The sequence below is a fragment of the Diospyros lotus genome, chromosome 15, assembly GCF_014633365.1.
Source record: "Diospyros lotus cultivar Yz01 chromosome 15, ASM1463336v1, whole genome shotgun sequence".
Lineage (NCBI taxonomy): Eukaryota > Viridiplantae > Streptophyta > Magnoliopsida > Ericales > Ebenaceae > Diospyros > Diospyros lotus.
This window is the reverse complement of record NC_068352.1, coordinates 29,970,277-30,099,984: the sequence shown is the minus strand read 5'-3', so window position 1 is coordinate 30,099,984 and position 129,708 is coordinate 29,970,277. Positions and strand designations below refer to the sequence as shown.

At 34.9% G+C, this 129,708-nt stretch overlaps 10 protein-coding genes, 2 long non-coding RNA genes and 1 pseudogene across 16 annotated transcripts in view; 8 read left to right on the top strand and 5 right to left on the bottom strand.

The window, feature by feature from the left end:
• Positions 1-798: 798 nt before the first annotated feature.
• LOC127791480 (omega-hydroxypalmitate O-feruloyl transferase-like) lies at positions 799-2,815 on the bottom strand. Of its 4 annotated transcripts, XM_052321388.1 has the most exons (4): positions 2,661-2,815; positions 2,374-2,556; positions 2,090-2,289; positions 799-1,753 (listed from the first exon to the last, which is right to left on the bottom strand). In XM_052321388.1, exons 2-4 carry the CDS (start codon positions 2,537-2,539, stop codon positions 896-898), a joined length of 1,224 nt encoding a protein of 407 aa, XP_052177348.1. In that variant the 5' UTR covers positions 2,540-2,556; positions 2,661-2,815; the 3' UTR covers positions 799-895. The 4 variants fall into 4 exon arrangements, with proteins under 4 accessions (XP_052177348.1, XP_052177345.1, XP_052177346.1 ...); XM_052321385.1 differs by having other exon boundaries at positions 2,090-2,556; XM_052321386.1 differs by having other exon boundaries at positions 2,090-2,574; positions 2,661-2,811.
• A 5,340-nt stretch (positions 2,816-8,155) lies between these two features.
• On the top strand, positions 8,156-13,118 carry LOC127792064 (mitochondrial import inner membrane translocase subunit TIM50-like). Its single transcript, XM_052322386.1, has 10 exons — positions 8,156-8,548; positions 9,342-9,430; positions 10,349-10,385; positions 10,793-10,854; positions 10,951-11,064; positions 11,313-11,417; positions 11,551-11,649; positions 12,108-12,264; positions 12,402-12,504; positions 12,783-13,118. Exons 1-10 carry the CDS (start codon positions 8,314-8,316, stop codon positions 12,826-12,828), a joined length of 1,047 nt encoding a protein of 348 aa, XP_052178346.1. The 5' UTR covers positions 8,156-8,313; the 3' UTR covers positions 12,829-13,118.
• A 965-nt stretch (positions 13,119-14,083) lies between these two features.
• On the top strand, positions 14,084-16,162 carry LOC127792065 (zinc transporter 11-like). Of its 2 annotated transcripts, none has more exons than XM_052322387.1 (3): positions 14,084-14,618; positions 14,686-14,744; positions 15,148-16,162. In XM_052322387.1, exons 1-3 carry the CDS (start codon positions 14,195-14,197, stop codon positions 15,709-15,711), a joined length of 1,047 nt encoding a protein of 348 aa, XP_052178347.1. In that variant the 5' UTR covers positions 14,084-14,194; the 3' UTR covers positions 15,712-16,162. The 2 variants fall into 2 exon arrangements, with proteins under 2 accessions (XP_052178347.1, XP_052178349.1); XM_052322389.1 differs by having other exon boundaries at positions 14,085-14,603.
• A 279-nt stretch (positions 16,163-16,441) lies between these two features.
• LOC127792066 (uncharacterized) lies at positions 16,442-22,045 on the bottom strand. The gene is made up of 8 exons (XM_052322390.1): positions 21,855-22,045; positions 19,210-19,337; positions 18,995-19,051; positions 18,793-18,885; positions 18,047-18,125; positions 17,776-17,900; positions 17,053-17,196; positions 16,442-16,971 (listed from the first exon to the last, which is right to left on the bottom strand). Exons 2-8 carry the CDS (start codon positions 19,333-19,335, stop codon positions 16,732-16,734), a joined length of 864 nt encoding a protein of 287 aa, XP_052178350.1. The 5' UTR covers positions 19,336-19,337; positions 21,855-22,045; the 3' UTR covers positions 16,442-16,731.
• A 5,365-nt stretch (positions 22,046-27,410) lies between these two features.
• On the top strand, positions 27,411-34,404 carry LOC127792063 (transcriptional regulator STERILE APETALA). Its single transcript, XM_052322385.1, has 3 exons — positions 27,411-27,836; positions 32,368-32,911; positions 33,234-34,404. Exons 1-3 carry the CDS (start codon positions 27,558-27,560, stop codon positions 33,815-33,817), a joined length of 1,407 nt encoding a protein of 468 aa, XP_052178345.1. The 5' UTR covers positions 27,411-27,557; the 3' UTR covers positions 33,818-34,404.
• Positions 34,405-45,477: 11,073 nt separating this feature from the next.
• LOC127791712 (uncharacterized) lies at positions 45,478-46,353 on the bottom strand. The gene has a single exon (XM_052321689.1). The coding sequence runs from the start codon at positions 46,351-46,353 to the stop codon at positions 45,478-45,480; it is 876 nt and encodes a 291-aa protein (XP_052177649.1).
• Positions 46,354-48,517: 2,164 nt separating this feature from the next.
• LOC127791711 (receptor-like protein 6) lies at positions 48,518-51,253 on the top strand. Its single transcript, XM_052321688.1, has one exon. It carries the CDS (start codon positions 48,518-48,520, stop codon positions 51,251-51,253), a length of 2,736 nt encoding a protein of 911 aa, XP_052177648.1.
• A 10,915-nt stretch (positions 51,254-62,168) lies between these two features.
• Positions 62,169-69,757, top strand: LOC127791710 (uncharacterized; annotated as a pseudogene).
• A 4,584-nt stretch (positions 69,758-74,341) lies between these two features.
• LOC127791709 (receptor-like protein 9DC3) lies at positions 74,342-83,601 on the top strand. The gene is made up of 2 exons (XM_052321687.1): positions 74,342-74,575; positions 80,953-83,601. The coding sequence occupies exons 1-2, from the start codon at positions 74,342-74,344 to the stop codon at positions 83,599-83,601; spliced, it is 2,883 nt and encodes a 960-aa protein (XP_052177647.1).
• Positions 83,602-91,744: 8,143 nt separating this feature from the next.
• LOC127791970 (uncharacterized) lies at positions 91,745-92,648 on the bottom strand. The gene is made up of 3 exons (XR_008021037.1): positions 92,528-92,648; positions 92,396-92,451; positions 91,745-92,098 (listed from the first exon to the last, which is right to left on the bottom strand). It is a non-coding gene; the product is annotated as an uncharacterized LOC127791970 (long non-coding RNA).
• Positions 92,649-105,216: 12,568 nt separating this feature from the next.
• Positions 105,217-107,972, top strand: LOC127791968 (receptor-like protein 7). The gene has a single exon (XM_052322214.1). It carries the CDS (start codon positions 105,232-105,234, stop codon positions 107,965-107,967), a length of 2,736 nt encoding a protein of 911 aa, XP_052178174.1. The 5' UTR covers positions 105,217-105,231; the 3' UTR covers positions 107,968-107,972.
• Positions 107,973-112,116: 4,144 nt separating this feature from the next.
• Positions 112,117-118,959, top strand: LOC127791708 (receptor-like protein 7). Its single transcript, XM_052321685.1, has 4 exons — positions 112,117-112,242; positions 116,294-116,362; positions 116,408-118,839; positions 118,944-118,959. The coding sequence occupies exons 1-4, from the start codon at positions 112,117-112,119 to the stop codon at positions 118,957-118,959; spliced, it is 2,643 nt and encodes an 880-aa protein (XP_052177645.1).
• Positions 118,960-125,767: 6,808 nt separating this feature from the next.
• Positions 125,768-129,708, bottom strand: part of LOC127791969 (uncharacterized) — an 18,056-nt gene continuing 14,115 nt past the window's right edge. The window contains exon 2 of the long non-coding RNA XR_008021036.1: positions 125,768-126,190. This is a non-coding gene — a long non-coding RNA (uncharacterized LOC127791969). The remainder of the gene's footprint in view (positions 126,191-129,708) is intronic.

The window sequence follows — 129,708 nt, the reverse complement described above, 5'->3', positions numbered from 1 at the left end:
AAATTAAATATTTAAAAGATTAATTAATGACAACATTTAAGTGGTACATTAGTTGAGTTAAAAATTTATAATATTTATTTTTTAAGTATTAATTAATAAATTTAAAAGATTTAAAATTTAAAATATTAATTTAAATAAAATTAAAACGACTAGTATCTAAATGTAATATATAATTAATATATATAGTATATGTAATGAGAAGGGTTGTATATCAGACGGTCACGCGAGCGCGCTCTCAAGAGATTAGGGATCAAAATTAAGGAAAGAAAGGGAAAGGAGTTGCGTTGGGGGATTAATTCCAATGTACACGTGATGGCTTAAGGGGGCAGGCTTGGAGCGTAGAGATGCGCTCACGTGTTCGCCCGTGGGATTAATTATTTTATGTTTTTAAAATAAAAGTCAGCGATGAAATTTTCCGTCACTAAAATAATTTTTTATTTTTTAATATTTTTTATTTTTTAATTAGTGATGAAAATTACCATTACTGATTTCGTCGCTAATTTGTGCTGTCACAAAATCTATCATTAAATTTTTTACTGACGAATTTTGATATTTTAGAGACGGATATATTCGTCGCTAAATGTCGTTTTTCTTGTAGTGATAATTGTCTTATAAAATTTTTCTTTTAACTTTAATAAAATCTTTTTATATATATTTTTCCATGATGATCATCCTATCTTAATTTTATAAATAACATCTTCATTAATATTTCTATCTTTGAAGAATAATTAATCCAAGATATATAAAGTATTTTTTTATTAAGATGACTTGAATTTCAAGTTTTACCCTAACAATCCGCACTCCTATTTTTATTAAACTTACTATGTATTCGAATTTTAGGATTCTTATCACTGAAACAAATATCACTCTATTATCTCATAGACCTAATATTGTACTAAACTTGCATAAACTCCTGGAAAGTCTTCATGGCAGAAGCTGGCAGGCCTAGAAGCAAGGTGGTGTCCTTATCCTTGCGGCTAGAGAGAAGCAAAGCCACTTCTTTTTCGGGTAAGTTCGCACAACCTGTCTGCACTGGCTCTCCCCAGCCAAAGTCCGTAGTGTCAAAGGAGAGTCTAGTCCAGGAAGTTACCAAAAGAGTGGCAGTTAAAGAAGGCCTTGCTCTGGTTACTTCAAAGTAGTCGATGGTTGATCGGATGAAGTCCTCTTTGACTATTTTGATCGCATTTTGCACAAGTTCTACCGCAAAAGATAGTGGTTTTTCAGTTAATTCACCTGCAGTGCAAAGACAACATGTTAGAACAATCCCATTGCCAAAATAGCCTTTTGGCAATGGTGGATTGAACTTGGATCTTCCATCCACGGCAAACAAGAGCTTGGTTTCTTGGTCGTGTTTCATCTTGAGTGCTTCAGTGCGGGCACGCCAGATGAGGGCCGTAAGCACTGTGAAGGTTGTGCAACTTTGAACATTTCCATTCTCCATTGCTAGTTTCTTCAACCTTGATAAGTTCTCAGGATCAAATTGGAATGATTTGTACACCATCTTCTCTTCTTGATACTGACTTCCTATATTCGATATGTCGTCTATCCCCAAGTATTCGTTGTGGGTGTACTTGATGGTCGGAACTTGTCTTGATCTTAGTATTGTTCTATCTAGAAATGGTGGAACAGTGAGAGGGATGCCCCTTGCTGTTTCTGCCCATGAATTCACAAACTCCATGGCTGATATTCCATCAGTCATACCATGGTTAATTGTTATTCCGAGTACAAAACCTCCACACATGAACCTTGTCACCTGTAAACAGAAAATAGCATCATAAACCAATAGAGCCTTGTGCAAGGAGAGTTGATGGAATGGAACTTTGAAGTATGACAAGTTAAACGAGCCTTAGAAAAGAGAAAGCCATAGATAAAAATGACTGACGAGCTAAAATTCATATAGCCAGCCGACCGCACATAGTGAGCTTGTTTTGTCATTTTAGTGAACTAATGGAAAATGAAGATAGGAAAGAGATTGCAAGGAAGAGAAGGCATCCATTGACAAATACAGTTGGACGCAAAAGCAGTTCAAGAAATGCTCTTTCAAGACCTCTTTTCGGGTACTTCTTCTTGCTAACTGTTCTTGGCTTACCTGTGCAGTAAGCAGAGGCATTTCTAATATGTTCTTGGCTCCAGGAACCGTGTAAACAAGCTTTCGTAACACTGCTGGATTAGGAACCGTAATATCACCCAGCACCTCCATGTCACAGTCTGCCACAGCTTCAACAAAGGGCACGCCCTGGTTCGTGCACTTCACAACGAGCTTCCCATCAGAGCTTACTGTCAAGCTCCCTGCAAGCGGGTAAAAGTCGACTAAAACTTCTTCCAGGGCTTTCTTGATAACACCAGCAGCACTATCACTGCTTTTCTTCTCACCTGGCTTGAAACAGTAGGTCGTTTCGATTATGACAGCAATGTTCTGGTCAAGGTTGGACAAGAAATAGAACTCATCTTGGTGGGCTTTTATCTTGAGCGGCTGAACAAAGATGGGATCTGCTTTCTTAATAGGTACGAATCCTCCATTTTCACATATTTCTTCCATTGGACCACTCTTTATGCCTGCACAATACGACACACCTAGAGACCTTGCATTAGTGTTACAAGATATCACTGAGCCAAACAGGGACTCAGGGAAAGAACACAAAGATCACAGAACACCCCACCTGTTTTATTTAGATTTCATGAATGGCTGCTGACTTGATATCATGAAATGTGTTGAGAGTATCGTTGCTAGGGGCAAGTCAGGGGGATTTATAGAGATCAGAGATAAAAAGATCAGGTTCCTTAATGAAATTAGCTGGGGTTTAGTTGAATGGCAGAATCAAGTCCCTTTTCGAGATTTTAGAGTAACTCCAACGTTTGGACACTAAATTCAACGCTAATTTAATGTCTAATAGTATTTTATTCCAAATTCTTCAACACTAAATTGATATTGTCTTTATCGAGCTAAGATCAAATTGAATAAAAATTTAATAAATATTAATTAATTTATTTAACTTAGCATCATATAATTAAAAATAATTAGTCACATTTTATAACAAAAAATAAAAATTACTCATAATTTTTATATATTTTTTACTAAATATGTTATTCTAATTAATTTTTTAATTAATTATTTTCACTTAATTTTTATCAAACTAATTGTTTATCCACCTAATTATTTATCCATCTTATTTTTTCAACTAATATTTTAAATCAAACAAACTATTTTCAAGAAGAAAGCGGATTATCAAATTCATTTGGCCAATATTTTGATGGTTATGGAGGAAATGGGAATGACCTTTCGAATTTTTAAATGGTAGTTTAGAATTAAGAATAGAAAGTATTTTATTTTTAAGCGATGTTATTTTTTTTATTTTAAACTTTTTTTTCTATTTTCATCATGTATTTTTAATTTAAGTTAATGAAAATATTATTGCTTTTTATTATATTATTGAGTTTTTGCATTAAGAATATTTTCTTTCTATTAAGTGATTATTGAAATAAAAAAATTTCACATACATAAACAAAAATAGTTCATTTTATAGTAATATGGTATTTATAAAATATATTCAATATTGTACTCATTTTATAGATCTTAATAAAATATTTCCATTGGTATATATTTTTTATAACAATTTAATTTATATTTTTAATTATTAATTAAAATACACAAATATAATAAAAGTGATAAAATGATATAAAGGAAATAAGTATAAATATTAAAGGTGATTGAAAATTGAGCCCAATATCAAAATGGTATATTCGTTGGAGACATATTTTGTGCAAAATTAAGGTTCGCACTGGATCTGCTGCTCCATTGGAGTTGCTCTTAGTTTCCATGATTTCATCCGCAAGATGCTCAGAGATGTGACTAAGACAGTGCAGTGAAGAGCCAAAAACAAAAAAAAAATGTTCGTTTTATTGAATAAAAGCGCTTCTGTGAGTTCTTTGTGGGGGTTAGGACAAGAATAGAATAGAGTTTTACTGAAAGCAAAATCTATTTTTCTGTTGTAAAAAGTGTTATTTATATAAATGATTCTTATTCACAGCATTACAAAACGGGAGTGGAATCTGTGGAAAGTTTTGGTGGGCACATCATTCATTTACTCAATCCCTTAGAGATGGGTAATCTCAGTCTATCTAGCTAGAGTCGATTCATGAACCATGGAATGTGTTCATTTTCATTCACCTATTGCATTCATATCAGCTGCAGCTGACAGCTGACATGCATTTGGCATTAACTGCCTTAGACATGGTTGCTCGTTCTGTATGGCAAGCAGGTGGGGAACCTTATCCTGCATCAGTCCCAGTCCCAGCGCATTCCAGACTTCACTCCCAAACATTATCTCCCCTTAAAAAATTGTACTTTCACCTGACATGATAGTTTAAACAATTAGAGCAAAAGCTTTATCATTTGAGTCACCATATATGAGCCCTGACACTGTATGAAAACTCATTAAAAAGGGGTAGTTTTTCTTCTATTGCTAAATAGAATTAAGAGATGTTTAGAACAAAGTAAGTGAAGCAATGCATTTGAAAAACATCATTGTTGCCTGTTTTCAGGTCATGCTCCTGCAATTAATCACTGAAACAGATGTTGGGCCAAAATTCAACAGAGAACATGCAGATCTTATTTGGGTGCTAATGGTGCTTTCAGTCTTTTTATCAGTTATTAAATCAGTCTGGCAGGAGAATCCCGTCGTGGAGGGTGCCACGTGTTTGGCTTTTTGGCCTTTCACTAAAAAAAAAAAAAAAAAAACCATTATCAATGATCAAATGAGAAAATATTTATTGACTCAAAAAATAATTATTAGACTTAATACATATAGCAGTTTCTTAAAAATTAAAAGTATGATACTTGATTTTTAATATGTAAAATATCAAGATTCTATATTTTAATTATTAAAATTATTATTTTATATTTTTATTCTGACAAAAAGAAAACACTATTGTTATCTACATCATATAGAACATACATAAATAAAATAGAAAGTGTCATATTAAAAAAAATTACATTAATAAGATATATTAGGTTAAAAATTATCTTCATGAGAAAAATACCAAATTACCCATAGTTTTAAAAACTTTTAAATCCCAAATAAACAAAAAATTACCCATAGCTTAAACTAACCAATCAACCTATTTAAGTATTAGCAGTCTATCATTCACAGCTCTTGCCTTTCAACTTTTTCATAATAATCATGCCTCTCCAACTTTTTGATTTTGTAACAATCACACCCCTCTTGTTCAGCATAGCGTGTGAATTCACGCACGATTGAGGAGCATGCAGGCTAAAAATTTCATCAGCATCTTCCCCTTCATTCCTCATGCCTAGCCTTCCTCACTATCGTCGCCGACCTTTTGCCTTCTTCTCCATCGCTAACCAACCTCTTGTCTTTCCCACAGCCAACCAACATTTTGCCTTCCTCACTATCAACCGACCTCTAGCATTCATTCATCGTGTTGATGACCTTTCACCTTCCTCGTCGTCGACGACAACCTTTTGCCTTTCTCACTGCCACCTACTGACCCATTGTTTTCCCCTCCATCGACCAACCTCTCCCCTACCTTGCCCAGCCACCGACCTCTTGTCTTCTTCACAGCCACCAACTATGCTTCCTCACCGATTAACCTTTCCCCTACCTCATTGCCGACCAACTTTTGTCTTTCTACCGTCGACCTACTTCTCACTTTCCTTGTCACAAACCAACCGTGGTCTCTCATTCCTTGTCGCCGACCAACCTTATTTGAGGCTAAATTGACCATGATAACAGCTCAACCCAATTTATGTTTGTGAATCGACAACAACACCGACCATATTTAAGGTTGAATCAATTTTTGTTGCACGAAAACAGGAGCATCGAGCATGAAAACATCAACTCGTGTTAGTGAATTGACAACGGCTCAGCCCAGTTTGTGTTTGTGAATTGACGGCAACATCAAGCAAACAGGGTTGTGAATCGACAACGTCAAGTACCGCTAGGGGTCTCCGCTATCTTCACCTTCCTCTTTTGCGAGGCCAGGGTCATCGGGGCCAACATTCACCACATCCTCCACTGCTGGCCCCACCTCTTCTCTTGTTGAGACCTGGTTCCATGGTGCACCACATCACATGTGGCGCCGTTTCATTGGCCTAGTCAATGAAGGGGTCCATGTCAGACGTGTGCAACTCTCATGCACTCAATTACTCGGTGAGGCATGTGATTATTCCAAAATTAAGAGCTTAAAGGATATGATATGTCCACTCTGAAGTTGAAGGGCAAATGATTACATGGGAATATTTTTGGCATTCATTTGCATTGTAAAATATTTTTAAAAATAAATTACATTTATATATATGTTTATATATATAAATATATATGTATGAATCATGAATGTCAATGTATGTGTATGTGTGCAAATATGTGTAAGTATGTATCTGTGTAAACATATGCACGTGTATACATATGTATATACACGTGTGTGTATGTGTACGTGTATGCACATATGTATCTATTTATATATATATATAGATACAGTGTATATGAGTATTTATTTATAGGTATACACATATCTAAATACATTTTGACAAAAAAAAAATTAGTAGTTTTAGTGTAAATAAGAAAATGGCTTATGAATTTTAAATTCGTAAATTATTTTACCTCCCTTACTGTAAAATATTGAATTTACCAATTTTTTTGGTAAAGATTTGGGATGACCGCTCTTACACGGTCTCCTGTATTCGTGCTCTCAATTATGTAAGGGGAGATAAATTATAAATTGAACATTTAATCCTTATATAGAAAAAAATCGAATTCAGAACTCACTAAATTATACCGATATATGGTTCGTTCTTTTACCATTCGACTTATGTTTGGCCATTGACAATGACCTCATCTTTAGTATTAACAATTAGCTCAGACACATTAATGAATGAGTGCGGCTTCAGAAGATATTTTAGAGTAAAGTGTCCAATTGATTATTGAACTTAAAAATAAATCAACTACTAAGACATTGAATTTTTATAAATATATTCACGTTAATCAATCATTAATTTTTTTATTCTAAATTTATTGAATAAAATCAATTATTGGCTAGCACGGCTCAATTTATAAAAGTTTAACTATTTATTTAATTTATTTTAAAATTCAGTGACTAATTTAACCTCTAAATCAAAATATAGTTGACAATTTGATATTTTACCTTTTTTCCAAAAAAAAAATCATTTATAAAATCTCACGAAACATTACTTGTAAAAATTGACTCCATCATGCCACTCACTGCCTAGTGGTTGACTAGTGGTTGATTAATAGGCATTCTAAACTCACTAATTTGTCATTTTACCAAATTAGCCACTGAACTTTGATCTAATATCAAAATCGCTATTAAATTTTAAAATGAGTTAAATATATTACTAAATTTTCATAAATAAAATTAAGTTAGTCGACCATCAATTGTTGGCGGGATACCACCACCTAACAACATTAAAATTGAAAATTGATAATTAATTAATGGAATTTGATTTATGAAAATAAAGTGACTAATTTAATGTATTTTAAAATTTAGTGATCAATTGCACACTACGCCTAACATATTTAGTGGTTAATTAAATTAAGGTATAAGATATTAAAACTTAAAAGGGAAAAAATTATCCATAGTAAAAGTTAGAATTAAGCATAATATTATTTACTAGTTTAAAAGTGAAAGAACTAATTATTTTTTTAGAGAGATTTTTAATAAATATTTTTAAATATTTAAATGAATAATGTAGTGAGTTGTAGGGGTGTGCAAATGGTGGTAGATTGGATTATTTAAATTAATCGAAATTTACTAACCGATTAAATCAAATCGAATCAATTGATTAACTTAAAAAATTGAATTAATTAATAATAAAAAAATTAAATTCAAATTTTATAAATCGGACAGAATTAATTAAATTAAAAAATAATTAATAAAAATTATATAAAATTAAAAAAATAATACTATTTTATAAATATCAAAACATTCGATCGATTCAGGTAATTCAATTATTTCATCTAAACAATTGAATTGAGATTCAAAGTTTGAACTTTTAAAAAATAAATTAATTGAACTAAATTGATATATAAAAAAAAAATAAAACTTAATCAATAAATTCAATCACTTCCATTCAATTACAATTACTTTGGATAAATCGAAACGGGAGAAAGGAATAAAAGAAAGGGGCCTCCTTTGGCTGATTTTTGTTCGTTTTACATTACACGTGTGCTTGTATCAGCGAATCACCAAGCTTGGATCTTCTCACGATCAAAGAAACCTCTGCAAAACCCTAATTAGTTTGTTTCCTTCTTCAAATCTCTTTGCAAATCGAACAACATGCTTCGCCTCTGTCGATCTCGATCCATTTCCTACACCTTTCGAACCTTGTGTAGCAGCACCGCCAACGTCTCCGCAAACCCTACCAAACAAGCCATTGCTTCTCCTTCCGCGACTCTGATCAACGACCAGGATCCCCCAGCTCCTCCCGCCAAGAAGCCGTGGAATCTTCTCAAGTTCGGCCTCGTCGGTGCCCTCACTGGAGCTTCGGTCGCTGCCGGCTACGCCACTTACGGTTCGTTTGTTTTTATGGTCATGTTGAGCTAATTTTTGTACTCTCTTTAAGAAATGCTAGGGTAAGGTCAGTATCTTCAAGATAAAGAATTGTGGCTTTCTTCTGACCTGGAATTTTAGTACTTGGAATGTGATAGTTGTGGAACTTATGAACTAGGCCGAGATCGAAGCAAAAGAAACCAGGAGTCTTGTTTTGTGGGAAGCTTCGCTGATGTGATGGTTTGATCAATTGTGTAGGCTGATGTGCGGAGGATTCACAGCAACCTTATGGCTATGGACCTTATGGTTCTGCATTTTCTATTTGTTGTTTCCTAACTGAAAACAGATTAAAAGTTTAAAAAGACGATCGTTCCTATTGTGTCATTTTTGCACGAAAATGAACGGTGAAAATAAGCCCTCATTCTTTTCCACGTGAAATTGCAATCTTTTGAGAAAGTTTATTAGAAAAAAAAAAAAAAAAGTTTCTGGAACTGAATATCACCAATATGGGGTTTATCCTTGTCTTATTATTTTTTCCAGTTCTGAAAAACAAGTCTTAAACAGTGACCAATATGGGGTTTGGTCCTATTATTAGGTAATTTTGCTACCAAATAGTAGGTTAGTGAAAAGTGCCAATGCTAAACACAGAAGAATGCATATGTGGTAGAATATAAAGTGGCCTGTCTTGGTACTGAGTCAAGGGCAATTGCAAGTGACAGAGGAGTATTATCATTTTGCTTTTAAGAACTCATATGAGATATTATGTCTTTCAGTGGTTGCCTTTCAAAAAATGTTAATGGAACTGATATGTGCAGCATACACCTTAGAAGAAGTGGACAAGAAGTCAAAGGCTTTCCGAGACTCTGTTAATCATGCTATTGGAGATAATCCATCCACTTTTGATGTAAGTGTGACATTACTTTTCCATCTTAATTATCACAGGGAAGTACATGTTTGTGGTATTCTTCCATACACATGAAAAAATTACTACTGGTGTTATTGTTCTTAACTGCATTAAAGTCCCCTCATGTGATCTGTTTAAACCAAAACTAATGTAAGGCATGGCTTTACTGATGGAGCCATGTGTAACATGTTTCAGTACAGTAGTGAACATCTACAAGATACATGATTCTTGCAAAAGAAAAACATGTATCTCAAATGGTACTTTTCAGGTAGTCGGACCATCGGCCACGTATCAATTCTCAAGTGTTCTAGAGATCTTTATTTATTTTACAAGGTGATGCCTGTACATGCAAATGATACTTCATACTCTATGATCTTACCAAAATTCTTATTGTCTTTATGCTTTAATTGAAATGGTCATTGTCTTTTAAAGGTCATTTTGATGTTGATAAACTGATATAGATAAGCAAACTTTTTTCTTTTTCTTTTTTTGTTTGTCTTGTAAAAAAAATGTGTTTTTGTGACCATTCTGAAAATAGGCTGCATGAAGAAGTATAAATAGTTGTACTGGTATCCTTATTTTCCAGATTACCTAAAATTGTTTTTCTGATTCTGAAAGAAAAAAGTGACCAGGGGCAGTTTTTGGATGTTCTCATCTAACAATAAAAATTGCATAAAAAACGATAATGTTTCATTCTCATTGTTCTTAGTTCCAAAAACAATACAAACTAAAATGAAAATACTTAGAGCATACCTAGACAAGCATTAAAAGGCTATTTAGTAAAACAATCCACTTAGGCATCTGTAGTTTTGGTCCAAATTTTTCTGTGATTGTAAAATCAGCATTCCTTTTAGAATTTTTTTTTTTTAAATTTCACTACTAATGTTTCTTTTTCTCTCTCATTTGTCCTTTTTGCAGAAGTTTCAAAGTCTTCTTTATACCACTGCGATGACTGGTGAATGCCTGAACCCTGGAACTGTCTCCTGATTTCTACTCTAATTAGTCATTTTGCTCGTGCTTCCTCCTTTGTTATTTCTCATGACATTTATTGGATGAACTTGTCTTTCTGCGGCTAATCATGATTTTCCTGTCAACTAATTTGTCCTTGCCTGTCATCACAAAAGAGTACCTTCCCTTCTTATGTTTGTTATCAAATAAGTTTTTTTTTTTTTAAATCCCCTTAAGAGTTCAAATCATTCGAATTTCTTTCCTTTTTAATGCTTTCCTTATTCATACACTTCTACTGGTTCTTCAACTGTCAATGGATAAAACTATGTATTTCCTACTATCGTTGCCATTCTTGTTCTTTGTTTTTATAAGATCAACCGTTTCATTTATTCTTTTTCTTTTCTGAATTTGCAGTCCCTAGTAAAGCTATTGAGCTTTACTTGGATCTCAGGAGTAAAATTGAAGAACAAGTTCGGGTGCATACTATACTCCAAAATAAGCTATATTTCTAGTGTTGTACTATCCTCTCTTTTGATGCTTAATTTTTCCATTTTCTCTTAACTTGGTAACAGGGTTTTGCTGAACCTATGTCGGAGAAGCTTCTGCCAGATTTGCATCCCTTGGAGCAGCATGTATTTACTCTTGTGCTGGATCTTAATGAAACCTTAGTTTATTCTGATTGGAAGGTATGCCTTTCTGCTGAAATAATGCTTGTTAGCAATTATTCTCATATTGCATATTTATCTTCCTCTTTAATTTCTAAGATAAGTTGGCATTAGTCTCGTCAGCCCATGTTGTACTCTTATCTCCCTCTTTAAGGCACATTCTTGTGTAGCTTTCGCATTTTTTTAAATTGATGCTTCATATAAAAATGTCTAGTCAAAGTTGATGGATAATTTGTTAACTCAGTGACTGTATTTTTCTTAATGCACAGCGTGATCGAGGGTGGAGGACTTTCAAACGACCTGGAGTGGATGCTTTTCTTGAACACCTAGCTCAATTTTATGAGATTGTTGTGTATTCAGACCAGCCTAGTATGGTATTTGTTCTGTGCTTATTCCTTTGGAAGTTTTATTTATCAATTGTGGCCATCAATAGGTTTCATAAATATTCATTTTAACCTTTCATTCATTCATTTCATGTCAATCTCTTTTTCTTTTGATTTTTCATAGTATGTTGACCCTGTCCTTGAAAGGCTTGATACCAAGGGGTGTGTAAGGTACAGATTGTCTAGAAGTGCAACAAATTATCGAGATGGAAAGCATTACAGGGTAAGTAGGATTGGATGAACCTTGGTAGGCATTTACAATCGTCCCTGATCTGTATTACTCAACTGTTGATGTTGACATGTTTGGCCAATGTGTAGTCTGATATTGTTTTTACTATTTTTCTCTTTGCACCTTGATTTCCCATTTTAGCTATTTGTTCTGAACAATGAGATGACTACTAGAACTCTCTTAGCTGGAACTTTTTAGTCTTTTTATGTTCAATATGATTAATTGAGGACATATTGTAATGGGCCAATGGCCAAATACTGATGGAGTATTGATCTGCAATTCCTTCAAAGTATGTGGAATTGCTATTTGATGGTTTACAGTACCTAGTTATATATTCTACTTGCGTGGATTTTTTACTGCTTTAACTGTATAGCATCAGTTAACTGAGATTTTTGCTACTTTAACTGCTCGTAAGTTGTTACAATCTATATAATAGCACTTCTGGCTGGCAGGATCTTTCGAAGCTTAACAGAGAACCTTCAAGAATTCTCTACGTGAGTGGACATGCATTAGAATCCAGCCTTCAGCCAGAAAACTGTGTTCCTGTAAAACCCTGGAAACTTGAAGCAGATGATACAGCAATTGTGGACCTTATACCATTTCTTGAGTGTGAGTTTGCATGTTTGTGTGTGTGTGTGTGTGGGGCGCGCGGGGGGAAGGAGGGAGTTACGTTTTGTCCCTGGAAAGTATTATGCTGGATATCTGTGGGATCTGCTGAATAATAATTGTTATCTTGTCTGACACAGATGTTGCTCGCAACAGACCAGCTGATATAAGACCAGTATTGGCCTCTTATCAAGGACGAGATATTGCAAGTGAATTCATCCAGCGTTCTAAAGAACATCAGAGGTATTTATCAGTTCTATTTACTTACTGGTACACAATGAAGTATACATCTACTATCGCCTTTTTCTTACTTCCAACAAAAGAACAGGTCTCTTTCTTAATTCTCTTTCAGGTTAAGAACATCTTCAAACTGTACAATTGACTGTCTTTGCTTCTTGCTTGCTTGCTTTCCACTTCATATTCTGTGAAAGCATTTTACTTGGATCAATTTTAAGGTACTTCATAGAACACAAGGTTCACAGGAGCTTATTTACTGTACATGGCATTGTTGTAACATGCAGGCGGGTGATTGAGCAGAAGCAGCAGAGCCATTTCTGGCGTCGTTGACTCGAACAAAACCAAGGAGATACGAGACTACAGTGAACTTGGGAGTCAAATGGGAACGAAATGAGATCGTACCGACAATTTTCAACCACCATAAATTTTTCGATGATGTGCAGCTGGACGATGTTAGGTTAGTGAAATCTAGTTTCCTGCATCATGCCGAAGACTGTTTGTTGGTCTTGTCTTGGCTGTGCCAAGCATGCCTGCTAAATTTTGACACAGCTTCAAATGTTCTTTGTGAATCACAGTTTTGATTTTAATCCATTATGTTGGTGGTATCATTGTTTCTTTCACCCAGTCCTAAGCAGTTGAATGTTGGGTAACCCTTTGCGTAATTGGTCCAAAACATCGATAACAATCTCAGTGCTTAATCCAACTAGATGGGATCGACTCCAAGAAATTCTAAATCTCCATCTATCGTGCTTAAGAGTTTTTCACTATGTTTTTCTTGGTCTTCCTCTCCTTAGTTTGTTACAAATTCTCTCTATTTGATCAACTCGCTATAGTTTCTTTACACATCCAAATCTTTTTAATGTTGACTTATGAATTTTATTTTCAATAGATATCATTCCAATCTTGTTATGTATGGTCTCTTTATTTTTTTTATTCTCTCTTTTTGTATATAACTACATATGTACCTTAATATTCTTCTTATCTTGAAATTTGGCCACTCTTAACAATTTGAGTTATACAACAAAACTTGGGTGAAATTGTTGGAATGAATAGTTAAGCGTTTGGCAAGGGTGAAAGAACTCAACAATGGGGTTTGTGGGGAACACTGATGGGGAACCCTACCCAAATTGGGACAAAGGACAGCGACAACCTCTGGACTGCCCTCCGTGCATGCAGGGCATACTAAAGTGCCAGATATTACTAAAATCACTAACATCCAAACGCAAGCCTGTTGAATTATTCAAGCCCTTAGGCTGTGTTTGGAACATCTGGGGAGAAGTAAAAATAGATAAATAAAAATATATTTTTTGGGCTGATTTGCCTGATTGGAGCAGTATTTTCTTTTTTTGTATTTATTTATTGAAGCATTAACATAATTTCGAGGATAAAACAACATATCCAACACTTTCAAAAATGTTGTTTTTGCAAAGAAATTGCGAAAATGCATATTGTGAGTTTCGTATAAAAATATAATTATTATTTATTATTTAAAGGACATGTTTAATAGAATTAATTTTCAAATAATTTAAGAAAAATAAATTAATGTCGTGGCCCACAAAACTATTTATTTATATATTAATATATAATACAAACAGAGTTCTTCTGTACATTGTTTCGCCATTTCGATTTCATCCCAAACAGAACAAACGCATGCATTTATTTCACGGCCAACCGCCACGGCCTTCCACCAACGCCGATGATGCTTCCACAGCCGCTCCTCCTACTAGCCGCCACCGCCCACGACGGAGGCGACGCCGACTTGCCACCAACCGAGCCACCGGACCTCAGATCCAAGCCTCTTGTTCTCGTCAAAGTCTGGTGCTTGGTCATCGTTTTCGTGGCCACTTTCCTCGCCGGAGTCTCCCCTTACTTGGTGAAGTGGAACGACGGCTTTATTCTCCTCGGGTCGCAGTTCGCCGGCGGCGTGTTTCTGGGCACTGCTCTGATGCAGTTCCTGAGCGATTCGGATGAGAATTTCGATAGCTTGATTGATAAAGACTACCCTTTCGCCTTCATGCTGGCGAGCTTTGGATATTTGCTCGCCATGTTGTCAGATTGTATTGTTCTCTATGCTTATCGCAGACGGAGAGGCAATGATCATGGAAGTGAGAGGCCATCAGGTGTTGTACTTAACTCTCTCTCTCTCTCTCTCTCTCTCTCATATGTCTTTCTTTTATTTACTTGCAGGCGTTCTCCAGCAGAGAGAATCTAGCAGCGGCGCAGGACCCTCCCAACCAGATATTCAGGTGAGAAGAAATGATTATTAGCTCCACTCATCTAATTTTTGGAGCTCCACAATACAAAGCAGTAACCTCAATTGATAATTTTATGTAAATTATCATAAAATGTTTAATATATCTTTACTTTGATTTTAGTAATTTTTACGATTTTTGAAACCCATGCAATGCAAGGGTGGGTGTATTAGATATTTTATAAAATAAGACTAATAATTAGGATTATTTTGTAAGATTATGTATCACCATTCAATCTTAAATTAACCATCATACTAGTCTTGTTTGTACTAATATAACAAACCAACCTTTTACATGCTCATGTGAAGTCAGTAATATGAACTTTAAATTATTGTTCATTTCTATAAGACCCATATATTTAATATTACCCCAAATCTATCATCCATGCTTTAAACAGGTTGATCATCCAACAAGTAACCTACTACTGCTCTTCAGTGCCATCTCCTTTGGGGACAGTGTGCTTTTGCTAATCGCTCTGTGTTTCCACGCCATATTTGAAGGCATTGGCATTGGCATTGGCATTGGCATGGCCGATGCAAAACCCAGAGCCTGGAGAGCCCTCTGGACAGTCACTCTGCATAAAGCTTTTGCCGCCATGTCAATGGGAATGACCCTTCTCAGAACTATCCCTGAAAACCCTCTCTTCTCATGCATTGCCTATGCTTTTGCCTTCGCCATCTCCACGCCTGTTGGTGTGGCCATAGGGATAGTAATGGATGCCGCCACTCCAGGAGTTGCTGGGGCCTGGATCTATGCCATGTTTATGAGCCTAACTTGTGGAGTTTTCGTCTACATCTCTGTTAACCATTTGCTCTTCAAGGGTTACTACTACCCGAAGGGTGAGGTTTCCATGGATAGGCCTCCTCACAGGTTTCTGGCGGCGGTTTTGGGGGTTGGGGTGGTTGCAATTGTTATGATTTGGGACACATCTCCTCATCGTCATGCTTATGGAAGTGGGTGATGGCAGGCTCAAGAGTGGATCCAAGGTAGTAGGTGGGAAGTGGGCTGCGTGGGGGGAGCAGAGGGCAAAGAGCTGGAAAGGGTGGGTGCATATATATATTTTTTGATGTCTAGGCTGAGACTAAGCCCAATTCAGCTCTCCCTTAGATCTGCCCCTGCGCAGGCTCTTCATTCCATGAAAATTTATAGATAAAAATGACTGGCATGTAACCAACCCCACACTAAGATAAAGGGTTGATATGTTGCATTTTTATTGTAAAACTACCAATAGTTTGTGGCAAATTATAGCTTTAAGAGTGCAGAAAACTGAACATCTGTGTTAGATTTTTATTCTGTTTGAAGTGGGAGGATAGCATAAGTTGTTTCTGGCATGCTAGATTGCTATATGCGGAGCTTAAATTCTAGTTACATCGCATATATCACATCATAGTTGTAATGAAGATTTAACTTCACCAAGGTTTTGCAGAGCATGATGAAGATCATCTACTCTCTCTGGCATAACTCTGTGTTTGGGTAAACCATGGTGTCTACTGCTGTTGGGATATGTAGTTTGTGCTAACAAAGGAAACTGCCATATTTTGTGCCTACAGTATGAGAAGCCTCCATGTCTTCTTGTTTTGGTAAACTGGACGCAAAAGCCATCGGTGGGGCAGCCTGCGTAGCTGCTGAACCGATCAATGGGTCAAACAGCATATGGTTTATGAATCCAAGGAGGCAAGGTCTAAAGCATATGAGAAGAACAGAGCATGGTTCCGGGACTCAATCTGGACATGTTGTCAAAGCACAGACTAGGTCGTCAATGCCTCAGTTACTGATCATGTCCAATGCATTAGAGATGAGAACAAAACTCTCAAATCTATGAAATTACTGCTACTAAGGTTGCTCCATGTCTTCAACACTAAATCATGGAACTAGCAGGCCTAATAAGCATCATGCAAATCAATTAGCTTAGCTTGAAACAAACCATGGAATTTAGCTTACAACTTTCTGCATAAGTATGAAGTCCCTGAAGCTAACGATGTCATGATTCCTCTTCACAAGCTTCTGCTGCAGATATCTCAGAATCCAATTTGTTTATCAGCTGCTCGCTTACATGTTTACCGACAGATACCATGTCGAGAATGACACTCGGGTCTAGGCCTGCACCACCACGTTTAGTCAGCCCGCATATATGCCCTTGCCTATTTATAGAAACAGAGACAGCAGAGCTCATTTGGGATTCCTCTTCTGATGTTGCATCAACAATGTAGTGTCTACCCACCTAGAGCAAGTAAAGGATGTAAAAACGGATACAGCTTCTGGAGACGGTACAATAAAACAAATTGAAAACAAACCATGTTACCTTTGTTAGTGTAACTATTACAGGGACCCCAGATGTGTCGAACTGTAAAAATTCCTCATCACTTACATCGACCTCTGGCTGTTCATCAGAAGCAGAATTGGCAGTAAAATTGACTTTAGGGATCCCAGTATTGCTCAAAGCAGCCTGAGAATGCAATACCCATCAGCTAAAATCTAATTCTATTGCTGAGTCGAGAGAAAATAATAATAACTGGGCAGAAGTAGTAGAAGGAAAAGTAATAGCAAGGTAACAAAAATACCAAGGATCTATGGCATAGAAATGGCTTTACAACTGATGAGGTAGAGTCTATTGCACTTGTTAATAATCAATCACTTACAAATAAGCATGTTATCAGGTTCGCAGGAGTCTGAGAGCAAGACTCGTTTTTTTAGTTATTTTCGAACATATATCAGTAGGGCCGAGGACATCATCTCAATAGTTTCACTCATCTATTTCTTAAGCTACTTAACTTTCACTCACATTAACCTTAACCCATCTCCCATGGAATGTTTTTTCATGTAGTTAGGATAACTGGTAGACAATTAAGCCGAGCTACTAGTTTGCTAATCAAGCTCAACAACCTCCAAATTGAGTAACTTATTTAGTTATTTTCCATTATAGTATAATTCATCAATTTATGCTCCATCCAAAGCCAAAACAGTCATCTTCAACCTAGTACTTCCTTCACATGCTGCAGATAAGTAACGAACACAAATAAAATACCTTGATGGCAGCACCCAAGGCATCTAGAATATTTCCATCTTGGCTAACGACTAAGCCATCAATATAGAGATCCCAACAAATCTTTCCTTCAATAATTGAGAGGGACGAGAGATCAATTCCAGCTCCTGACACAATATTTCATTTATACAACCATGTTAAGAACTTTAATGAAGCAAAGGCTGCAAATGATTATGCTTGATATGCGTGTATTATTTTCCCAGAATTAGAGTTGTGTCAAATAACTTTTTGACAATTGCTTTCTTGATAATACCTGCTCCACTTTTGCCACCTAAAAGACATCGCTGAAGAGCCAATGACAATTCTGCTGACAACTCTTCACCTCCCCAGCCCTGAGCAAATGAGACACACGAGACTCTTTTTATTCAGTACCTTACATAACATGAAAAACCATGTAAAAAGGCAGATTTATCATATAATCACCAAAAGGAAACTATTATGATTTCGCTTCCCAGACTATCAAAGCACCATAGTCGTAAGGAACAAATCTTAAGGCACCAACTCCATCTAGTAATAGCAACATCATGTCAAAGTAATTTGTTGTTAGTAGTTACAGTATAACTCTAAATTTAGTTCCTGGTACCAGTTTGAGATACTTTACCAGGTCATACATACAAATTATTTTCAGAAACCCAACAAATGTCTATATGACTATTTTAGCATTTTGCTTGAGAGGGATGGTGTTGTAAGAATATGTGAAATTTGAGATGTCTACTAATTTCCTGCCAATGTAACTGTGAAAATGTACATGCTATGTCAAGCCACAAACACTCCAAGAACATTTTGGATTTTATGTTGTCCTCCAATATGGAGAGAGAAAATTTTAAAGAGTACAATTTCCTCAAGTGCAGAAAAAGTTTTTATCTAGACTTCAGAACAGCATCTATCAATATCCTACTTAAAGTTTCAATTAAAATGAAATGAAGCCAAATGATAGATCATGAAAACTCAATGGAAGCATGAATAATCGGATAGCAAATGAATCAAGGTAAAAGAAACCTCAAAAATTGGTGCTGCTGTGGGGCTGCAATCAACATATATGGAAACTTTGCCTTTGTCAGGTTGCAATGCGCTTGGTTTTCCAAGTTCAGCCTGCAATTTATTGAATTATTACGCAGCAAACTGACAAATCCTACCTAAATTTTTTATTACAAACTAAAGAACAGTCTACGTCATTAGAAACCAGGGCAGATAGACATACCTTCACGCTTGCAATAACATCTGTTGCACCAATCTGCACCCTCGCAGAACCATTGGCCTGCAGTGAACCCAAAATAAGCTAGTATTCAGTATGAAAAGCAAAAGGTAAAATGGAAAAAACAAACCTACAAGTTCTTCTTTATCCAGATAGAAATGACTAGCCAAAACTTGAGCAATGGAAAAAAATGAACTCCTTTTCGTGGGAACATACTTGACCTGAGGAATAACTCCAGTTTCAACAGAAATGGGACGAAATGTTAGTCGGTTTCGGCCATCAGAACGCAGGTCTTGAGCAATGCCGCCCTGTATGAAATGCTTTTCCCCAAGAGATAGCCCAACCATTCCTGTACTAGGAGAATAAAAGTGATGAAAACCCACCACCTTGACAGATAACAGGCAGGGAAGGCAAGGACAATTCAACCATAATGAAAACAATACAGATTTTGATGGGATTGCTCTCATGCCTGTCAAGCCCTCAGATTATGGGCTGGACAATTGAGGGAATTCCAATTGAATTCCAAGAAAGAAACGACTGTAGGAAAACAGATAGAGTGAGGGAGGGAGAAGAGAGAACGAGAGAGAGAGAGAGAGAGAGAGAGAGAGAGAGAGAGACAGAATTGAGGAAAAAAACTTCTTTATTATTCTCCATGATAATCCTCCTTACTCCTGTGTAGGTCTCTTTATAGAGCCCCTAGTACAATCACCCACCTAACTAACATAACAGCCAAACCACTAGCTGTTTATACAATTTCAGATAGTTAGCCCCTAACGGCTTATACAAAGTAAATGCCACTCAATTAAAATCCTACCCTAGGGTCATGACAATGCCACATGTTAGGATTGCTAGTAAAACTTGTTAACAGTAATACAGAAATCAAGAGAAAATAAGACCAAAAAATTAATGTGGTCTGGTGTCAATCATCGACGATCCAACAACAATGGGATAATCCACTAAACCAAAGCTTCTTTTTTTTTTGTTGAAAACTGAAAAACCCTCAAAAACCAAGTTTTGCATAGAAAAATGGGAAAACCCTTGCAACTATCATAAGGGGAAGGGGGGTTGTTGTCACTTACAATCGATCTTGGAACAGGGATCGACTGTGTTGAAGTGGTTTGTGAATGGTGAAAGTGAGGCTGTCAGATTGAGAGACTTGATATAGTGAGAAAGTGAAACCAATTTTGGGGCTTTGTTTGCTTGCAGTGAAATCGAGACACAGTGAGATTGAGCGAGAGAGAGATCAATCAAGAGACAGCAGCAGGCAGCATGCACGAGAGAGAGAGAGAGAGAGGGGGGGGGGGGGGGGGGGGGGGGAGGCACCGTGAGTGAGAGAGACCTCATGAAGCAGCAAGGGCCAGTATGGGCAGTGGTGGCAAGTACTTAGGGTTTAGGGCTTGAGGGTTGGCGTTTGAGAGAGAGAGACAGAGAGAAAGAGAGACATTTCTTGTGATAGTTGCAAAATGGATTTGATATTTTGAAAGAAATTGTCAAATCGATCAAAGTTCTGGCCTTGATCATCTACCTCTCATCACAGTCACCGCTTAACCATATCTCTATATAATCACCATTTCTAGTAACCTCTTCGCTTTGATACCAATTGTTAGGTAAATCAGCTTAGGTAACACTTGATAAAACCACTCTCATGCCACATGTTCGGATCTCAAATAGAATTTGATAAGAGCTGATTGCACACAGCAATAAAAAAATCAAGATAAAATAAGATGCAGCTAATTTAATATAGTTTGACTTTAATGTTTACATTCATAATCTCACAACAACAATAGAAAAATCCCAAATACCATAGTTTTTGTCATAGAAGTGCAAAACCCTCAATGTCTCAATTTTAAATGGATAAACTAAAAAAGCTTTGAATCATCACAAGTCTAGATAATTGGTTGGTTAAATTCTGACTAAACAGTTATCTATCTATGAAACACTTGGAACACAACCTTTAAATAAGTAGTTGGTCAAATTCTGACGACACATCTAATCTCTAGATGTGGTCCAGTCAACAATTGAACTAAGAATGTCTATTTGGGGCAATGATCTGTTGCCTGCGCTCGAGCTCCCCCGCCCCCCGCTCTGATTTTGCCCGCATCAGGCAAACCTTATGTTGCCCAACGCGGGCAACATAACAATCCGCTGCCTATTTATAGACAACAGTCCTAACTGGACTAAGCCACCTAGAGTTAACCCAATCCCCATTGACAATCAAATTGGGTTTTAACTAAGAGACTCAATCTCTGCATAAAACAGAGTTTGATGAGTTATTCCAACAGATTTCTTTCAGAATTAGTATAAATAAATAAATAAAAGAAAATTGACAGACCGAAACGAAAAAGAGTTATGGGTGGTACAAAGGATTTCCATTCTAGGACATAAAATAAAATAGATAGTCACAAATTTACTACAGATATAGAAGTGAAATAATTTAGAAAGGGGAAAAAGGATAGCCAAGGTACAGTTCATAACACATATCAAATGATTCAAGCTGTAGACGTTGAAACCAGTGGAGCTTATTGGCACCAAAATTCACGAATATCAGCTAATAAATCATCATAATTCCACAGTGAAACTAATCCAGAAGAACAAATACAAATAACTAATCACTCATATGGAGGAAAGGCTTCAATTAGTCAGAAGTATTCAGGTGAGAATATTTACAAACAGATGGTGGGCATGGCATAAAGAAAAGTGGAAACCTTGTTTCCCTCGCACGCTCCTGACCCGAAAATTCGGCACAAAACCCATAACGAAAATTATCCAATTCAAGACATGAATATATTAACTCTTAAAGAAAAAAAAAATCTTTACGGATTAAAAAGGTAGAGGGCCTCGATTTGCAAAGGTATAACGGCATTACCTGAGGTACCGAGACAACCAAAGAGCTCAAACGCCGAAGAGTTCTTCAAAGGTTTGCTGCTTGGAAGAAGGGAGCAAAGCAACGGTGAGAGTGGCTGCGCTTCTCCTTCTGCCGCTCTTCTTCTTTTCGTCTCTCTTTCCTCTGAGCCATTTTATGGGGGCTGGCTCCGGATTGCTCCGGTGGTGATGGCCCTGCCATGGGCCGGGCCCCTCTTCTCTCTTCCATGGGCCGTGTACCCGTAAATAAAACACACCTTATGAAAACAAGATATATTATATATAAACAAAATAATGGTTTAAAGAGTTTTGATATTTAAGTATCACTATTTAGTTTATATTAAACAATATTGATATAGTAATTACTATAATGATATGAGACTCACCTTAGGTAACGTTCGCTAATCAAGACATAGACCAGAAAAAATGAGATATAAAAGCATCATGGATGTTTGGTCTTTTCAACATGTTTGTTAAACTTATCTGATGATTATTGAAAAAGAAGTCACGTGACTTCTTATCTTACTTGTTCAAGATATGCTTATATTTTTTTTCCCTTAAGATAAGTATATCTTGGTTTTTATAGATAAAAAAAAAAAAATGATGATTGTGTCATCTAGTGTATTTTAAAAAATTTAATAAACAACTAGAATAAAAATCTTGGAATGCTTCGTAACCTTATCTTGACTATTCCATATCTTGGTCCAGAAAACATTTCAACCTTATCTTGATACTCGAATCTTGCTCATTTTAACAAATGATACCTTATTAAATTGTTGTATTAAAAGAATTAAATATGTGAGCTCTACATAATCATTATATTTGAGTTGTCACATCAATGTTGCTTCATATTAACTAAATAATATTGTTTAAGAGATCAAAACTCATAGTTTAAATATACTTTATTTTTATATAAGGTATATTTAGTAAGAAAATACTATTTAAACACTCAAGAGTAATACTTATTTTAACCCTCTTACATTAATTAAACACATAATATAATATATTAATATAAGAGTGCCACAATAAGTGTCACTTCTGAATATTCAAATAACATTTTCGTTTTTAGTATATCTTGTTTTCAGTTCGAAAATATTTTTATTGGTTGATAAAAATGTTACAAAACACGTTGCATCTATCATCAAAAAATAAATAAATAAGAAATCTAAAAATTGCATAGAAGGTGAGAGGGATTTGAGATTCATGGGCTTTAGTCCACGGACCTTGGCCTTATCCCCTCGGTCCATCCCAGGCAATGGGCCTTGTTCTTATTTCTTTTCATTTGGGTTGGCAGTGCCTTCTTTATTTCTTTCTTTTTTAATTATTGTTTTTATATATTTTAAGTAATTCTGGAATATTATAGTATAATAGCAATTTTTTATTTAATATATGTTGTTATCAATATATAATAATAAATTTATTACAAAGGAAAAGTGCTTTAAGTATAATTTTTGAGAGATCTATAGAGAAAAAAATTGATCAGAAACGCGGGTGAGTTAAGTCAATCTCATTCCTCAAGTGCAAAACACAGAAAATAAATAAAGTTTTCATTTGTGCAGAGTTATAAGTGTGAGTGCCTTTGTTAGAGGAGAAGTCTCCTATTTATAGAGAAGATAAGACTAACAAATAAAAGTAAAGCCACAATTTTTGGCAAGTATTTGAGACTCTTTTCCATATTTGTAAGCAAGGATATTAGAGGTATAATTAATTTTGTTTTTCACGATCTCGTATGAATAGTGTCTACAGATAAGGTCTCTCGGAGTCTATAATCTTCCAAAAAGATCTCTCAATGATTAGGAAAGAGGCTTTATAGTCTGGGTGGCATACGAGAATCTTCTGAATAATAATCAACGAGTGACTTATGAATTCTTATGAGGGTTTCACAAAGGCATCGATAAAAGCTCCCAAGTGAGCACACTCGATCTAGGTCTTAAACGATTGGACTAGTGTCCCTCGATCTTGGTCATCCAATGACTCCTTACGCGTGTGAGTTGTTATCTTTTGAGCCCCTTTCTTTGAGATTGAGCCCCACTTTCTTGAGCATGACAATATCATTTCCTTTTATCTATTTCTATTACTATTACAAACAAAAATAAATATTTTAGATTACTTTCTTTTCTTTTTATTTCAATAGAAATATTTATATTCCATTATATTACTAATTATTTCCAAACAAAACAAATGTTTTACTAACACATTTTTTAAAAGTCACAAGTTTTAATTTTATTCGTAAAACTTATTTTTATTTTTCAAAAAAAATATACAGAGTTATTTTGAAAATCTACTTTATTGATAGGATTTCATAACACTAAAATATAGTGTAGATAAATAAATGTTTACTCATATGTTTTTTTTTTTTTTTTTTTTTGCCAAGTAGCATCATTTTCATAACTTTAGTCCACTCATTTCGAAACTATCAATTAGCTATATTTAGTATTAATCAACTAGAAAGAAAAAATGTCAAAATACTTAAAAGGAAAGGGAAAACGAGTACAATATGAAATGAAACAAAAATGAGAAATGATATTTAAAAAAAAAAGTAAGAAATGAAAATGTGAAAAAATGTGTAAATAAAAAAAATATATAAGAACTTTTTTAGATATAATTTTTAATATAAAAAAATTATTAAAAAAATATTCCATCAAACATAAATATAAATTCTATTACTCATTCAAGTAAATATTAACGCGGTATGGTGCAATGTAAAGCACTTGGAGTTTCATATGAAGTATCGGAATTCAAATCAATGTGACGACTTAAAAGACAATATTTAACTAGAAGACAGTAGTAAAGTTGAAAGATAAATCTTGCATTGATTGTATTGAATGTCCAACTCTAAGTGTGTATAGACTATGTTTGCATCGGGGTACATTAAAAGAAAAAGTCACATACCCCTGGAGATTAGTCGAGCAAAACATGAATACCCAGGTAAAAAAAAAAATTATTTATGTTTCTAATGTAGTCGGCGGAATAATAGAAATAGAATAATTACTTTCATAGTCGTGAAGTATATAAATATTTTTAAAATTATAAAAACAACTACAAGCATCTTTTTTATATTTCTTAACATTTGAAGGTATGATACGCTTAGAAAACACCAAAAGTTTCAGTATTACTGTGCATCATGACAAAATACACATAATAATTGTAACTTATTATATAATTGAATAGATTTTTATATTAGAACAAGTTGGAGGCTAATGATCACGTGAAGGCACAAATCAAGGGATTTGTAGTTTCACGCTTCCCCCTCTCCATTTCATTATCTTCCTCATATGTACAATTATACATGTATACATACATGTAGGCTATTATTATTCTAATTTTCTCTATTTAATTATTTTTTTTTAATAAAACACGATATTATATTTTTGCTATAACATCATAGAATTTATGCCAATAAAATTTATTGAATTTGAATCTTTTTATTTAATGGTTTCGTCAATTTTGTCAAAATCAATCTAAAAATATAAAATAAAATTAAACAAATACTCGAGACATCTTTAAAGTCGTCTTTCCATGCTTAAACTACCTACCCCAAAGTTAGTAACGCGAATTTTTCCATCTCTTCCCTTCCATTTTACAAAATTACCCTTCATATTTTGTTATTTAACACAATTCTCTTCCAATGACCTCATTAGCTTTATACTTATATTTATTTGTGTTATTTAGCATATTCAAGTTAATTATTTTAAATGTGACATATGATGTAATGTGTGTAAACCCATCTCAATAATTACCTTATTGTACTCATTTAATAAAACTTTTCCTTTAACAAGGAAATAAAAGGAAACCATCACATAAAATATTAAATATGGCTAGCAAGTAGGTAACATGGTTGGATTACTCGAATGGTAATTAAAGTCAAAAACATCATTTGGCATAAAGATTTGCGTAAAAACATAGATAATTAGTATGATTAGGGGGTTGTACAATTGGGAAGCTAGTCCAAGATGGATGAGGCAGGCCCCATAATAAGTTCTACGGATGATAGATAGCATTGATGGGTGGCCAATGATTGTGTTCTTTCCAACCAAATCTACCAAATGTACCATGTCTTGCTCTTGGTTCCCTCCGATTCAAGCATATATAATTATTATTAAACTATTTTGCTAATGTTGCCTATATCTCCTTCAACCACCAAGTACAATTGTGTCACTTGTTTATGTCTATTTATTAATTCGTTCAATGAATTGAAGTAAAATTAAGCTTATTTATATACAAAATATAACATTTAATAAATTGAGTTTAAATCGAGTAATACTCTGAGTCATGACTGATGATGGTGCGTTGCATTCTCATTGAAAGAGGTGTTACGTAAAAGAAATAATGACATATGATTTCTTTAGTCTCCTTCAATGAGGATGTGCAACATCATCAATCATGACTTCTAGCATTATGGTGTTTATAAAACTCTATTTATAAATGAATTTAACACCAACATTTTGTATCGTATATATTTCTATTTACTTTTATTTTTATATAATAATAATTATTTATTGTTTAATAAATTAGTCTCTGTCTCGTGTTATCAAAATGCTTATTAATCATGATTCGCGCATCCTATTTTCAATAAGAAGAGACACTTTAATTACACGAGACCATTAATTTTCTTCTTAGAATTTGGGATTGTCTATGTTAAGCTATTTTAAGCTATGATTTGGATTCTTGATTATGTTTAAAAGTAAGGGAATAGAATGAATATCTAAAGGCGTCACTCCCATTATGTCTCTGGTCTAGTGGCGTTGAATTAGATTTGCCTAACTAGATCTATCTCTTGCTTTTTTTTTTATTTTTTATTAAAATTTAATGATATAAGGTATATGAATTTGATCTTTATTAAAAATCATCATATCCTATCACATGTATTTACTCGCTTCGGCTCGTGATTTACATGTCCTTTCGATTGAGAGTGTGTGAGTTGTGACTTTTAGAGAGGATAAAATGATTTCGATAGAAGACTATACATTAATTGAGAAACTCTTTGAATTATTCATGCTCAAAAAAAATATATATGTTTGTATTTTTTATTTAATTATTACATAAGAATGCATGTATAGTAATATTCTCAGTTACACTTATATTTTATACAAATTATTATTTATTTGCCTAACAATTTTGAACCATGCAAAAATAAAAAAAATGAAAAAATGATGCCAATTATATATATATATATATATATTGTGGAATCACTTGAATTAATTAACCTTGAGATTGTACTATTGGTCCTAGTGAGTGGAGAAAGGGGGGGACATTGGGCCTTGATAATATACATATATAATTCCAATGTTGACTATATTTTTTCAAAGTAACATAAGAAAATAAAATAAAATAAAATTTATCTTTGTATATTCAGAGTCTAAATAATAAAAGAGGGAAATTTTTATTAATAATAAAATTGATCAATTATTATAATCATTAATATTAAATATGACGTAAAAAATATAAAAATTGGATGGTTTAAATAATAATATTGTTTTTTTTTTCAGGTGTATATATATATATATATATATATATGGGGTTGGGGGAGTATAAGAATGAGAAGTGGGGGGAGGCGGTTGGGGCCCTCAGATTTGTCTGTGTCTCTATCTGCGCTTTTGGGTTTGCTTCTTTTGTCTCTCTAAATTCCCACACCCTCTTTCTCTCTCTTTTCCGTTACTGCTTCCTACTCCATTTGGATATTTCTCGCATACAGATACAGTTGTTGATGTCTTCGTCGTCTTCTGCCTCTGCTCCTTCGTCGTCTTCCTCTGACGACGCCAATGGCAATGGCAATGGCACCGCTGCAGGAGGAGCAGGAGGACGAGGAGGACGACCGCGAGGCAGAGGCTTCGACTTCGAAGGACCGTCCTCCTCCCGCCGCCGTTCCGGCGACGGCGTCTGGCCGGAGCCTTTCCTCGAAGCTCTCGCTTATCGTGTCGCCATTGACGCTTCTCTCTCCCACGGCTGCCTCGCCGCCGCCGCCGCCATCTGCAACCTGTTCCAGGTCCCCTTCCTCTCCCTCCCCCTCTCCCTCTCTGATCTCTACATATATGTGTTCGTTCGTTAACGTTAAGAATTGAATGGATTAGTAGGTTAATGCTGATCTCTACTTGTTTATTTGCACTGGTAATTTTGGTATTGGAGCGAGTGATCAGTGATGTGTTATGAAGAAGACGGACTAAATCTTCGAGGAAATCGCCGTTTCAATGTTAGGCCTGAAACGTACTCTACATAACGTATAAACTAAAACAATTAAAATTCACCGATTCCGGACAAGCGATGTAGATGTAGTCAATAGGCATGTACATATAGATGACGCTGTGAATTTGAGCTTTGCCTAGGATGATGCATTTTTGAGTATCTAGGCAGTAACTAGCTCGGAAAGGTAGCTTCGTCTGATGTCTGGAGTCTTTTTCTCTAGCCAAAATTGTGAAACTGAAAAAAGAATAAAAAGAACCTAGCCAAACTTAAAAAATGAGTAAAAATGTCATCCTTATTTTAACAAAAATGAAAGAGAGAGAGAGAGAGAGAGAGAGAGAGAGAGGATCTGTTTTTTTATGTGTAATTTTCATGTCATTAGCAAATATTATCTCCTAGCTTTTTCTTTTTATATGTGCCTATTTTTTGGACCCCCGCTTTTTTAAGATAATAAAAAGGCTTCTTTTGGTTTTGAGTTCCTTTCCCTTTCCTTGCCATGATCCCTCCTTTAAGCTCTAGAAATGCCCTACTTTTGACTGAGCTTTCTTACATCTCTCTTTCTCTACATCTCTCCGTTTACAGAGACCTCCTTTAGCCTTTCACTTTGGACTTTGGAGTTCGTCCCAAGGAGTTAAAAGGGGGGCTCATATGCATTGTTGTTCCTTAGATTGCTCTAGCATTGTAACATAGATCTCTCGGCATTTTTATGTACTGTTAAGCATTAATTGGACATAAACCTTTTAACTTCTTGCTGCGTAAGTACATCATTAATTTGAAGCTGCGTTGGACGGTATTCAGGATGTTCCACATTTTAAAAGTCGAAAAGCGTGGAAAATTTTTAGTTGTATTTGACAAATTGGACTTATTTGCGGGCAAATAAATTGCTGGGCTGGTGCCAGGTTCTTCCTTAATTTGTAATCCCGTGCATGTAAATACGTCCAATTTGTCAAACTAGAAATGAACCGAGAATTTTTCATTAAAGTGTTCATCCTTTTCTTTTTCTCTTTTGCTGGAAAATTTTCTTCCTTTTAATTACTTATAATTGCTTCAAATTCCAAGTTACTAGTTTCCCATAAAATAATCTTTTGAATATATAGGTTTGTCTAAAAGAGTATAATTTTTTCTTTTTCTTTTTTCTTGTTCGCTTTCTAATATAGTTTAAATTTATATATAAAATAAATTAAGTTGTTCGCTAACTTGGCATAGCGGTGCTCGCTTGAATTCGTTCTTTGTTAGTTGATATTGAAAATAGCACTATGGGGGGGAGTTGTAAATAAATAAACTTGCAAGGAAACTAGGAAAGAGAAATGAAAAGCGGCCATATATTGCCCCCGATGTTGGTGGTCAAACGTATCCATCCTTGTCACTTATAGTAAGATAATCTTCCTGTAGGCTCTATGTTGAGACCTGAGCGAGTCTCTTCTTCTTAATATTCCAGTCCAGTCCAAGTAAAAGAAATAACGCACCTAAACCTAAAATTTTGATTACATTGTTATTTTACACTATGTACCCTTGCCTCTTTTTTTTTCCCTTTTGTTTGTTTTTTAGTTTTGGGTGAGGGGAATCGTCAGGTCGAAGATGAGAATATATAAGGACTTAAATTATAGAAACATGCAGGAATAGCAACTTGCAAGTAAGAGTCAGAGGAACAGGGAAGGCCAAAGAGAAGCCTTGAGAGAGAGGGCGTAGAGGAATTAAGATTCGCTGGCTTTAAAAAGGCAGGCTTTTTGGCCACCCTTTCTTGGAAATGAAAGAGAGAGAAAGGGTTCGGATGAGAGAGACAGGGAGAGGTCACAGGCAGGCATGTACAAGCTTTTGATGAAAGTATAATGTACGCACCTGATACATATGGACCACAGCTAAACAGTCCTTGTCCTATATCCGTGCTTTTTGATCTCTCCTGCAACTAGATTACCATTTATTCCGTCTTTTCAGGTCTTCTAGGTCGTTTTCTTTACCAGTTAGTCTATTCTTGCTTCTGGTAACAGGAAAATATAAATATCAATAATTTTAAATGTGTGCATATTAATGAACCCGGCTAGATATTAATTTTGTACTTCCTCAGGATGTGTTTAATATTTATATGATATTTATATATATCTGCTGTTTGTACTTGTGTACCTTATTTCTAACTTGGATTGAATGGTAAAAAAAAGCACACGACGTATCCAAAAAGAATAATAAAGTGAAAGCGATGTCAGTGTCTATCTCCCTGATAGTAGGATGTGTCATATGGTCTATACTACATGACAAATCACTTCTATTCAACAACTATCTTTTCACTACTTTACTTAGACCTCCTGAGACCACTGTCCTACTACCTGGTGTTGACATTCTCTCTCTCTCTCTCTCACCCTGTCATTTGTGTTTGAATACACACAGCTCTCTAGTCCCTAGCCTCTTGTCTGCCTGCGTGCTGCCCCGCAATAAATAAAGAGCTAAGCCACGCATGGACTCTATTAATTTTTTCTGGTGCGGGCTTCTACAAAAAGCACTTGGGATTTCCACGAGGCTTATCATAATTCAAACGGGTTTCTCGTAGCAATCTATTGTCTGTCAGTCTATCTAGTGTTATCGCCACCAGTTCATAGAAACCTGTATGAGTACTCCTTTTTAAATTAATTTTTCTCTGCCCTCTATTCCTGTCAGTCTATACGGGGTGGGAATGACGGAAAGGGCATTGAATACAAGCCCGTTAAAATTAAAATTAAAATTAAAATTGGATACAAGCCTGTTAAAGTATCAGTTGTGTAAAGGGTTTAAGCAATTATTAAAGTGGATCACTAATGTGTATGAATCTTCCTAGCCACAAATATAAGTAAGGAATAAATATATATAACAAATATATACCTATGTTCGGAAATGGAAGCAGTTTATGTAATGGTAAAAGAGTTGAGCAAGACCAACCCCCACCCCACCAAAAAAAGGCATATCCTAAAGAGCTTGAACGTATATAGTTCATCCTTCTTATATAGGAGGGTTTGTGGAGATCATAATGATAAGATATATATGGAAAAACTTGAAGTTTCAACTTCTAGAATCAGTTATGATATTATGTTAAAATACTAACTGTTCTAAGCGTCTCTAAACTATTAGTAAAATTCTCATTTATATATATCAATTCTTTCAACCATTCCCTCATTTTATTTCTTTTACCTTAATTTCGTTCTATTTTATCAACAGAACATTTTATTGATCTGAGCATGATGGAGAATAGTCATCAAGCACAATAAGTTTGCCTGATCAGGATGAAACGATGGAGCAGTACCGAATGAAGTTACTGGGATGTACTTTTATTCTATTAAAATTCACTTGTTAAAATGCATATTCTGTTTGACATCCTTCCGTTACAAAATAGTGAATTTAAACTAAAAATTCAACGAAGTGGTGGTTTAGGGGGGAAAAACTACAAGAAAAAGGGACACATAAAACAACTAGAAACATGTTTAACTTGAATGTTTTAAAAGAAAGCACATTATTCATTAGCAAAAAAAAAAATAAATTATAAAATTAACACCTTTGTTTCATACCTTATATTTGATTTCATTTTATATGAAGGAAGTTTTTATTTGTATTTTAGTAATAGTGGCACTGGCACAGGAGTGATTATTAGCCTCTTATATAATGCACATTATATTGCTTGAAAATAGGTTAAACTTAGTAGTTAGCTGCATATTGTTGAAATGCATCTCTCTTTTTCCTAGATAGAAACACCTTGATTTTACTATGCTCTAGTTTTCTTAATCTTTTAGATTGGGTTTGGGTTTGTGATGGAGGGATTTTCAGACGATATTATTTTACAGATCTTCTTAATTTTTTAGGTCTAATCCACTCTGAATTTGGACCGAAATTTAAACGCTCTTAACAATTATATAATTAAATAATAAATTTAAAATTTGACATTTCAGATAACAAATGACAAACCCAATTAATGTTATCAAAATGCAGCCTTATTTAATTTCTGGTAGCAACAGTAGCAGGTTCTCTTCATTCTTTTGTTCCCTAATAATCTTGAAATTTCTGGTAGTTGCTCTCTTCTTCTCGTATTCCATCCTTGTGCTTGCTGTCGTTGAAATCGCAAAACATTCGAAAAAAATTCCAATTGAGTTATAAAATTAATGTGACAAGCAGATATTACGAAACCAAACCCAGTTGCTGAACCTGTAAATAGAATTTGTTCTACAGCTTCATTGTTGGCATTTTATTGAATCTTTGTCGTTTGGGTACTGTTTTGTTTCGGCGTAAAGAATCCAGGAAGAAAAATTAGGAACTGTTTCGCATTTATTACTGGTCCCTCCCGGTCACTAACTGACAACGCACTTTGTTTGGCGGTGCAGGTTTGCTCAACGTGGCGGGCAGTGTCGCGCTCGGAACTCCTATGGCAGAACCTCACTCGCCGCATCTGGAACCGTGGCCGCCTCCTCCACGACACATGGTGGGACGAGTATGTCTTCCGCCACCGCACCGCCCGCAACTTCCGCACGGGCCATTATTTATACACAACCCTCCATTTTGTTCCCCCGGACGGCGACAACAACCAGGAGGGCCTTATTTGCAGCCGCCTCGCCCTCTCCGATCACCACCTCGCCGCCGGGTTCTACGACGGCTCCGTTCGTCTCTTCGACCTCCCCCACCGCCTCCACCTCTCCACCTTCCTCCCCCACCCCCGCGACGACCGCCTCGGCCGCTTCTCCTCCGCCGTCCGCGGCATCATTCTCTCCGACACCCAGCTCGTCTTCGCCTCTCTCGACGGCGACATCCACGTCGCCCCCATTGATAACGCCGCCGCCCTCCGCCGAACTCAGTTGGGCGACGTCCTGACCGACGGCGTTTTGGTCGACTTCAGCGGCTGCAACCGTTGGTGGGTTGGGGTCTATGCAGGTCGTATATTCACCCCCATATATACTTAGATTTGCTTACATGGTCATCTACCTAGAAATTTAATTCAAGTAGTTAATCATTCATTGCTCCTGATTAAAATTATCTGCCAGATTCTCTTTAACAACATTAAACTTTCCACTTGTGACAACATTGATCCGAGATTAGAACATTTAACATTGAGAATTTACTGACCTGGGCTACCACTTGGTGGTCATATATAGATTTATTAATCCTGCTTATGTATATTCTGAATCCTCGAACTTCAAAGCTTAATTATTATTATTAATTCTTTTTTTTATTATTTTCTCTTAAAACTTTTCAGGCGTTCCACAACGTTCCTTCCACATATGGGATAGCCAAACCGAACAGCTGGTGTTCGTTGGCGGTTCGCTGACGGACCCGAACGCGGTGGCGGGTTGGGGGCTACTCCACGAGCTAACTGAATTCGTAGGCCGGGTGAGAGTAACGAGCCACGAATCGGCTGTGGCATGCACAAACGTCCAAGTAATAGCTTTCGATCTCCGGAACCAGGGATTCGTCTTGTGGGAGGAAGCCTTCCCGAGGGAGCTCATCGTCGGCGCCTTCGATGCCACCGACGACGCCTGCGTCATCGTGGACAACCGGGGAGCGGCTAGCGTGCTCCGGGTGAGCACCCAGCAGCAGGTGTGTAGGTTTGCGGCGAGGGGCGCGCCGCAGCGGGGTGTGTTAGGGTGCATGAACTCGGGGTACGCGCTGATGTGCGTCGGGGGCGTAGTTAGAGTTTGGGAGGTAGAGAGAAGCGGGGAGTCTCTTTACAGCCTGGGAGAGAGACTAGAGCCGCCGACCGCTATGGTCGCCGACGACCGGCACGTGGCGGCCTGCACGAGTGACACGACGATTCACCTGTGGGACTTCGGGGCACAATAGCGTCGCCATAGCTGTAGCTGTAGGTCACTACTCGTCATTGAATATGATACTTGGATAACGCAGTGTTTGGGTAGGGCTTCAGTTCTGGTAGGAAAAAACAGGAAGATAGGACGTGGGGGACAGTGTACGGCGTGACAGGGGAGTACTTTTTTTTAATTGTGGGGGAGGGATATCAGAGAAGTGTACTTTGCCATGACAAGTTGTGTGGATCGTTCCGCAGGCTGTCGATGGGCTGTTTTCTGGGTTTTTATTTTTTTTCTTTATTTGGGTAGAATTGGTGTTGACCATTGACCTCCGGATCGCCAAACAGGACCTTATGGATTTTCTTGGATCATTTTTTCTGGGATTTTGTACAGTGAGTCTGTGGATTGATGGAGACAGGCACTGGACTTATCCTTTTTCTTCAAAATTTTTCTTATTTTCTGTTTGATGGGTCTCTGTAGTTTATTTGGCGGTGGACCAGTTGGATTGGGGCTGTATTCAGAATTCAGATCATGATTTGGCACTTTGTCTCTTCTGTAATTCTTTCCTTCATTGTATAACATCTGGAATATTAAATGGGGGATCGGCTTATTAATTTATTTTTATTTCCATTCTTGTAGTCTACATCTGATGCAATGTTCTGTTCCCCTGGAAGTATGATTGCAAAGGAATTAATTAGTGACGTTAGCTGAATTTAGGATTTCTTTATGGATAAATTTAAGGTCCATTTGCCTTTTGCAGTTCTTAGGATTTTGTGTTAGATTTCAAAATTGGGAAAATGGGAAATTGTATTTTGGTTGTATCTGCTTTTGGAAAATGAACTTGTCATTTAGGAATGATTTTAAAAAATAAAAAATTAATATAAATACAATAATTTAAATAATATAAAAATAAATAATTTATTCATTAATTTAAAATTATATAAGTGATAATGATTAATAATTTAATATATTATTGTACAATCCAAAGGCGACAATGAACAGTCTTCCGAAGATTTTCCTCATTAGCTGGCCATTTTAACTTCAAGCCACGTGTGTTTCTTCTGGGCTCAACGGATAGCATGTCTGGGTTGCGGATATGTTTCTACGTAATGTTTGTTGTTTGATAACATAAAAAATATATTAAAAAATATCATTTTTAAAGAATTAAATTTTATTTTTTGTGTTTAATACATTATATTTTTTATAAAATTGAATTTTATGGTACAATCATTAAAGTATATTTTTATTTTTTTTCTATAAAAAATTCTATCTAAGAAGAGATGATTTTTATTTTTCATGTAAGTTAAAAAATATTTTTTTAATTAAATACTATCAAACACACCTTAATTGAAAGTAATGTTAAATAAAAATACTTTGACTATTTTTAAGTTTTAGCATTTTAAATCTTTTTATATTTGGGAATTCAAATATCAATGGGTCAAATAACCCACCCTTTGCAAATATGCAAGATGGTAAAAGGCTCTAAATTTATGGGTGGGAGACGAAACAAACACAGGGTTACACACTGTGTTATAGAGAGCTAGCTCTTGATCCAAGGCTCTCTTTTTGTGCAAGTCTCCTAATAGAGCCTTGCCAATTCTTATAAGCTGAAAGCGCTAACAAGCCCAAAATGGGAAACCTCTTGAAAATGGGGAAAAAAAAGATAGTGATCCTGCCAGAGCTGGATGATAAAAGTCTTGCTGCTTGTAAGCAATCACTTTTACCATTCCTAATCTGAGTCTTCCTCTCAAATGTAACCCATAAAAAAGAGGAAATGCCCAAAAAATAAACAATTTTATTTGTTTATTTGTTTCCAGTCGCCGTTCGAGGAGCCTAGGTCCGACATTGTTGCCGACGGCACGAGATTTCTTCCACCTTTTTTGAGATTTAGATCTTGTCCCAACTCATTTTCCCAACTGCAGATTTGGTTTCTCAACGGCGGGTGGTGGCAAGTTGTGGCTAAACCAGCGAGGAAGAAGAAAGTTTCAGATGCTGGAGTCAATGGAGGAAAATGATAGAAAAATTTTCAAAAACTAATATGTAAATTGTAACAGCCAATCCCGAATATTTACGCTAGTATAAGATATTCGAAAGGAGATCATCACAATTATGGTACAGAATAATATAATTTAACATCATATTTCTATCCTTAAATATTATCGATGGAAGCCAAGATAAAAATTTACATTATCATCAGCTTACATCATTTTGGCACCATGGCCTATACAAAATGTATACAAAGGTGCTAATGTAATTAATAAAATAAAATCTCTTCACAACATGCTCTCATCAAAACTACTAACATGGACCTTCTAGTTTGAAATGTCTTTGTACACTCTAGACCTGAGCTCTACCCCTACTAGACTTGCCCTTAATAACTATTTTACCTTTACCTAAAATGACATAAGAGTAAATAAAGTAAATCACGAGATTCAGTAATTATATATATATATATAGTATGAAGAAATAGAATCAAAGGCATGGATAATGAAGATAAAGTAAATAATAACTCTATAAAAATGTATAAATAAGACACAACTCATAAATTTCCATTCATAATCATTTTTATGTCGTAATTATTATACATGCCCTGTATTCATTTCCGTCCTCATGCACATGAATTAATAGTAATGAATTTCACATAGCTCCCAAGGCCATCACATGCATGCATGTATACATACATAATGAAAATAAATTAGCGAAAAACTAAAATTGAGCTTCGCCTATAAGGCTTATGGCCACCTCAATCGGCGTTAGGCGCTCATAGGATATAATTTTTCTTACTTGCAGACATAGTTGTCATGCAAAATAATAAGTGCACAAAGATAATAATCATATTATGCATCACATATGAAATCTCATGATCATGCCAATCATGTACGAATTATGACAATTTCCCAACATGATTATCATGCATACTTACTTGACTCAAGTGCATACTATCTCACAAATTTCATATTTTAAGCAAAGATTAGCATGGCGGTACGACCTCAAAACATAACCAAATGATCCAATTTTTATATCAAAACGAAGTTTATCGAGTTTAATTTATAATGTAAAAAGCGGATCTCGAATCGAATATAACCACATAAAGTTATACAAAAAAAAGTACAACACGCGTAGACTAAAATGGAAAATCAACTTTTGAGATTAGAAAGTCAACTTCTGAAAAGTTGACTCTTGAAAGAAAAAGTCGACTTCTACATAAACTTAGTCGATCCAACTAAGAGCTTAATATATATAGTCGACTTTTATTCAAAATAGTCAACTCTTGAGATCCAAAAACGAAAACGGACGAACAAAATGCAATGCAAATAAACAATACTTGCATCATTCTAATCTAACCAATAAAAATGGAATTCCTTGAAGGATTTTTGGAGTGAATCAAGCCCTAAATGAACACTTCAACAAAACCCATTAATATTCAAGAAATTTTATAAAATGTTTACAACAAAAAAGAAAGACCCATTTTATGAAAAGAAATAATATTATAGAAATGGAAGAGAACAAAGTGTGCTCAAAATGAAGAGAAATAATAAAGAAAAACTTGCACATAAATGGAGAAGAGAAGAGAATTTGACTTTTTGATGGTGAGAGACCAAAGAGAAAAAGCTTTCTCTTAAATCTAGAAATCCACCTTTGAAGCTCCAAGCCAAGATGCGAAGAAGAAGATGATGGAGAAAAAGATGGAGAAGATGGAGAGACCGTCGGGAGTAAGAAATTAGAGAAAAGAAGAAGAATGAAGTAAGAAGAAAAGAGAAGTATGGGGGAAGGAATGGGCTGCATGTCCAACTCCAACCTCCGCCTTGCTATTAAACCATCTTGCCCTTCACTTGCACACATAAGTCACGATTATCCCATGCTCATTTTAGTCTTTTACCACTCATTTAAATTTTATTAATCTTTTTTTTATTCTTCACATTTCATTTTCACAATTGCCCTTTACTTTTTCTCTCCTCAAATACATTTATTAACCCTTGATTGTCATTTTACAATTCATGCAATTTCATTTTAACTTTAAAACATCATTTTACAAATGGGCTCAAGCCCAATCCATTAATCCAACACATATTAATTAAGCCTAACTCACTCAAGACTCTAAAGGATTTATTTTTCAACTTGTTCCAATCCATTCCATTTGAAATTAATTTAAATACACAATCTACACATGGCTTAGGCCCAATCCAATCCATTATAAATGAGTTTATTTAAACTTTAGCTATCCTTTGTCTTGGGCTTTTTCACATTGGCCCAAATCTACTTGATTAAATCCTCAACCCATTTTATTTAATTTTTAACCTCCACTTATTAGGCCTTTCAATACTAATTTACCCACACATACACATCAAATGTTCAACCCATAATATCTCCTAAATTTACTTTAGGAATTACACCTAACCTAATTTCCCATCACTTAGACTTTTTAAACATAGTATTCCTTTCCATTATTTTTAACTCATGAGCCACATAAATTATTTCCAACCTTTAAATTTTTATAGTGTCAAGATATATAATGTACTAAAATAAAATAAAATATTAATAATGATATAGACCCAATAATGAGTCGTTACATAAATGGTGCCTTCTATTTTTATCATGTTAAGCAAAATGGTCAAAATATTGCCATATTTTAATTGATTGAGAGAGAAAGAGAGTGAGTGAGTGAGTAAGAGAGAGAGAGATTAGGGGAGATTTATTTGTCAATTTTGCTAGTTGTACCCATACCCTTACCCACATATTCAGACACATAATATATCGCGATATTTTGACAATCAATCAATAACAATATCCTAGAGACACTACAAAAAAAATCAGTTTTAGTGACGGAAAAATCCGTCACTAAAAACATAAAATCCGTCACTAAATTTTTCTGTGACGGGTTTAGTGACGGGGTAAAATCCGTCACTAAAGGGGGCGTGACAGAATTTTAGTGACGGGGTGAGTGCTACTCGTCGCAGATCTGTGACGGGATAGCAATTCCGTCACAGATTTGTGACGGGACACCCGTCACAGATCTGTGACGGGGCAGTAGTACCCGTCACAGATCTGTGACGGGGCAGTTCCACCTGTCACAGATCTGTGACGGGGAAAGTGCTGCCCGTCACAAATCTGTGATGGGGAAATAGTGCCCGTCACAGATCTGTGATGGGGAAGTACTGCCCGTCACAGATTTGTGACAGGGATTCCCGTCACAAATCTGTGACGGGGAACTGTCTGTCACAAATCTATGACGGATATGACAAGCCGTCACAGATCTGTGACGGGAAGTACTGCCCCGTCACAGATTTGTGACGGGGCACTACCCGTCACAAACACTCTTAAAATAAAAAAAATAATTAAAACAAACAATCTGTGACGGGTAGTACCCCCGTCACAGATCTGCGACGGGAGTACCCGTCACAAATATTCTTAAATATAAAAAAAAATAATATTAAATAAATAATTTTTAGTATATATTTTTAGTATATAAACTTAAAATATTAAGAAAATATTTTTAGTATATAAACTTAATATTTTTAGAAAATATTAAGTTTCTTAAAATATATGTTTTCTTAAATAGTAAGTTTATTTTTAGTATATAATTTTTTACGTATTTTATTTAAAATTACAATATTTTTCATTAAAAATATATCTAAACTTAAAAATAAAAAAATAAACATTATTTACACAGGCACGAGTTTCCTAGTCCAATTATTACATATCAAAATAACTAAATAATTAATTAGTTGTAGTTTAATTATTTAATTAAGCATTACAAATAATATAAACAATTAAACTAAAACTAAACTAATTAATATAAAAATAAACTGCTAAACTAACACAAAAATAATAACTACAAATAAACTAACACAAAAATAAAATAACTACAACTAAACTAACACAAATAAATTATACTTAAACTAACAGAATAAAATTAAAACTAAAACAAAATAAAAAACATAAAATACTTAGCTTGAGAGCACCGAAGATAATTGAAGAAGAAGAAGAACCAAGAAGACTGTGAAGAACCAAGGAGACAAAGAGACTGTGAAGAAGAAGAAGAACCAAGGAAACTGTGAAGAAGAAGAAAAATCGAGACAGTGAGAGAAAGGGAGGGGGGCCGTTCAAAGGTGTGGAGGAAGAGTGGGAGGGAAAGGCGGGCGGGGGTTATTTTAAAGGAATGATTGTGACGGGATGTCAGTCCCCGTCACAGAACTGTGACGGGGTGTCAGTCCCGTCGCAAAACTGTGACGGGGACTGATAAGTCCCATCGTAGTTCTGCGATGGGGCGTCAGTCCCGTCGCAGAACTGTGACGGGGCGTCAGTCCCCATCGCAGAACTGCGACGGGATTGACATGTCCCGTCGCAATTCTGTGACGGGGCGTCAGTCCCGTCGCAGAACTGTGACGGGGCGTCAGTCCCCGTCGCAGAACTGCGACAGGATTGACATGTCCCGTCGCAATTCTGTGACGAGGCGTCAGTCTCGTCGCAGAACTGCGACGGAACATCAGTCCCGTCGCAGTTCTGCGACGGGAAACCTCGCTCCCATCGTTGATTTGCGACGGGAGATTATTTTTCGTCACTATTTTGTGACGAGATACACTATCTCGTCACTGATTTGAGACGGAAATAGATATCCCGTCTCAATTTTGTGACGGTAATTTCAGACCGTCACTAAACCACTTTAGTGACGGCTTTCCATCACTAAACCCGTCACAAATTAGTGACGGGAGCATCCCCGTCACAAAACCAGTCATTAAAACTGATTTTTCTTGTAGTGAGAAAAGATAAAAATACACGAGCAATTCTGTTCTTCTGTCCACGTCAAGTTTGCTCGACATGAGCATGCAGGGGTGTGTGTGTGTGTTGGGGGAAGGGGGGGCACGCCTCCTTTCTAATTTTGCCTGCGTTGAGCAAATCTTATGTTAATTGATGCGAGCAATATAATAATTTCGTACACAAGAGTGATAGTTTAGATGGTTAGTCGTTATATTATTATTGTGTTAAAAATGTTTTGTATTTGAGTTTTTTAACTCACTTTGCTTTTTTATTTAGATCCGAACATGGTTCTTTACGTACCCAGGGCCGGTCCTGAAATTATAGGGGCCCTAAGCTAAATTTTTTATGGCCCCTTACGATTATATTTAAAAATAAAATTAATATAAATAAAAAAATTATTATATAAAATTTACAATATTTTACTTTAAATTTATTTTTTTAGTAGTTTTAGATGAAAAATTAATAATTAAACTATTATAATTCATTTTGTTCTAACATATGTTTTTCAATAGACATATTCACTAATAACAGAGAGATCACAAATATTGAAATATAAACACAAAATTAATTAGTAATTTAAGGACTAATAAAAAAAATCAAAATACATAACTAATAAATCACACAACAGGATGATGAGGACGAAAATGGAATCACAAAAGAGAATGCATAATTATGAAATCAATTGGATTGAGGATCTACAGTTGTGCAAATTGATAGCAGATGCAATGATAATGGATGGATAAAAAATTGAGAAGGAATGGAACTGAGGAAGACGATGGAGTCGCAACCACTACCAGATGCATGAAAATGGTTATGATACAATCATATAAGGAGGAGATTGAGATTAATTAAAAATGCATGGAATAGTTGTGAAGGGATGGGTGCTACTACTAGACGCATAGAAATGGAATTGATTATTAATAAATGAATGTGAAAAATTGAGATTAATTAAAAATTATATTGATACTCATGGGATTAATTATTGATAAAATAAAGGCGAGAGATTAAGATTAATTAAAAATTTATAATGGTTTAAAATAGGCATGGCCCCTAATGTCTCTTTTATTTTTAAATTTATTATTTTTAATTAACTTTATTTTATTAATTAATTTAAAATCTGAAAATTAAAAATGGGCATGGCTGCTGGCTGAAAATGGGCATGGGCCCTAGGCTGCTGCCTAGGCAGCCTATGCCCAGGGCCGGCCCTGTACGTACGTACCATGCATATATGTATTCAAGTCTACGAGGCGAAGAAGCTCATAACGTTGTTACAAAAATGTATTAGAGTTTGTTGATATCTAATTCTTTTAAGGTCAGTCTAACGTTGGATTTACCCTTTGGGTTAGAGCTAAGGGGAATATATATATATATATATATCCTCTATCTTGTATGTGATTTAATTTGCAAGTCAACTTCTGTTTGCTTCTTATTCCTCTTTTGGCTGCTTTGTTCTCATTTGTATCCAATGAATTGATGCAAAGGAAACATCAGGAAATATATATAAAATTAGATTTTGGAAGTCCTATTAGTGGCTTATCTAACCAAGGGTGGGTGTTATGAAAATTTTATGAGTTTAAAACAAAGTTAAATGGGCTCAATACATAGGGTAGGGTAAAATAGTCATTTGATTAGTCATCTTCAGACTGAATTAATTTAGAATTGGTAGGTCACCTCATGATACTAATAAATCATTTACTTGCCTAAAAAATGATAATGGTGGTAGGTTTTAGTCAATTTAATTAAATCTTTAAGGTTTTAAATAAAAAAATACTATATTTTTTTAATTTTTTTTATCTTAAGAATTTATATCCCCCCAAAACTTAAACTTTGGCTACCATTTGTTGTTACAAGGGATTGGAGACCCGAAACACTACACACACACTAGATTCTTCTTGCAAAGGGAGAGCTATCGTCCCCCAAAATACGTTTTGATGGTCAAATGGATCCTTAAAAGTTTATAAGCGATTAATGAGGCAAAGTAACAAGAAAATTATTGTGTAAGCTTCTTTACCTTAATGAAAAACTAAGGCTTATATAGTTTGACTTATTGCCATAACACCCAACGTCGAGTACTATAAAAGTTGCTTCCACCGATTTGTTCGGTAAGCCACCAAACTCGATTGAAAATCTTAGTGCCCTAGATGTGTTAGATTTAAGGACCTATCTAAATCTTGGGTATGATTATTTTAGTGGTCAAATTCTTTCTTTGGCCCATCTGTTGCAACATCACTTTTTATCACTTGCTAATTACAATGGATTTGATGCAGGAATATTATGATTTTGGATTGAAAATAAATCATTATTAAACTATCAACCACATAAACAAACATAAAATTTAACGTGAAAAATCTAAATTGAAAAAAATCACTAGGAGAAAGAATAAAATATTATTATGATGATATTGGTACTTGGACCGTATTAGCCCAAATCAAGCCTGACCCAGCCCAACTCTATCTTGGCTCGATGCCAATCTGCATTTGCCATCATTACCATTATATGTTGGATACTCTCGCGTCCACTCCAGATCTCATTCTCATTAATGAGGATCCCATCCGCATTAATGGCAGATCATAGCTGCATTTAATGAAGGTTCCGTCGGCACCGTGCCACCATTAAGGAGCCTTGTCGGCACCGGATATCCAGTCCCATCACCCTGCAACGCCTGATGCAAGTATGCATGCATGAGGATCTCTCATCCTTCTATGTAAACCAACTTTATCAAAAGCCGATGTATGTTTTTCTTTAGCCTACCAATACTCTACCAATTTAATTTTTTACTTACTTGAGCGTCGGAATGCTTGTAGGTGCCAGCCACCCTCTCGTCAAATCGATCGTTGGGGCCATTCCCTGCCATTGCAAGTCCATGTCCGACCACCTATTTTGGGCCGGAAGGAATAATACTACAAAAGTGATATTGTTACTAACAAAATATCACTAAGATGATATTGCTATAGTAATTTCATGGTATTGTATATCTATTTATAGACCTAAAACTCATCTGTAAATATACATAAGAAATTATATTCTGATCAGAAAATAAACCAAGAAGATAAGTCTCTAATTAGAGATAAATTTCAATCGCAGTCAAATTTGATGCTTTTATCAATTGTTTGTCAATCGAGACATGTGACAAGATAAAATTAGTTGATTTTTAGGGATAACTTAATGATTTCACTCTTTTGGTACTTTTTTATCACGAACTGCGTTAGAAGTTATTTGCTTTGTCACTTTCAAAATGAATCTAGATTTTCAACTCAAAGATACTAGCAAACATTTACTCACATAAAATTTTGCGCCCAAAACATCATCAGTGCTTTGGGCCTCATTAGGAAACATAAAACACAACACATATGAACATGCAACAACCTACATGCCAAAAGTAGTCATTACCTAATTAAGGTTTGTGGTTATGAGTCATTATCTCCTTACCAAAGATAACAAAGGCACATCTTCATATCTTGTACCTTAATCATCGTCTAGTTTATGGTTTGTGATTATGGCTCATCATCTCCTTAGACATTTTTCACATAAGACTAGTGTGAGTCTTCTCAATTTATTTTTATGTTTATCTTGAAAAATACATTTGGGTACTATATGGATCATTATCTGCTTAAGCACTTTTCAAATAAGACTGGTATAAGTCTTCCTAATTTATTTTGATATTTATCTTGACAAATATATTTGGACATTGCATGGATGACATCTCCTTGGGCACTTTTCGCATAACACTAGTACGGGTCTTCTCAATTTTTTTTTTTTTTTATGTTTATCTTGACAAATACATTTGGATATAAATGAGTCATCATCTCCTTAGGCACTTTCATAAAAGACTAGTGTGACTCTTTCCAATTTGTTTTGATATTTATTTTAAAATACATTTGGACACTGCATGGATCATTATCTCTTTGAACACTTTTCACATAAGACTACTACAAGTTTTCCCAATTTGTTTTGATATTTATCTTAACAAAAACATTTAGACACTACATAACTCATCATCTCCTTAATTACTTTTCACAAAAGACTATTACAAGTCTTCTCAATTTATTTTGATATTTATCAGAACAAATACATTTACGCACTGCCAAACCCACATGATTCCAACATGTTTGGAGATTAACAAATCCAACTCGCTGAAAATTTGCATAGGACACTGCTGCTGCCTGATCAATGATTATGATCCCACGTGCAGTATCTAGGAAATAAGCTGCGTTGTACACATGGAACAGAATCAACCACTAGTTATTATAATGCTAGTTCTGTTAATTAGAGCTGAGGTGTTTGTTTTAAGTTATTTATAACTTTGTTTTGTTTTGTCAATTCAGTTTACTTAGCCTTAGTCCAACTGTCATTATATACATGTAGAAATACTTTACTGTTTCCTTGATGTTGTTGGAATTTTAGAGACATTGGTAGCTATCAAGTTAATGAACAAAAGCTGAAAAAAAACATGAATGTGAAAGGTTGTAATTTCATTTTATTTATTCATATCATCATGCCTTTAAATAGGCAATACATGTCAATTGAATAACAAGAAAATAAGATTTATTGTTGGATTTAAATTTAAAAAACGAAATTATCTTAACCCACTAAATCAGTAAACAGAATTTTGACCCAATCAATCCACTAAATCAGTAAACAGATTTTTGACCCAATCAACCCACTAAATCAGCAATTTTGAATCAATATTCAACATTCCTCCTTGATTCAAAGTTGCAAAACTTCAACTTTGTATGGAGCACTTCTCTCCAAATTTCTTCCCAATTGTAAAGCACTTCTCTTCACTTCTTGATACACTTCTTATCACAATCAATACTTTGATGCACTTCTCATCACAATCAATACTTCCTTCAAATGTTAAAAAAAAAAAAATAAAAAAAATTCAATTTCTTGGAGCACTTCTCTCCAAAAAATTCTTCTTGGTGCACTTCTTACCAACTAAAAGAGCGTTTCCTCTTCAATTGCCCCTTCAATCGCCTTCACTGTACTTGCTTGTTCTTTCAAGTTAAATCTGCAATCTTTTTTCAAATGCCCAAATCTTTTACACTGGAAGCATTGAGGCTTCCCCTTGTGCCAACAATCTTTCTCTTCATGACCAAGTTTTTTGCAATGGTCACATTCTGGAATTTTTCCTTTCTTCTTTGACGATGAACTCTTGGCAAGATAAGCTCCTTCCACCGTCTTTTCACTTTCTTCATTTCTCATAATCCTTCTTTGCTCCTGAGCTTGCAAGGCTCCGATTAATTCTGCCAATGTAATTTGGCTAATATCCCTTGAATCTTCAAGGGAGGAGATTTTTGCCTCAAACCTCTCAGGTAGACTTATCAAGACTTTCTCTACGATCCTGCTGTCAGGTAGCTCTTCTCCCATAAGTCTGATTTTATTTACCACCGTCATTAGTTTTTCAGAGAACTCTTGGATTGTATCATTTTCATTCATTCTAAGGATCTCAAAATTTCTTTTGAGATTCAACACTTGTATTCTCTTCGTTCTAGCATTCCCTTGATATAGCTCTTTCAATATATCCCATGCTTCCTTAGCCGTTTCACACGCCATGATTCTTGAGAAAATTGATTCGGAGACAGCAGCGTGTATTTGAGATAAAGCCCTCGGTGCTTTAGCTTCTGCTTCTTCATGAGCTCTGATTTGATTGAGCGTAGGATTGTTGCCAAGCGGAGGTATCTCCCTTTCACTTTCGACCCACTGCCATAAACTAAGACCTCTCAAATGAGCTTTCATTTTGACAGCCCATACTTGATAATTTTCTCTATCAAAAACTGGTGGTGAAAGAGATGACGTGTTGGTGGAAGCCATAGAAATAAGAAGGCGTTGATGGGTTCTCTCTCACAGACCCCTTAAGATCATTGAATGCTCTGATACCACTGTTGGAATTTTAGAGACATTGGTAGCTATCAAGTTAACGAACAAAAGCTAAAAAAAAACATGAATGTGAAAGGTTGTAATTTCATTTTATTTATTCATATCATCATGCCTTTAAATAAGCAATACATGTCAATTGAATAACAAGAAAATAAGATTTATTGTTGGATTTAAATTTAAAAAACGAAATTATCTTAACCCACTAAATCAGTAAACAGAATTTTGACCCAATCAATCCACTAAATCAGTAAACAGATTTTTGACCCAATCAACCCACTAAATCAGCAATTTTGAATCAATATTCAACAGATGTATGATTAACTCATTAATACAATAAAAAAAATTGAATTTTTTCACTGATCACAATTGCAGCTTCTTCTTCTTCGTCTTCTTCTTTTATTTTTTTAAATATTTTTTATGGGTTTAATTAGTTGATCCACTTTCATGGACAACTGTGATGGCCCATGAGACAAGAACTTCCAATAGATAACACTCCAATCTTATTGGTTTGGATTTTTTTTTTTTGAGCTTATTTTCCTAAATTACTGCAACAAAAAATAAAGAAATAATATCATCATATTTTCATTGCAGTTTTCATCGAACATTAACAATAAGCACAATCTCTGCAAATGTGACATGGTACTTCCTAATTAAAACAATCTCTGCAAATTCAAGAATCTTTTTGTAACAACACTTCGTTATGATAAGATTGATAGTACAATTTGTTAGAAATAAATACTACACAGTATATATATTAAATGCACATATCATATAAAACACTGATATTAATAAAGAAGAAGAATACCTCTATGCTCCATAACAGCGATGAAAATCTTGATTGCAATGGCAAGTACAAAAGCACTGCACCAGACCAAATCTTTCTCTTCTTTTCTGCTATTAGGCCTTAACCCTTTTCTTAATGAGAAGAAAATTGTATAATAGATTGATTAGAGAGAAGAGGGGACCTAGCCATATATATATAGAGTCAATAGGGTTTTGCCCATCACAAAACCCTATTGGGCCTACACTTATTCCACAAATCATATGTATATAAATAGGCCTAAGCCCATTAAGGTGCACCAAGCCCAAAGTCCAATTATGATCACATATAATCCATTTGGGTCTCCAGACATTGTTAAGCTATAGCCCAACTGGTTTTTATTCTTAAAATATAATATCCATTTAATATTGCACACAAAATGGAAAAATTCTAACACAGTTAACTCACAATTGTATCTAAAACAGAATATAATCCAATTAACTAATTTGACAAACTGGTTAGATTTATATTCAGGGATTGAACATCAATTAAATGCTTTACTCAACAAATTAGATGCTTACAAAAGGGGCTACTTGCCATCCTTTTATTTGAAGCCTTTTTGAGCTGTTTATGGTCTCTTCCTCTACCTGCATAAGGAAACAGAAAAACAAACAGAATCAGTGAACATTATATAAATATTCACTCAGATCAGAAAATATAAAGACGGAAGTGGAGCTGATTGGATTGTCATATGCATGGGATATGGAAGTGGGACGGTGGTTGGGATAGTCATTGGGAAAATGCTGCCCTGTGATGTATTGCTAATACCTTTCTACGGAGTTAAATTTCTTAATCAAGGATCTGTTGGTGGGCAAGTTTCCAAACAGGACATTGCTAGTGTTCATAAGCTAATTAGCCAAACCAATCAACACAAGCACAAAATGGTAAAGCACAGACATTGAAAACATGAAAAGGGGACCCTGCTGGAGTTTGATGATAAAAGTCATGGAACATTAAATTTCAATCACTTCCTATCAAATGTATGCCAAAAAAGACCAGTGCATCATTGTCCACCTAGGTAAGGCTTGTGGTCCACATGTTCAACTTGTTGGAAAATTTGCATAACGCAGTGCTGCTGCCTGATCGTGATCCAAATGCATCATTGTCCACACTTTGGAAAATTTGCATAACCCATCATATTATTCATCCCCAAAATTAAATGGGATTTGAAGAGTCAAATGAAAATTTATTAATATGCCTCATACCCCTTCTATATAAATCCCCCTATTAACATTCTTTTTGATCATCCAAGACTACCAAAGAATTGGGCCACATACCATGGCTTCCTCTTTACATTTCTTTATGTTTATGCACTTGATCATCTGTTGCTTCCAACTTATTACGGCAACTCCTAATAATTTCTCTTTCGTGCAACCACTCTGCCATGCTGAAGAGAGCTCTACTCTTTTGCAATTCAAGCAAGCCTTTTTTTTCAATAAATCTGCATCTTCTGATCCCTCGGCTTACTGGAAGCTACGATCGTGGAAGTTTCAAGGTGGTAGAGCCAGCAACTGTTGCTCCTGGGATGGTGTCGAGTGTGACCAATCTACAGGTCATGTAGTTGGTCTTGACCTCAGTAGCAGTTTCCTTTTTGGCTCTATCAAGTCGAGCAATAGCCTCTTCAACCTAGTGCATCTTAGGAGGCTCAACCTTGCTGATAACCACTTCAATCACTCCCAAATCCCATCGGAAATCAGCCATCTTTTGCTGCTAACAACTCTCAACCTCTCTCTATCTGTATTTTCAGGCCCTATCCCTATGGAAATTTCCAGATTGTCCAAATTGATTTCACTTGATCTTTCTCAAAATCCAGGACCATTGAGACTTCAACACCCTAGTCTCCATAGCTTGCTTCAAAACTTAACTAGCCTAGAAGAAATTTATCTCGATGATGTGAATATAACTTCCAACTTAATATTGCCCAACATCTCTTCTCTGACAACTCTAAGCTTGAGTGATTGTGGGTTGTATGGAACATTTCCCACATCCATATTCCATCTACCAAAGCTTCGAGTTCTCAACTTACGTGGTAATCATCACCTTATTGGCCATTTGCCAGAATTTCAGGATACTAGTCCACTTCAAGAGTTGATACTTGCTTCCACCAATTTCTCTGGTGAGTTACCAAACACGATAGGAAATCTCAGTTTCCTACATACGTTGGACTTATCAAACTGCAAGTTCTCAGGATCCATTCCAACTTCACTTAACTGGACGCAACTCACTGTTCTGAGTCTTGAATCTAATAACTTTAGTGGTCAGATTCTCTCTTTGGCATGCTTATCACGACTCCGTTATTTAGACCTTTCTTACAATGAATTTGATGTAGGAAGCATGTTTTGGCTTTGGAATCTAACTAGCCTCACTACATTGTTCCTTGATGGCATAGATTTACAAAGTTCGGTCCTTTTGAGTCCTGTAAACAAAATCCAACATGCTACCATAGGCCTTTCCAGCAACACTACTCTCTTGAATTTCAAGAGGTTAGGGTTTGATTCATGCAACCTCACAGAGTTCCCATATTTTTTGAGCTTCCAAAATCAACTTGAGGAGCTTTCTCTTGAAAACAATAAAATTCACGGCCAAATTCCAGCCTGGATGTTAAACATAAGTAAAGATACTCTCGAGATGTTAAGCCTACAAGGCAACTATCTCACAGGCTTTGAGCAACAACCAATTATTCTTCCTTGGGCCAAGTTAGTCGTGTTAGACCTTAGCTTCAACAAGTTGCAGGGAAGGCTGCCAATTCCACCAACATCTATTCTCGCTTATTTTGCCACAAACAATTCAATCATTGGAAAACTTTCCCCATTGATCTGTACATTGAGTTCCCTTTACATTCTTGTTTTGTCTGACAATAATTTGACAGGATTAATGCCTCCATGTCTGAGCAACTTCAGTGATTCTCTATCAATTCTTGATCTTAAAGGCAACAACTTCTATGGTCCCATTCCCCAGACATACAATAAAGGAAACAAACTAGTGTTAATTGGTTTCGCTCGGAATCAACTATCAGGGAAACTACCAAAATCATTGGCAAATTGTACGAAACTTAAGATTCTTGACATCTCCAATAATCTAATTGAAGATTCATTCCCTTTTTGGTTGGGAACTCTTACAGAGTTAGAGATTCTCAACTTGCACTCCAACAAATTCTATGGTGCAATAAGGAGTCCAAGAACCAAATTTGAGTCCTCAAAGTTGCGCATCATCATCCTCTCCCACAATGGTTTTTCAGGTGATTTGCCAACAAAATACTTTCGTAGTTGGAATGCAATGAAATCACTTGAAGAAGAGGAGACAAATCAAGCAATCACCTCCATAATGTTTCAATTGCTAGGTTTGTGGTGGGAATACAATTTTTTCTACTCTATGACCATAACAAACAAAGGTGTGGAAAGAGAGTATGAAAAGATTTTGAACTTTTTCATTGGCATTGATCTCTCAAGCAACAAATTTGAAGGGGGAATTCCAAAATCTTTGGGAGATCTTAAGGCACTTCAGCTACTGAACCTTTCTAACAATGAGTTGAGTGGTGGAATACCATCATTCTTGGGGGACTTGTCCAACCTTGAAGCCTTGGACCTTGCTCAGAATAAGCTTTCAGGGGAGATCCCTCAACAATTAGCACAACTGACTTTCCTTGCATTCTTTAATGTCTCCCGCAACAATCTCACTGGACTTGTCCCAAAAGGTCATCAATTCAATACATTTCAGAACAACTCATACGAAGGGAATTCAGGACTTTGCGGGGAGCCTCTTTCAAGGAACTGTGCAGAATTGGATGTACCCTTGCCAACATTGTCACCACAGTCTGTAGACTCCGAAGGAGACAAAGATTCACCATTTCCTATTGGAGCTAATTGGATTGTCATATGGGTGGGATTTGGAAGTGGCGCGGCAATTGGGTTTGCCATCGGGCAAATGCTGACTTCTAAGTACCACGAATGGTTCCTAGAGACCTTTACAAGGAAGAGAAACAATCAAAGAAGGGAGAGGAAGAGGAAACTGTAAGTTGACTAGATAATGTTTCATAAGACCAATTTTATGCTTCTTGCCATGTGTATTACTTCTAGTTTCATGGGATTGTATTTCCGATGTTTCAATCACCTAGTTTGAGCATCACGCTAGTTTGCATTCATGAGCATACTATGGACTAAAATTTGGTTCTTCGTTTCACAAGAATATTACAGTAGACCATCAACACGACTATATAAATAATAAATCTCACCCTTTTTTGAGTATAGTATGCGATGCTTATGAATCAAAAGGCACATTTCATCTTCATGTTAGTAATTTCACCCATTTTGGAATACTCCCTCGTCACTCAACAACAAAAATAAATTATAATATAAAACAAATATGTGTGTGTGCATGGCCACATGAAGATGATGATATGATTCTAACATACTTCAATCTTATATGCACCATTTGACGAGTTGAACAGGGATGGACAGATTATCTTTCACAAATCCAACTTATAATAAAATAACTAAATTTGGAGTGACTTGACGATTTCTTTGTCCATAGTGCATAGACGTGTGTGCATGACTTTATATCCCGTAGCTTATGTTCAAAGTTAAAAGGGATTTGAAGAGTCAAAATGAGAATTAATTAATATGTCTCATATGTAGATCTTCTAACTAAATCCCCTTCTTATTAATAAGGTTCTCTTCTTGCTCACCCTAGAGAACTATATATATATATATATGTGTGTATGTAAGTATATGCCACACACCATGGCTTTGCGTACTCATGCAGTTGTTTTTTTGACATGTGTATATTTTTCTTCTATTTTCATGGGGATTCTTTCTCCCTCATGTTGGTCGAACTTTTGAAATGGAATAAAAAAAGTGAAAACGGTGTAAATTCCATCTTTATTTTTTATTTCTTGTAGAAAAGTCACCACTATCATTTCTCTTCTTCCCCACCCAAATTGAGAAGGCCTTCAACCTTGTAACCTTTTGTTGACGCTAATGCTATAAATTTTTCGGCAACTCTTCATTTCTCGACAACTCACAACAAACTCGAATAATGTTTTTAATTTTCATTTTCTTCAACAGAAACAAAAATTAATGGACTTGTGTGAGAATGTCAAAATGGAATTGAAATTTTTTACGCTATTTTCAAACAACCCTTAAGTTTTTAGAACTGATTTAAAATTTAGTAAATTTTTTAGAGTTTTTAGTATTTATTTGGACCAATCAAAAACTACCACTTCATTGAGTTTCTCAAATCGAATGATTACTGTGCACCACTATACTCGAAGTAGGAAGGTCAAAGCCTTTGCTAGCCAGAGTTAGAGATTATCCCAACTACGGTGGTAGGCCCATTAATTGGCGTCAACATTAAAAGTCCAAATAAAGGATTTTTTGTTTTAATTCACATAAGAGCATATTTGCTTGTCAACTGTGTTTTGATGAGGTATCTCATCATTATTATTTGATTTTAAGGAGCGAAGGAATTAATGATTCTATCACTGAAACCTTATAAAGGGTCTTGTTAGGATCATGGACTTTTCTTGGTACAAATGGATTAGGTAATATTTTTCACGAGTGACCAATAACCTGTCAAACCTATATGGGTATACAAGAATTGAGTATGATCTCATCTACACACAAAAATCTCTACCAATAGCCTTAAAGAGGATTTTTTCTTCCGTGTTCGAGCAACTTTGACCATTCATTGAAAAGTCTTAATCTTGGAGGCAGCAACTTCGATGGTCTCATTCCTCAGACATACAACAAAGGAAACATATTGGAGTAAGTTGGCTTTGCTCAAAATCAACTACAAGGGAAACTTCCATGATATATGGGAAAGCACGAAAACTAGACATGGAACACTATGGTGTGTTTGATTGGAATTGTTTTTCATGAAAAATATCACATTAATGGAAAATTTTTCATACTTCATGTTTGATTGCTTAACATTTTTTATAAAAAAATTTCATGGTAGAACATATTGAAGCATATTTTGACCAATTTTTCATAGAAAATTACAACTAGAGGGAGATGGGAATTATTTTCCATAGAATTGGAAAATATTTTCCTTTTGCATTTTTCCATGGAAAATGGTCAATCAAACACACCCACAAAGTTTCAATCACACTCTCCATCTCTATTTGGAAGTTTCCTATCAAATACACCCCAAAACAAATCAATCCCACTTCTCTCTCTCTCCTAAAGAAGAGCATGAACGCAGGAAAAATACAAACAAATCTGGCTAACTGGTTAAAATTTCCATGGCAGTGAGAAGACCTGCAAATTTCATTGTCTCTGGCTTGCAGCATGGTTGAGCAGTTGGGTTTGGTTGTCCTCCCTCCCTGACAATATCATATTCATGCTCAATGTCTCCTAAACTCTGATTGTATTCCTCGTTTGTTTGCTTTGTTCTCATTTGTATAATGCTTAATTTAGGTTTTGAAAAGTTTAGTTTTAGTTTTTTTTTTTTTTTAATTTTTGCAACTGACTTAATAAAAATTTAAAATTTCTATTTGTTTTATGCAATTCTGAGTTTTGCATAACGACTCGATTGGAAATGTCATATATTGTAAATCTAATGTAAAACAATTTCAATTCTCTTTTAGCTTACCTTCCTCAATAATATATTTAATTTATACACTTGATATAAAAAAAGTATACCTAAAAACTCTCAAAACTATATTGATGTGAGATGCGCCCCCCAAAAAATGAAGAAATTATAGTTCACTGAATCTTAGACCCAACAAAACTTTTAGTTAGAAATTTTAGTGATCACATATTGGAACTCATCATTTAATTTCATCTTTTAATTTCATTGAAAAAGCATATGAACATGCAACAATTTATATATGTCAAAAGTAGTCTCTACCTAATTAAGATTTGTGATTATAGGTCATTATCTCCTTACCAAAGACAAAGGCACATCTTCATATCTTGTACCCGTCTAGTTTATGGTTTGTAGTTATGGCTCATTATCTCAATGGGCACTTTTCACATAAGACTAGTGCAAGTCTTCTCAATTTATTTGTTTTTATGTTTATCTTAACAAATATATTTGGGCATTGAATGGCTCATCATCTCCTTGAGCACTTTTCACATATGACTAGTGTGAGTCTTCCCAATTTGTTTTGATGTTTATCTTAACAAATACATTTGACCACTACATGAATTATCATCTCCTTGGGCGTTTTTCAGAGAAGATTAGTGTGAGTCTTCTGAATTTGTTTTGATGTTTATCTTGACAAATTCATTTGGGCACTGAATGGGTCATCATCTCTCTTAGACACTTTTCACAGAAGACTAGTGGGGTTTTCCCAGTTTGTTTTGATATTTATCTTGAAATACATTTAGGCATTGCATGGATCATTATCTCCTTGGACACTTTTCACATAAGACTAGTATGAGTCTTCCCAATTTATTTTAATATTGATCTTGACACAAACATTTGGGCACTGCATGGATCATCGTCATCGTCTCCTTGGTCACTTTTTAGAAAAGACTAATGCAAGTCTTCTCAATTTATTTTGATGCTTATGTTGACAAATACATTTGGGCACTGCCAAACCCACATGATTCCAACATGTTTGGAGATTAACAAATCCAACTTGCTGAAAATTTGCATAATACACTGCTGCTGCCTGATCAATGATCATGATCCAACGTGCAGTATCAAGGAAATAAACTGCCTTATACACATGGAACAGGATCAACCACTAGTTATAATAATGCTAGAGCTGAGGTGTTTGTTTTTAAGTTATTTATAACTTTGTTTTGTTTTGTCAATTCACTTTACATAGCCTTAGTCCAACTGTCATTATATACATGCAGAAATAGTTTACTGTTTCCTTGATGTATGATTAACTCATTAATACAATAGAAAAATTTTTGTTTTTCAAATCCCCTTCTACTTCCGTTATGGTATCAGAAGAGGTTGGGGATTTGGTGTTCTTCAATTTTCGTCTCGATTCCTTCAATTCTTGCAGCAATCACTCTTTAATTAGTTCTTCAATTAAAACTTCGTTCATCTTCAATTGAAGTTTGTTCATCTTTTTTTTTTCTTCATCATTTATGTTCAAAGTTCTTTGTGATTGTTCTTCATGGCTGTTAGACAATCGTCTTTGTCTTTGCTTTAACAACCCACACTCTCCATATTATCTGCATCATTGAGATAATCATGGAACGTTGTGGTTACTCAAGTCTCTTTCACCAACCATAGCCTTAGCTGTATTTTACTTACATGACTTCAGTTAGTCAGATTTGGGAGACAATGTCAAGATATTTGTGCTTCAACATCATCTGTGTTCCATCGCGCAAGGTGACAAGTCTATTGATACTTATTTTAATGATCTTAATAGAAAAGGGTATTTCTAATCGAATAGTTATTTAAAAAAAAAACACCTTAAAAATAATTAATTACCTAACATATATTGCAAGCATGGTTCTAAACATAGACATGAGTGTTAAGTTTCAATTTGGACTCTTAAGATTTGCAGCTTCTTCTTCTTCTTTTTTTAATTTTTTAAATATTTTTATGAATTTAATTAATTGCTTCACTTTTATGGACAACTCTAATGGCCACGAAACAAGAACTTTTCAATTTGTTTTGATGTTTATCTTGATAAATATATTTAAATTATATATGAGATATCATTTTCTTGAATACTTTTTACAAAAGATTAGTCCGAGTCTTGAACTAGTCTTCTTTGTTTGTTTTGATATTTATCTTAACAAATATATTTAGACATTACATAGATCATCATTTCCTTAAACACTTTTCACATAAAATATATTAGTGTGAGTCTTTCCAATTTATTTTGATATTTAAGGTCCATTTGTATTTTGCGATTCTTAGGATTTTGTGTTAGATTTCAAAATTAAGAAAACGAGAAATCGTATTTTGGTTGTATTTGTTTTTGGAAAATGAACTTGCCATTTAAGAATGTTTTTAAAAAATAATAAATTAATATAAAATATAATAATTTAAAAAATAATTTATTTATTTATTAATTTAAAATTATATAAGTGATAATGATTAATAATTTAATATATTATTGTACAATCCAAAGAAAACAATGAACAGTCCTCCGAAGATTCTCCTCATTAGCTGGCCATTTTAACTTCAAGCCACGTGTGTTTCTGCCGGGCTCAACGGATAGCCATGTCTGGTTTGCGGATATGTTTCTAACTAAGTGAAAGTAATTTTAAATAAAAATACTTTAGTACTTTCACATTTTAAATCCTTTTATATTTGGGAATTCAAATATCAATGGGTCCAATAATGGGTTAAATACATCAATAATTATTGAATTATATTATTATTCTATCATTAAATTTTAAAATATTACCCGTTATTTATTCATCTTTTAAAATTATTTTTCATCCGTCACTCGTTAACTCTCCGTTAGTTAGATTAACGGTTATGTACACGTGTCAAACAAAAAACACACGTAACATTAACATGAACTGATTATGCATTATTTATCGATCATAATTTTCCATGTCTACTAGCCCAATCCCCACCAAACCCACCTCCTTCTCCTCTTTCCTTAATTATCATAATAATTTTAACACATATGTTGTTATTTGAGTTTTAATTTTCAATTTAAATTATTCTCCTTGTCTTGTAAATTATTTATTATTTATTTTTATAATATGAGATATTTAGATATTTCAACCAACTAATTTTTACGAGTCACTGTAATATGCGCCGTCTAAATGATTTTAGTCAAAACTCTACCATATAGTAGGCAAAGTCTTGTAAGAGTCACAATAAACATCTAGTGCTTACATATATCTTACTACTTAGCAGTATAATAGATGGAGTAACACAACAGCCAAACCCAATGTCTTAGTAGAGTAATAAATGGAGTACCACATCAACTAAACCCAACATCCTAGATCCCTCAGTGTGCATTGTGGATGGTGCGACTCCAATGAGACTCAATTTTGGACCAGGCAATGAATTATAAATTATTGCAATTTTATATTTGTTTGTTTATTGTTAAAAAATATCAAATTTCAAGCATAGCTGATGATTGGGATATTCAAATTGAAGTACCATGGATGTTAAGTTCATTGATTATATTTCATGAATGTTTTTACGATAAGTAAAATAAGGGAAAGACAAATAAAAAAAATAAAATAAAAAAAATATTCAGAGTATACTATCATAATAATACAAAAATAAATATTTTTTTTTTCCAAAATGTCACAAACCCAAGCTCCTTGATTTGTTCCCTACCTTGTCGTGCTTGCCGTCTGTGCTTCCGTTGGTCACCGTTTTGCTCATTTGCTGGTAATTGTTTTTATCGTCTTGCCAGTTCTATGCCTGAAACTTGTTTTCTCCATTTTGCTCGTCTTATTCGCTCGTTCGCATCCGCTGGTCGCTGATTTCACCTTCACCTGCAATGGCCAATTCTTTTCGCTTGTTGATGGTCGTTGGGACAAGACATATGGAGAGCAATTTATCACTTAACAACTGTAACGAGTAATTTAAAGCTGAACAAATTTTGAGTGAGGGACAAGATAGATATGGAGCACCGTTTGAGTGGATTTTCAGCAATTGGCTTTCCATATTTTGGCTTGGTGAATAATTTTTACTCGCATTCAAGATAGACGATTGCGCAGGCTGCCTAGATTTCTCTCACCCCCAATTGTTACTCTTCAATTTTTTTTTATTCTTTTTCACTCTGCCTTTTTCCCAATTTTCTCCCAATTTCTCTTGGTTTTATAGACAAAAAATTGGTGGCTCCTGTGGCTGCAACTTCGAATTTTGCACAGCCACCATGGTAAATTTCTGCATAGCCACGATGTTCAATTCCTGCAGCCACCATGTTTAATTTTTTATCAATTTTGGACAGCCACCATTGGATTTCTGGAAGCCTTATTTGAATTTATGGAAGCAGATGTGTATGAAGGAGACGATTGCAACTTTTTAATTGGGTATCCAGTGCACATGAGTAGGATAACAAGACCTCTTTTTATTATATTATAAATAATTAACTCTTTATTATGATTTATCTCAAAAAATTATGCACGCTCCAATTACACTCTTTATTATCTTCTCTATTTCACTTTCTATTTTATTTATTTATTTTAATAAATATCAAATCTATTTATTTTATCTTTTCTATAATTTTCACACATACACAAAATCAATAATCAAATATACAAATTAATAACCAAATGCACACATAAACAAAATTAATAATTAAATACACAAAATAATCAAATATACATATATTAAAAACTAATAATTAAATATACAAATCAATAACTAAATACACAATATCAATCATCTAATACAAAAATAAATAATTTTTTTCCAAAATGTCACAAATCCACGCTGCTTGATCTATTCCTTACCTCGTCGTCGTTCTACTTGCCGTTTATGCCTTCGCTGGTCATTGTTTTGTTTATTTGTTGGTAATCGTTTTTATCGTCTTACTCGTTCTATGCTTGGAACTTGTTTTCTCCGTTTTGCTTGCCTTCTCTGCTTGTCCGCATCTGCTGGTCGCTGATTTCACCATCACCTACAACGACCAATTCTTTTCGCTTGTTGATGGTCATTGGGACAAGACGTATGGGGAGCAATTTCTCACTCAACAACTGTAACGAGTAATTTAAAGCTGAACAAATTTTGAACAAAGGACAAGATAGACATGGAGCACCGTTAGAGTGGATTTCAAGCAATTGGCTTTCCATATTTTGGCTTGACGAACAATTTCTACTCACGTTGAAGATGGCCTTACTAGAGATTTTTTAATTTATTATAAACTTTTATTTTGCAAACTACAACATTTTATAACAACTAGCTCTAAGCTACTTCTTATAGCATAACTTACTATGAAGTCATAGTTGTTAAAATCCCGATTTTACGCGTACGATTTTACGATTTTACGATTTGAAAACCCCTAAACGATTCAAATCCCATGTAAAATCCAATTTAGGATAAAATCCTATAAAATCTCGATTTTACATATACGATTTTACGATTTTATGCTTTAGAGATTCCCAAACGATTTTACGATTCAAAGACCTTCATTGATTTAAGTTGCAATTTAGAGGATGTTTCCAACGTCTCAATGTCACATAGCATCTGACATTGGAACTTATGCAATGAATTGTTATATTTTGCCTCTAAATTGGAACTTGATTTAACATTGATTGTATAAGTTCCAATATCACATAGCATCTAACATTAATTGCATAAGTTTCAATTTACTTGATTTAAATTATAATTTTTACTTGATTTAACATTGATTACATAAGTAAATCAAGACAAACAAGTAATTAATTAATGGACCACCAAACCCCAAATTGGGATTTTACTTGATTTAATCAATGTTAAATCAAGAAAAAAATACAACATAAATCTAATGGAAGACGTTGAAAGAATCCTCTAAAAGAATTTTAAGCTATATTTTACCTCTAAATTACCTATATTTTGCCTCTAAATTGCCTATACCAACCTGCTAGTTTTTGAACTATATTTTGGAAGTATCATCTTTTGAACTATAATAAGGAATAATCAGGTTATTAAAAGATATTATTTTATTTTCTGCAAAATTATGTTATTATAAACATATATTTACAAAAATTGAAGGGTATTTTTAATTATCTCTAAAATCTTACGATTTTACGATCCGATTTTATGGACACTTTTTCGATCCCACTTAAAATTCCGATTTTAACAACCTTGTATGAAGTAATAAAATACAATGTTTAAAGGAATGAGATATATAACTCTCGAAAATAAAATTATATCTTAAATTATAACAACAATAAAACTAAAAATAAAAATTATAAAAAAAGAAACAAGGCTTGTGTAAGAGAGAAATATAGCCTAGCTAGAACAAAGAATTTATAAGGTTGAAAACTTTAGCACAATTTTTTTTTTAATATTTTCATATATCTTAACTATTAAGCTTCAAATATCTGGGCATTTATATTTGTTGATCACTTTTTAATTAATATAACTATTGCATGTTAAATCTATGAATTTCAGACATTAAAAACTAGCAGTTAGAAGAGTTTTCAATATAAATGGTTAACTATTTTTACAGCGTAGTCAACTCTTGGTTTCAAAATATAAAAAATCAACTTTTAGTTTGGTGAAACTTTGGATTGAATTAGTTGACAGCAAATATCTAAGAGTATGCATATTAGTCGGTTGATAATTTCAAAGAAAAATAAAAAGTTCAGAGTGTTTGAATGCATTAAAATCAATTAACTTGTTTTAAGAACCAATCAACAATTCTAAAGAACCAGTTGATCATTTAAAAAAATAGGTTGACAAAATTTCATTGAATTTAGTATTTAATTGATTTTTCTTGTATTTGTAAGCTATCTTATTTGTCTTTCAAAAACTTTAACAATATTTAAATTTGACAAGATTTTATGGCTTGAAGGCACAAGTTCAAATCAATTTTCAATAATTGTTTAAGATTAAAACTTCAACATGTCCAAAATTTTATACAAGTAGCTCAATGGACGGGTAAATTACATCAAAGGTCACAAAATTTTGACGTCTTTTTTAATTTGGTCACTAAACTTCAATTTCTTGCAAAGTGATAACAAAACTTTAAAATATTTTACAATATGGTCACTAAAGTGATTTTTGGATAATTTCTCACCAAAATTGCTGACGTGGCAATGACCACATCATCGCCATGTCAGTGCCATATTATCGCTACGTCAGCAATTTCGGTTAGGAATCATTAAAAAATCACTTTAGTGACCATATTGCAAAATATTTTAAAATTTTGTTATCACTTTACAAGAAATTGAAATTTAGTGGTCAAATTAAAAAGAACGCCAAAATTTTATGACCTTTGGTGTCATTTACCCCTCAATGGACTCAATAATTACTTAATAATTACATATCAAAACTTTTGAATTATCTACCAGACTTGAAATATAATTTTAAAATATTTTTGAAACTTATTTAAAGTAGTATTTAACTTTAAAATCTCGAGAAACAAAACAATTAAAGAATACTTATTGAAATACGGCATACATCATTAAAAGTATTTCAAAATCAAATCAACGGATATAAAAATAAAATAACAATGAGAGATAGTCAAGGTATTTTTTATATTAAAAAAAAGCTAAAACTTAAGGTTGCGTTCTCTTTACTGTTTTCAAATCATTTTTAGTTTTCAATTTTCTAAAATAATGAAAACGCGTTCTTTTTGCTATTTTTCAAAATGTATTTTTGAAAACAAAAAAAAATTTGTAAAAGAAACTCAAAACTTAAAACATATTTATTTATTCATATTTTATTATTGTAATGGGAAAAATATTATAAAATTCATTAACTTGAAAATGTATATATTTTTTTAAATATTTTCAAAATTTAAAAGAGAACGCATTTTCTAATTTTTTATTTTGAAAAATAGTTTTTTAAAATAACAAAGAGAATGCATTTTTTAATTTTCTAAAAATAGAGTACCAAAACAGAAAACTGAAAATGAATTCAAAACTCAAAACTGAAAATTGAAAAGCAAAGAGAACGCACCATAATTTTCATAAAATAATTATAATATCAACTATAGAATTTCTAAGATTTTGCTTTGGACCATTTTAAAATAATAGTTAAATATATTTTTTTAGAGTAATGCTATGAGTTATGACTGATGATGTTTCGTATTTTCATTAAAGAAGATGTTAAACAGATGAGATAATGACATATGATTTTCTTAGTTTCTTTTAATGATGAGGTGTCATATAATTAATGATACCGTCATCGCTTATGACTCCTAACATTATTATTTTTTTTTATATGACGAGTTTGAATATATTGCATTCAATTATTTATTTACTATAAGGGCTAAATGCCATACACTTTTAAACGTAAGAGATATTAACCGTAATTTCTAGGGTGGTTCATTAAATTAGACCTTAAATCAGGGTCAATTTGCGCAATTTACCCAAAAAGTTACGTGAAGCCTTGGGCCTCCCGGCGATTTCATCTTCTGGCGGGAGAGGCTTGAATTAAGCGGCAGCTAGTGAGATCGAGAACCAGAGGAAGAAGAAAATGGCAGAGGAGAGTGCTTTAGAGAGGGAGAAGCTGCAGATCGAGCAAATTAGAGAGCTCGATTTGGAGGAATTGCAGATTGAAGAAGTCGACGACCTTGATGAGTCATCTGACGGCGACGCCGCTGAGTAAATTGACTATTCTCGTTGTCTAGAACGGATGACATTTGCTTCCGATGATTAATTGCTCATTTCATGCTCATGCTATGTTTTTTACAGCGCCTAATTTTATGAATGAACACTTGGATGGCGCGTCTGTATTGCGTAGTTATATATTGGAAATTAGGGATCCAGAATCATTCTAGGCTGAGAATTCAGTCCAGAGTTTGTGTTTTTGAATCTTCAGAAATTTAAACCTTCAGGTCCTAGTTATTAATTTTAGGTATAATTACACGTGGTTTTGACATAACCTTCAGGTCCTACTTATTAATTTTAGGTATAATTACACATGGTTTTCACATTATATTCACTTTCCATTATACTCACAGTTGTACATATCGCACTGGATAAAATACTGGATTTGGTATGTAAGGTACCAGTATCGTTTTGAATACATCGCTATAATAAATTAATTACATGTATTATAAGAATTGGAGCAACTATAATAAAATCATATAAAACCATAACTATTGTCAAGAAGAACATGTTGACAACCAAACTTGGGACATTATAGAGCTACTAAAGACAAGAAAATAGTGGGCTGCAAGTGGATATTTATAGTAAAATATAATGCTGATGTAAAAATTGATAGGTACAAGGCAAGGTAAATTACGTTGATGTACAAGGCTTTACTCAAACATATGGAATATATTATTAAGAGACTTTTGCTCCAATAGCTAAATTGAATTCCATTAAAGTATTATTTGTCACGACCCTCGGGGTGAATCAGTAAATGGTCGTTAATAACTACTTGTATGTACCGTTAGTTGCTAACTAGATGGGGGTTAAGTGGTTAGGGAATTAGCTTAATGTTTTGGTTGTTATGTTAGTTGTTATATTGTTAGAATGTTGTTATGGTTGCTGGAGACTCTATAAGAGACCTACAATAGTATGAGGAAGTGTGATTGGAGAATAATACAAAAGTCTTTCTCTCATCTTTCTCTCTTGTTCTCTCTTTCATTCCCTCTCATTCTCTCTTTCTCCCTCCCTCATTCCATCTGTTTTCCTACATTCATTTCTTTCTTGGAATTCAATCGGAATTCCCTCAATTGTCCAACCCATAACCTGAGGGCTTGACAAAGTGGTATCAGAGCCATGCAATCCTTGGTTGTGAATTTTTCAATTTGGGCAGAAGCCTTAAGTAGTCCATTGAGGGTTTGATTTGACACAAAATCAGCAGTGTCGAAAGTGACCGAGCCGCAAGAAATAGGCCAACAAAGTTAATTTTGTGGATGACGGCTTGGAATTGAAGTTGCATCAAAGTGCATGCAGGCAAGGTTGGACGTACTTGGGTGCCAAATTGAATGAGTCACAGGCGACTCAAGAAGCAGTAAATTCTGGTGATTACGGAAATTACAAAGCTGATGGATTCAAGATTCTGTCAATTTCAGGAGGGTCGGTGATTGGGTAAGGAGACCCGAGCAAAGCCAGACGATCTTGAGGGTCGGAAGTAGGAGGTGGTTCTCGGCTGTTGTTTGATTGGAATTAGGATTGGAAGGCGTGAAATGGCGAATTTAAGTCTGGGCAGATGGTAGAAGGTACAAGATTGAAGCAATTGGAGACTAGATTGGAGGCAATGGAAGTCGAGATGTCCCATACCCAAGATGCCATGCGCCAAATGCGGGAAGAATTAGCGGATTGGAAGAAAGCCATGCAAGTTGCAACGGAGAAGTAGCAAGAATCTATCGAAAGGTGTCAAGAAGCGGTTGAAAAGTGTTAAGAAACGGTAGAGCAATAGGGGCAAAGGATCAACAACATGTTAAACATGTTGGCCTCTCTGGCCAAATTTCGGTTGCCGCCAGAATTTTCGCCAAAGCAATCGTCGGAATCGATCTTCCCGAATCAGGGCAATCTGTCGGGAACTCCAGGAATTCTATAAGAAGTGGATCGACATACAGTCCAAGAAAATCAAGGAAAAAATCTACAACAATTGACGCACACCCATGTACCTATGCCAAGGTTGGAGATTCCCATGTTCAAGGGAAAGAAACCATGGTGGTGGGTAAAGAGGTGCGAAAGGTTCTTTCAATTCTATTGGATTCTCGAAGATCAGAAGATTACCCTAGCGGCGGCCTATTTGAATGAAGTGGCAGATTCTTGGTACCAAGGGTGGGTCCAAGATAAAGGGCTGCAAGGGGATTGGACAGATTTCTTGGAAGGGTTATGTGAGCGCTTTGGGGAGAAGAATATGGTAGATGTTGTAGAAGAATTCAGCAAGCTGAAGCAGGAAGGGACTGTAATGGAGTACCAAGCCTGATTCGAGGAGCTAAGATCCATGTTATGTACGGTGCAGCCAGGGCTTACTGAACAATACTTGGTATCTAGTTTTATTAGTGGATTGAAGGAGGAGTTGCGATCCATGGTGAAAATGATGACACCTTCGTCTGTGAGGCAAGCTGCAAAAAAAGCTAGGCTGCAAGAAATGACCTTAGAGGCCATTTTCAAGAAGCATAATGTTCCCTACGAGCCAAGTTTATTGGCCGGGTAGTATAAAGGTGGTAACTCTAGGGTTTTGCTTGCAGGGCCTAATCAAGAGGCAGCGAAAGCACAATCTTATAATAATGGCATGGAGGGTAACCTGATAGAGTAGAAGAGACAAATAGGGCTATGCTTTAGGTGTGGAGACAAATTTAGCCCTGGCCATAAATGTAGGATGCAGTTGATGAATATGGAAGGTTATGATGGGGAAAAGGAAGAAGAAGAGGAGGAGGTTTCCCATGAAGAAACCGGTGAGTGCAAGGTGATCATTGGGGAGGAATCACAGCTGCATTCCATACCGACTGAAGTATTTAAAGGAACGATTAAGGCAGTGGGGGAACAACTAGAGGTTGTGAACGCTGCTACACTTCTACTACTCAAAGGGGAAGAGCAAAACAGTAAGAAGAAGAGGAGGCAACAAGTATTAAAGGTAGGGATTGGTTGAACCATAGCCTTTGCTGTTAATTCTTGGGGACAAGATTTGTTTGAAGGGGTGGGGATTGTCATGACCCCAGGGGTGAATCAGTAAATGGTTGTTAATAACTACTTGTATGTGCCGTTAGTTGCTAACTAGATGGGGGTTAAGTGGTTAGGGAATTAGCTTAATGTTTTGGTTGTTATGTTAGTTAGCTGTTATATTGTTAGAATGCTGTTATGGTTGCTGGAGGCTCTATAAGAGACCTACAGCAGTATGAGGAAGTATGATTGGAGAATAATACAAAAGGCTTTCTCTCATCTCTCTCTCTCTCTCGTTCTCTCTTTCATTCCCTCTTGTTCTCTTTTTCTCCCTCCCTCATTCTATCTGTTTTCCTACATTCATTTCTTTTTTGGAATTCAATCGGAATTCCTTCAATTGTCCAGCCCATCATCTGAAAGCTTGACATTATTGTCTATGGCTACAAATATGGATTGGGAACTTCACCAATTAGACATAAAGAATGCCTTCTTGAATGGACGTTTGGAAGAAGAAGTTTTCATGTGAATACTTCCTAGTTTTGAATCATTTGAAAATCAAAGTAAGGCATGCAAACTAAAAAAGGCCATTTATGGTCTAAAGCAGTCACCCAGGGCATGGTTCACAAAATTTAGTGCAACTATGAAGAAGTTTGGCTATCAACAAGGGCAGGCTGATCATACTTTGTTTATCAAGCAAACTACAGAAAGGAGATTGCACTGGTATGCAACCATTTCCTGTTATGCTAGTGATAGCAACGATGAGAAAATTGTGGGTGAGTCAAAAATCCAATTGGATAAATTTCCATCAAAGGGCTCCATGGGGAAAATTTTGATTTCAGAAACTCAATCTCAGAAAGTTAGGCGGAAAAGAGATAGGTTTTATGAAGTTCCAAGAGCATTCTGGCCCTACTGGGTTTATCGTATGCGTGATTCATACTGTTTTGCTTAGAAAGCAGCAGGTTCCTTAATATCAATTCCTTTCTTTGCCAAAAAAAAAAGATATTCTGCCAGTTCCTAAGTCAATTTGGCTCAAAGTTGTGGTGATACTGCTTTTGAATATTTTGATTATCTACAACTGAGTGTATTCTCTACTTCTTGACATAACGTATTTTGAACATCCCCAACACATGTTGGACATGTCCTATTGTTTCTTTCTTTCTTCTTTTTTCTTTTTAATAATTTCTTCAGAGCCAAACAATTTGATGCTTGGAGATACACATGCTAACTTTGCAGAAACAATTTGATGCTTGAACACCAAAAGCATTCAAGTTTGCAGAAACTAACTTTGGACTTGATAATAAACAAAAATAATTAGTAAAAAATTCATGTAACATATCATTATGTGTATATATTACAATTTTTTTCCATGTCCTTACCATGTTGAAGTCATATCTCTGCTATTTTGTCTGTTTGCCTTAATCAATGCTTTTGTCTTAATCAGTGCTTAATCACCACCCGCAATGTCAAAAATTAGTTTACTAAGGTAGTGTTTGTTAACCAAGTTATAGACCGAAAAAAGTGGGATATGGAAAGTAATCCAGACAAAAGTTTTTTCCATTATATTTGTTAAATTTATTTGGCGCCCCTTGAAAAAAGAAGTTACGTGACTTCTTATCTAGGTTTTTTCAGATAAATTTATCTCTCCCTCCCTCCAAATAAATTTATCTTGATCCTTACAAATAAGAAAAAATGATGCATGTGTCCTCTAGTGCATTTCAAAAAATTTTAACAAACAGTTTGATAAAAAATTTTGAAATGCTTTCCAGTCTTATCTTAATCATCTCATATTTTGGGCTAGAAAGCGTTCCAACTTTATCTTGATACAAATTTATCTTACTCATTTTAACAAACGCTACCTAAAAGAGGGATGTAGAAAAGGGCATGCCTAGGAAGTGCATGAGGCTTCTTGGTTTGGGAGAGTAGGGGAGCTCGTCTTTGTATGCAACCTTAACTTGCTTTGCAAAGAGGCCGTTTTCATTAAAAAAAAGGATGCATGGATGGATAAAAATTATGTTATAATTGTGACATGAAATTTAAATTTGATTGTGATTGGGATTCCTAATTTGACCGTGATTAGGATTTCGAATTTAAATGTGATTAGAATGTTGTCAAATTCGATTTTGAGTGAGATTTATCTCGTATAAAGAAATATCCTCTTGACTCATCTTCTGATTAGGATATAATTTCCTGTGCATATCTACAGATGACTTTTAGGTCTATAAATAGGTGTCCAATACCCTGTAATTAGTTGCAGTTATGTCACTATTATTGTACCAATATTATCATAGTGATATTTTATTCTTTCTGTCTGTGGTTTTTCCTAATTTGGGTTTTCTAGGTTAAATTATGTGTTTATTTGTGTGGTTGATGGTTTGATTGTAGTTTGTTTTCGATCCAAACTCGTAACAAATTATATGCTTGCAATGCAGTTATGTACTTGAATTGGTAGTGTGGGGTTTGTAGAGAATGTAAATTGGGCAGTTTATTGTTGCATTCTATGATGACACGTTTCATTTGTACTTGGTGCCATATGAATTTGTACTCAGGATTCCTGGTAATTAGGATGCATGGATAAAGGTCTCATATGTTCCTTGATTTGCTATTGGGCACCGATTCAGTATTATGTAATTATATCAATCCAGGTTATTATTGGCTCTTTCTATGATTTCACCTGATGTGATTTCTTGGAACAAGTGGACAATGAGCAGGGGTTTCCTGTCTATATGGGAAGTGATATTTTGTAGAATGGAGATAATTTTTTCTCTCCATACTGCACAGAGATTGTTGCTTCTTCTTCTTTGCAGTTGTACTAGCTAATTGATTCAGATGTTCAGAATGCTTTACTGTACCTGTCAATATCGGTAATGTTATGGGCTAAATGCTGCAGATAAATGGAAACAGATTGTAGGGTCACCAAGCATGGATGGACTTGTGAACAAACCAGATGCGCTCTCTTTTTATATTGCCAGTAAAATTCCATTATCCGAATCTACAAGACAGGAGCTTTTGGAAATTGATGGAATTTCTTATCGACTACAACGGGAAATTGAGTTACTTGAAAATTTTAATCATATTCAATGTAGAAGTTGCAAGGTACAGAAGGTTTTTGCAAGAAGCTTCCCTCCATGCCTGTGTTTTTCCTTCTGTTCATTCAATTATATATTTCGTCCATTCTTCCGTGCAGACTCTGATTGGGAAGAGTAGTGATATGCTGGTGATGTCCAAGTGAAGGTCCTCTAGGTGCTTATGTGAATCCAAGTGGCTATGTGGATGAAGTAATGACTCTGTACCGAACAAATGGTTTAGCGCTTCTTGGAATTCCTGTTAAAGAATACAGCTGGTTTCCTGGGTATGGATTTTAGCATCTATTCCCTCCCATGTGCTTATGTGCATAAAATAATGGCTCATGCTATTTGTTGAAAATGACTCATCCTGCTGAAAATAACATCTATTGCACTCCTAACCTGTTATTCCGGGTATGGTTTTTTGTTTGGTTAAATTTTATTACGTTCATTTTAAAATTCTCAGTAGTTTTTCCATGGGATGCATGCCCAGAATGAGGATTGTTTTTCAAATGTTTCAATTGATGATGGACTGATTCATTGGTCATGAACTCTCAAGACCACGTTTAAATTGGCTGGGTGTGCCTCAATTCTGTACTGATCGTATAACACTTGTTAAATGTATGTGTTATCTTTGTGTGATACTAATACTATTAAGTTATTGTGTAGGTTGCTGTCATGTTCTCCATGCTTCCTAAGCTCATATTACTGGAAAAATTTGTAGCATTTGATCATATATAAAAGGTAAAGCCTACAAGCTATTTCTGGTCTGGGGAAGATGCAGTTCATGGAAAGATCATCATTTTTCTGCCTACTAGAACGTTGGTTATTGCTTCTGGTATACATGAAGTGTGACTTGTCAAATTATACCTAACATAGAAGGGATCACATTAACAAGGATTTTACAATAGTTGCGAGTTGGTCGGAGTCTCTGACTGATCCTAAAATTATTCTTCACATGATTTCTGCTGCTATCGTTCCATTCTTTGCTGAAGCTGATTTAGTGATGCTTGAAACTATAACTAAGAAACCATGTTTTCCAGGTATGCATGAACAACTGCAAACTGTGCCGGTTGTGAGAGTCAAATGGGATGGCGTTTTACTGCCATAAATAGGAAGCTGAAACCAAGATAATGCCATTTTAATTGCTTTAGGATCCTTCGAGAAGTGTGAATCATGTGCTGGTGAAGAATAATGGGTGAAGGTTTTGGGATTTGTTCACATTAATAGCTGCTTTATTCCGTTTCTATACATTTAAGTGCTTGATTTCCCATTCTCTTCCTGTTTTTGAATGTGGCTGAGGCTGCACCCTTATCCTAGTTTAATAACTAGTAATTATGTCGACAAATAATCATCGGTGAGAAAATGACCATTCATATTGAATGTTGCTTGGAATGTTAAAATTCTGTGTCTAAAATGTACTTTTGTTTCTATTAAGAGCCTCCATTATAGCAAAGAAAAGTGACTGTTCAAAAATTTGGATAGTAACATGCTTATAAATTGTAATTATAATTTTGCCATTGTGTAGAAAATGCCATACATTTTTGGACACTCAATCGTAAATTGTTAGGTTATTTTTGGCTATTCTCCCCCCTGGTGAGATTTACCAAGTAATAGGAGTGATTGTCTTAAAATAAGAGGAAAAATATAATACTAGTTTGATATTATGTTACTGTGATATTTTAAATTAATCACGAATTACATGGCATTGGGTAGATTTTAATATTTTCGAAATAGGATGACCCAGCCCACATTAGCCCGATTCGAGATGTGATATGCTACAAATATTCTAATAGGCCATTTAGGTTTCATATTCATATTTCTTCAATCAATCAAGAAGTAGAATTAAACCCTAATTAACTGCCACACGTGTGTATGGTGGCGTATCATCATTTAAAACCAAAAAAATAATTCTCTTAGTTTGCTCGTTTGGTTTTGTTTCGAGAATTACTATACCCATAAATTAATTTGATAAGCAAGTCTCATAAATTGATGGGATGTATACAAATTCATAATAATCTTATATAAAATTAACAATGAATTTATTCACTATTATAAATTATTTTTAATTTTAAATAAAATTATTATAAATTTAAATATAAATAATATAAATTTATATGTGTCACGTTAGTTAATTTGTAAGGAATGTTTATAAAATGTATTTGTAAATATAACATTTCCTTTTTAAAAATTATAAAAGAGAGAAAATAGTCTCATTATTTTAAAATGCAGTTCTTCAAGTGAATGAGAATATTTTTTTTATTTTCAAAAATTAAAAAAAAAAAGATTTGAAAGATGGAAATTTAAAAAATGATATTTTCCAAAAATTAAACTAAACTTGAAAAACTATTAAGAGAGTTTCTATTTTTTTTTTTCTAAATTTAAAGGTTTGAAAAACACGATTTTTCAAAAATTTTCTACAAATATTTTCTTCTCCTCTTAACACAAATTAGGCAAAAGAAATTAAAACGTCTTTATTTTTTTTAACATATTTAAGTATTTAAAAAAAGTACTATTGAGAACACTAATTCACCTAGTAACACTACTTTTAACAACCTCTAAACCTAAAGTTATAGCTTTGAAATATAGCGCAATAAGTACTACATGGACCCCTATTAGCTTCCACCCAAAAAAAAAAGAGCTTTATTTTAGCCAATTGATCAAAGCTAGGTGGCTCGTGCAAAGTGTTACATTCCACCCAAAAAATTAGTTGGCTGGAATATCCAAATACCTCATAGTACAAAAAAAAAAAAAAAAAATTATAATTTACAAGACAAGCAGATGAATTTAAATTGAAAACTAAAACTCAAAAAACAACATAGGTGTTATAATTATTATGATAGTTAAGGAGGGAGGAGGAGGTGGGTTTGGTGGGAATTGGGATAGCACACATGACATATTATAATTGGTAATTAATGCATAATTAACTCACGTCATCATCATGTGTATTTTTCGTTTGACATGTATACATAATCATTAATTTAAGTAACGGTGAGTTAATGAGTGATGGATGAAAAATGATTTTGAAAGATGAGTGAATAATAGATAATATTTTAAAATTTAATGATCAAATAATAATATAATATAAAATTTAATAATTATTGATGTATTTAACCTGTCAAATAACCCACCCTTTACAAATATGCAAGCCGGTAAAAGGCTCTAAATTGATGGGTGGGAGACAAAACAGACACAGGATTACACTGTTATAGAGCGCTAGCTCTTGAACCAAGGCTCTTTTTTTGTGCAAGTTTCCAAACAGAGCCTTGCCAGTTCTTAAAAGCTGAAAGCGCTACCAAAATGGGAAAGCACGAACTCCTCTTGAAAATGGGGAAAAAAAGTTTATCGTGTCGGAGTTGGATGATAAAATTCTTGCTGCATGCAAGCAATCACTTTTTCCATTCCTAATCCGAGCCTTCCTCTCAAATGTAACCCATAAAAACAGAGGAAATGCCCCTCACTCATTCAAAATTAATCAGTGTGTATCAGATGTCTACATTCGTGGAGAGAGAGATTTTGGATTAGGGTAAACTTGATTTCCCCATTCTTGTAAACCTCGATTTTCTTTGCCCATTTTCAGTCGCTGTTCGATTACTGGAGTCGTCCGAGAATGTTGCTCAAGCAATTGTTGGTAGTACAAGCTTTTAGTCGCTGGAGTTGCCGTTCGCGTAAATCAGATTTTGCGAAATTGTAGAAAGGAAAACGAGGAGTTAGGGCACTGCTGGTAGTACAAGCTTTCAGTCATCGACGTTGTTGTTTGGATGATTTTTAGTCGCCGTTCGAGGAGCCTAGGTCCGATATTGTTGCCGGCGACACGAGATTTCTTCCACCTTTTTTGAGATCAAGATCTTGTCCCAACTCGTTTTTCCAACTGCAGATCTAGTTTCTCAACGGTGGGTAGTGGTGGTGGCGGGTTGTGGCTAAATCGGCGAGGAGGAAAAAAGTTTCAGTTGCAGGAGTAAAAGGAGGAAAATGACAAATTTTTTTCAAAAAGTAATGTGTAAATAGTGCCTTCTCTTTAGGAAAATTCTATTTATAACCCATATTTTTGCACTTTCCAATTATAATTAATTAAAATTTTATAACTACTTGCAACCACCCTTACTACTCATTGCAACCATTTATATTCCATAACTACTCTCGCACACACCCTTCCCACACAACCACCCCACACACACAACCACAACCATTATTGACATCAAACCCTACTCTTCACACCAACTTTCATGCTTTGTTGTTGTTGCCTTCCCTTACTTGCTCTCTGTGGTAAACAATTGAATAACATCAAATGATTGCTTAAAATGCAAAAACTATTTCATTCTCACAATTATCTTGATATAAAAAAAAAAAAACAAACAAATCAAACATAAATGATAAAAGAATTTTGGTGGGGTTCAGGAAATTTTGGGATTTGGGTAGGGTTCGGGGGACTGAACCCAAGGATTCGGGGCATTTACAGTCCCTCGAACCCTAAGTTCCCTGAACCTTCGGGGGACTATAAGTTTCACACCCACATTTTAAGTATATATATATAATGATATGTATATAGCGTTCATGGCTATCTTCCACTAATTTCAACGTTAATGGACGCATTCAGAGTTCATGGCGTTCAACGTTCAAGTTGTATATATGTATGTATATGTATGTATATGTATATATATCACTTCAATTACAGATAAGTTTGATAGTGGTGTAATACCCCATGTTTAGATAAGGTTGCCACATAATTTCAATGAGTTTAGAACATCGAAAAATTGATTTTATAGTAATTTCAAGTACTGAATCAACTGCAGGGAATGCCTCGGAGTGAAATTATCTAAAGGAAATTATATGGTCTCGACGAGCATTCCAAGATAAGATTTATGGTATCGAAAGAAATCTAATCGGGAATAATTTTCGGTATAACTAAATTACAGCTGGCATTTAGATTGAAAAACCGAATTGTTGTAGGAGGCTCCCGAAAAAAAAAAAAAATTAACGGACTCCTAAGGGGGCTTCGGTTTTGCATAGTGATAAACCCTTCAGTGGTTTCAGGATAAAATGATAGCCAATAAGGACACTGGGGCAAAATCGTCATTATCGAGTAGCTTTGAAGTTATTAATTTTGCGTTTTCAGTACTGTAATGTAAATTAATTTGAGGATTAAGGGCATTGTTGCAATAAAGAAATTGCTTGAGTGAAATTAAGAAGAAAATTAAGGATTATAGTTTAAATATGTAATTTATTAGTGTAATACATAATTATACATATATATATGCACGTGCGCTTGGCCAGCTTCTGAGAAGCTTTAATGGCCGAGATTTGCTGCTATGGGAGAGATATTGGGAGCATGAATTGAGGAAAAAAAATCTTCAAGAGACATGGTGTAGGTAGGACATGATGATTTAATGGATTAAGCAATTAATTGTAACATGCAAAATATATAAATATATATACACATCCGTGCGCGTGTGTGCGTGAAAGAAAGTTTCTGTGAAGCTTCATTTTGCTGCAACTTGAATTATTTAAATGATGAAGTGATGGACCCTCCGCAAGATTTTCATGGCCGAGCGAGATTTGCGCAAATTGAAAGAGAATGGCAGCGGGATTTAAGGGGATATGGCAGCCGAAATTGAGAGATTTTGTTATTAATGTGATGTATATATATATATATGTGTGTGTGTGTGTGTGTGCTCGTTGGAAAGCAAGCATGGCTGCCTACAAATAGGCAGGGGTTGGGCAATGGAGAAGCACCAAGAGGAGAGCTGAGAAAGAGATTTGTGAGAGAGAGGGAGGCCGATCGACTGCCCCAAAGCAGCAAGCGGCCATAGAAGCAAGCTTCAAACGGCCATGGCCGCAAGTTCGAGTGAGGCAGGGGAAGCTGGTGGAGTGGCTTGCGGTAAGATGCAGCTTGCTGGTGGCGACGTGAGCGGGTGGCAGTGGCCGTTTAAATGATTGGCGAGGCCAGCGGAGGCCATAAGGAGGTGGCCGGTGAAGCAATTAAGCAGCTCCCATGGCAGCTCGTAGTAGCAGCAGGCCACGATGGGAGGGGTTTCGCGGGAGGCTGGGGCGGTGACGTGGGCAGCGCGAGGGAGGTCGGTGGCGACCGAGGCAACTGGTGGTGGCAGCCGCGATGTGCGGCCGTAGCGAGCGATGGCGAGGGTGGCGATAGTGCGTGGGTGGAGGTTGGTTCGCGCAGGTGCAGGGGAGGAAGAGAAGAAGAAGAAGAAGAAGAAGAAGAAGGAGGAGGAGGAGGATGAGGGAAGGAAGAAGAAGAAGAGAAGAAGAAGAAGAAAGAAAGAAAAGAAGAAAGAAGAAAAGAAGAAGTTGCATGCACATGGCAGGGGCGGGAGGAGGTAGAAGATGGTGGAGAAGAAGAAAAGAAATAAAAGAAAAAGAAGAAAGAAAAAGAAAAGAAAGAAAAGAAAACAAGGAAAAAGAAGAAAAAAATAGAAAAAATTCTCAAAAAAATCCTGAAAAATAGGATTTGGTGATCTACTAATATTTTGAAGATTTTGGGCAAAAGAATGGTTCGGGCACGCTTTTCGGGAATATGACACGCATACCGAGAAAGCCGGAGAGGCTAAGTCAAGGTAAGTAAAATTTCTTAAAAAATTCCAAAAATTCAAGAATATTATTTTAAGAATTTTCGTAGTGAAATATTTGAGAAAATATTTTAGAAATATTTAATTTGGATTTAATGAAAAAAAAAGGGCAGAAATAGAAAGAAAATGATAGAAAATGCCAAAAATTATGGAAAATAGGTTTTAATGCTTATTTAAATAAATATGGTAATTAGGATGCTTTGAGGCTTTAATTGAAGTGGCTCGGGCAAATTTTGAGGTTGGCACGCAAATCGAGGCAAGGCACGGATATCGAGATAACCCGATAAGCTTGAGAAGGTAAGTGGTACTTCCCAATTTAAGTTAGTTTATGGAAATGTTTTATTGTAAGTGATTTATGTTCCTCAAAAATGTATTCATCATATTGACATGCCCTGATATGTATCCATCACGTAGACTGCATACATGACTATGAAATGCATAAATACACGTTGATATCATCGATCACGCGTATTTGTGGCCGTAGGGAATACGAACTGGCACCGCTGCTTTACCAAGGGTGCACCCATACACCTCGGCCTCGAAAGAGGTGGCCACAAAAATGGTAGGTAGCATGAGGGGTGCAGTTGACACCTACGATGAAAGATATTGCATACACACATGACATAGCATTATGTACCCTTATTTAGATGATTCATCATCTAACTTGGGCTTTACCCCTGGAATATTCAAACGTTCCAGGTGGAGATTGTAGCAGATTCGAGGATAAATGAGGCATAAAATGGCACTTAGCAGGGTGCATGAAGAATGAAATGTATGTTATGTAGCCCATGTATTTAAGTTCTGCTACTTTAGATTTTGAACGTTTTGAGAAATGTTGAAGATGTAAGAATTTATTTATGTTAAAATATCAGGTTTCGATCATTGCTTCCGCATTTGAGGTGTATAGTGATTCTCTTTCGAGATTAATGTATGGGAATTCTGAGACAGATTTGAGGAATGATGTGGTTTAGCTTTAGTGTTTGAAAAAAAAAAATTATTATTGTCCCGGAATTGTCCCAATTTATAATGCGCTCGGAAAAACGGGGTGTTATAGTGATATCCAATCTATCATCCAAAACCACAACCGAACACACAGTTAGTAACACCCTCGAATCCTTGGGTTTGAGGGCGTTGAAATGCCCTTAACCCAGGGATTCGGGGGACTTTAAACAGCCCCAAATCCATGGGTTTGGGGTTCAGCTATGAACACAGTACTCTTCGATATGGTTGCTATGGGTGACCCTCTTTTTCGACTGCTTCCCTGACGATCATCGATTCTCCAATTGTGTGTGTATGTGTATTTGTGTGTGTGTGTATATATATATATATATGCGCGTGTGTGTGTATGTATATGTGTGTCTTCTTTGGTAGAAGCCCGAACCCCGAACCCCTGGGTTCGGGTTCCCTTTATGGCCCCCGAACCTCTGAGTTTGGGCACTTTCATGGCACCCTAAAGCCTTGGTTTGGGTTGCCTTCATGGCCCTCGAACCCTTGGGTTCGGGGGGCCATGAAGGGCGATCGTCCCCTATCGGTATGGCCGTTGCCATGGCCGACCCTCTTCTCTAGCCGCTTTCCTTGCAATCTCCAATTCTCCAATTGTGTGTATATAAGTGTGTGTATATATGTGTGTGTGTGTGTTTGTGTATGTATATATGTATGTGTGTGTGTGTGTGTCTGTGTATGCATTCAGATTCATCGCCATTGTTCTTTTACTCCATGACTGTATTTCCATTTATTTTTTGTCTTTGCCGTATCGTTTTCGATGTGTATGGGCGACCATGTATGGCAGCTCGCGAGCAGTTCATTGAGGGATAAAGTGGCTGCAATGGTGAAGGTAAAAATAGGTTTTCAAATGAGGGTATTTTAGATATATTGAAAAGTGGCTATGGATAGTAAAATAGGTGACTGCAAATATAATCTCTCTTTTATCATGTTGAGCAAAATGGTCAAAATATAGCAATATTTTGATTGAGAAAGAAAGAGAGGAGAGGATATTTATTTGTCAATTTTGCTAGTTATACCCACAGGTTCATACACACAATCTATCGCAATATTTTGACAATCAATCAATCAATAACAACATCCTATAGAAAACATAAAAGTACACAAGAGCAGTTTTGTTCTATTGTTCGGGTTTATCTGACTCAAGCATGCAAGGGCTGTGTGTATGTGTTTGTGTGTGTGGGGGGGGGGGGGGGGGAGGGGATGCCCCATCTGATTTGCTCGCATCGGACAAATTTTATGTTGCTTAACGCGAGTAACATAACAATTTCGTATACAAGAGTAGTAGTTTAGATGGTTAGATGTTATATTATTATTTGAGTTTTTTTAACTCTCTTTGCTCTTTTATTTAGATCCCAAGATGGTTCCTTACTATGCATATGTGCGAAGAAGCTCATAACATTGTTACAAAAATGTACTAGAGTTTTTTGATATCTAATTCTTTTAAGGTCAGTCTAACATTGGATTTACCTTAAGGGGGAATATATATATATATATATATATATAATTAGATTTTGGAAGTCCTATTAGTGGTCTATCTAACCAAGGGTGGGTGTTATGAAAATTTTATGAGTTTAAAACAAAGTTAAATGGGCTCAATACATAGGATAGGGTAAAATAGTAATTTGATTAGTCGTTTTCAGACTGAACTAATTTAGATTTGGTAGGTCATCTCAAGATACTAATAAATCATTTACTTGCCTAAAAAATGGTAATGGTGGTAGGTTCCCAAAACTTTAACTTTGGCTACCATTTGGTGTTACAAGGGATCAGAGATCTGAAACACTACACACTAGATTCTTGTAAAGGCGAAGCTATCATCCCCCAAAAATATGTTTTGATGGTCAAATGAATCCTTAAAAGTTTATGAGCGACTAATGAGACAAAGTAACAAGAAAATTATGGTGTAAGCTTTTTTACCCTAATGAAAAACTAGGGTTTATATAGTTTGACTTATTGCCATAACACCCAACCTCGAGTACTATAAGAGTTGTTTCCACCGATTTGTTCGATAAGCCACCAAACTCGATTGAAATCTTAGTGCCCTAGATGTGTTAGATTTAAGGACCTATCTAAATCTTGGGTACGATTATTTTAGTGGTCAAATTCTTTCTTTGGTCGATCTGTTGCAACATTACTTTTTATCACTCGCTAATTACAATGGATTTGATGCAGGAATATTATGATTTTGGATCGAAAATAAATCATTATCAAATTATCAACCACACAAACGAACATAAAATTTAATTTGAAAAATTCAAATGGAAAAAAATCACTGGTAGAAAAAATAAAATATCATTATGATAATATTAACATTGCAAAAGTGATATTACTATTACCAAAATATCACTAAGATGATATTGTTACAATAATTTCATGATTTTGGACACCTATTTATAAACCTAAAAGTCATTTATAGATGAACATAAAAAATTATATTCTGATTAAAAAATTAGACAAAAAAATAAGTCTTAAACTGTAAATAAATTACATTCATAGTTAAATTTGACCTTCTTTGTCAATTGCTTGTCAATTAAGACATCTAACAAGATGAGATTAGTTGATCTTAGAGATAGCGTAATGATTTCATTTTTTTGGTACTTTTTTTTTTTTTATCACGAACTATGTTAGAAGTCATTTTCTTTGTCACTTTCAAAATAATCTAAATTTTGAACTCAAAGATACTAGCAAACGTTTAATCACATAAAATTGTGCACTTGAACCTTGAATCCATCTTGCTTGTGATCATGCCCAACGAGGGTTGTCATGTTGGTTGTTTCCTTTCCTCTTTTAACTAGCAAAAAAGAGAAAAAGGTATTTCATCACAAGGGTAAGTGAAATTAAATCTTTAAAAGTGAGCTTCTTTGGTTTGAACTTTTTACTTCACTTTTGCTCTGCAAACTCATTAAAAAGATTAAATATTTAATTACAAAAATATAAACAACTTGCGAACCCATTTCAAGTTTAGACAAGAACTTGAAAAGACCTTAGCTACTCAACTTTATATCATTATTTGACTTTTCTTAAGAATTTTTACCTTTAAATATTCTTTATCTATATATATTAGCTTCGTGTGAATTCTAAATTTTGATTTGGTCCAATATTTTTTAGTATTGATACTTAAAAATGATTAACACGGTGAGAACAATATAAAAATTTATTTATAATATAATAACGATATTATTATTATTATTATTATTATAAAATTAAGAAATTACTAATTTCTCTCTAATTTCTAGTGACCATATTTTTCTCACCCTCGAAGTGGTGAACTCTAGATGGCAAGAGTCCAATAGTTGAAAGTATAATTAGTTTATCCTTTAACCCAAGTAATATGCGACACGCAATATCGCGTGTGAATTAGCAAGGATTACTTTGTAAGGCTAAATACTCCTAGGTAGTCCATAGCAAAGTAGTATAGTCAGGGAAGAGTACAAATAATCCCTCTCTAAACTTTATCCTATCTAGTGTAAATTAATTGTTAAAATAAATAAATAAGGAATATTTAGATATACTAAGTGTCTAAATAAGTTAAGTTTATATGTGAAAATGATAAAAGTTTGATTCAAATTCCCACTTAACATTTGACTATTTCTATTTTATTTGACAAAATTATTGAGAAGAAATTTGGATTTGGCGGTAAAGTGACTAAATCTTACCCTTTTTCTTTGCACAACTGCCAGGACGGGAATCCATTAAAGAAAGAATTTGTTTTAAATTACTTATTTTTGCTTAAGATTTTCCAACATGCCAGCGTCTAGACTGGGGGGGTCAAAGATCTCACCATAAGTCTCCCTTATGGCACCCACCACTCAACAAATTCAAGCTGGAGACCCACAAATCCAACCCTTTAAAGGTGCCAGCGTCTAGACTGGGGAGGGGGTGTCAAAGATCTCACCATAAGTCTCCCTTATGACACCCACCACTAAACAAGTTCAAGCTGGAGACCCACAAATCCAACCCTTTAAAGGTGCCAGCGTCTAGACTGGGGAGGGGGGGGGGTCAAAGATCTCACCATATCATATTTTCCATATCATATATCGTACTAAGGGAATGCAGGACTTTGCAATTACCCCTTGCTGAGAACGTGCGGAGACTTGGAATTGCTGCCACCGCAACCGTCTGACTTTGAAGAAAGCAAAGATTCATCATTGCTTGGCATAGCTGATTGGATTGTCATATTCACGTGATTTGGAGTTGGGACAATGGTTGGGATTGTCATGGGGAAAATGCTAACTTGTAAGTATCACGAATGGTTCTTGGAGACCTTTGGGAGGCAAAAGCAAAATCAGGGAAGCAAGAGGAAGAGAAGAGGGGAGGGACTTGGAAGTTGATCTGAGGATATGTTTCATGAGACCAATTTTATGCTTAATGCCATGTGTATTTCTTCTAGCTTCGTGGGATTGAATGGCCAATGTTTCAGTCATCTATTTCCAGGTGAAATCATCTTACTAATATGCATTCACGAGCTTACCAGCTCTTAATCAAGGCTCTGTTTGTGTGCAAGTTTCCAAACAGGAAATTGCCAGTGCTCATAAGCTAATTAGCCAAACCAATCAACACAAGCACAAAATGGGAAAGCACATACATTGAAAATATGAAAAGGCTTATGGTCTACATATTCAACTTGGAAAATTTGCACAACACGCTGCTGCCGCCTGATCATGATCCAAATGCATCACTGTCCACACTTTTGAATTTTTTTTTATCACCCATCATATTTTCCATCCCCAAAATTAAATGGGATTTGAAGAGTCAAATGAAAATTAATTAATATGCCTCATACCCCTTCTATATAAATCCCCCCATTGACATTCTTTTTGATCATCCAGGAGTACCAAAGAATTGGGCCACATACCATGGCTTCCCCTTTATATTTCTTTATGTTCATGCACTTGATCATATGTTGTTTTCAACTTATTACGGCAACTCTTAATAATTTCTCTTTCGTGCAGCCACTCTGCCATTCTGAAGAGAGTTCTGCTCTTTTGCAATTCAAGCAAGCATTTTTTTTCAATAAATCTGTATCTTCTGATCCCTTGGCTTACTGGAAGCTACGATCGTGGAAGTTCCAAGGTGGTGGAGCCAGCGACTGCTGCTCCTGGGATGGTGTTGAGTGCGACCAGTCTACAGGTCATGTAGTTGGTCTCGATCTCAGTAGCAGTTTCCTCTTTGGCTCTATCAAGTCCAGCAGCAGCCTCTTTAGCCTAGTGCATCTTAGGAGGCTCAACCTTGCTGATAACCACTTCAATCACTCCCAAATCCCATTAGAAATCAGCCATCTTTTGCTGCTAACAACTCTCAACCTTTCTCTATCTTCGTTTTCTGGCCCTATCCCTGTGGAAATTTCCAGATTGTCCAAATTGATTTCACTTGATCTTTCTCAAAATTCAGGAACATTGAGACTTGAAAAACCTGGTCTCCAGAGCTTGCTTCAAAACTTAACTAGCCTAGAAGAAATTCATCTCGATAAGGTGAATATAACTTCCAAGTTAATATTGCCCAATATCTCTTCTCTGGCAACTCTAAGCTTGAGGGCTTGTGGGTTGTATGGAACATTTCCCACATCCATATTCCATCTACCAAAGCTTCGAGTTCTCAATTTACATGGTAATCATTACCTTACTGGTCACTTGTCAGAATTTCAGCATTCTAGTCAACTTCAAAAGTTGATACTTGCTTCCACTAATTTCTCTGGTGAGCTACCAAACACGATAGGAAATCTCAGTTTCCTAGATACGTTGCACTTATCAGGTTGCAACTTCTTAGGATCCATTCCAGCTTCACTTAACCGGACGCAACTCCGTTATTTAGACCTTTCTTACAATGAATTTGATGTAGGAAGCATGTTTTGGCTTTGGGATCTAACTAGCCTCACTACATTGCTCCTTAATGGCATAGATTTACAAGGTTCAATCCTTTCGAGTCCTGCAAACAAAATCCAACATGCTACCGTAGGCCTTTCCAACAGCACTGCTCTCTTGAATTTCAAGTGGTTAGAGTTCGATTCATGCAACCTCATAGAGTTCCCATATTTTCTAAGCTTCCAAAATCAACTTGAGGTGCTTTCTCTTGTAAAAAATAAAATTCACGGCCAAATTCCAGCCTGGATGTTAAACATAAGTAAAGATACTCTCATGATATTAAGCCTAAGAGGCAACTATCTCACAGGCTTTGAGCAACAACCAATCATTCTTCCTTGGGCTAAGTTAGGCTTGCTAGACCTTAGCCACAACAAGTTGCAGGGAAGGCTGCCAATTCCACCAACATCTATTCACGTTTATTCTGCCTCAAATAATGCAATCACTGGAAAACTTTCCCCATTGATCTGTACATTGAGTTCCGTTTTCAGTCTTGAGTTGTCTAACAACAATTTGACAGGATTAATTCCTCCATGTCTGAGCAACTTCAGTGATTCTCTATCAGTTCTTGATCTTGGAGGCAACAACTTCTATGGTCCCATTCCCCAGGCATACGATAAAGGAAACAAACTAGAGTTAATTGGCTTTGCTGGGAATCGACTATCAGGGAAACTACCAAAATCATTGGCAAATTGTGCCAAGCTTAAGATTCTTGACATCTCCAACAATCTAATTCAAGATGCATTCCCTTCTTGGTTGGGAACTCTTACAGAGCTAGAGGTTCTCAACTTGCAATCCAACAAATTCTATGGTGCAGTAAGGAGTCCAAGAACCAAGTTTGAGTCCTCAAAATTGCGCATCATAGTCCTCTCCCACAATAGTTTTTCAGGTGATTTGCCAACAAAATATATTCGTAGTTGGAATGCAATGAAATCAATTGGGGAAGAGGAGATAAATCGACCAACCCACTACGTAATGTTTCAATTTCTAAGTATTTCGTGGGAACGCCATTTTTTCTACACTATGACCATGACAAACAAAGGTGTAAACACGGTGTATAATAAGACTTTGGATATTTTTGTTGGCATTGATCTCTCAAGCAACAAATTTGAAGGAGGAATTCCAAAATCTTTGGGAGATCTCAAGGTACTTCAGCTACTGAACCTTTCTAACAACGAGTTGAGTGGTGGAATCCCATCATTCTTGGGGGACCTATCCAACCTTGAAGCCTTGGACCTTGCTCAAAACAAGCTCTCAGGGGAGATCCCTCAACAGTTAACACAACTCACTTTCCTTGCATTCTTTAATGTCTCCTACAACAATCTTACTGGACTTGTCCCAAAAGGTAATCAATTCAATACGTTTCAGAACAACTCGTATGAATGGAATTTAGGACTTTGCGGGGAGTCGCTTTCAAGGAACTGTGGAGAATTGGATGCTCCCTCGCCAACATTATCACTGTCGCCTGTAGACTTTGAAGGAAACAATGATTCAATATTTCCTAGTGGAGTTGATTGGACAATCATATGCATGGGATTTGGAAGTGGGATGACAATTGGGTTAGCTATCGGGCAAATGCTAACCTCTAAGTACCACGAATGGTTCTTGGAGACCTTTGCAAGGAAGAAAACAATCAAAGAAGAGAGAGGAAGAGGAAACTGTAAGTTGACTAGAGAATGTTTCATGAAACCAATTTTATGCCTTGCCTTGTATATTTCTTCTAGTTTCAATTGCCTGGTGTGAGCATCACACTAGCTTGCATTCATGAGCTTACTATGGACTAAAATTTGGTTATTACTTTCACAAGATTATAGTAGACTATCAACACGACTATATATAATAAATCTTAGTCATTTTTTGAGTAGACTATGTCATGCTTATGAATGAAAAGGCACATACCATCTTCATGTTAGTATTTTCACCCATTTTGGGATACTCTCTTGTCACTCAACAACAAAAATAAATTATAATCTGAAATAAATGTGTGTGTATACCGAGGAAATGACTTTGCAAAGACTTATTAGGCTTCATGCATGGCCACATGAAGATGATGATATGATTCCAACGAACTCCCATCTTATATGCACCATTCAACGAGTTGGACATATTATCATTTATAGATTCAACTTATAATAAAAAAACTAAATTTGGAATGATTTGACGATTTCTTTGTCTATGGTGCAAAGACTTGTGTGCATTATTTTCTATCCCATAACTTACGTTTAAAGTTAAATGGGAATTGAAGAGTCAAAATGAGAATTAATTAATATGCTTTATGTAGATCTTCTAATTGAATCCCCTTTTTATTAATAATGCTCTCTTCTTACTCTCACAAGAGAACTATACACATATATATATAAGTATATATATGTGCCACACACCATGGCTTTATCTTTTGTACTCATGTAATTGTTCTTTTGTCATGTGTATATATTTCTTCTACTTTCATGGGAGTCTCTATCTCTCTCTCTCTCCCCGTATGTCATTTTTGTCGAGCTTTTGAAATGGAATAAAAAGGTGGAAACAGTTTAAATTCCATCTTTATTTTTTCATTTTTGTTGAAAAGTCAACATTATCTTTTCTCTTCCTTCTCACCCAAATTGAGAAGGCCTTCCAATACCATAAACTAAATTGAGAAGTCAACATTGTCACTGTCGGTTGATGCTAATACCATAAAGTTTGAGATTTTTCCAACTAGCGTGATCATAGGCGCATTGACTTCAGCATTAAAAGTCCAAATAAATTACTACGCAAGCCAAATATATTAATTAAAAGTGAAAAAGCTATACCTTCAACTAACTTCAATAAGTGTGTTGGTTACAGCGGCCCGACATACATACAGCTTGGATGATGATGGGATTTTTCTACGGCGCATAAAATTGTGTTCATTTTTATAGTTGAACATTGCGCCACCTTTGAATGAAATGGGATTGAAGAAAGAGTCTAATGGGAATTAGTACGTATAAATAAGCTTCATGTCTTCTAATCATTTTATCTCAGTCAGAGAGTGCTAGAGAATTGTGACACACGTGCAATGCAATGGCTTCCAGTACTCTGTATCTTTTCGTGTTCATGAACTTGATGTTCGACTGCTTTCATCCCATCATGGGAGCTTCTCACGCTCTCTCTTTCGTGCAGCCATCATGCCATGCTGATGAGAGTTCTGCCCTTTTGCAATTCAAGCAAGCCCTTTCATTCAACAAGTCCGCATGCATCTACTGATGCTTAATTTGGCATATCCTAATTAGCTACGATCATGGAAGCTCCAGGGCGGCGGAGCAAGTGATTGCTGCTCGTGGGATGGTGTCGAGTGTGACACATTTACAGGTCACGTAGTGGGGCTTGACCTTAGTAGTAGTTTTGTCTTTGGCTCTATCAATTCAAATAGTAGCCTCTTTAGCCCCTTGTTGCATCAGTTGAATAATTAGCAAATTATTTTATATTTTTTAAAAAAATATTGTACACAAAAGAGAGTGTATGTATACAAGCTTTAACAAACAACAAAAGAGAGTGTATGTATACACACATGAGCACCTGTAAAAGTTACGAATTGTTATTCAAAAATAATAAAAAGAAATAAACAGAAAACACATAAATTGGCATTAATTTTGTAAACACCCTTATAAAATCCATTAGCACTGTTTCCCTAATAAAATTTACAAAAATACATTGTCCACATCTCTTATATTTTATAAAATAAAAAATAAAAATTTTTCAAAACAAAATCCAAACCTCTTTGAAGTTAAGTCTACTTACATTCATACATATATATTTTTTTTGTTTGGTATATACTTCCATATAACTCGTAATTAACATAAGTTAAATTTAATAAGTGCTTAAACAAAAATAACAAATAGATATATTATTATATATACATATAGAACCAGACTGATCATTTGTGGAAGGAAGGGCCCTGGAAGGGTGCATGAATCTACTATCTGTATACAATTGTGTATAAAAGTTGGTGGAAGTGAAGGATATATAAGGGTGAATTCATTAATGTTGGCCTAACATGATAATATTTGAATCTGAAGTTCTGATTTACTTTTAATATAGCTTTATCAATTTGCTCTGCAACTTGAATCTATTCTTTGTTTGTGGCATTTGAGGGTTGTTCTCCTTGTGTTTTAATTTTGAATTTTAAATTTATTTTTAATTTTATATTTTGAATATCTATTTTAAAATTACTAAAAACATGTTTTTTTGACATTTTGAAAAACTATTTCTCTAAATAGAATACTGGAAAACATGTTTACTTTGAATTTTTTAAAAATATTATTTTATGACATTTTATTCAATAAATTTGATTATTCAGTAAATTGGATTCATTTAATACTAGTATATTATTAAGTAATATATGCATTTTGAAGTTGGTGAATCTTGCAATATATTTTTTTCTCGTTAAAAAAATAAAATACAAACAAAAAATAAATTAACTTTTACAATTCGTGGTCGAAAAGGCAATCGGAGCAAGACAGGCCATTGATGGTCGGCCTAGACGAGAAGTAGAGACAGACGGTGTAGGCGAACACTGAAGGGGAAAATGAAACGATCGACCTCAAGATTCTAAGAAACATTTGCTCACTGCAAAATCTATGTATTACCGATGTTACTCCGATTACAAAATTAACATGTGTTTCTAATATGTTAAAATTTATTTGACTTAGAAAAAGTTATTTCTAATCGAATAGTTATTTTTAAAAGAAAACACCTTAAAAATAATTAATTACCTTAACATATATTGCAAACATGGTTCTAAACATAGATATTTTTGTTAAGTTCCAATTTGGACTCTTTAAGATTTGCAGCTTCTTCAATTCCCCATATATACATGTGCAACACTATACTCGAAGAAGGAAGAATGAAGGTTAGGGCACTTGCTAACTAGAGCTAGAGATTATTCCAACTAGCGTGGTAGGCCCATTAGCTTCAACATTAAAACTCCAAATAAAGAATTTTGTGTTTTAAGTCACATAAGAGCCCCTTTGCTTGTTAATTGTGTTTTGACGACTCTCTCGTCATTATTATGTGATTTTAAGAACCAAAAAATTAATGATTATATTACTAAAACCTAATAAAAAAAAGGGTTGTGTTAGGATCATGGACTTTTCTTGATAAAGATAGACTAGATAATATTTTTCATGAGTGACCAAAGACCTATCAAACCCATATGGATATACAAGAACTGAGTATGATCTCATTTACACACAAAAAGCTCTGCCAATAGCTTAAGGGGATTTTTTCTATTCCATGCTTGAGCAACTTCGTACATTCATTGAAAAGTCTTAATCTTGGAGGCAACAACTTAGATGGTCTTGTTCCTTAGACATACAATAAAGGAAATGGATTGAATCATTAGAGAATGTTTGTGCTCGCTGGCATATATATGTATTTCTTCTAGTTTCATGAGATTGTATTGCCAATGCTCGTCATTTATTTCCAAGTGAAATCATCTCATTATTTTTGCATTAGTGAGTTTACTAGATACAGTGAAATTTAATCCAATCTCTTCAACCCATAAGGCGGTAAACATGTGGGACACCAGTCAAATACACTAAACAGGACATTACCAGTGCTCATAAGGTGATTGGCCAATACAATACAAGCACTATATGGCAGAGCACAGAAACTGGAAATGGAACATTAAGTTTCAATCACACTCTCCATCTCTATTTGAAAGATTCCTATCAAATACACCCCAAAACAAATCAATCCCACTTCTCTCTCTCTCTCCTCACTACAATAAATTTTAGATTAAGAGATATTTAAAAATGTCTTAATAGATAATTTATTGGGACATTTTAACTATTAGGGCACTAATAATAATGCCCCGTGTAATTGTGCCTCAAAAACATATTGAGGCACTTACAAATGTCTAAAAAATAACTATAAATTTAAGTTTGTTGCGACACTTAAAAATATCTCAAAAATCACTATAAATTTATTTTTCATATCTTCCACAAAGACTTCTCTTAACTCTAATTTACTTCTCCCTCAAACTCGAACCCTGAACCTTTCCTTCTTCTTGCACACACGTGACCACCTAATCTACACATCATCTTATTAATATATATATGCCTGTGTTTATTTTATAGTATATCTAAGTTTCATTAGAATTATTCTTTTGGGGCACTTAAGATTTGCCTATTAGGGCACTTTATTAGAGTGTCTTGTTAGAATTATTTTAATGGGGCATTTCAAAAATTCTATCATATTAGATTTATCTATTAAGACACTTATGTTTGTCTATTAGGGTATTTTATTATTGTGCCTCATTAGAATTGTTTTATTGGGGCACTTCTTTAAATTGTGTCTTAAAATGGTATTTTATAGGGCACTTAATTGTTGTGCCTCATTAAAGTTATTGTATTGGGGCATTTTTTTAGATTGTGCCTTAAAATGATATTTTAGAGGATATTTTCTAAAAAATACCCTAAAAAAGATGCCTCAACAAATCATTTTTGTTGTAGTGCCTAAAAAAGAGCATGAACACAAAAAAAATACAAACAACTTTGGCCAGCTAGTTAAGATTTCCAAGGCAGTGAGAAAACCTGTAAATTTCATTGTCTCAGGCTTGCAACACGGATGAGCAGTTGGGTAAGGGTCCACTCTCGAATATTCCCACTAGCATAGGATATTTGAAAGGAGATCATTACAGAGATGATATAAAATAAACCATAATAAAACAAATGACTCAATTCATTTCTAGTAGCGAAAACTAATTTAAGGTTCAGTTACACGTCCAATATCTCATAAGTTTGGAGCTCGAAAGCCATACAAAATAATTAAGAGGCTCTAATGTTAACTAACAAAATAAAATCAATTCATCTCAAGCCTCACCAAAATACAAATCATGATTTTCAACTTAGGACGCGTCTCCATACATCATTATTCCTGGGCCTTAGTCCCACTGAACTCGCCCCCAAAAACGACCTTCCATTTACTTGAAATAGCAAAGAAGATCAAGTGAGCCACAAGACTCAACAAGTTCTAGGAACAATGAACTATGAATAGAATTCAAGAATGTGGTGACACCAAAAAGAGTAATCAAGAACTCGACAATTTTATACAAGATTCGTAATTTATGACTTGATCAATCTCGAGTTAAATGTATCATACCACCATATATCACCATACAAATGTACATATAAAATTAAGTGTCAAAATTAAATCTCGTAGGCTTACAAGCCATCAATTAACATATGCCAAAGTGCATCCTAAAAATAAAGATTCACAAATAAATATGGAGCCAACCTGCCAGGTTATGGCCATCTCGTCCCACGCTAGGTGCTCTAGGGTACCATTTCCTTCCACGCAAAATAATAGGTAATACAAGGTATCAAAATATGCTCATGCTGAACATATACAAAACATATCATGCATTCCTTTCCGCATATATATAGATATCACGAAATTTCATCTCACAAATTATTGTCTTGCTTATACAAATAATTTCTGCTCATCCCACATTACTGGGTAACTTTTCACTCACATCAAGTATGCACACGCTACAGTAATTTATTCAAGAATTTATTAAATCAATTACTAAAATTTACAATTTGCTAAGTGCATAACAAGTATTCATATATATATATATATTTATACATGTACTTTGAGTTATTATTAAAATTTTGGACATCATCGACCATATAAGATATTTTTTATTATAAATATATATATATATATATATATATGAACATGTGGGTAAGGATGAGGTGCAAGGCAGGGGCGTTCAAATGGCTATGAATATATCTAAATGGCTTTGAATATATATATATATATATATAAATGGACCTTGAATATATATATAAATAAATGGGCTTGCAATAGTTTATATGGGCATGCGTATGTATATATATATATATACACATAGTAATGCCAGAAAGCATATATATACATGCGTGAGGGATCCAGATCTGGTAGGGGATATATATATGTATATATAGGTAGGCCATTAAAAACACCCAAGTATACATACGGCGATCCAATTTCATAGAAGGCTGCTTGAGTGCAGCCCCTCTGGTTACACATACATATGTATGTGTGTGTGTATATATATATATAAGTATAAGTGTGTGGTTGACTGGAATAAGACATTCAAATAGCTTGGTATGCATATATATATATATATTCGTGAAAGTGGGTGAGTCAATGGCATGTGCATTTATATATATATATATATATATGGATTATTCGAATGGAACGAGAGTCACACGGATGGAGTGAGTTTATATATATGCCGAAGTCGGAAAAGGGCTGCCCGCAACATGCATGTATATATGAATATATATATATATATATATAAAGGCCATTAGGATCACACAGTGATGAAAAATCTAATTGAAACAGAGGAGGCTTCCTCAAAGATGGCAGCAATTAAAAGCCTCCAAGCGACGGCCTCTTTGGTCACGTATACAATATATATATATATATGTGTGTGTGTGTGTGTGTGTGTATAAATGGGTTTGCTCTACTAGAACGGGGCATGGCTGTGAGCGTGTATTTATATATATATATATATATATATATAAGTGGTGATTTGCAGAGAGCATATATCTATATGACTATCTATTGAAACAAGGGTAGTCATTCACAAAAAATAAGAAGTAAATGATGCTATAGCAAGAGGAAGAAGAAGAAAAAGTTACTCACAGAGGCAGAGATATGGATATGTATATATATGTGTGTGTATACATTTATAGTCATTCAAGCAACGAACAATCGCCCAGGAAGAGATAAAATATCCAAAAATTACATAACATGAATGAGAAGGCAGAAGAAAATTGCCTGAGGTTAACTAAGCCTTCTCCTCACTGAGCTTTAACGGAAAAGAAAGATATGCAGAGGATACCACAAGGAGGAGAAGATGGAGTATAAGAAGAACACAAGGAGGCGAGGAAGAGAGATCAATCGAATAGTGGGAAGGCAAAAAGAGGATTAGGCAATTGCACTAAAATGGAAATATACGCAGAGCATGGAAGACAAAGGTGGGCTGCACACCAGGTCTGCACGCCAGCTTTTTAGGGCATTTTTGGTATTTGACATATATTTTTATTTAATTTTTTTTTATTTACATAAAAATTTAAATTCCTTTATCATTGGACCTAAGCCCAACTCAATAATTGTAACGCCCCGCTCCCACTTACGGGTGTTACTCGTGAACAATTGCCCAAATTGTCCACCTGCCCGGCCTTAGGTGAAGGGTGAACCATGTTTCAAGATGAAATGCCCTAGGTGGGAACTAGGCTCGTCTTTCCCTTCACTGAATCCCAGGATTCACTAGCAGAATTGGGCTTCAACCACACCGCATTCGGTTGAAAAGAAAACTCGTTCGGACGCCCAATCGCCATTTTTTCATTTTTATTTAATTCTTTTTCCATACAAGAATTTTTACCGGGCTCCATAAAATCACCATTTAAACCAATCCCTTGATTAATTACTAATTTTTGGAGGAAAAACTCAAATTTTCAAATTTCCAAAAATTTCGGCATTTTCTCCAAAATGCCCGAAAAACCTTTTATTTTTGAAAACTTCTCTGGGCCCAAATTCAATTTAGAAGTGGCCCAAAATCCCCAAAAATCCAATTTTTTTAAAAAAATTGACCGGCGGGGTCCGCTGGCACGCCCGGGGCCCGAGTAGGGCCCCGCTGGCCGCGCACCCGCGCGCGTGCCCGCCCGTGGGCGCGCGCCTCGGCGCCCTTGGCCGCCTGCGGCCTGCTGCTGATGCAGCAGTCCACTGCTGCCCTTTTCACTTCTCTTCTTCTCTTTTTTTTTTTTTTTTGGCTTCCAAACCCAATTTTTTCCAGAAATTTAAAATAAATAAAATACCTCACATTTCTTCAAATTTACCTTTATTTCTCCATAAATAAAGCTTAAACAATATTCTTGATGCTTCCACAACATACATCAAACACCCACTACCTTTCCAACAAAAATCCTTTTTACTTGGATCTTAGTTGCTTCTCACAACACACCCAATAATGAGACTTACACCACAACTTAGGCTTCACATGCCATAAGCTAATGCCTGCCTCACTTTCTAAATGGTAACATACATTCCAATATAAAATACACACATACTCTTGGGCTTCAACAAGCCATTATCAAATAAATAAAATTACATCTCATACATTAAACATAACAAGTTAGGCTCCCCTAAGCCATACAATACGCTTGGATCATCATTTCCATGCCTCCACATGCCAATCCACCTTGTATTGATTTTTCCATGCTTCCACAACCTATATGTGAGGATAAAAACCTCATGAGCTATTAAGCTCAATAAGGGTGCAATGACAAATAAATATGAACATAACAAGTTTATATGATGCCAAGTGCATGCAAATGTGGCTAGGTTTCTTTGCCCTCACAACCCTCCAAGGTTGAGGCATCAACCCACCATTTCAACCATGTTCTCAAACTAACCTATGGCCATAAGTCTCATGAACATAAAAGAACATGCTAAATGCAACATATACATTTATGAAACATATTTATAACACATTGCAAGGCCACCCTCCCATGGGGTCATTCCTTACCTCATTCTTGAATCTTCCAATCTTCATTTCAAGAGAGCTCCCATCATCATCTTCTCCTAAGATGGCATTCCAACAAGAACTTACTTTGCATACAAAGAAAACCAAAATAAGGAGAAGAAAAATGGATCTTACCTTGATCCCTTACTTCTTCTTCTTCACTTTTTCCTCCATGGGAGACTTCTTTCTCTCTCTTTCTTTCCTTCATTCTTTTTCTTCTCTTTTCTTTCCTCATTGGAAGGCTTCTCCTTCCAAGCTCTACAAATGGAGAAAAATTTGAGCATAAAGCCATCTTTCCCTTTTTATACTTATTTCTAACATTTCAAGAATAAATCCTCATCATTGGATCTTTCCCACTTTATGAGAGAAAATCTCATCCCTCCAAAGAAGCACAATCCAAGTGCTTTTTGTCTTCTTTAATCTCATCCATTGGATTTTAATTACTTTTCAAGAGAAGATCTCAACCTTCAATTAAAAGCACAATCCATGCCATTTGGTCTTCTTAAATCTCCACTCTTAGATTTCTTTTCCTTTTTCAAGACCAAATTCCCACCATTCAAGAAAACACAATCCATGTGTTCTTTGACTTTTAATCTCAACCCTTGGAAATTCAAGACCATTTTTCCACCATTGATCTTGTCTTTAAATCCCAAAAATAGAATTTCTTTTCTATTTATTTAATTTGGTCACTTTCCAACCATCACATAGAGACCACTTTGAAAGAAATAAATACTTTCTTATGTATTTAAATAAATCTCATATTTTCCCAAACATTAATGGGAGACCATTTTCCCATTTTTCTTTTTGATTTATTTAACTCTCATATTTTTCAAGGCATTAATGGTGACCATTTACCATTTTGTTTTGGATTTTCTTTAATCCATATAATCATGCCTCTCATTAAATGCTTGAAAGACCATTTATCATTTCTTTTGTATTTAATTAAATCACCTCAATTATACTTGAACCACAAAATGCCAAGTGTCACAACAAGACACTAACCTTGGCTCCCAAGTTTAATCTCATCCCTCCATGTGGCATTACCACATTAATTCACCAACCTAGGAAAAATATAATTATTTTCTCCAATAATTTCATATTCTTCATTTTCCCCATTTTTCATAATTAATTTTCTCTATGGAATTAATTCCAAAATTCCCAAAATACACTTTGTGAATTTATTAATCCCATATATCTCCACATAAACACCAAATTGGGATTTCATTCACTTACATACCTAATTCCACATAGGAATTATTTTCAATTTACCAAAATACCCTCTATATTGGATTTCATTATCCAAATTATCAAAATACCCTTCTCATAGGGCACCCTCAATCTCAAGGATCCAACACCTTCTCAATGACATTTTTGGAATTTTTCTCACTTTCTTTCTCATTCTTTTAACACCTGTAACACCGGGTGTTACAATAATTATATAGCCCACCTGATAAACCCATGGACTCATTAACTAATTATTGAGGCCCATTTCATTATTTTCCAATCTATTAAAATTATACCGATATACTTATTTTCTTGATTACGTGAACCACAAAATAAAATTATATAAATATAAAATTATTGATAGGCTATCAAGAAAATTTACCATCAAGTATTAAAATACTTAAACCCACATTTAAAATGCCATTAAATTAATGTTAAATATTAAAATATTTAGGCTCACTTTAGGGTCGTTATATTGTCCTCTCTCCGTGACAATATCATATTCACACTCAGTGTCTCCTAAAGTATTATTGTATTCCTCATTTGTTTGCTTTGTTCTCATTTGTATACTATGAAGCAATGCAGAGGTAACTTCAAAGTATTTAATTTAGGTTTTGGAAAGTTTGGTCAAAGAATTAAAAACATGATAAAAGTTTAGTTTTTTTTTTTTCAACTTACCTAATTAAAACTTAAAGTTTCTATTTGTTTTATGCAATTTTGAGTTTTGCATAACAACCGGATTGGAAATGTCATATATTGTAAATTTAATGCAAAACAATTTAATTGCTCTTTTAACTTACAATTCCTCAATTGTATATTTAATTTATAAACACTTGATACCAAAAAAGTATACATAAAAACTCCAAAAACTATATTGATGTGAGATGAGGAGATGCGCCACCAAAAATAAAGAAATTATAGTTCACCGAATCTCAGACCCAATAAAATTTTCAATTAGAAATTTTAGTGATCAGATCTTGAAACTCAAATATTTAATTTCATCTTTTAATATCATTAAAAGTGTAGTCTCTACCTAATTAAGGTTTGTGGTTATGAGTTATTATCTCCTTACAAATGCATATCTTCATATCTTATACCTTAATCACCATCTAGTTTATGATTTGTGGTTATGGATCATCATCTCCTTGGACATTTTTCATAGAAGACTAGTGCGAGTCTTTTTAATTTATTTTGATGTTTATCTTGACAAACACATTTGGGCACTGCATGGGTCATAATCTCCTTGGGCACTTTTCACAAAAGACTAGTGCCAGTCTTCTCAATTTGTTTTGATGTTTATCTTGACAAATACATTTGAGTACTACATGAGTCATCATTTCTTTGGGTATTTTTCACATAAGACTAGATGGTGTACCTTAATCACCATCTAATTTATGATTTGTGGTTATGGATCATCATCTCTTTGTGCATTTTTCATAGAAGACTAGTGTAAGTCTTTCCAATTTATTTTGATGTTTATCTTGACAAACACATTTGGACATTGCATGGGTTATCATCTCTTTGGACACTTTTTTAAGAAGACTAGTGCCAGTCTTCCTAATTTGTTTTGATGTTTATCTTGACAAATACATTTTGGTACTACATGAGTCATCATCTATTTGGGTACTTTTCACATAAGACTAGTGCGATTCTTTCTTGTTTGTTTTGTTTTGATATTTATCTTAACAAATATATTTGGATATTGCATGGGTTATCATCTCCTTGGGCACTTTTCACTAAGACTAGTGCGAGTCTCTAAGTTTGTTTTGAGGTTTATTTTATGATTATGTCCAAAAAAATTTGAGGTTTATCTTATGATCATGTCCAAGAAGAGTTGCCATGTTGGTTGATTCCCATCCTCTTTCAATTAACAACAAACAAAAGGAATTTAATCACCAGATTAAGTGAAATTAAATTTTTAAAAGTCTTAAGAATTTTTTTGGCTTGAACTTTTTACTTAATTTTTACTACTGCAAACTCATTAAAAAGACTAAATATTTAATTATGAAACTAAAAATAACTTGTGAACCCATTTTTAAGTTCAGAGAAGATCTTGAAAAGACCTTTAGGTTGCGTTCTCTTTACTGTTTTCAAGTCATTTTTAGTTTTCAATTTTCTAAAATAATGAAAACGCGTTCTCTTTGTTGTTTTTAAAAATATATTTTTAAAAACAAAAAAAAAAATTATAAGAAAACTCAAAACAACAAAAAGTTGTTTTGAGTGTTTTCATCCAAAATAAACTTAAAACTCAAAACATATTTATTTATTTATTTATTAATATTTTATTATTGTAATGAAAAAAATATTATAAAATTCATTAATTTTAAAATGTATATATTTTTTTAATAATATATTAACATTAAATATTTATAATTTATTTAATAATCAAATTTATTGAATAAAATATCACTAAAAAAATATTTTCAAAATTTCAAAGAGAACGTGTTTTCTAATTTTCTGTTTTGAAAAATAATTTTTCAAAATGACAATGAGAACGCATTTTCAATTTTTTAAAAATAGACTATCAAAACAGAAAACTAAAAATGAATTCAAAATTCAAAACTGAAAATTGAAAAGCAAAGAGAAGGCATCTTTTTTCAATTTGCTTTTCAATTTTTAATTTTGAGTTTTAAATTTATTTTCAATTTTCTGTTTTGATAATCTATTTTTAGAAAATTGAAAATGCGTTCTCTTTAAAATTTTGAAAATATTTTTTTAATGATATTTTATTCAATAAATTTGATTATTAAGTAAATTATAAATATTTAATGTTAATATATTATTAAAAAAATATATACATTTTAAAGTTAATGAATTTTGTAATATTTTTTTCCATTACAATAATAAAATATGAATAAATAAATAAATAGATGTATTTTGAGTTTAGATTTTGTTTTGGATAAAAACACTCAAAACAACTTTTTGTTGTTTTGAGTTTTCTATATAATTTTTTTTTTGTTTTCAAAAATATATTTTTAAAAACAGCAAAGAGAACGCGTTTTCATTATTTTAAAATATTAAAAATTAAAAATGACTTGAAAACAGCAAAGAGAACGCAACCTACTTTTGGACCTTTTATCGTTATTTGACTTTTATTTTAAGAATTTCTATCTCTAAATATTCTTTATCTATATATATATATTAGCTTCGTGTGAATTATGTGATTTTGATTTGATCCTAAGTAAACTGATAAGATAATAATTATTTTATCTATATATATATTAATTTCGTATAACTATATGAATTTTATCTTTCTAATTCTTTTAACACAATAATTTGATAAGGTATATATTCAATAATTCTTCAAATACCAATTTTTTGTTTTGACAAAACTGGTGCGGCGGTGGCTTCTGGTCCCAGTTTGCGGTGTCCCACACCACACGTCACACCACACGGGGCCAATATAGAATTAAAAACAAAGGGACCCTCGCCCTCCCTCCCTCCCGGTGCCTACATTTTGAAATCGGAAATTATTAATAAAAAATCAATTTGATTACAATCTTCAAAGCAAATGCAAAATAATTCATCCAGCAGCCCCACCCCCACCCCCACCCCCAGATGCAGATGCTACGCTACGCTGCCTCAAAATCCATCTAATGACTTTTCTCTCGTTTTCAATTGGAAAATGGCTTTTCACTCGCTCGCTGCCCGCGCATGTATGTGCAGCCCTCCAGCTCCAAAGCCCCTCTCTAGAATAAATTTATCAATTTATTAATTTTATAACATCATTAAATTTTATATAATTAAAATTAAATTTGATATAAAAAAAGTATAACTAAAAACTCTCAAAACTATATTAATGTGAGACGAGGAGATGCGCCACTAAAAATGAATAAATTATAGTCCATCAGCCACTAAAAATGAATAAATTACAGTCTACCAAATATCAGACCAAATAAAATTTTTAAATAGAAATTTTAGTGACCACATGTTGGAACTCAGATATTTAATTCCATCTTTAAATTTCATTAAAATAGCATATGAACATGCAACAACCAATATGTCAAAAGTAGCTCTACCTAATTAAAGTTTGTGCTTATGGGTGATTATCTCTTTACAAATGCAAGTCTTCATATCTTATTCCTTAATTATCATTTAATTTATAGTTTAGGATTATGCGTCACCATCTCCTTGCCCACTTTTTAAAAAAGACTAGTGTCGATTTTTATAGTTTATTTTGATGTTTATCTTGACAAATGCGATTGAGCACTGCATGAGTCATCATCTCCTTAAACACTTTTTAAGAAGAGTAGTGCCGATCTTTTCAATTTATGATCACACAATCGACCATGCTGCGCCTCTGCCCACACAACCCACTTGCTCCATCTGTCCCTTAATTATATCCCTTCAATTTTCTTTTTAATTTGGCTTCTCCAAGAAGCTATTCATGTTTCCCAAAGTCAATATTCTTTTCAATTTGGCTTCTCCAATAAACTATTCTCGTTGCCGTGAATCGCTGACCACATTTTCCTTTGGAGTTTCTATTTCCAGCAACTTTGTTCCTATTCCTCAATCCTCATCAGGTTTAATCTCTCCCTCTCTCCTCAGAAAGCTCCTCTTCGTTTATGTGTTCGCAGATTGCTTCGTTTTATTCTTTATTTTGTGCTCTTCATAACATTTCTTGAAGTGATTTTTCTGTACTGATTCATCATCTTTATCTCTGTCTTTACATGCACGGAAAATGGGCCTATTTTGTTACATTTTTTTAAATTAACTTTTAGTTTTAAAATCAAACAATGTAAGATGACACATTAATTTGAAGAATTGATTTCTGAAATTGTTATTTCTAAAATTAAAATTTAAAAATGTTGACGTTTAAGAAACAACAAAAAAGAGTGTATGTATACACACATGAGCAATTGTAAAAGTTACAAATCGTTATTTAAAAATAATAAAAAGAAATAAACTAGAAACACACAAATTGGCATTAATTTTGTAAACACCATTATAAAATTCATTAGCATTGTTTCTCTAATAAAATTTACAAAAATACATTGTCCACATCTCTAAAATTTATTAGCATTGCTTAAAACACATTTTTTTGTCATTCTAAAAAACTATTCCCCAAAACAGAAAATTGAAAAAAGCGTTTGCTTTAGAATTTTGTAAAAAATTATTTTATGATATTTTATTTAATGAATTTAATTATTCAGTAAATTGAAACAGTTTAATACTAATATATAATTAAGTAATATATATATTTTTGAAGTTAGTGAATCTTAAATATTTTATTCTCGTTACAAAAATAAAATACAAACAAAAAATAAATTAACTATTGGAAATCGTTGTCAAAGAGGCAATTGGAGCAAGGTGAGTCGTTAATGGTCAGTCTAGACAAGAAGTAGAGACAGACTGTATAGGCGAACATCGAAGGAAAAGACGAAACGACAAAGAAAGGCGAGGTGAGGTTGTGATTAGAACGGTGGCGGTGGTTGGAGGCGGATGACGATGGTTGTTTGGCACTAGGAGGCAATGGATCTGGGTTGCTGGCAGGGCAGGCTAGGAATTTTAGGCGTGGGCAAAAAAAAAAATATAAAAAAATTAAAATAATATAATAAAAAAAATATATTAAAAATTAAATTTAAATTAAAAAATTAATATAATTTCAAATATATAATTGATAAATCTTATAATTTAAATATTTAATTAATTTAACATGTTTAATTAGTAAGATAAAAAGAGGAGAGTTAATTAGTTGTGAGAGCAAGCGAGGGAGAGGGGAAAAATAGTTAGCCAAGAGGAAGAGATAGTCGCGGGGGGCTGGGGGAAGGGGGGAAATATTAAAAAATTTATAGGTAGCCCAAAAGGTGGTCAAAGGGGGAAGGGGGAGGAGAGAGAGTGTGAGAGTAACTCAAAAGGTGGCGCAAAGGGGGAATGCAGCATTATTCATTAAAAATTGAAGGGTGGACAATTCAGAGTGGTTGGTGGTTTGGTGCTTAGAAAAAATTAAAAAAATAATAAATTATACATGTATACTGAGAATTTTTCAAATTGAAGGGTGGGCAATTACCGACCCTGGCTCTATGTAGCTCCGCCCCTGATTACTGGTTGCGATGCAAAGGGAGCGAATGGCATCGACATGGGCAGGCGTGGGGCGAGCTAATGACGGGGGCTGGTCAAAGGCAGTGATGGCGGTGGAGGGTGTGATCAACAGTTGAGACTTAAAAGAGAAGAGAAGAGAAGAGAAGAGAAGAAAAAGAAAGGTGAGAGAAGGAAGAGAAGACAGAGTCAGACCTGGATCTCGAACAGAGCATAAGAGAGAATGTTTGTGCTCCCTGCCATACGTGTATTTCTTCTGGTTTCATGAGATTGTATTGCCAATCCTTGTGATTTATTTCCAAGTGAAATCATCTCATTACTTTTGCATTTAATCCAGTCTCTTCAACCCATAAGGCAGTAAATATGTGGAACACCAACAGCACAGGATTACACAGAGTAGCTAAATTAGCTTCTTAATCCAAGGCTTTGCTTCTGTGTAAGTTCCCAAACAGGACACTGCCAGTGCTCATAAGCTGATTGGCCAATACAATACAAGCACTATATGGGAAATCACAGAAACTGGAAATGGAACATTAAGTTTCAATCACACTCTCCATCTCTATTTGGAAGTTTTCTATCAAGTACACCCCAAAACAAATCAATCACACATCTCTCTCTCTCCTAAAGAAGAGCATGAACATAGAAAAAAATACAAACAACTCTGGCTAGCTAGTTAAGATTTCCAAGGCAGTGAGTAGACCTGCGAATTTCATTGTCTCTGGCTAGCAGCATGGATGAGCAGTTGGGTTTGGTTGTCCTCCCTCCCTCGCAATATCATAATAATACTCAGTGTCTCCTAAACTCTAATTTTATTCCTTGTTTGTTTGCTTTTTTCTCATTTGTATGCTATGAAGCAATGCAGAGATAACTTCAGAATATTTAATTTAGGTTTTGAAAAGTTTAGTCAAAAAATTAAAAACACGATAAAAGTTTAGTTTTTTTTTTGCAACTTACCTAATAAAAACTTAAAGTTTCTATTTATTTTATGCAATTTTGAGTTTTGCATAACCACCTGATTGGAAATGTCAGATATTGTAAATCTAATGTAAAACAATTTCAATGCTCTTTTAGCTTACACTTCCTCAACAGTAATTTAATTTATAAACACTTGATAACAAAAAAGGTATACCAAAAAACTCTCAAAACTATAATGATGTGAGACGAGGAGATGTGCCACCAAAAATGAAGAAATTAAGTCCACCCAATCTTAGACCCAATAAAAATTTCAGTTAGAAATTTTAGTGTTCACATCTTGGAACTGACTCATTTAATTTCATCTTTTGATTTCACTGAAATAGCATCTGAACATGCAAAAACCAACATGCCAAAAATAGCCTCTAGCTAAATAAGATTTGTGGTTATGGGTCATTATCTCGTTATCAAAGACAAAGGCACAACTTCATATCTAGTACCTTAATCACCATCTAGTCTATGATTTGTGGTTATAGGTCATCATCTCCTTGAAAACTTTTCAAAGAAGATTAGTTTGAGTCTTCCCAATTTATTTGATATTTATTTTGACAAATATATTTGGGCACTACATGACTCATCATTTCTTTGGGCACTTTTTCCTTAAGACTAGTGCAAGTCTTCCCAGTTTGTTTTTATGTTTATCTTGAAAAATACATTTAGGCATTAGATAGGTCATAATTTTCTTTGGGCACTTTTCACAAAAAGACTAGTGCAAGTATTCCCAGTTTGTTTTGACAAATATATTTGGACACTACATGGGTCATCATCTCCTTGGACACATTTCACAAAAGACTAGTACAAGTCTTCCCAATTTGTTTTAATATTTATCTTGACAAATACATTTGGAAAATGCATGGTGATCATCTCCTTGGGCATTTTTGACAAAAGATTAGTGCTAGTTTTCTTAGTTTGTTTTTATATTTATCTTAACGAATACATTTGGGCACTGCATGGATCATCATTTTTTTTTTCTATAAGTCATGGGTTCATCATCTCCTTGGACACTTCTCACAGCACACTTCTCACAGAAGACTAGTGCGAGTCTTCCAAATTTGTATTTTGATGTTTATCTTGACAAATACATTTGGGAACTGCATGGCTCATCATCTCTTTGAGTACTTTTTACACAAGATTAATACGAGTCTTTCCAATTTATTTTGATGTTTATCTTGAAATACATTTAGGCACTGCATGAATCCTCTTCTCCTTGGCATTTTTCATAGAAAACTAGTATGAGTCTTTCCAATTTATTTTGATATTTATCTTAACAAATACATTTGAGCACTACATGAGTTATCTCACCTTAGGCACCTTTCACAGAAGACTAGTGCGGGTCTTCCCAATTTGTTCTTATGTTTATCTTAACAAATACATTTAGGCACTACATGTGTTATCATCTCCTTGGACACTTTTCACAGAAGACTAGTGCGAGTCTTCTCAGTTTGTTTTGATATTTATCTTGACAAATATATTTGGGTACTGAACGGGTCATCATCTCTTTGGGCACTTTTCACAGAAGATTGGTGCGAGTCTTCCCAATTTGTTTTTATGTTTATCTTGAAATACATTTAGGCACTGCATGGATTATTATCTCCTTGAGTACTTTTCACAAAAGACTAGTGCGAATCTTTCCAATTTATTTTGATGTTTATATTGAAATACATTTGGACACTACATGTGTCCTCATCTCCTTGGCACTTTTCACAAAAGACTAATGCGAGTCTTCCTAATTTGTTTTTATGTTTATCTTGAAATACATTTAGGCACTGTATGGATTATTATCTCCTTAAGTACTTTTCACAAAAGACTAATGCGAATCTTTCCAATTTATTTTGATGTTTATCTTGAAATACATTTGGACACTACATGTGTCCTTATCTCCTTGGGCACTTTTCACAAAAGACTAATGCGAGTCTTCCCAATTTGTTCTTATGTTTATCTTGAAATATATTTGAGCATTGTATGAGTTCTCATTTCCTTGGACACTTTTCACAGAAGACTAATGCAAGTCTTCTCAATTTGTTTTTATGTTTACCTTGATAAATACATTTGGGCAATGCATGGGTCATCATCCCTTGAAACACTTTTCACATAAGACTAGTGCGAGTCTTTCCAGTTTGTTTTGAAGTTTATCTGGACAAATACATTTGAGCACTGCATGGATTATTATCTCCTTGGGCACTTTTTACAGAAGATTAGTGAGAGTTTTCTCAGTTTATTTTTATATTTATTTTGACAAATATATTTGGGCACTGAATGTGTTATCATCTCCTTGGTCACTTTTCAAAGAAGACTAGTGCGAGTCTTCCCAATTTGTTTTGATGTTTATCTTGAAATACATTTGAGCACTACATGAATCATCTCCTTGGACACTTTTCATAGAAGACTAGTGCGGGTTCTCCTAATTTGTTTTAATATTTATCTTGACAAATATATTTGAGCAGTGCATCGGTCATAATCTCCTCGTCACTTTTCACAAAAGACTGGTACTAGTCATCCCAATTTATTTTGATATTTATCTTGACAAATACATCTCGCCACTGCCAAACCCACATGATTCCAACTTGCTGAAAATCCAACTTAGACATGTTTGGAGATTAACAAATCCAACTTGCTGAAAATTTGCATAATACACTGCTGCTGCCTGATCAATGATCACGATCAACCACTAGTTATAATACTTAATGCTAGAGCTGAGGTGTTTGTTTTAAGTTATTTATAACTTTGTTTTGTTTTGTCAATTCAGTTTACTTAGCCTTAGTCCAACTGTCATTATATACATATAGAAATACTTTACTGTTTCTTTAATGTATGATTAACTCATTAATACAATAGAAAGATTTTTATTTTCCAAATCCCCTTCTACTTCCGTTATGGTATCAGAAGAGGTTGGGGATCGGTGACTCCGGCGAACATGGGCCTTGCTATCTTCTCTATCGCGGGTCATTGTCGTGGCCCATCGGTTGTTTTAAATTACTTATCATTGCTTAAGACTTTTCAACATGCCTGGAGACCCACAAATCCAACTCTTTTAGAGGTGCCAGCGTCTAGTCTGGGAGTCAAAGATCTCCCGATGTCCATATAAGCTTAAGCTTCCCTTGAGTTAATCTTTTATCTCATCTTCCTCTTGTCTCTATTATATTATAAATATTTTATTTTTTATTTATTTATAAAATTATACATATTCCGATCACACCCTTTATTTTTTTTCTATTTCATTTCTTATTTTATTTATTTATTAATAAATTTTAATTCTATTTATTTTACCTTATTTATAATTTTTACTACTATAAAAATTTATTATCTATTTTATAATTTAATAATATATATGATTATATTTAATTTTTATAATATTTAATATATTTGTAAATAAATTTACTAATATTTTTTAAATACAATCATTTAACAAAATTGTTTTAAATATTACATTGAAAAATATAAAAAAAATGTGCTACAAATTTTATGTGATTTGGCTTTGTAGTAAGAAGATAAGATAATTCACTAGTGTATAATTTTGTATAAAAAAATTATAAATATATTTAGCACTTGTATATAAAAAATTATAAATATGTTTAACATGGAATTATCTTTACACACTTAATATACAAAATAATCAAATACATAAAATAATCAAATATGCACATATACATAATCAATAATCAAATATATAAAATAATCAAATACACATATACACAAAATTAATAATAAGATACACAAATCAATAAGAAAATACAAATATTTAAGCAATTTGTTGAGTAATTTTTGCTCCCCAACTTTGTTTAGAAATTTGAACCTCAACAAATATTTGACAAGTGACAAGACAAATAGAGAGCAACGTTAGAGCAATTTTTCTAGAGATGACTTTTCAAATTTTAGATTGGTGAGCAATTCTTGCTTGCGTTGGAGATGGCCTTATGACACCACTCAACAAGTTTAAGCGGGAGACCAACAAATCCAACCCTTCAAAAATTTGTAAAACTATCTTCCAAGGTTGGTAATAGATTATATATAATCATTTTCTAAGTGATTCAAAATTTATGTGTAATTTAGTTAGTATAAACTTAAAAGATGATAATTATAAGTTACAAATGATTAAATAAAAAAAATTATGATCTTTTGAGTGCACGTTAAATAAAATTCGTGTATACAGTAACTTGTAAATTATGCAAGTTAAATAAACTAATTAAAAATGAAAAAAATAATTAGCCAAACCAATTAACACAAGCACAGAATGGGATAGCAGAGACATTGAAAACGTGGAAAGGGGACCCTGCTGGAGTCTAATGATAAAGGTCATGGAACGATGAAATTTCAATCACTTCCTATCAAATGTATGCCAATAAAGTACAGTGCATCATTGTTCACCAAATTAAGGCTTATGGTCTACATATTCAACTTGTGGACAATGATCCAAATGCATCATTGTCCACACTTTTGAATTTTTTTTTTTTTATAACCCATCATATTTTCCATCCCCAAAATTAAATGGGATTTGAAGCGTCAAATGAAAATTAATTAATATGCTTCATACCCCTCCTATATAAATCTCCCCATTCACATTCTTTTTGATCATCTAAGAGTACCAAAGAATTGGGCCACAGACCATGGCTTCCTCTTTATATTTCTTTATGTTCATGCACTTGATCATCTGTTGCTTTCAACTTATTAGGGCAACTCCTAATAATCTCTCTTTCGTGCAGCCACTCTGCCATGCTGAAGAGAGCTCTGCTCTTTTGCAATTCAAGCAAGCCTTTTTTTTCAATAAATTTGCATCTTCTGATCCCTTGGCTTACTGGAAGCTCCGATCGTGGAAGTTCCAAGGTGGTGGAGCCAACAACTGCTGCTCCTGGGATGGTGTCGAGTGTGACCAGTCTACAGGTCATGTTGTTGGTCTTGACCTCAGTAGCAGTTTCCTCTTTGGCTCTATCAACTCGAGCAGCAGCATCTTCAGCCTAGTGCATCTTAGGAGGCTCAACCTTGCTGATAACGACTTCAATTTCTCCCATATCTCATCGGAAATCAACCATCTTTTGCTGCTAACAATTCTCAACCTCTCTCTATCTGCATTTTCAGGCCCTATCCCTGTGGAAATTTCGAGATTGTCCAAATTGATTTCACTTGATCTTTCTCAAAATTGTGGACCTTTGAGACTTGAAAAGCCCGGTCTCCAGAGCTTGCTTCAAAACTTAACTAGCCTAAAAGAAATTATTCTCGATGATGTGAATATAACTTCCAACTTAATATTGCCCAACATCTCTTCTCTAACAACTCTAAGCTTGAGGGCTTGTGGGTTGTATGGAACATTTCCCACATCCATATTCCATCTACCAAAGCTTCGAGTTCTCAACTTACGTGGTAATCATTACCTTACTGGCCATTTGCCAGAATTTCAGCATACTAGTCCACTTCAAGAGTTGATACTTGCTTCCACCAATTTCTCTGGTGACCTACCAAACACGATAGGAAATCTCAGTTTCCTAGATACATTGGACTTATCAAACTGCAACTTCTCAGGATCCATTCCAGCTTCACTTAACCGGACACAACTCACTATTCTGAGACTTAACTCTAATATCTTTAGTGGTCAGATTCTTTCCTTGACAGGCTTATCACGACTCTGGTATTTAGGCCTTTCATATAATGAATTTGATGTAGGAAACATGTTTTGGCTTTGGAATCTAACTAGCCTCACTACATTGCTCCTTAGCGGCATAGATTTACAAGGTTCAGTCCTTTTGAGTCCTGCAAACAAAATCCAACATGCTACCATAGGCCTTTCCAGCAACACTACTCTCTTGAATTTCGAGCGGTTAGAGTTCGATTCATGCAACCTCACAGACTTCCCATATTTTTTGAGCTTCCAAAATCAACTTGAGTTGCTTTCTCTTAAAAACAATAAAATTCAAGGCCAAATTCCAGCCTGGATGTTAAACACAAGCAAAGATGCTCTCAAGATGTTAAATCTACGAGACAACTATCTCACAGGCTTTGAGCAACAACCAATTATTCTTCCTTGGGCTAAGTTACGCTTGTTAGACCTTAGCTACAACAAGTTGCAAGGAAGGCTGCCAATTCCACCAACATCTATTCTTGTTTATTTAGCCTCGGGCAATGCAATCGTTGGAAAACTTTCCCCATTGATCTGTATATTGAATTCCCTTTACATTCTTAATTTGTCTGATAATAATTTGACAGGATTAATTCCTCCATGTCTAAGCAACTTCAGTAATTCTCTATTAGTTCTTGATCTTAAAGGCAACAACTTCCATGGTCCCATTCCCCAGGTATACAATAAAGGAAACAAACTAGAGTTAATTGGCTTCGCTCGAAATCAACTATCAGGGAAACTACCAAAATCATTGGCAAATTGTACCAAGCTTAAAATTCTTGACATCTCCAATAATCTGATTGAAGATGCGTTTCCTTTTTGGTTGGGAACTCTTACAGAGCTAGAGGTTCTCAACTTGCACTCCAACAAATTCTATGGTGCAATAAGGAGTCCAAAAACCAAGTTTGAGTCCTCAAAGTTGCGAATCATCATCCTCTCCGACAATGGTTTTTCAGGTAATTTGCCAACAAAATACATTCGTAGTTGGAATGCAATGAAAGCACTTGGAAAAGAGGAGACAAATCAAGCAAACCCCTACGTAAGGTTTCAAATGCTAGGTTTATGGTGGATATACTACTTTTCCTACCATATGACCATAACAAATAAAGGTGTAGACAGAGAGTATATCGAGACTTTGGACATTTTCATTGGCATTGATCTCTCAAGCAACAAATTTGAAGGGGGAATTCCAAAATCTTTGGGAGATCTCAAGGCACTTCAGCTACTAAACCTTTCTAACAACGAGTTGAGTGGTGGAATCCCATCATTCTTGGGAGACCTGTCCAACCTTGAAGCCTTGGACCTTGCTCAGAACAAGCTCTCAGGGGAGATCCCTCAACAATTAACGCAACTCACTTTCCTTGCATTCTTTAATGTCTCCCACAACAATCTCACTGGACTTGTCCCAAAAGGTAATCAATTCAATACATTTCAGAACAACTCGTATGAAGGGAATTCAGGACTTTGCGGGGATCCACTTTCAAGGCACTGTGGAGAATTGGATGCACACTCGCCAGCATTGTCACTGCAGCCTGTAGACTCAGAAGGAAGCAAGGATTCAATATTTCCTAGTGGAGTTGGTTGGATTGTCATATGCATGGGATTTGGAAGTGGGATGGCAATTGGGTTTGCCATCGGGCAAATGCTGACCTCTAAGTACCACGAATGGTTCTTGGAGACCTTTGTAAGGATGAAAAACAATCAAAGAAGGGAGAGGAAGAGGAAACTGTAAATTGACTAGAGAATGTTTCATGACACCAATTTTATGCTTCTTTCCATTTGTATTTCTTCTAGTTTCATGGGATTGTATTTCCGATGTTTCAATCACCTAGTGTGAGCATCACACTAGTTTGTGTTCATGAGCTTACTATGGACTAAAATTTGATTCTTCCATTCACAATCTTATAATAGACCATCAACACGAATATACATAATAAATCTCACCCTTTTTTTAGTACAGTTGTCCATGCCTATGAATGAAAATGCACATTTCATTTTCATGTTAGTAATTTCGCCCATTTTGGAATACTACCTCATCATTCAACAACAAAAACAAATTATAATCTAAAATAAATATATGTGTGTGTATGCCAAGGAAATGACTTTGCAAAGACATGTCAAGCTTCATGCATGGCCACATGAAGACGATGATATGATTCCAACATACTTCCATCTTATATGCATCATTCGACGAGTTGGACAGATTATCATTCACAAATTCCAACTCAAAGTAAAAATACTAAATTTGGAGTGACTTGATTTCTTTTTCCATGGTGCATAGACATGTGTGCATTATTTTCTATCCCCTAGCTTACAGTCAATGTTAAATGAGATTTGAAGAGTCAAAATGAGAATTAATTAATATGCCTCATGTAGATCTTCTAACTAAATCTCCTTCTTGTCAATAACGTTCTCTTCTTGCTCACTCAAGAGAACTATATATATATATATATATGTATATATATATATATGTTCTTTTGTCATGTGTATATATTTCTTCTACTTTCATGGGATTCTCTCTCTCTCTCTCATTTAATTCGATCAAACTTTTGAAATGAAATAAAAAAATAGAATTGTTCAAATTTCGTCCTTATTTTTTCATTTTTGTTGAAAAGTCACCACTATCTTTTCTCTTCCTCCCCGCCCAAACTAAGAAGGCCTTCCACCTTGTAATCGTTGGTTGACGCTAATATCATAAAATTTTCAACAACTCTTCATTTCTTGACAACTCACAATAAAATTGAACAATGTTTTTAGTTTTCATTTCCTTCAACAGAAACAAAAATTAATGAACTTGATTGAGAATGACAAAATTGAATGGAATAAAAATATTTTACGCTATTTTCAAACAACCCCTAAGTTTTTAGAAACGATTTAAAATTTAGTAAATTTTTTAGAGTTTTTATTATTTATTTGGACCAATCAAAAACTGCCACTTCATTGAGTTTCTCAAATCGAACGACTGCTATAGCAAGATCCTGTTTTAAATGTATGGTTAATGGTTATAGGGATTCAGTTCCCTATACATGTGCACCACTATACTTGAAGAAGGAAGGTCAAGGCATTTGCTAACCAGAGTTCAGAGTTATTCCAACTAGCGTGGCATGCCCATTGGCTTCAACATTAAAAGTCCAAATAAAGGATTGTGAGTTTTAATTCACATAAGCGCGCCTTTACTTGTTAATTGTGTTTTGACGAGGTCTCTTGTTATTAACGAAAGAATTAATAGTTTTATCACTGAAACATAATAAAGTGTCTTGTTAAGATCTTGATCTTTTCATAATACAGATGGATTAGGTAATGTTTTTTGTAAGTGACCAAAGGCCTATCAAGCCTATATGGGTACACAAGAATTGAGTATCATCTCGTCTACACACAAAAATTTCTTCACATCCAATTTACCACTTTTTACCGAGAGAGAGAGAGAGAGAGAGATTATTAGGTATTGTATTCCCCTTATATCCTCAAGTTATCTAGCAATAGCTTAAGAGGATTTCTTCCTCCATGTTTGAGCAACTTCGACCATTCAATGAGAAGTCTTAATCCTGGAGGCAACAACTTCGATGGTCTCATTCCTCAGACATACAACAAAGGAAACGGATTGGAGTTAGTTAGCTTTGCTCAAAATCAACTACAAGAGAAACTAACAAGATCTTTTGCAAATTGCATCATGCTTAAGATACTGGACATCTTCACTGTCATTGATTTCTCTAGCAACACATTTGGTGGAGGAATTCCAAAACCTTTAGGAGAACTCAAGGCCTTTCAATTGCTCAACCTATCTAACAACGAACTGAGGTGCCTGTTTTAAGTTATTTATAACTTCAATTTGCATAATACACTGCTGCTGCCTGATCAATGATCATGATCCCACGTGCAGTATCAAGGAAATAAGCTGCGTTGTACACATGGAACAGGATCAACCACTAGTTATAATAATGCTAGTTCTGTTAATTAGAACTGAGGTGTTTGTTTTAAGTTATTTATAACTTTGTTTTGTTAAGTCCAACTGTCATTATATACATGTAGAAATACTTTATTGTTCTCTGTTTCTTTGATGTATGATTAACTCATTAATACAATGGAAAGATTTTTGTTTTCCAAATCCCCTCCTACTTCCGTAATGGTATCAGAACAGGTTGGGGATTTGGTGTTCCTCAATTTTCTTCTCGATTCCTTCAATTCCTGCAACAATCACTCTTTAGTTCTTCAATTCAAAACTTTGTTCATCTTCAATTGAAGTTTCTTCATCTTTTTTTTTATTCGTCATTTCTGTTCAAAGTTCTTTGTGATTGTTCTTCATGGCGGTTAGACAATCGTCTTTGTCTTTGCTTTAACAACCCACACTCTCCATATTATCTGCATCATTCAGATAATCATGGAACCGTTGTGGTTTCGTCGGAACTAACAGCGCACAACTACGCATCATGGAGCAGGACATTCATGCTTGCACTGTCGATTAGAAACGAATGTGCATTTTTGGATGGTTCTATTCCTACTCCAGCATCGGATGATCCTCTGTTTTGAGCCTGGAGTCGATGTAGTAATCTCATTGTGGCGTGGTTACTCAAGTCTCTTTCACCAACCATATCCTCAACTGTATTTTACTTACACGACTTCAGCTAGTCAGACCTGGGAGACATTGAAGAAGAATTTTTAACAGCCATACAATGTCAAGATATTTATGCTTCAACATCATCTGTGTTCCATCGCGCAAGGTGACAAGTCTATTGATACTTATTTTAATGATATTAACAGTGTTTGGGAAGAGTTGAGGAAAATGGAATGACCCGTCTTCAGAAGTGGAACCATCTCACTAGTTTGCATTCATGAGCTTGTCAGACCCTGTGTACGTAGTTTAGTATACATTTATTTGATTAGTCATCTTCTTCAGAATGAATTCAGATTTTGTAGGTTAACTCAAGATTCTAACAAACATTTGCTCACTGCAAAATCTGTGTATTACCGATGTTACTCAAGATTCTAACAAACATTAGATTCTTCTTCTTTTTTTTCATTTTTTAAATATTTTTTATGGGTTTAATTCATTGCTCCACTTTCATGGACAACTGTGATGGCCCATGAGACAAGAACTTCTAGTAGATAATGCTCCAATCTTATCGGTTTGGGCATTTTGTTTTGAGCTTATTTTCCTAGATTACGGCAACAAAAAATCAAGAAATAATATCATCATCTTTTCATTGCAGTTTTCATCGAACATTAACAATAAGCACAATCTCTGCAAATGTGACATGGTACTTCCTAATTAAAACAATCTCTGCAAATTCAAGACTCTTTTTGTAACAACACTTCATTAATGTAAGATTGATAGCACAATTAACTCACAATTGCACCTAAAACAGAATATAATCCAATTAACTAATTAGACAAACTGGTTAGATTTATATTCAGGGATTGAACAACAATTAAATGCTTTACTCAACAAATTTGATGCTTACAAAAGGGGCTACTGGCCACCCTTTTATTTGAAGCCTTTTTGAGCTGCTTATGGTCTCTTCCTCTACCTGCATAGGGAAACTGAAAAACAAACAGAATCAGTGAGCATTATATAAATATATTCACTCAGATCAGAAAATATAAAGACGGAAGGGGAGCTGATTGGATTGTCATATGCATGGGTTATGGAAGTGGGACAGTGGTTGGGATAGTCATTGGGCAAATGCTGACATCTAAGTTTCACGAATGGTTCTTGAAGACCTTTGCAAGGAAGAAAAGCAATCTGCGAAGGGAAAGAAAGAAGAGAGGAAGAGGAAACTGAAGTTGATTAGAGAATGTTTCCCAAAATGTTATCATTTACTTTCATGATCAGAAAGCAATGAAATTACATGGTATAGACCTCCATACAGTTCCGATTGTTACCATGGCAAACAAAGGTGCAGATAGTTTATGGCTTTGGATATCTCTGCTGGCAATGGCATTGAAGAAGGAACCAGAACCTCCACGAGATCTCATAGCACTTCATCTGCTCAATCTATCCTACAATGAAGTGAGTGGTGGAATCCCAACTTCGTTACGAGACCTGTCCAGCCTTGAAACCTTGGACTTTTCTCAAAACAAACTTCTAGGAGAGATCTCTTAACAACCATCTCAACTCATTTTTCTTGCATTCTTTGATTTCTCTCATAATAATCTCAGTGGAGTTGTCCACAGAGGTAAGCAATTGGATACATTTCAAAACAACTCGTACCAAGGGAATGCAGGGCTTTGCAATGACCCCTTGTTGAGAAAGTGCGGAGACTTGGAATTGCTGCCACCGCCAGAGTCTTTGAAGAAAGCAAAGATTCATCATTGCTTAGCATAGTTGATTGGATTGTCATTTTCACGGGATTTGGTTTGGATTGTCATATTCACGGGATTTGGAGTTGGGACAATGGTTTGGATTGTCATGGGGAAAATACTAAGTTGTAAGTATCACGAATGATTCTTGGAAACCTTTGGGAGGCAAAAACAAAACAGGGAGGAAAGCAAGAGGAAGAGAAGAGGGGAGGGAATTGAATTTGATCTGAAAATATGTTTCATGAGACCAATTTTTTGTTTAATGCTCTGTGTATTTCTGTTAGCTTCGTGGGATTGAATGGCCAATGTTTCATTCATCTATTTTAGTGAGTGTCGAATCTAACAAATAATAAATTATTGCTCTTAAAAAAATATAAATTGTGATAGTGATGAGCAATCTCATATTCATAGAAATTGGTTAGATCTATTTTTTTAAAAAATTAAAATAAATAGAAAAACAATTGGGGGTTTTTAATTTTGAAATTTAAACAATTAAAAACATAATATTATTCTAAATTAATAAGACAAATAAGAATGTAAGAAAATTAAAGTAATCTATAGAAACGCTTTAAGGGATTTATCCTCCAATGGTTATGACACTGATCATTGATCCCAAAATCACTAATTTTTCTTGAATACTTGGCATTAAAAAGAACAACAAGTTCTATTAATTCAATGTTCTCTTACTTCTTAGTTAATTTAAGCAAACTCTTAAATTAACCTTTACATTCAAACAACCTTAGAATAAGCATTCTAGAATTTAATTCAAAGACAGTATTAAACTTTGTGAAAACAAGATCAAATCTGAATAATAAACACGCAAGTTCAGTTTATTTAATTCAGCACATGTACTCCCTAGGAATTGAATGAAAATTTGTCCATAATTATCAACCTTAGTTGTTACTTATGCAAGAAAGACAAAACAATTACGAATTTGGTATTCAAACTAGTAATTGATCATGCATCAAGAATTGAATAGCAATCATCTAAACAATCAAAACACACAATCATAAACATTAAAATCATAAGATACATGAATATTGAAAATTAAATTTTAATTAAACTCAAAAAAATCTTATAATATTATTTACCATGGCTTCAAAATATCTTTTTACTAAAAAATCAAAGTTCAGCCACACATAATGTGAGAAATAACACTAAAAGAAGAGCAAAAATATAAAAATGATGCTCTTTTCTCCTCTTGTGCGTGCTCCTCTACCTCTTTTTCTTCCTAACGTCTCCCCTTTTTTTCTCCAATCTCATATTATATATATATATATATGCAATGCATGGCCAACCCTCACATTCACGGGCTAGTTAATAGATAAGTGCGTGCATGTACATCCATCGGGCCTCCAATTGAAATTCAAAATAATATTAGAGTCTATTTGATTACACATATTTATCATAAAAAAATATATAATTATTACACATTTTCTAGACTATCATTATCAAATGCACCCTTCTAATATTCATGCTTTCAATTGCACTTCCAATTATGGCGGGACTTCAATTCCAACTTCAATTGCACATGTGGCCCTTTATTAAAATATTATATTTGGTCTTCAAGTTCAATTCCACGCACATGACTAGTGATTCACTTTTGCTCCAAATCTTCATTATCTTTTCTATAAAATTAATATATAAAATTTATATAAATACATATAAAAATAATAATAAATAAAAATATATGGGATTTATTTTTATTTTTTTATTTTATTTAATTTTCATTTTTTATTCTTTTAAACATAATTTATTAAACTTTGCCACTAATGTACATAACATATTATTACAAACAAGCACTATAAGACCTAAAATATGCTAAATAACCTAAATATTAAGAGAATAAAATTATAAAATTATGAGTTTATCAAATTTTTCCACACTTAGTTTTTGCACATCCTCGAGCAAAACAACAAGACATGACACAATCACACCGATTCTCTCAATGACACCAAGAACATCACATATCATAATCAAAGACAACTCAATGAATCAAACACTACAACACGTCATGAACTAAAACACTCAACAAACTTAAAATAAAACAAATAGGAGATTTTCACTCAAAAAACAATCAACAAGTATAGTAGACCCTCATATGTCACTCATAATTCACTCAAGTGTTTAAGGGTTAAAAACATTCACTCAAAATTCAATTCATGCTCAATTACTATCATAAACTTGCTTATTCATCCAATCTTTGTTGTTGATATCACATGTCATACACAAATCAAATGATTTTTTAACAAGGTTGTAATGAGGCTAAGGTAAAGGTAGGATATAAAAGGGAGAAAGGTTAAAGCCTAAGAAATTAATAGAGTATTTAGAAACAACTTGAATTAATTAAGCATTAAGGATCCAAAACCACAACCAATAACCAAACACTCTTGGTCTCTTCCTTCCTTATTCCTTCCTTTAGTCAATTCAGAAGTCCAAATCAACAATAGCGTCTCTACACTCATTCAATTCGCCATCATTTTCAAAGCCTATCAAATAATTTTAAATACTCTACTAGTTCAAAAGTGAGTAAATAAAATAAGGATAACAAATCAAAATGTTTTACGACGGGTTAACAAGGGTTGTTGAATAAGAAAAAGAACAGTATCCTCAAAGTAAGTATACTAAAATCAATTATGTAAGATTGACTTTTTAAGTCAAGTGACTATCAATCCTATATGTCATTTTCATCTTTGTGCATGCACATGAATCTGCATCTTTGACTATAGAAGCAAGTTCAAATCCAATTCCAATTCCAATTCCACGCACCTGTCTCACTGCTTCACTTTTGCTCCAATTCTTCATTATCTTTTCTACAAAATTAATATATAAAATTCATATAAACACATATAAAAATAATAATAAATAAAAATATGTAGGATTTATTTTTTTATTTTTTATTTTTAAAATATAATTTATTAAACTTTACCACTAATATCTTATATATAAAATATTATTGCAAACATGTACTATAAGACCTTTAGAAGAATAAAATTATAAAATTATGAGTTTATCACATTTTCAGGTGAAATCATCTTTACTAAAATGCATTCATGAGCTTACCAGATAAATGAAATTTACTGGAATTCACAAAAAAAATTCCTTCACTAATCTAGTCCCGTTCTACGGAGTTAATGCTGTTAATCAAGGCCCTGTTTGTGTGCAAATTTCCAAACAGGACATTGTTAGTGTTCATAAGCTAATTAGCCAAACCAATCAACACAAGCACAAAATTGGAAAGCACGGACTTTGAAAACGTGAGAAGGGGACTCTGCTGGAGTTCTATGATAAAAAGTCATGGAACATTAAATTTCAATCACTTCCTATCAAATGTATGCCAAAAAAGTCCAGTGCATCATTGTCCACCTAATTAAGGCTTATGGTCTACATATTCAACCTTTTGGAAAATTTGCATAACCCATCATATTTTCCATCCCCAAAATTAAACGGGATTTGAAGAGTCAAATGAAAATTAATTAATATGCCTCATACCCCTTCTATATAAATCCCCCCATTAACATTCTTTTTGATCATCCAACAGTACCAAAGAATTGGGCCACATACCACTAAACAAGTTCAAGCTGGAGACCCACAAATCCAACCTTTATATTTCTTTATATTTCGTTTTGATCATCCAAGACTACCAAAGAATTGGCCAACATACCATGGCTTCCTCTTTATATTTCTTTATGTTCATGCACTTGATCATCTCTTGCTTTCAACTTATTACTGCAACTCCTAATAATTTCTCTTTCGTGCAGCCACTCTGCCATCCTGAAGATAGCTCTGCTCTTTTGCAATTCAAGCAAACCTTTTCTCTCAATAAATCTGTATCTTTTGATCCCTTGGCTTACTGGAAGCTATGATCTTGGAAGTTCCAAGGTGGTAGAGCCAGCAACTGTTGCTCCTGGGATGGTGTCGAGTGTGACCAGTCCACAGGTCATGTAGTTGGTCTTGACCTCAGTAGCAGTTTCCTCTTTGGCTCTATCAAGTCAAGCAGCAGCCTATTCAGCCTAGTGCATCTTAGGAAGCTCAACCTTGCTGATAACCACTTCAATTACTCCCAAATCCCATCGGAAATCAGCTATCTTTTGTTGCTAACAACTCTCAACCTTTCTCAATCTGTATTTTCTGGCCCTATGCCTGTGGAAATTTCGAGATTGTCCAAATTGATTTCACTTGATCTTTCTCAAAATTCAGGACCATTGAGACTTGAAAAGCCTGGTCTCCAGAGCTTGCTTCAAAACTTGACTAGCCTAGAAGAAATTTATCTCGATGAGCTGAATATAACTTCCAAATTAATATTGCCTAACATCTCTTCTCTGACAACTCTAAGCTTGAGTGATTGTGGGTTGTATGGAACATTTCCCACATCCGTATTCCATTTACCAAAGCTTCGAGTTCCCAACTTACATGGTAATTATCTCCTTACTGGCCATTTTCCAGAATTTCAGCATACTAGTCTACTTCAAAAGCTGATACTTGCTTCCACCAATTTCTCTGGTGAGCTACCAAACACTATAGGAAATCTCAGTTTCCTAGATAAGTTGGACTTATCAGGCTGCAACTTCTCAGGATCCATACCAACTTCACTTAACCGAACGCAACTCAGTGTTCTGGATCTTGAATCTAATAACTTTAGTGGTCAGATTCTTTCTTTGGCAGGCTTATCACGGCTCCTTTATTTAGGCCTTTCTTACAATGAATTTGATGTAGGAAGCATGTTTTGGCTTTGGAATCTAACTAGCCTCACTACATTGCTCCTTAATGGCATAGATTTAAAAGGTTCGGTCCTTTTGAGTCCAGCAAACAAAATCCAACATGCTACCATAGGCCTTTCCAACAACACTACTCTCTTGAATTTCAAGAGGTTACAGTTAGATTCGTGCAACCTCAGAGAATTCCCATATTTTTTGAGATTCCAAAATCAACTTCAAGAGCTTTCTCTTCAACACAATAAAATTCACAACCAAATTCCAGCCTGGATGTTAAACATAAGCAAAGATACTCTCGAGATATTACGGCTACAAGACAACTATCTCATAGGCTTTGAGCAACAAACAATTATTCTTCCTTGGGTTAAGTTAGGCCTGTTAGACCTTAGTGACAACAAGTTGCGGGGAAGGCTGCCAATTCCACCAACATCTATTCTCGGTTATGACGTCTCAAACAATGCAATCACTGGAAAACTTACCCCATTGATCTGTACATTGAGTTCCCTTTATATTCTTAATTTGTGTTACAACAATTTGACAGGATTAATTCCTCCATGTCTGAGCAACTTCAGTGATTCTCTATCAATTCTTGATCTTGGAAGCAACAACTTCTATGGTCCCATTCCCCAGGCCTACAATAAAGGAAACAAACTAGAGTTAATTGGCTTCGCTCGGAATCGGCTATCAGGGAAACTACCAAAATCATTGGCAAATTGTACCGCGCTTAAGATTCTTGACATCTCCAATAATCTAATTGAAGATGTATTCCCTTTTTGGTTGGGAACTCTTACAGAGCTAAAGATTCTCAACTTGCACTCCAACAAATTCTATGGTGCAATAAGAAGTCTAGGAACCAAGTTTGAGTCCTCAAAGTTGCGCATCATTGACCTCTCCCACAATGGTTTTTCAGGTGATTTGCCAACAAAATACATTCGTAGTTGGAATGCAATGAAATCACTTGGAGAAGAGGAGACAGATCAAGCAATCCCCTCCATAATGTTTCAATTGCTAGGTTTATGGTGGAAAAACAATTTTTTCTACCCTATGACCATAACAAACAAAGGTGTAGACAGACAGTATGTTGAGACTTTGGACATTTTCATTGGCATTGATCTCTCAAGCAACAAATTTGAAGGGAGAATTCCAAGATCTTTGGGAGATCTCAACGTACTTCAGCTACTGAACCTTTCTAACAACGAGTTGAGTGGTGGAATCCCATCATTCTTGGGGGACTTATCCAACCTTGAAGCCTTGGACCTTGCTCAGAACAAGCTCTCAGGGGATATCCCTCAACAATTAACACAACTCACTTTTCTTGAATTCTTTAATGTCTCCCACAACAATCTCTCTGGACATGTCCCAAAAGGTAATCAATTCAATACGTTTCAGAGCAACTCGTATGAAAGGAATTTAGGACTTTGCGGGGAACCACTTTCAAGGAGCTGTGGAGAATTGGATGCACCGTCGCCAACATTATCACAGCGGCCTGTAGACTCCAAAGGAAGCAAGGATTCCCCATTTCCTAGTGGAGCTGATTGGATTGTCATATGTATGGGATTTGGAAGTGGCACGGCGATTGAGTTTGCCATCGGGCAAATGCTAACCTCTAAGTGTTGGGAAAATCGGGCAATTTTCCCCAAAATTGAAAGCACCAAAATAATACCCGATAAAAACTATTGAATATAAACATAAACAGAACACCAGAAAATTAACGAGGTTCGACCAATATGGCCTACGTCCTCGGACACCACCAAATCTTTTCCAATATCAAAGAGAGAAAATACAAAGTGTGTAAGAGAAATACACACTCAAATGAGGGGGTACAAATGCAATAAATGCAAACTTGTTAGGATACATTTAACAAAGGGGAAGGGGGCATTAAATAAGGTGAAGGAGGATCTCCCTCCCACTGCCCAACCGATGTGGGATATGGGAGGAAGCCATAAAAAGTCAACAAATCTCCACCTTGGCGAATCTCCCAAATTCCAAAAAACCTCAACAATCTCTTCAAAGAATCAATAATCAGTAGGTGTCTTCAAATGCGCTATGAAGCGCCAACTTCAAATACTAAGGATATAAATCAAGTCCAAACAATGTTGAAACTTGACTGCTGTCACAACCTTAGTCATCATATCAGCAGGATTTTCAGCAGTTGGGATCTTCTGAATCTGTATCTCTCCTTCTTCTAGAATTTCCCGTACAAAATGATATCTTACGTCGATGTGCTTCGTCCTTGCATGATAAACTTGGTTCTTTGCTAAATGAATAGCACTCTGACTGTCACAATGTACCTTGATGTACTTTTGACCAATTCCCAATTCATCAAGCAACCCATAAAGCCAAATAGCCTCCTTCATAGCCTCTGTAACTGCCATGTACTCTGCTTCTGTGGTAGACAGAGCAACTGTAGACTGTAAGGTAGACTTCCAACTGACCGGTGCCTTTGCTAATGTGAACACATAACCAGTCGTAGATCGACGTTTATCCATATCACCAGCATAGTCGGAATCACAATAACCAACTATGCAATTATCCATTTTCTCATCCTGCTCAAATACTAAGCCAACATCTACGGTGTTCAGAATATACCGTAGAATCCATTTCACAGCTTGCCAATGTTCCTTTCCAGGATCATGCATATACCTGCTCACAACTCCAACTGCCTGTGAAATATCGGACCTTGTACACACCATAGCATACATCAAGCTACCAACAACTTTTGCATACGGAACCTTTGACATATACTCTTGTTCCGCAACACTCTTCGGAGATAAAGATGCACTTAGTTTGAAATGAGGAGCTAACGGGGTACTCACAGGTTTTGACTTTTCATTCGTGCCGAAACGTCGTAGTACTTTCTTCAGATATGTTCTCTGAGTCAAACAAAGCCTTCCTCTTTTCCTGTCTCTGATTATCTCCATGCCAAGAATCTTCTTGGCTTCACCTAAATCTTTCATTTCGAACTCCTTATTCAACTGAGTCTTCAGTTTTTCAATTTCTCCACTATTCATTGAAGCTATCAGCATATCATCAACATATAAGAGAAGATAAATAAAATATCCATCTTGTAGCTTACGCAAATACACACAGTGATCATATTTGCTTTTTGTGTACCTCTGCCCCAACATAAACTTGTCAAATCGCTTGTACCACTGTCTCGGAGATTGCTTCAATCCGTACAACGATTTGTTTAGTTTGCAAACCCAATTTTCTTTATCAGCAACTCTGAATCCTTCTGGCTTAGTCATATAGATTTCCTCTTCCAAGTCACCGTGTAGAAACGCAGTTTTCACATCCATCTGAACTAGTTCCAAATTCAATTGCGCTACCAAGGCCAACAAAATTCTAATGGAAGAATGTTTCACAACTGGAGAAAACACTTCATTATAATCAATACCTTCCGTCTGAGCGTAGCCTTTAGCCACCAACCTTGCCTTGTAGCGAACATCATTCTTGTCAGGAAATCCATCTTTCTTTGCATATACCCATTTGCATCCAATTGCCTTCTTTCCCTTCGGTAAGCTGGCTAGCCTCCATGTCTCATTCTTCTTAAGGGACTGCATTTCTTCATTCATAGCTTTCCTCCACTTTTCATTTTCTGAACTTTGGATAGCTTCATTGTAAGTGGCAGGAACTTCATCATTTACAATTGGAGATGCATAGGCCACCAAATCGACAAATCGAGCAGGCTTTCGAATCTCTCGTCGTGGCCTTCTTGTTGCTATTGATTCTTGTTGCTGTGGAGGTTCTTGGGTTGGAACCTCTTCTTCATCTGACGACTCCTCTGCCACAGGAGTGTCTCCACCTGATTTGATACTTACTGCTGGGTCAATTCTTCTTTCAAACTCCACCTGTTTTGGAGTATTCTCCACCTGTTGTGGAGCATCATCAAACTGTTGCACAACTTCATTTGTTACTTTTTCCAACATGGCAAATTCATCAAAAGTAACATCCCTACTAAAGATTATCTTCTTCGATTCCGGACACCAGAGTCGATAGCCCTTTATTCCAGAAGTGATCCCCATGAACAAAGCTTTCTTTGCTCTTGGATCCAACTTGGATTCCTTAACATGATAGTATACAGTGGAACCAAAAACATGTAAGGAATTATAATCATTAGCAGGTTTTCCAGACCATACCTCGAAAGGTGTTTTTCCACAAATAGCAGTTGATGGCAATCGATTAATGAGATGACTCGCATAAGTCACAGCCTCAGCCCAAAATTATCTGCCCAACCCAGCATTGGACAACATACACCGAACTTTCTCCAGCAACGTTCGGTTCATGCGTTCTGCCACCCCATTCTGCTGTGGTGTATCTCTAACTGTAAAGTGTCGAACAATACCTTCATCTTGACAGACCTTATCAAATGGATCATTTCTATACTCACCACCATTATCTGTTCTGAGTCGTTTGATCCTTCTGCCAGTCTGAGTTTCCACCATATTTTTCCATTTAAGGAAACATCCCAACACTTCATCCTTTTTCTTCAAAGAATACACCCATACTCTTCGGGAATAATCATCAACAAAGGTTACATAGTAGTGTTTACCTCCCATAGATGCTGTCTTGGATGGTCCCCACACATCTGAGTGAACATAATCCAGAATACCCTTAGTATCATGGATTGCAGTGCCAAACTTCACTCTCGTCTGCTTCCCTTTGATACAGTGCTCACAGAAGTCTAATTTGCAGGTCTTGACGCCTTCCAATAATCCTTGCTTGGCTAAAATTCGCAAAGATTTTTCACCTGCATGTCCCAAACGCATATGCCACAGTTTGGTTACTTCTGTATCCCTGTCAACATCTGAAGCTATTGCTGCTGTTGTCCCAATAGCTGCATTACCCTGATAGTAATACAAGTTATTCTTCTTTCGTATACCTTTCAATATTACAAGTGCGCCAGAGAACACTTTCATAACTCCATTTTCTGCAGTTACCTTCAATCCCTTGGACTCCAATGTTCCCACAGAAATGAGATTCTTTGTCAAACTCGGCACATATCTTACATCTGTCAGTATTCTGGTTGATTCATCATGATTCCTCAAATGGATTGTGCCAACTCCGTTTGTTTCACAAGGTGTGTTGTTTGCTGTGTAAACAACTCCTCCATCAAGTTCTTGAAAGTCAAAGAACCAATTCCGATTAGGACACATATGGTGGCTGCAACCCGAATCCAAAAGCCAAGCTCCAGAATAGCTTGTTGAAGACGTAAGAACTAATGAAAGGTCTGAATCCTCATCATTAACTTCAGCAATATTTGAGACGGCTTTCCCTTTGTCAGATTTGCCCTTAGCTTTTAACTTTGGGCAGTCCTTCTTCCAGTGGCCTTTCTCCCGACAAAAGGCACATTCATCTTTGTTCGGTCTGGGTTTCGAACTAGACCTCCCTCTCCTTCCTTTCTTCTGGCTTTGCAAACGGCCTCTTACAATCAATGCTTCTGCTGCGTCATGCGTTGTTTCCTTTTTATCTTTCTTTCTCAACTCATAACTATACAAAGCAGCACAAACTTCACTAAGAGATACCTGAACCTTCCCGTGAAGTAGAGTCGTCTCAAGAAATTCAAACTCCTCGGGAAGGGATCCCAACAGCATCAAAGCCAAATCCTCATCTTTGAACGTTTCATCTAAATTCATCAAATCAGCTACCAACTGATTAAAGGTAGTGATATGATCATTTATTGTGGTACCAGGAACATAAGTAAAGCGGAACAATCTCTTTTTCATGTAGAGCTTATTCTGACCGCTTTTCTTCAAAAATTTCTCCTCCAATGCCTTCCATAGTATACCGGCAGAATTTTCCTTCGAGAATGCATACTTCTGCTCTCTGGACAGGCATGATCGAATTGTACCACACGCCAATCGATTGATGGTCTTCCAATCTTTTTCTTCAACATCTTCTGGTTTCTTTTCTTCAATGGCGATGTCTAGACCTTGCTGGAAAATAGCGTCTAGAACCTCGCATTGCCACATGCCGAAATGACCCGAGCCATCAAACACCTCCACTGCAATTCTTGTATTCGCCAGATTCCTCGCCCAAGTGGACGAAGAAGAAACTCCCGATGTGGATTGTTCTGAATTCTTTTCGCCTGCCATCTCTGCCATCTTCTATATTCAATAGTTATCAAAGCGGAAACAATCCAAGAAAATCTTTTCTGATGTGGAAGATCAGACACAACTGCAACCACAGAGCATACTAAGAAAAACTTGGCCAAAAAAAAGAATCTTTTCTGATGTGGAAGATCAGACTCAACTGCAACCACAGAGCATACTAAGAACCTTGGGCTCTGATACCAATTGTTGGGAAAATCGGGCAATTTTCCCCAAAATTGAAAGCACCAAAATAATACCCGATAAAAACTATTGAATATAAACATAAACAGAACACCAGAAAATTAACGAGGTTCGACCAATATGGCCTACGTCCTCGGACACCACCAAATCTTTTCTAATATCAAAGAGAGAAAATACAAAGTGTGTAAGAAAAATACACACTCAAATGAGGGGGTACAAATGCAATAAATGCAAACTTGTTAAGATACATTTAACAAAGGGGAAGGGGGCATTAAATAAGGTGAAGGAGGATCTCCCTCCCACTGCCCAACCGATGTGGGATATGGGAGGAAGCCATAAAAAGTCAACACTAAGTACCACGAATGGTTCCTGGAGACCTTTGCAAGAAAGAAAAACAATCAAAGAAGGGAGAGGAAGAGGAAACTATAAGTTGACTAGAGTATGTTTCATGAGACCAATTTTATGCTTCTTGCCATGTGTATTTCTTCTAGTTTCATGGGACTATATTTCTGATGTTTCAATCACCTAGTGTGAGCATCACGCTAGTTTGCATTCATGAGCTTACTATGGACTAAAATTTGGTTCTTCCTTTCCCAAAATTACAATAGACCATCAACACAACTATATACATAATAAATCTCAGCCCTTTTTGAGTATAGTAGGTGATGCTTATGAATGAAAAGGCACATTTCATCTTCATGTTAGTAATTTCACCCATTTTGGAATACTCCCCCCGTCACTCAACAACAAAAATAAATTATAATCTAAAACAAATATGTGTGTGCGTGTGCACCAAGGAAATGGCTTTGCAAAGACTTGTCAAGCTTCATGCATGGCAACATGAAGACGATGATATGATTCAACATACTTCCATCTTATATGCACCATTTGACGAGTTGGAAAAATTATCATTCACAAATCCAACTTACAATAAAAAAAAAAAAAAATTTGGAGTGACTTGACGATTTCTTTGTCCATGGTCCAAAGACGTGTGTGCATTATTTTCTATCCTCTAGCTTATGTTCAAAGTTAAAACGAGATTTGAAGAGTCAAAATGAGAATATACCTCATATAGATCTTCTAACTAAATCCATTTCTTATTAATAACGTTCTCTTCTTGCTTACTGGAGAGAACTATAATATATATGTATGTATGAATATGCCACTCTCATGCAATTGTTCTTTTGTCATGTGTATATATTTCTTCTACTTTCATGGGATTCTCTCTCTCTCTCTCTCTCTTTCTCATTTTGGTAGAACTTTTGAAATAGAATAAAAAAAAGTAAAAATGATGTAAATTTCATCATTATTTTTTCATTCTTGTTGAAAAGTCACCATTATCCTTTCTCTTCCTCCCCACATAAACTGAGAAGGCCTTCGACCTTGTAATTGCTGGTTGACTAATATAATAAAGTTTTCGACAACTCTTCATTTTTTGGCAACTCACAACAAACTCGAACAACATTTTTAGTTTTCATTTTCTTCAATAGAAACAAAAATTAATGCACATGAGTGAGAAAGACGAGATGGAATGGAATGAAAATTTTTTATGCTATTTTCAAACAACCCCTAAGTTTTTAGAACCAATTTAAAATTTAGAAATTTTTTTAGAGTTTTTAGCATTTATTTGGACCAATAAAAAAATGTCACTTCATTGAGTTTCTCAAATTGAACGAATACTATAGGAGGGTTCTGTTTTAAATGTATGGTTAAAGGCTATGGGCTTTTAGTTCCTTATACATGTGCACTACTATACTTGAGTAAGGAAGGTTAAGGCACTTGCTAGCCTAAGTTAGAGATTATTCCAACTAGCGTGGTAGGCTCATTGGCTTCAACATTAAAAGTCCAAATAAAGGATTTTGTGTTTTAATTCACATAAGTGCACCTTTGTTTGTCAATTGTGTTTTGATGAGATCTCTCGTCATTATTATTTGATTTTAAGGAGCAAATAAATTAATGATTATATCAGTGAAACCTAATAAAGGGTCTTGTTAGGATCATGAACTTTTCTTGGTACAGATGGATTAGGTAATATTTTTCATGAATAACCAAAAACCTATCAAACCTATATGGGTATACAAGAATTGAGTACAATCTCATCTACACACAAAAATCTCTACCAATCGCCTTAAGAGGATTTCTTCTTCCATGTTTGAGCATCTTGGACCATTCATTGAAAAGTCTTAATCTTGGAGGCAACAACTTCGATGGTCTCATTCCTCAGACATACAACAAAGGAAACAGATTAGAGTTAGTTAGCTTTGCTCAAAATCAACTACAAGGGAAACTTCCAAGATATATGGGAAAGCAAAGAAACTGGACACATGGAACATTCAGTTTCAATCACACTCTCCATCTCTATTTGGAAGTTTCCTATCAAATACACCCCAAAACAAATCAATCCCACTTCTCTCTCTCTCTCTCCCCTAAAGAAGAGCATGAACACAGAAAAAATACAAACAACTCTGGCTAACTAGTTAAGATTTCCATGGCAGTGAGAAGACCTGCAAATTTCATTGTCTCTGGCTTGCAGCATGGATGAGCAGTTGGGTTTAGTTGTCCTCCCTCCCTGACAATATCATATTCATGTTCAATGTCTCCTAAACTCTGGTTGTATTCCTCGTTTGTTTGCTTTGTTCTCATTTGTATACTATGAAGCAATGCAGAGGTAACTTCAGAATATTTAATTTAGGTTATGAAAAGTTTAGTCAAAGAATTAAAAACACGATAAATGTATGGTTTTTTTTTTTTTTTTTTTTATTTGGCAACTTACGTAATAAAAACTTAAAGTTTCTATTTGTTTTATGCAATTCTATTGACTCGATTGGAAATGTCATATATTGTAAATCTAATGCAAAACAATTTCATGCTCTTTTAGCTTACGTTTCCTCAATAGTATATTTAATTTATAAACACTTGATACCAAAAAAGTATACCAAAAAACTCTCAAAACTATATTGATGTGAGATGAGGAGATGCAACACCAAAAATCAAGAAATTATAGTATCTCAACCCAACAAAATTTTCAGTTAGAAAATTCAATGATCACATGTTGGAACTTAGACTTTTAATTTCATTGAAAAAGCTTGTGAACATGCAACAACCTACATATCAAACGTAGTCTCTACCTAATTAAGGTTTGTGGTTATGGTTCATTGTCTCCTTACAAGAGACAACATAGGCTCATTTTCATATCTTGTACCTTAATTAGCATCTAGTTTATGGTTTGTGGTTATGGTTCATCATTCCCTTAGGCACTTTTCACAAAAGACTAGTGCGAGTCTTCTCAGTTTTTTTTATGTTTATCTTGAAAAATATATTTGAGTACTGCATGAGTCATCATCTCTTTAAGCACTTTTCACATAAGACTAGTGCGAGTCTTCTCAATTTATTTTGATGTTTATCTTAACAAATATATTTGGACACTTTATGGATCATCATCTCTTACACTTTTCATAGAAAACTAGTGCGAGTCTTCCCAATTTGTTTTGATTTTTATCTTGACAAATACATATAGACACTATATGGATCATCATCTCCGTAGATACTTTTCACAAGAGATTAGTGTAAGTCTTCCTAGTTTGTTTTGATGTTTATCTTCACAAATATATTTGGACACTACATAATTCATCATCTCCTTGATTACTTTTCACAAAAGACTAGTGCAAGTGTTCCCAATTTATTTTGATATTTATCTTGACAAATACATTTGGTCACAACAAAACCCACATGATTCTAACATGTTTGGAGATTAACAAATCCAACTTACTGAAAATTTGCATAATACACTGCTGCTGTCTGATGATCATGATCCAACGTGCAGTATCAAGGAAATAAGCTGCCTTGTACACATGGAACAGGATCAACCACTAATTATAATAATGCTAGAGCTGAGGTTTTTGTTTTAAGTTATTTATAACTTTGTTTTGTTTTGTCAAGTTAGTTTACTTAGCCTTAGTCCAACTGTCATTATATACATGTAGAAATAGTTTACTGTTTCCTTGATGTATGATTAACTCATTAATACAATAGAAAGATTTTTGTTTTCCAAATCCCCTTCTACTTCCGTTCTGGTATCAGAACAGGTTGGGGATTTGGTGTTCTTCAATTTTCTTCTCGATTCCTTCAATTCCTGCAACAATTACTCTTTAGTTCTTCAATCCAAAACTTCGTTCATCTTCAATTGAAGTTTCATCATCTTTTTTTTTTTCTTCATCATTTATGTTCAAAGTTCTTTGTGATTGTTCTTCATGGCGGTTAGACAATTGTCTTTGTCTTTGCTTTAACAACCCGCACTCTCCATATTATATGCATCATTCAGATAATCATGGAACCGTTGTGATTTCGCCAAAACTAACAGCGCACAACTACGCATCATGGAGTAGGACATTCATGCTTGCACTGTCGATTAGAAACGAATGTGCATTTTTGGATGGTTCTATTCCTACTCCAGCATCGGATGATCCTCTTTTTTCAGCTTGGGCTAGATGTAGTAATCTCATTGTGGCGTGGTTACACAAGTCTCTTTCACCAACCATAGCCTCAACTGTATTTTACATGACTTCAGCTAGTCAGATCTGGGAGACATTGAAGAAGAATTTTTAACAGCCAGACAAATACAATGTCAAGATATTTATGCTTCAACATCATCTGTGTTCCATCGCTCAAGGTGCCAAGTCTATTGATACTTATTTTAATGATCTTAATAGTGTTTGGGAAGAGTTGAGGAATTATAGACCTCCTCCTCATCGTACATGAGGAAAATGCAATGATCCTTGTCTTCAGAAGTATGTTGAGTTGCAGAAAAGGGATTATGTTTTTCACTTTCTTATGGACTGAACGATTCATATTCTGCTATGAGATCTCAAATAGTATTAATGAAACCGTTTCCGTCTATTGATGAGGCATATAATATAGTCTTGCGTGAGGAATCACAACGTAACTTTCAGTTTCAAACCCAGCCTTTTGTGGAGAGTTCTGCTTTGGCAGCTTTTATAGCAAATGGGAAGAACAAGTCAAATTTGATGTGAAATTACTGTGAGAAATCTGGTCACACTAAGGATAAGTGCTATCAATTAATAGGCTTTCCACCAGGTTTCAAGTTCACCAAGTCCAAGCAGAATTCTTCACGTCCTACTGCTATTGCCAATAGTGTTGCTACTGCTTCATCGCCAGAATTTGATTCAGGCACTACTCAACCTCAGGACACTGTCAATTCCTTCCCACAATTATCTCTTACTCAGTCACAAGTTCAGCAGCTATTGTCTCTTCTCAATTAATCAGAAACCTCATCTTAACCTCGACAAATTCATCACCAACCACCAATAATCTAGCATATTCTCATGCTGCAAGTTATTTCATAATTTCACCCTTCATATTTAGTACCATGCCTATTACACCTGCAGATTCTAGTACTCATTCACATATTTTTCATAAATGGATTGTCGATACTGGGGCTTGGGATCACATGGCTAACTCTCCTAGTCTTTTTTCTGTCATCTTACTCACAATCTATATGTACAAATGCCTAATCGGTCTGGAGCTCAAGTCAGTCATGTAGGAACTGTTGCTCTTTTCCCTTTCCTCGCTCTTCATAATGTTCTTCTTGTGCCTACCTTTTCTTTCAATCTAATTTCTGTTAGCAAGCTTACTGAATGTCAAAAATACTCTGTCATCTTCTTTGACAAGTATTGTTTCATTCAGGAATAATCTACATGGACAACGATTGGGCTTGCTAAGGAAAATTCTGGTCTTTTCATCTTACGACAGTCTGCTTCTCATACTTCCAGGTCACATGTTAATTCCCCTGCTGTATTTCATACTCATAGTACTTCCAGTTCGTTTGATTTGTGGCATTTTTGTTTAGGTCACATCTCCTCTGAAAAAATAAAATTGATTCTACAAACATGTTCAGATATTCATTGTACTTTTGTTTTGCCTTGTGATATTTGTCCCGTGGCAAAGCAGAACTGTCTACCTTTCCCTTCACATGTTCAGAATTCTAATGCACCGTTTGATTTGATTCATGTGGATATTTGGGGGCCGTATTCTGTGTGCGCTATAGGTGGATATCACTACTTCTTAACTGTGGTTGATGACTTCACCAGAGTCACTTGGCTATTCCTAATAAGACATAAGTCTAATGTTCCATCCATTATCATTTCCTTT

Bases quoted from the DNA above. Each gene is read 5' to 3' on its own strand.
- LOC127791480 (XM_052321385.1), bottom strand. From the start codon at position 2,539: ATGGAAGAAATATGTGAAAATGGAGGATTCGTACCTATTAAGAAAGCA. The intron at 1,754-2,089 runs GTAAGCCAAGAA...TTCTGTTTACAG, and splicing joins TGCCTCTGCTTACTGCACAG to GTGACAAGGTTCATGTGTGG.
- LOC127792064 (XM_052322386.1), top strand. From the start codon at position 8,314: ATGCTTCGCCTCTGTCGATCTCGATCCATTTCCTACACCTTTCGAACC. The intron at 10,386-10,792 runs GTGAATGCCTGA...CTGAATTTGCAG, and splicing joins TTATACCACTGCGATGACTG to TCCCTAGTAAAGCTATTGAG. The intron at 11,418-11,550 runs GTATTTGTTCTG...GATTTTTCATAG, and splicing joins ATTCAGACCAGCCTAGTATG to TATGTTGACCCTGTCCTTGA.
- LOC127792065 (XM_052322387.1), top strand. From the start codon at position 14,195: ATGATGCTTCCACAGCCGCTCCTCCTACTAGCCGCCACCGCCCACGAC. The intron at 14,619-14,685 runs GTGTTGTACTTA...ATTTACTTGCAG, and splicing joins TGGAAGTGAGAGGCCATCAG to GCGTTCTCCAGCAGAGAGAA. The intron at 14,745-15,147 runs GTGAGAAGAAAT...TGCTTTAAACAG, and splicing joins CCTCCCAACCAGATATTCAG to GTTGATCATCCAACAAGTAA.
- LOC127792066 (XM_052322390.1), bottom strand. From the start codon at position 19,335: ATGGTTGGGCTATCTCTTGGGGAAAAGCATTTCATACAGGGCGGCATT. The intron at 18,886-18,994 runs GTATGTCTATCT...AATAAATTGCAG, and splicing joins ATGTTATTGCAAGCGTGAAG to GCTGAACTTGGAAAACCAAG. The intron at 16,972-17,052 runs GTAACATGGTTT...TACTTGCTCTAG, and splicing joins TAATAGTTACACTAACAAAG to GTGGGTAGACACTACATTGT.
- LOC127792063 (XM_052322385.1), top strand. From the start codon at position 27,558: ATGTCTTCGTCGTCTTCTGCCTCTGCTCCTTCGTCGTCTTCCTCTGAC. The intron at 27,837-32,367 runs GTCCCCTTCCTC...TTGGCGGTGCAG, and splicing joins CCATCTGCAACCTGTTCCAG to GTTTGCTCAACGTGGCGGGC. The intron at 32,912-33,233 runs GTCGTATATTCA...AAAACTTTTCAG, and splicing joins GTGGGTTGGGGTCTATGCAG to GCGTTCCACAACGTTCCTTC.
- LOC127791712 (XM_052321689.1), bottom strand. From the start codon at position 46,353: ATGGCTTCCACCAACACGTCATCTCTTTCACCACCAGTTTTTGATAGA.
- LOC127791711 (XM_052321688.1), top strand. From the start codon at position 48,518: ATGGCTTCCTCTTTACATTTCTTTATGTTTATGCACTTGATCATCTGT.
- LOC127791709 (XM_052321687.1), top strand. From the start codon at position 74,342: ATGATTGGCGAGGCCAGCGGAGGCCATAAGGAGGTGGCCGGTGAAGCA. The intron at 74,576-80,952 runs GTTGGTTCGCGC...TCTTTCGTGCAG, and splicing joins GCGATAGTGCGTGGGTGGAG to CCACTCTGCCATTCTGAAGA.
- LOC127791968 (XM_052322214.1), top strand. From the start codon at position 105,232: ATGGCTTCCTCTTTATATTTCTTTATGTTCATGCACTTGATCATCTGT.
- LOC127791708 (XM_052321685.1), top strand. From the start codon at position 112,117: ATGGCAAACAAAGGTGCAGATAGTTTATGGCTTTGGATATCTCTGCTG. The intron at 112,243-116,293 runs GTGAGTGGTGGA...TCTTTCGTGCAG, and splicing joins TCAATCTATCCTACAATGAA to CCACTCTGCCATCCTGAAGA. The intron at 116,363-116,407 runs GTATCTTTTGAT...TGATCTTGGAAG, and splicing joins CCTTTTCTCTCAATAAATCT to TTCCAAGGTGGTAGAGCCAG.